The following is a 144,179-nucleotide window of genomic DNA, read 5'->3' on the forward strand; positions in this document are numbered from 1 at the left end:
GCACCTTGGTTTTGAATAAGTTATGCATAAACAAGTAAAGTTAATGATGGGAAGTATTGTTTCGTCATATAATTCGGTATTTGGTCCTTATCTTTCCCAGTCAGATGCATCAAATGGATAACATTCTGAGGATACTTAATATCGAATTCACATGTAGTAAGCTTCATAGAAACATATAAACAGGTCGGCCAATGAAGGGGCACAAGTAGTGCCAATCGTTATTCCAACAGTTTATTGTAAGTCTTGGTCTCCAGAGACCAAAAAATGTTAATATCACTAAGGATTTTTCACAATGGAATTTTTTTGATAAATCACAGAATTAAAAAAAAATGATTTTAAATTAAGTAAAAGTTCTTTGGGTTTTCGAGAATCCACATCTGATGTATAGAATATGTTGTAGCGCATTATGTCTAAAGTTTGTTCTTAAAAGCAGTTAATATTTAATTCTAGGAGAAAAAAAAGGGGCTTGGTAGAGCTGATTCTTCGAATTTAAGCATACAATTCAAAAGAAAGGTCGCATTCCGAGCTGGTTTCTATTTGACACTGTACCTTTCTGCATGCAGTTATCCAAATCAATTTTAATTTTTCAATGGATCATCGCTAAAGCTTGAATAAGAATAAAACGTCAACCCCCCTCTATCTAAGCTAAGCTATAGTTGATATAAAGACAAAACAAGACTTTTGTAAATATAAATAATTGTATTCTAATTCTAAACATAAAAATACACCAAACTGGATACAAAAGGACGTGGATGGAACAAACTTCAATATCAGCGCCCTCCCTGTAAAAAAAAAAATAGAAGTGTAAGCAAACAAAGCCGTACTACATTTTTTTTTTTACATCATATGCATACATGTACGACACATGTACTTATTTCATATACGGGACACCCCTTACTTATTTTCACGTGGTAAAAATAAGTTTGGGTGCCCCGTATACGAAACAAATGCCTGTGATGTGTTACTTAAAATGAAATTACTAAATATTCAAATTCAGTTCCATACGGAAGGAGGGTAGGAGCAAACATATATAATTATTGATAAGATTTAACTTTTAATGTAACATATTGTTTAACACCCCTTCCCCAGATCTTAAACTTCAGTGTTTTCTTTAAGTTAGGAAACTACACTGCAATAAAATAAGTAAGGAGTTCTTTGTTAATTTACCTCGTTGACGCCCGGTGGATAAACCTCGAAAAAATGCCTAGGTAAGCAACATTTGTAATCCAGTCGCTCAATTGTGTCAAATCGATGTTTTATTGTGCACCTCTTGTCGAAATTTTTATACTCCTCATGGACATAATCTGTTGGACATTCCTTGCTTTCTTCCCTGCATTCACAGTCATCAAATGTCGGTTTTTCTTTCTCCTCGGCATTTTTTTGACTTCCCTCGGCATTGTTTTGACTTCCTTCGAATACTATTTGTTCCCAATTGCCTGTTGGTTCTTCTTCCTCTTGACAATTGATTGAGCCTGGAGAAAATAATCCCAAAATGAAAATGATATCCAATTTTTGGTAAGATGAGGGGTGCCTTTTTTTTACCCAACCCATCCCCACTTCCTCCGAAAAAAAATAAGTTTTTAAAAATAATAGAGAAAAGAAAATAAAATAAGCAAAAAAACAAAAACAAGAAAACAAAAACAAAAACAAAAAAGTAAACAAAAAAAAAATAAATTAAAAAAAAAGTATAAAAAAAAAAATTGAAGCTTTGTTTGTATTTACAGAAATATAACTCAAAATTATATCACACAATTCTTCGAAATCATTTTCATATAGATTGTCATAAACATTTGGTACTCACCTAAAACTATGAAAACCAACGTAAGTACGAAAAGCCTTGCCATGATTTTGTTTTACTAGGAACAGGTGACAAGTATGAAATGTTTCTTCCAGTCCCTTTTTCTGGATTATATATATAGAGGGTTCTTAAACCACTGTGACACGGGAATGCACTTCCACAATGCAAATGTCCCCCCCGAAAGCATTATTATATGTGTATTGACACACCTGTCTTTGACCCGTGTAATGAATGCGTGTTAATCGTGACCGTAAATTAATTACGAGAAAGAGAAATCCTTAAACGCTCTCAGCCATCAAATTTACTCGAGGAGAATATTAAGAATATTAAGAATGACCTTCATAGAGATTTCCGGGATCAGCAATGATAATAACATCTCGATCAAAGTCTGAAATATGGAGATTATTTCAAACACGTTTATTCTAAATTACTGAATCAGCTGATTAACCTAATTGTGGTATAAATTTTAAAAGTTGTACTTTTGAATAGAAAATTATTTATTTATCAGGTGAAATAAAATCAGTTTTTGAAAAAGGGGTTTCTATTACCCCAATTTTTTAAGTATATAAATATTCATTTGCAATTAGAACTACCCTATATTTGAGGCACATGTTAGAATTTACAGTCAAATTAAGACAGGGGAATTCTAAACTTTCCTTGCATCCGTGCAGTCTTAAATTATGCCTCTGGAATTTGTCTGTGGTTTTTTTTCAATTTGCTTTATCGTAACAAAAAACAACCACGGTAAAACAAAAACCACGATCAGCATTATAATTAATTTTACCGATATTTACATATGTTGTCACTATTTTTTTCTTCTGTTTGTTTTTATTATTACAGAATAACAGCATTACAAAAACTGCAAATGGTACTTTTTAATTTGTACCGACTTTTGTAACTGCATCAAAAACAAAATGAAAATTGTCATATTATATTTTGACTGTCATGCCAAAAAAACAAAAATAGCTAAACCATAAAAAAAAATTAAAATAACTTCCTCTTTGTAAAACAATTTTAAATTCGTTAAGTATAGTTTTCATCTGTAAAACTATATTTAACGGTTGGTAATTAGTTTACGAATGATAATCTAACTGTATCTGGTAATGTGTTAACAAAGATTTTTTGAATGGAGAAGATTCACGTTTGAAAACTATAGTTTAACAATCGTAAACTATGGTTAAGAGTTGTTACCATAGTTTCACAAGTGAAACTATGGCATTAGTTATTAACTTAGTTTACAAATCTTATGTAACAATTGATAAAATCTGTGACTGATTCTTGATCACAACTAATCCGTGTCAAGGTGGTATAGTTTACGGTTGTGAAACATGGATTATCGCGTACAAACTTTAAACCTTTTACTAGAATCTATCAAATATGGTTTTTTGAACATTGTTGACCTCGTCTTAATGAATTAGATTCAAGGTCACGATATATCCTTTGATCATTTTCAACCCCAGGCCAAGCACTGTCATTTATTTTACAAAAATTTGGCATTTGTAGGTTTTCACTATTCAAACCGAACGATTTTCACTTTTTTCCGCCAAATAACAATGGTGCAATTTGCCACCTGGTAACAAACAAATTTACCCTTAGCTACGTATAGTTAGTTTTACTTAACCTTCCAATACTTCTCCGCTTCAAAGACCCTAAGCTACACATGTTGACTAGCTGCAGAAATGTAGCTCCCAGAAAAAATATATATTGACCGACCGGAGAGCTAAGTGCCACCCATCGAAAAAACTGTATATTTATTGCAGGAAAAAATGCACTGGAATCTGGATTAATTCTTCCAAATTTTTACTTCAATTGCAAAAAGCTTGATTTAAAAACATAAATCCTTGCTCCTCTATCAAGTACTCTCGTAGCTGACATCTATACGAAGGAATTAAAACAAGCCAAAATGAACTATTAACTTCTAAAAAGCTCTTACGTGGTTTGCAACAATTGAAACAAATATATGTTATATAATTTCTTTGATCACAATATATCTTTCAAAGACCAAAAACAATCCGTACAAAGAACATTAAATTTGGATGGCGCCGTGACAAACTCAAAATTTTAAATTTTATTAATTATCAATTTATTTCTTTTAATTTGCACAAAACAACACCTCTGTGAAACAAAATTAAAAATATTTCAATTTTGGTCTGCTTGAGGTCTTATTTCTTCCACCTCAATTTATTATAAAATAAAGATTTTGACTTTTAGATTAAGATGTTTCAAGATTGACTGCATTTTTCAAATAATGTTTTATGTTAAATGACCTAACTGATTTTTTATTCAACAAACAGAATAAAATGAAGATTAATGAAATCAATGGGAAGATCATTTAATGGGCGCGTATAAACAGCGATAACAATTTGGCAGAGCTTTTTACACATGCCACATAACAATGGTGCAAGCTTTCATTGTTCTCAAACCATCTGATGTACAATAACAAACACATTTACCCTTGAGACATTTTAGGTATAGTTAGCTAATTTACAATGTAATCTTCCAATATTTCTTGGCTAGGAGTAAAAGAACCAGCCAATATGCAGCAAATATGTTGACAATAAAGAATTAAACTTGAATAAGACATTTTTTTCTGTTTTCACTGCATTTTTCTCAGGCACTGTATTAACAGTTTTTTAAATACTGGAGGAGAGCAACTAAGAGAAAATATTTGACTACGTGCCTGATGTTTATTGGTAAATCAATGTCAAAGATATAATTTTACGGAAAATAAGCAATCAAATAATTAACCATAACATGTAAAATGACTTATTCTTTGAAACCAAAACACAAAGTCCGAAATTTTCGATGCATAGAATTTCAACAGAGATTAGGATTATCCAAAAATTATAATGTAAATAAAGGAATGTTTTGTTGTGGAAACCGTGAAAGAATTTGGTAGAAACACACAGTTAGTAGTACTTTGAGATGGCAATTTGAAAACATGGAGAAATAAATTTCAGCTCAAGGGGAGATATTAATAAAAATGATAGGGAATGTTTTGTTGTGGAAACAGTGAAAGCATTAAATACACAATTTTATTTGAGATGACAGTTGAAAACATGTGAGAAACTCTTTTTGTGTCTGATATAATATATTTTAGCTCTCCGGTCCGTCATTTTTTTCGGAGAACTACAGTTCTGTAGCTACATGTTGACATGCAATTGCCTCGGCTAGATCATTGCAAACTTGTTTTGTTTTAAGCAACATTGGTTTAAGGTTTTTCATGTTTCTTGATATGAAAATGGTGGTCAAAATAATAATTTTAAAATGACATTGTACTTTGTACTCATTGATCTATCTTGGCATCTTCCAAATGATCTTATGCAAGCTTAGCACAAAAAACAAGACACATCTCTGGTCAAAAGCTATTTTTTTGCACCAATCCTAAAATTATTTTGTTTATACGTTTGTTGGTATTACTTTCTAACACTTTATCCTTTTCTCGCATCACAAAACTTACATTCAAATTATCTAAAAACATTTTTTTCCTAATATTCGATACGAATGAGGTATTTTTTACACGGTCGTTAAACGATAGGCATCAATCTGTAATTGGTGACAAGACAGAGGATTGCTTTAGACTAGCTGCAGAATTGTAGCTCTCCGAAAAAATATATTAACATACCGGAGAGCTACAGTGCCATCCATTGAAAATAGTGTACAATGTTATATATATATTTATTGTGTACAAAAAAATGCGCTGTTTTTCAATTTATTTCTCCGTGGTTTTCAAACCGTCATCTCAGAATGTGTTCCTAACATATTCTTGTACTATTTCCACAACAAAACATTCATTATAACCGTTGCAAACAGAACCCTTGGACCAGAAATGGAAACTATCGAAAATGTTGTCTATGTGACACTGCCATTTTGACGGTAAGATAATTTGGTCCAATGCACTTCGTGCAGATAGGAAATATTAAAGTATAGTGGATAGGGGTAAAGAAATAATTTGAAATCGAGCTTTTGAACAGTTGAGATAAGAATCCAAAAAATGAGCTTTTATGCGCAATAAATATACATTTTTTTTTTCAATGGGTGGTACTGTATATAGCTCTCTGGTCATCCATCCCAATTTTTCAGACCAGCGAGCTACAGATCTGCAGCTAGCTTTAGACAAGCTTATACTTCTATTACCCTGGTTAAGGACTCTATATTGATCAGGATCCTACTAAATGTACAAATGTGTTGTTAATGTGTTGTTAATGTCATCAGCAATTAAAGATTAATCTGAATTTATTTTAGGCAAAATAAATTATAATTGGGGCAACATTGCATCGGCTTTGAAAATTTAAGACAACCTATCACAAGCATAACCCTATTGTTTCGCAAAAGTTGTTCTGCATGGCCCAATGCTTCAGATGCTGATTAAAAAATACATGTCATGCTCCTGTGATTTCAGTAAATAGTAACGTTTATGTCCCCAGTATAACACACAAGGTACTGAAATTAATTCGCAAACATGGTTCTTTTACTTTGTCCATGCATCATTATCTAGACTCTTTAAATGGCCGCCATAATTGTCTTCTGTAAATTTTTAGAAACTTAAGTTATTGCCATTTCAAAAATATTAAAAATATCCTCAACACAGACAAACAGACAGACTCACCAATTTGTAGCCAGCAAAAAGGACAAAAGGTTTCTCACACTTTAAGAGAGCTCAAGTTCATTGCACCATATAGTTACTGTTTCTAGTTCAATTCAATCAGGTTTCTTTCAGCTTGTACTGACAATGCTACCATCATGCACACGGCACAGTTACCGTGTTCTAGAACAATTTTAAACACTCCATATCAATCATTTAATGACTCTTATTAATCAATTACATATATCAAGGTTGTAATTAAATGAGTCATTCCCATCATGTAAGTTATTGTGACAATTTTTGCCAATATCCAAAAAATAAGTTATTCTCGGTGACAAACTGTTCAATCACAACAGAACATTTATAAATGATTCAAGATCGTTTAGTTACCAACGGTAAAACGAGTGCAACGGGCCAAAATATATATTAAAAGTAATGTTATAAAATCAGATTCTTATATGCAAAAATGGATTTGAAATACAAAATCCTGAAAACATATAGTCAATGAAAGTGATAAATGTGTTATCGATGTACAGTACAGTCTCAATATCACAACCCTATGCTGTCCAGTTCTTTACTCATTTGACAGACAGCACATGGCTCACAACACAGGGTGGTGCAAAAGTCTTTTATCAATGATCCCTGGAAAAAATACACATATATCTAATGAAAATATCGCGATTTTTGTTTAGACAAATTGATGTAAATATTTAACTATACAATAAATTGTTGTAGCCAAACTGACCTTAATTCCGAACAGTGTTCTAACTTTTATACGGAGAGCAAACACCGCGCATGGGATCAGAGCCATGAATGGGGTTTCTCCAAGACGTGTCGCCGTTAAGTATTTCAAGTATGGCCAACAGCATAAATAACAGCAGCCTGAAAATTTCAAGACAGAGAGAAAGGACAATGCAAACATAAAAAAGCTTATAGATTATTCATGGAAAGGTCGCGCCATTTTGAAATGTTCTTAAAACTATCTATTTCTAATAATGAGAAAACAATGTTTAAACGTCAAATAAAATTTCGGTTTGGATCAACATCTAACGTTTCTGAGCTGGAGTATTTGAAATGACTTATCGAGATCCATTAAGTGTTAATAAATAAAGATGAAACGTGATTGAACATGCTTGGAGCTAGCTGATATCAATTCATGAGAATTACTTACAATGTCGTCTATCATCACTTTTACATTGACAAAGTCCACTGGCCCAGTCTCTTTCACAATGTGCATCGTCAAAAGTTGTTCTTCCCGCTGTTATAGCTTTTGCCCGATTTCCAGTTTCCATGCGCGAAGTTCTGCGCGGTTGAGAGGTTATAACTGAGTCTGTGTCATCGCTGGCAGTGAATGACCCTCCTGTCATTATCACATTTTCTTTTTGAGCTGAAAATTCAAATCAAACAACTTGAATGGTCTTCTCAAAAAATATTATTGAAATATAATGCTATTGGAATCGTTAGTCCAGGAAAGTTTTTAACCAAGCAAAAAGCTGCACCTTCCAAGCAAGATCTGGCCGAAAATAACAGCAATGAAGTGTTGTATGCAAGAACATAAACAGTTGCAATGTCCGACCAGATGAAAGACAAACGATGGAAATAGATTGGCCAAGTCTTGAGAACGGAAACATTAGCTATACCAGGTGTAGTTTTAAGATGGACTCCACCAGGAAAGAGAGACAGAGGGTGACCAAAGGAGACATCTTCGCGATTAGTAGAAAGGGGATAAATGATGTTGGATAGCTTTTGGCAGTTTGGGGCATGGTACAGTATATGTCAGCGCTCTTTGGAGCAATGGCAGATACATGTACGGAGGTCCTTGGTGCAGTTCTTACGTGCTCAAATTACGAAGAGGTCTAAGTGATGATTAGTATTCCACATGTTCCAATCGAAAGGTGTTATACGCGCTGTCATATATATGATATTGTTCCTCCTTAGTTATCAACATTCATAGAAAACTTACCATCAACGTTAAACCCATATTTCAATGTGAACTCCAATTAATATTGCACTGTTGGGGATAGTCAGGAGTGACATAAGTTACAGCTTGTAACAGCAGAGTTTCCTTCGAGTTCTTTTATAACTTCAATCATGGTTCAAGTTTCAAGTGAACAAACTCGTAGTGACCTATTTTACCATCTTTTGAGCAATACTAGTTTCATCAAAGCTCAATGTCTATTTTTGGCTACTTTTGGACCTTTTAAATAATTCCAAAATTTAAAGAAAATGTGTGCAATCTGAAAAATAATTCTAACAAAATAATAAAATTCAAACAGAGGACATGTTACGGTGTAAAATACAACATTTTTGGTCTTATTTTAAATTACCGTGTAAATTAACTTTTCGGACTTTGTGTAAATTGTTGTCAAAACTTTTCTTTTATTTCGGCAAATGTGATAAATTATATAAAACAGCCTTAATCCCAAAGAGTCAGAGATGGACATGCAGTTAATCCCTTAATTGACATCTGTTTATATTTATTGACACTTAATCTTTCATCTTTGATTCTATTATATACATGCTGCTAAATTGTCACCATTCGCTCAATAATTGTTTGATTCTTGATTTCTATATACCTTTTGTTAATCCTTTTATTTTACTCTGTCTTTGTTCAGTATGTATGATTTGTTGTGAAAATTATAATCAGAAAATGTGTAAAAGTATATTCTTTGCTGATTCTATATAAAAGTACTCGTGTTTGTGTTTGAGGTTTAAAAGAAATGGGTTCAAAATAATAAAATTGAACCAGAACAGAGTAAAAGACACATGTACAAAAGCAAATTTCTATCACATTTGTCGGGACGGGGGTGGAGGGGGGGGGGTACCGACTGCAATTCTCCAGGAAAGAGTAATCAACATTTATGTAGTCAGGACAAGATTTTCCCTCGCAAGCTAAACATTCTATGTACAAAATAATAAAGCTATCTTTAATGCATTATGGTTAATAGTTCTTAGAATATTCTATTCAGTTTGCATCTACATAAACTAGCCTTTTAATTTCCCCTGTTTTCTTTTGTTTGGACCCGTAATTACTGTAGTTTGATATATGGATAAAATTATTTGACATATGGTCGATGCTGAATTTCTGGAAAGGGGTGCTGTGATGGCTTTGGAAGGGTCCATAAACCCCCTGCTCTGAGGCAAAAAAAATATGTATAAAAGATACAATTTTTGGTTACTGTGGTTTTTGAGACTTGTTGAAGTCAATTTTTAAAAATATATTTGATTAAAACCAAAAATTGAAACATTTCTTTAAATATATGAAAAATGAGTCATAAAAAAGAATATTGTGGGTGTTTGTCAGTTAAGAAGGAGTGCGATATCGCACCTAATGAACCCCCTTCTGACAATCTTGTAGATCAACCAAACGAGACTCAAGACAAAACCTTTGCAACATCGGAATCTTCAGGACAAAATTATATGAAACATTCTAGAACTCGGTGAGCCTGATTTCAAAACACACGATTGCAAAACATTAAGACATATGTTTGTAATTGTCCATAGTGCAGCTTACTACAACAAAACAAAATGCCGTAAAACACGAGATTTTAATTACATATAGTATATAAATAGAAACATACGATCAGGGTTTTTATCTACAACTTACGGTCTGTCTCCATTGTTTCCAGAAAGATGGAGTCAAAGATGAAATTCTTTGTTGTTCCACTCTGTTCGAAATTTTTGGCCGTGAGCAGACGACGGGTGAATCACGTAACTATGCCTCCGCTGAACCCAAGAAGATTATCTCTCGCTTTCGACGCGCGTGTATATGTCTAACAATAATGCATCAAATTCTGGAATTCGTTAGAATTTGTAAATAAAGCAGATTTTTTGGACTAATGTTGCTAAACAGAGAAGCTGAAGAAAACCAGCCATTTGGTCAATATGATCAATTTCACAAACATCTGTTGAGAATACAAAGTGTTTAGGTACGTATATGCGCCCCTTTTGCAGCAGATTTTTTTTGTCTGATTATTTGCTACAATTAACCTAAAAATAGAGCATATATATTCAGCTATGTGAATAACGCTTTACTCTCATTTTTCAAACCCCTTTCACTGTCAATTTGGAAAGGGGGGGGGGTGTCACCAGATTTTGAGTGCAAACAATATATTGTGTTGAATATTTAGTTGGATTTCTTTTACATGAAAACAAACTTGTAAAGTCAAGCATGAATCGAAATAAATCTAAATATATCTCAAAGATCGTCAGTAATCATCTAATAAATTAATAATAAGGAAACATCAAATGAGTGAGTTTTTGCTAAAAGCTAAATCAAAAACTTCATAACATTTACAATGTCAAAATATGTGTGATATATGTACTGTATATATATACATGTTTATATGATATTTGACTCAGAGCATTCTCGTACATGTGGATGATTTTGCGTGATATAACTTTGAAAAATTAATACTCAAAAGTGAGCGGAAGAACAGTAGATACCTTTTAACTTCTTAATTCAAACACATTAACATGACTTGTTTTCAAATAAGGAGAGAATAAGAACCAAAAACGGGTAATTTAAGGTGCACGTCTATAAAAATCGTACTCACATCATTTTATGTGATAATTTGAGCTGGTTATACTAATTAATTCACGAACTTGGTAAAAGTTTGCTGGTAAAAAAAAACTGATTTTTTGAAAATTTGGTAATGTGGTCAACCACATTATTAGAACTTGTTTTATGTGGTATCGTCTGAAAAAAATGCTGATTACATTATTAAAATATAATTGAAACAGAAACAAATCTTATACAATCTGAATAATTTGCTTGAGCGAAAAATTCTTTACAAAAATAGCAAAATAAGATCACATTTCACCAGAAATCTCTGAGGAGACTATAGCTTTGCAGACTTGTACTTTACATTTCTTTTTTTTTTTTTAGTTTTGCATTAAATTAAAAATTATATATCCTAATGATTTCTAACGATCACATTTTGTTGCAGTCAAATAAAAACTGTATGAGGATTAGCAGTTTAGAATTTTTTAAAAGTCTTTTTTTCGGGAACTTTTGTAGAATAACGTGTTTTGTTTTATTATCCACGTGAGTTAAGACCATGCAGAACTGTAGAAATTGTATATAATTTTAGAGAATTTCACAAAATATCCTGCATTCATTAACCATTGCAAATATTCCAAGGGACTTTTGGAAAATATGAGATCACAATTTTAACAAAATCAACAACATTAAAACGTACAATTTTTAAACTTTATATATACAACCGTTCCCCGCGATAAATTAAAGTTGAAGGTTTTTAATATCATTGACAGTTGCTTTCAATAAAAATAGATTTCGCAAATTTCCTTGCATTGTCATTGGTCATTTGCAAAATCATTTTGTTAAAAACATTCTGATTGTATGTACAAACACTTTGAATTTGATACCGGGGTATTAAAAAACATATTTGAATTTCTGATGGACAATATCTATATAGTTTCGGAGTACTGCATGCAGGCCTTCCAACAATTTATTGGATTTCCCATGGGTACAAATTGATCCCTGTATAAGCAGATCAATTTTTGTATTCGTACAAAGCAGAATTTGTTTAAAATCTTATACATGAATAGAACAAAACACTTGTTGTCGCCTTCAACTCGTCATTTAGATATATCAACGACGTATTGTCAGTTAAAATGGATATTTCCATTCTTATGGCGATAATGCATGCATTTTTTGGTATATTATATTTGGTGATATGACCCAGCTATAAAAGATTTAGGTACTGTGACATTACTTTTGGATCAACCCTCGCACATTTCATGCATGTTGCACATTCATCAAAAGAGAGAGAAATGGTGACGCAAAACGTGAACTATGACAGAAGTATAAAACGACCCCTGCAAAATTTGAAGATATTTTTGAAGACGGAAATACTGCTTTACTCCTCCCCCTATATTATGCACAGAAAACAAAAAATAAGTTAAGATGGTAGTGAAATTATGTTGAACCGAGCCGGATTTTGGTATGATCTTCAAAATGGATAATCGGAACATTTATCTCACCTTTGAATGCTCAAGTTCAGTTTGTATTAATAGAGTGACCTTGACATGGATGATAAAGATATACAACATCTGCTGTTATTTTATAATTTACACTATTTTCTTGCCTTACATTGCGGCTGACTTTTTCAACACATTTTTTAACGTTACTTTTTTCGCCAGAAGGGTGGGGGGCTTAATTTATATAAGCAAGTTCATAATTTTTGGGATCTTTAATACGTGTACATTAATCAAATACGGTAATTCAGTCTGTTAATATATTTCTGTAATGAATCACATTATTAAACTGACATCTCATTACAAATGCAACCTCGATCCTATAAATGAGATTTCACGAGAAAGTTTTATTAAGCTTCTAAACACCAAATTAAATCAGTACAACGGCATAAAATAGGATTTTTTCTTTTCTCCATTTATTGAATTTAAATATATTATTCATAATATACATAGTATGAGAGAGTGGGAATTAAGTTATTAGAGTTTGGATAAACGTCCTAACAAAGAATGCCATTATGGAGAGAACCTCGTATAATTGTCAGAACTTGTGTTCAAACCATTTGTAATACCGTATATCGGGTTTTATTGGCGGGTGTGAAATTTGGCGTTTTGCCTACTCAAAGGTATGGGAATATTTTTGGCGTAATTTATTTTAGCGGACGTAGGGTTTCAGCTCTTTGTAGATAGACACTTAAAAGAATCCTGACTATTTTAACGATTACAATTTTAGCGGATCATCAGCAAAACGCCAAAATAAGCCAAAATTAGCACCCCGCTAAAATAACCCGCTATACGGTATTATTCATACAAAACAATATACCCAAACCAATTCTGAGATTAAAATAAAAGATAAACACTTACTAGTCAACTTATTTTAAAAATTAAAGCGATTCGGGGTTTAATATTGAATACATCGTACTATAACGACCACTTTTCCCAAATCTCCCTAAAAGAGTGGAACATTTAACATACGAATTATCAAATGTTGACGTGAATGAAAGATAGAGGTAGTAGCAGTTAGTAACACTAGTACAATTACAGTGTACTAAAGCAGAAGGATTAACGGCTACAAGTGAAAACTCAACTCCCCTTTACGGAGGACCAGTAGTCGTAAATCAAAACTCTTTAACTTAGTATCATAGCAACCCACGTTTTCCCCTTGAATACCAAACCCCCACCAACGCCTGGAAACTGTTTCACAATAATATTACCGAGCAGCTCATGTAAAGAAGCAGCTATTGCATGAATGTTCCCGCAATTATGTCTCCATATTTATTCCAAAAACCTTTATCTGCTGTCTTTCTCAGATAATGAAATTGCTTTTAAGTGCAATACATATACATCTTTTTCTTTGATTTTTTTTTTTCTGAAAACCACTCACAACGTTTTAATTAAGGTTAAATACCTTGCAGATTAATAAAACAAAGCACCTACGAACAGACAGACAAATCCAAGTGCATACAAAATGCTACATTCAATTTTTTTAATCGGTAAAAGTAGGTAATGTCAAATATATACTGAACAAAAAAAGAAACGCATAATCAGAATAATTTGAAATTCTAAGTTCTCAGTTTAAACCTTGTATTATTTAAGCGATTTTAGAGTGTGTTGTGATAAAAATCAATGTTGCAAATTGAAAAGTCAAGTTGAGGTGATTTTCATTGCCCCCAAATTCAAGGGGCATAACAATATGTACTGTGCAAAGTCTCAATGTTAGTGGGTTTCCAATGTACGGATATCGTGGGGGAATATCATCTCATTTTAGTCTCATGCGAACAATTTATGCATTTTTATGCTGATTTTTTCATCCAGCAATTGTAGCAGCAGTTTTTACAGCAAGTTCTGAATCGCATGAGGTGATGAAGGGGGGGGGGGGGTGTCTGACGGTCCTGCCTGGTTGTGGTTACCTGCGGAAGGCCAGATAGTGGTTTTCAGACCTGAGTTTTAAGGTTGCAAAGCCCATTGATTTATTTCAAATACAGTTGCAACTTCCTGTTGCGTAGCTCCATTTAGTATCATCGTTAGCCTGGTTGTATTCATCTTTGTTTGGGCGTGGCATTGCAGTATTAACACTGCAATCAAATCTTAAATATGGGTTTAATAGAAGTGTTAAAAGTTTCTCTAAATCCAAAATATCAATGAAAATAGACATCTGATTCAGAAGAAATCATGAAAAACACTACTTTCATAAACATGTTTAATCAAGGGAGATAATTCAACACTTGGGTTTTAAAACCCCATGTTGTCCTTTAAATAGGTCACAGGTATCCAATGATATAAAAAATGGTTGTTTCATGCACATTTTAAAAATTTCTTTGACGAGTAAAACAATATGCGTTTCTTTTTTTGTTGAGTATACTTTTAACAAACCAATTAACATTTACTATATTTTATTAGTAAAAATCACATGCATGCGTTACAAAAAAACCCCTTTCAGTTTGAATCTGACTTTCCTTTCGTCTTTATGACTCTTCGTTTGCCGTCATTCTTGTCGATATGATACAAATGACCTTTGACCCTTCTGAGATATTTCAGCAATCCCTTGATCTCTCCATTTACCAGCTTCTTTTGCTTCTTCAGTGCTTGCTTTTCCTTTAATACGTTGTTGCTACCATTGTCTTTGTTTATGGGTAACGGTTTTGCTGTATTCCCAGATGGACTACTTTTTCCTTTCTGATTCTTACGACTCTGATTGTTTCCTTTTCCATTTTCGGCTCCTTCCTGCTTTCTTGGCGAATTCTTGGGCAAGTTATTTTGTGGACTTTTTCTTTCATTTTTCCCATTGTTACCTTTATTCTTCCACTGTTTGTCGTCTTGTATGCTGTTCTTTTTGTTTGCTTGCTGCTGCTCCCCTTTTCTATTCTGTTTTAGACCATGCCTCGTTAAGAGCAGTTTTCTCCCCTTTAGTAGATTTGAATACTTCTCCAAACGACCTCGACTGTTGTTCCCATTTCTCTGCTTACAACGAATTTGCTGTTTCTTTCTTTCATACATACATTTTCGATACATTTGGATGCACGTTGGGTACCTTTTAGCCTTGCCACATGATGCCTGAGCGAGCATTTTATTTTTATCTGTTCTATATCGATTCTTCATTTTCTTTCTCCCACGTAAGTTTTTCTTACCCTTTCCTTTACTATCCTTACTCTTTGAGTCCCCTTGTGGATGAACTTTCTTGCGATTTTTATTAACAGCGTTGCCTTTTGGGGGTTTCTTTGTTTTGGCGTTGCTTTCACGACTATCATTACTGGGTTTCTTTTCCGTGGGTTGGGGATTTGCTTTTACCGGTGCTTTAGTTGTAGTTACACTGGCAGTTGACGTTACAGTACTCTGTGTGGGGGGTTTTAAGGTGGTGGCTGTGCTATTGGTCTGAGATGGCTTTGGAGTGGTGACTGGTGTCTGCTGAGGCGGCGATTTGCCGGAAGGACCACCATTGTTTCTTTTGTTCAAATCGGACAACTCTCCGATGTCGTCTTCGAGCTCGGACAACAAATTTTTGAAAGGCTCATCGACCTCTGCTGAAAGTGATAAAAGTGCAAAGTGAATCAAGTTTGTAACAGAAATCAGTTGATATTACACGATTTATACAAAATGCTACTCTTTTTTGCAAATTGAGACCCACCATGTTTTTGTTCGTTGAAGTTTCTCTTCTCTTCTGACTTTATTTCATCTAATAGACCAGTGTCGTAGTCATTGCTGCAACAAGACATTAAAATTGAATTGAAAAACCTAGATATAGGCCCCTAGATGTGACTTTTTGCTTTTTTAACTTTTGAATGTTTTCAACTTTAATGTTCCCAAAGAACCCAAATGAATTTTAACTACCATGTATACTAGTATATTGACCTTATATATTACTGACAAACAAGTTGGTGAAACAAGAATATCAGCAGTCTCGTTTAAAGTCATCATTTCGTATGTTCTATTGTCGATACAATGACCTTGTCAGCAAAAGCAATTTATCATTGAGTCAAATGCTGACTGACCTTTTTCATACTAATTAAGTATTAGTCTATTATTCATACACTGAATTGACGACAGATTTTTCGGATATTTCCCAATCATGACAAGGAGCACAGGGCGGGTGTGACCAGTCAGCAGGGGATGTTGATGTACTCACTCCTCCATGGCACCTGATCCCACCTCTGATGTTTTGGAGGTCCGTGTTTGCTCTGCTCCTACTTTGTATTGTTTTATGGGCTTGTGATCTTGAATACTGTTTGTTATTACCATATGCTTAATGTATCTTTATTTAGTTTTACAAATCAGGTAAAAATTGTAGAAGTTTAAAAAAAAAAGAGCCAAAGAATTTTTTTATAATAACCATGACAACACCAGCGAAATCAATAAGATTTTTCTTATTGTGAGGGGGCAGGGGTATTATCATTCTATTAAAATAGATGCAGCTTTAATCTTTGTTTTACTTGCAGCTTTAATTTTTGTTTTACTTGTTTCACTCTTCTTGATTTATGTAAGCTTTGTTTAATACTTAAAAGTTGACTATGGAATGTTCCATCTACCTGAACAACCCATAGGGCTCACAGCGGATGTGAACAGTCAACAGGGGATGCTTACCCATCTAAAGCAACTGATCCCACCCTTGAGTCAGTGAACTGTATTTTATGCCCAGATCTTATTCAGTTAACAGATTTGTATTGTTTTATATTTTAGATCGAACACTGTTCGATCGATATCTTGACATTTTATTAGGATCGTATAGCTCTGGAACTTGTGCTAAACCAGAAAATCTACCAAGAACCAATGCAGATGTGACAAAAAGTGTCTTTAAAAATTTGTTTCTGACAGAGAAATGGAAAGACGGTCGCCGAACAGATTACTTTTACCGTGAGCCCTAGGATAGGCCTAGTTGTACATCTCAGAAAGGCAGTATTGAGTACTTACGACTGTTTCCATTGTTGAATGTCCAACCATATTTCAGCAAAATCATAAGCCTACTTAAAAAAAATGTACCTCGATCCTTGAGAATAGTGTGACCGTGTTTGGTTTGAGCAATAAAGCTAAAAGGTTGTAGAATTTGCTATGTTTATACTTACTAATCGTTTTCATATGCCAAAATCCAACAAACACAAAGGAAAATGGATAAAATGAACAAATATATACGCCTCATTTCTCACATCGTAAACATTACTTCTTCCTCTACGTCATAAATGGTGACGTCATTTTCAGAAATGAATTCTCGGGAGTTTTCGGCGACCAATACAGAAGCTACCGAGGAGTTAACTTATTAACGACCAAGTGGAAAATTTCGACTTTTTTTCATGAAAATGTACAGATTAGATCTCAATATAATATTCCCTGTGCTACTACTGTAGCAATCTCCCATGCAGAATTGTCGTTCGTTCCTCTCTCAGACGAGCCGATGGTAGAGAGTACTACTGTAGATCACTTAATTTTCGCGACACCTTATTTTCGCGAGGGCATTGACTCTTGATTAGCGAGACAAAATTTTCACGAATTGTGGTTATTGCTCTATATAATCAGATTAAGGAATTCTATTATACGCGAGAATTAAATTTTCGCGAGCACATTGTCTCGTGCAATTACGCGAAAATAAAGTTTTCGCGAGTAAAAGTACTTGCTAAGAATATTAATTTAAATTCAATAAACTGAACTCTGAAAGCACAGGCATTTGTTTTAGCAATAAAAATTAACCCATATAGAGTATGCATAAAAGTCGAATAATGCCCTAATTTGATTTTGAGACCCTTGACTTTTGCGAGGAATATTGATAATAATACTTGACATCCTTGCAATACCAATTTTTATATATATATAAAAAAAAAACTTCACTCGCACCTTTGTTCGAGGCTCGGATGAGCTTAAAAAGACAAAACCAAAAAGACATTTCATTACAACTTTATCATTCATGAATCATGTACAACTGTATTACTAGTCCACCCCTATGGAACAAACAGAAATCCTTAATAACATGTGACTGCCTGGAAGTAACACGCAGTGATGTGAGATCTTTTCTTCTGGACTTCCCTCAGTTCCGCTTCACTGGCCCCCAGCTCCTGTAAAGTCTCTTCTACTACGATCATCAACCTCGTCAACATGTTGTTAGCTATCTCCTGCCACTGAGAACTTACGTGTCTGGACCTCTGAAAGAAAGATAACTATAATGCCGTATTAACTAGAAACAGCTTTATTCAAGTTTTCATCTTCTCTTATACTTGAGTTTCTGACTGACAACATGTAGTCTACATGTACATTTATGTTGTTTTTGGAGATCAGGTATTCCAACAATCGGTCGGAATTCCAGTGGGTACCAATTGCGTCCCAATATTAAGCAGGCCTATTTTTATATTCATATGTAGCGAATTTTATCAAACACATCTATAGGAAGAAAACACTTGGTGTGGTCTTTAACATCGAGGACGTTTTTATCAATTCACTATATTTGCTTCCATTCATATATTTGCTTCCACTCGATATATATTCAAGTGAACTTGAAATGAAAGATACCACCGAGTCTGACAATAAAACTTTATGATAAATGTGAAAACTTTAACTTTTCTATCGTCAACTTCCCTTACTTATTTAACAATTTACTCTTATCACCTGTATATGGGGTTTTCTCCCAATTAATTCGATACTCTGGAGCATGCTCTGCATATGAACAGTTTCTGAAACGAGGCAAGCTGTGGACAAACACGCTAATGAAACAAGAATATCAACAATATCTGTCATGTTGTAAATTTTGAATTTACCGGATGGCAGTAAATACAAAATTTAGTTGTCATGTTGTAAATTTTGTTTTTACTGCCACCCGTATAAATTCAAAATTTACAACATGACATATCGATTGATGAATTAATCATATCGCAAGGTCCATGAGGTCTATCTATACAATAATCTTGTCAGCAAATAAAACCAAGTTGAATACTGACTGACGCTTTTCATACTAATTGTTTGGCCATTATTTACACATTGATTTTCCCGATCATAAGGAGCACATTCCGGGTGTAACCGCCCAACAGGGGGTTGCTTACAACTACATGGCACCTGATCCCACCTCTGATGTTTTACTGTTTTAGTGGTCCTCGTTTCTTCTGTTTATAAATGTAACCCCCCGTTCACACATAGACGCCGCTTCTACTACGATCAAAGCGTGTCCAAAAGCGTGGCCGATCGTGACAAATCGCAGGAGAAACGTCCTGGGGTCGTCCTAAGCGTAGTATGATCGTTGGGGCGTGATCGTTGTAGGGTCTTCATGGTCGGAGACCTCTACGCTCTCACCACGCTTATTTTGAACATGTTCAAAACAAGCGTAGTGGGATCGTGGCCAACAAGAATCGGGGTGAAGTCGTAAAAAGAGCGTAGTAGAAGCGCCATAATCGTACAAGCAGCGCAGAAGCATCGTAGAGAGATCTTCACGATTGTAGTAAAAGCGCCGTAAGAGCGTAGGAACTTACCAAACACGCTTATACAACGCTCCCTCTGCGTTCGTACTACGTTCTCACTACGATCTCTCTACGCTCCTGATGATCCTACGAAGACCTACTATGACCTTACGCCGATCATATCACGACCTATCAGACAGGAGTTTGTTCTTATAGCGCTGATATTTGACCAATCATCATCTGTAAACCACATATAAATGGGGACACTATACTTGATGATCATTTACAATTGAGCATTTTCACATCTTGTTACAGTTATAATAGAAATTGTCCTTAAACCATGTGGTAAAGGCCCAAAACAAACTGCGGTCGTAAGATATGTATCATCGCTAAAATAGTACTACAAAAATCTGCGGTTGCAAGATATATTTACATCATCGCCAAAATCGTACTAGAAGCGTAATGCAAACGTAATATGATCGGCACCACCGTAGCGACTTCGGAGTATAGTCATCTAGGTCTGTGTAGCGTCGTAGTATGGTCTTCAATGTCTTAGTGGCAGCGTAGCGTAAACGCAGTAAACACGGCTGCATGTCGGCAACAGTCTGCGTAACATCGTAGTAGAAGCGTGTTAGCAGCGCGTTTGACGTAGGGACATCGAAGTACGATCGTAACGAAGACCATAATTTGCCAAATTGCTCTATTTAGACGCCGATCGGCTGCGATCTGCCCCGATCCAAAAAAAAAAATCAGATCGTGGCTTGATCGGGATGATCGCTGTAGAGTCGCAGCTCTGTGTAAACGGGGGGTTAGATATTAGATATTATATATATTCATGTGGATAAGTTGGTTTTTGCTTTGGAGATGGCGTTGTTACAACGCACTTTGAAAAATTACGCACTTTGAAAAAATTTTTCAAAGTGCGTTAATTTTTGGGACCAGGTTAACGCACTTTGAAAAAAATTTTCAAAGTGCGTTGAATTTGGGACCAAATCAACGCACTTTGAAAAATTTTTTCAAAGTGCGTTAAGACTGTACATCATAATTTTACACCATGTAAACATTTAACGCACTTTGAAAAAACTTTCATGAAACAAAAGAAATTAGACTTATATTTTAGAAATAGACAACAGTATTATCCCCTCGCAACGTATGATGGGATATAGTGTTGAACTTTCAAGAATCGCCATATTTTGAAATAATCATAAATATGATAACATGTATCTAATATCTTTTCTCATGTTTTACGCAAATAATAAAGCATATATAAATTTATAAAATACAATAATTTAGTATTAAATAGCTTTAAAATTGGTGAAAAATAAGCATTTTTTTCGTGTTTTGTCTATAAACATATGCCCCCCCCCCCCCGTGAAACACAAAAAGCTTTGGCATAAATTTGTAAAATGACAGTCCATATTACCTGTAAATAAGGATTTTTTGTTTCACGGGGGGGGGGGGGGATGTTTTAAAAATATTTTCAGTTTTCCGTTGAATTCTATAGTGAAAAACACAAGTTTTGCCAAAATTATAGAGTTATCTCTCTTTGGTATCCCAAATAAGTAAAGTTTTATGAAAATTCATATGAATATCTATAAAAATTTTGAGAATCATTCCAATATGTTAACTTTTGAGAATTGACTTAGAGATAGGCGGAAGAATAATACTATCCTTCGTAATTCTTTACGCCCTTGAATCTTGACCTTTTGACCCCAAAAGGGGTCTTCCTAAGGCCACAAGGATTCTGTTATGTTAAATTTCATTGCAAAAGCTCAAAAGGCTGTCGAGATATCGTGTGGAAACGAAAGCGTTACAGAAAGACGGATGGACGGACAGCTAGACGGACGGACGGACAGATAGACCCAAATTAATATCCCCCACTTTTCAAGCGGGGGACAAAAAGTATCAAATCAGGTTCAAATGATAATTTATCATACCTAAGGTTTGTAGGAATATTGACTATGCCATGCAGAATTTTTTTTCAAAGTGCGTTAATATGGTCGATATTAACGCACTTTGAAAAAAAAAAATTTTTTTTCAAAGTGCGTTAACCTTGTCCCAAAAATTAACGCACTTTGAAAAAATTTTTCAAAGTGCGTAATTTTTTCAAAGTGCGTTGCCACATGGCGTGTAAGATTTTTTTTGGAAGGTTGTCCCTTTAAAAACTGTTGCTTCGGGCCTGACAATATTCTGTTATGGGATCTGACCAAGCAAATTTTCATTCAAAAGGGATCTTTGAAAAAAATATTTTACCCAGAGGATGGTATTGCCCCATCATATACATCGAACAAATGTTTTTGTTAAAAGAGAAATAACTCTGTGTCGTGTGTCTACAAAGAAAAATCTATTGCATTCGTTTTTTTTTCTCTCTCCAATCTTTAATTTAAGTAAGAGAACTCATGTTTGAATTCAAAATTGTAACAAATGTGAATTTTTTTTTAATTCGCATACTTTTGTATTTAAAAACAAAATTAAAACAAGAGTAGCGTCACATGTCAAAATTTTATCAAATCGCTCGCTTGAACATCTTAAATGATTGTGAAACTTTTTTTTCAGAACCACTTAGTTTTTAACATAGATATAATATTTTTTTTTTACATAGGCACCTGACAAAACTTATTTTTCTTTTCAGTAAGAATATATTTTTTATTGAAAAGAAAAATAAGAAACGTCAGTTGCCTGCGTTTTTTAAAAAATAATTTTAAACAATTAAGTAAATCTTACCTTTTGCAACCCTTGATGCTTTTCTTCTTGAGATTCACTAACTGCATGACCAGATGCAACACTGACAGACATTACAGCAAACACAAAGATCGTCATAAACGTCATCCTGTCCATTCCAAAATTACAATAACAGTCCAAACACTTTCACATTCTCTTATAAACGACACTTTCCGTTCTTATTAGCGATGGATGAAATAGCAAATAAGCGCATTTGATTAAACAAGTTTTCTGCCCTCCACTGGGATACGAAATGGTGCGCAATCAAGATTTCAAGAGAGTTTATTTTTGGGAATTCGGCCCACAGCAAATACAAACCCCTACATTTCAAGTTAATAATCCGCCGTCTTTTCCCTAATATGATGGACTTTTTCTCATGAATGGTCAATTTGCTAATGGATTGCAAAAGGCTAAAATTAATTTAAGACGGAAAAAAAACGTGTAGCATAACACCCCCAATAACGTTCTGATTTTATGAATGACTGAAGAGTTTATAAGGGAAAAAGAAATTTTAATTAAATAAACCACTAGTCCAATGTGGCGGAATTTGAAGGTAAAACCTGGGTTATCAATATTATTAAAAGACAGAAGTAACACTATTTATAAATATGATTTTATCTATGAACGAATATTGTTTTATCCCTGCCATAAATATGACCAAGGCGTGTGTTAATAATGTCTGTATTCCTTCAGTCACAATTTTGTGTTTAGTGTTAAAATAAACTATTCAAGATAATTTTATCACCTTCTCTTCCTGATATATATTCATGGGAGCTATTTCACTCATCACAACATTTTTCATCTTGATCTATACTTTGATCTTCACCTTTTCATAAATTTGTATTTAGCCCAGTTAAAAAAAAATGTACAAGACGTTATCATCAAACCTCATACACTGATATTTGATGAAAGCTTTTGAAACTGCATGAGCATTTTTGACCTTGACCTTTCCTTTGACCACATTTTAAAAATTTGTATTTTGCCCAGTTATAAATAATCTATGCACAATCAAATTGCACATGCTGATACAATGTCATATTGTTGAAATCAACCCTTTTCTTTTTACCTTGACTCTTCCTATAACCTTGACCTAATTTTTTTCTCTCCGGTTTGTGTTTAACCCATTTCCAAAAAGGGTATTTTTATCAAACTTGACCTTCTCAGTGACCTCTTACTTCTAATAAACTTCTATCTTCGCTATGGGAGACTTGGCTAGCGAAGATGATGAACTTCTGAAAGATTATTTTTGAGTTAACTTGTATTAAGGGATACTCAAATTGTTTCAAATGCTTGCTCAAATCAGGATGACTTTTTAAAAAATTAATTCAACATTTCTAGTAAACTATACAACAATTTTAATGTCAAATTAATAATGTGAGACCAGCTTCAATTATCTGTTACTAGTTCAATGTTATGACATATGGTATTGCACAATGACATTCACTTTTAATGACAGTCATGTTAATTGTAAAAGGAAGACAATTTAATTGATTATCCAGGCTAGGAAAAATAATCTTCATGTACATGTATATATGACATACTAAGTAGTAAATTAACATTAATCATTGAACATCTAGTGGGGGAAAATAATAGATGCATTAAAAGGAAATATGACATGATTATACATGTACCATAATTGATCTTTGATTTGTCACCAACACTTAACAAAATCTTTAACATTGACTTGTCCGTATCAAATACAATGTCAATTGTTAAATGCTGATAAAAAGGGTACCTAGTACTTCTTTTTGTCATGACTAGAAAACAATATCACTAAATTGATTACACATAAGTTGGGAGGAGGTTCGATCTATATAGAAGAATTCAAAGTCTATTTGTTGACAGATTTTGACCCACTGTGCCTGAAATACTAAAACTAGAAACTAAGTCTCTAATTTCTGACAATCTTACTCCAAAATAACCTTATCCCCTATTAACATCTGAAAAATCACTTAATATCACTGGAAATAATTTTTTTTTAATTAGCTATCATAAAGTTACTATAGGGGAAAAAATACTCAAAATGAGATAACACTATTGTGGCTTACCAGTACATTTGTTTAATGTAACACCAGCTCTTTTAGTACTAGTACATTGAAATGCAAATATAATTAGCACCTTTTTGATTTTAAATTTTCTATGGTTTAAAAGGACTTGCTTGGTCATCTATAATCTTGAAGAAAGCCAATCCTCTTGGCTCAAGTTAACAAATAACACAAAATCAAATCTATTGATTGTTTGGGTCATATGGAAAAAAAATGACATACAAATATGTGAAAAAGGCAAATACAATAATGTACTTCATTTTGAATTACTGCAGAAGTGCTTTTTTTTCGTGTGGTATTAATTTACACTATGTCCGCAGTCACAAATTTCCGCGGAAATTTGTCCCATCAAACTTAATGCAAATATAAGGCATATAAGGAGAGTCTTAAGATATCCGCGTAATTTTCTACCAGCGGATTGAACAGAAATAGAGATTCCGCGGAATTATGACCCCGTGGAAAAAAGTATGTCTACAGTATTGTTATACGGAACTTTATAATAGAAAACTTAAATATCTATCAATTCAAAAGTTGAAACCAACTGGTTAAGAACAATTCTCAAACACAGAAAACACCAGACAAAGTCATAATCATCACACATTAAGCTCTAATTCATGTTTAAACATAACCATATCAACATTAATTCATGCTTGCACCAAATGGTGCTAGATCAATATGTTTATCGTTCGACAGCATAAAAATTTAATAAACTAGTAAATAAAAAGAAATAAATCTTCAGAGCTAAAAGTAAACATATTTAAGCTGAAAATTATGACAAAATCATATCAGATACCTTGGTAAAAATTATGCTTAGCCAAATATAAAAGCAAACTTTATTTTAAAAATTGTTAAGAAAAAATGAAGAAAAAATAAATTCATAATTTGATAATATCAAAAATAAAATTTCTTTATAGAGCAAATGAAATTCCATAGGCCAGTAAGATCAATTTACCCCTATTACAGATTTTAAAAATCTAATAGCTAAGTTCTGAAATTATATTCCCAGTCCAAATCATGAAGCCACTATCTTCATTGCCAAAGGAACATAATACACCACTTCTGTTAGAAGAGTTATTGCCCATCACAAAAACAGTTTTTGGGAGGGAAGGGGGGGGGGTTAAGCTTAATCAATAGCTGCAAAATTAGGTCACAACTTTTTAAAAAAAATTTCTTTAAAAGGGACATTATCTTTTTTTAATAAAAAAAAAAAAAAAAAAAACTACTTTCATTAGCTTCAAAAGTTTTGGGAATAAAGCTTACCATCATGGTATAAACACTTTCATAATAAAAGAACAAATGATGGACAGTTCAATATTTATGTCACCTAAAAAATGAGAGATCTTAATTCTAATGATTTTTCAATTTGATATTTACATACAAGAAAGATTTAACTGAGCATTTTCATCATGGCATGATATTTTGATGAATGTAGAGACAAAATGGAGACCAAAAGTTCTAATAAAAGCAAAGCAATGTATTATGTATATAAAATTGCAAAATTAGCCTATTTAAAAAAAAAATAATAAGCAAAGTAAAATTAAAAACTGGCTTAAAAAATTATATGTCCCTTTAATACAATGAAAAATGGAATTAAAAACTCAGTGTTTATAAAAATTTATGAGTGTTGAAAGTGGTTGAGAGTATTCTGAAGCATGTGAATGTTTTGTTTTGGCTTTTTAATGAGCAGCGGGATTACCCATGTATCTACGATACAGTACAAAAAGAAATAAAATTTGTCTTTAATGGTATATACATCAACAACAATTATCAACTTCAACAAAGACCTAGATGATATCAACAAGAAAAAAACATAGTACAAAATATAAAACATTATGTCTACGGACAACAAGCAAGAATGTCACTTATCAGTAAAGAACAAAATTTTAAATAGGCATGAACAGCCATACAAAGAATCTTAGAAAAAAAAGACTATCATATAAATCAATAAAAATGCTCAATATTTTTCACAGATTTAGAATAAAATCATTAGAACAGCAACTTCATTTCATGAACATCTTTGAATTCACCTAAGTACATGTACAACTGTTATATGAATCTAATATTCTAGAATTAAAAAAATGGTTTGAAAAAAAAAATACTATAAGTACATTTACTTTGTGATACCATTATATAAATGGTGCCTGTTTTGGAGGGTAACAGTTGAAATTGACAGCGGAGGTTGACAATGGTTTTCCGAGGGGTGTCAATTTCAACTGTTACCCTGCAAAACAGGCACCATTTATTTTATTATACTGAATGCCTTCTTGATTTACAATGTTAGCAATACAAATCGTTGATCGCCTTTTCGTTCACGTTTAGAAAGCTTTCAAACTCCCCGCTACTTCGAAAAAGATTTACTGACCTCTTAATTGTTTATTTGATACTCTACAAGTCCTTTATAATCTAAAATTTCGTTATTTCTGGACTCGCAGGCATGTTTCGTCTGTCGGTTGTTGTTTTCAAGTAAGCTACATCGGACGCAAGCTTTTATTGACGTCAAATTCCTGTTCTTTCAAACGCGCAACTGACGTGTTGAGAATTCTACGATGAACCGTACGTGCATAATTTCCACGCATGTGGCATTACCATTATGTTACCCATTGTCACGTGTGTTTCTAAGGCTGAGGTTAATAGAACAGATTGTTAACTGCGTCTAAACCAATCAGATTTTAATATTTAACATGAAAGTATAATAATAAAAATTGGTCCCTGCTGAAAAAAGATAAGCAGATTTTTCACTCTTTAAGGTTGATCATACCTCATCTAAAGGACATAACTTACATCAGCAAAATAAGATTTTTTGGGGGGTTCCAAAAAAAAAGTTGCTGCATAACAATAATGTATAAAAGACATAATATTTAAACTGATTGCTCTGAATGTGGTGCTTAAAACTGACCACAGCAAGAAAAAATCTAACTTTAATGGTCTACTGCATGAGCCTAAGTTAAGGAAACTTCTCTGATCAATCTTTGCTAATTATCTTTTTCAAAATCTTTAAAACAATGGACTTATTTCAACCAAACATAAAAAAATATTTCTTTGTTCAAGAGGATTCAATTTTGTTCAATTGAGCTGCCTTATTCTCCACAATATAATAAAACAGAATGTTATTCTAAAACCTTAAATTCACAAATAACAGTAAGGGCATTTAAAAAAAAAAAACATCAGCTAAAACTTGAAGCTACCTGTAGTTAAATACAACAAGACAATGAGTACTATAGCATATCTTACATCATCTGATAAAACCTTATAAATGAAAGGAACACAATTTGGATATTTTCTTCTTTCTCTTATCTACATATTCATTTCCAAGGAAGTTAAATGTGACTCAGGTTAGCTTTTTGATCCACAAGCCTTAACATTCTGTAAAATTTCCTTATCACCCTTCAAACCTGCTGAAGAGATTATTAAATATTTGTTAGTGGAAATAAAATTACATTTTAGTAGAAATTTTATACTTATGTTTAACTATTCACAGGTATAAATAATGGCTTCATTGGCATTATTGAGCTAAATGTTAGCTATTGGCACAAACAATTCCTCAATTTCCGAAAAACGAATGTCATCCATTCAGAATGTCTCTGACGTTCTGTACAATATTGCGTCCGTGAGATAGTGGTAGAGTGGGTGGATCTATGAATTTCCACTTCCTTGTGATGACGTCCTCCTCGATGGCACACATAGCCACGTAGGGCACCTTGGGGAGGAACTCTCTATATGACATGGTGGTCCGGGGGGTCTGTCCTGTTATGACTCGTGTGCATAAATCCAGAGTACCAGAATGACCAATGAACAAAATACTGCCACCTAAATTTGCATACAAAAGAATTTTTTTTATTTTCAGATTCAATTTTCATCTGCAATTTAAATTGTAACTTTCTATTTTCCAGCTTGCAAATGGTTTTATTACTCATTTAATGACCGTATCACAGGAGAATTTTTACATTTTGAAAATTTTGCTAGTCAAATAAAAGGGGTGAAACAATTGATTACAATCAATGTCTACTAATTTTTCAGTTCCAGTACAAGGTTTCCTTACCTTTACTTTCGTACAGTTTAAGTATCTGCCTGGAGGTTTCAGTTGACCGAGCGTACAGATTACTGATTGACTCCCCGTCCTCTAGCTTGTCCCGGGGGACCTGGGGGAGGTAGGAGGTGTCTACAGGGTAACCCTGCTTAGACAAGTCCTCGGGGGAAATCCACCGGGGTACAACATTGGTGTGGCCTGTCCACTCAAACAAACCTGGTTCTATCTTGATTTTGTTTTGGATTTTTAGCACTGTAAAATATTATAATATCTCAGAATTTCTAGAATACCATTTGCATTACACTTGTAATGAGCAAATCAATTCTTTTTTATTAGATGTAAAAACTGAACCAAATAGAAAAGGCTTAGCATAACCAACCTTGATAGATTTCTGTTGCTGTTTGAACACATCGTAAAGAAGGGGAGGAATAAACTGCTGCTATTGTTATCCGGTTCTCTGTCAGTGTGTCAGCTGAAAATAATCAAAAAATGTCATTTATTTAGTGACTAGTTTAATACATCATTAGAGATATCATTTACACAATAGAGTTAGGTTGTAATCAAATAGACCAGCATAAAATCTTCATCACAAAAAGATTATACTTAATTCTTAAAATTATCAATATTTTAAATTTATCAATAAGTTTCTTAATAAAAAAGAATACACTGTAATAGGTTAGGCCAATATCTTTTTGAATATTTAAGTTTTACACATCTGCTTCAGTTAAAAACCCTTGACATCTAGCTGAATTTTTCAATATTTCATTGTGATTTTCGACATTCTCTACGTTTTTTAAAATTTAATCTTTTTTGCAAATTCATCGATTGTACACAGAAATTTAAAATGAGGGGAGGGGTCAATCAAGTATAAAATATTAGCCAAAATGGTCTTTTTACAATAGTGTGACAGTGGAACTTGAGTATATCTTGACCACTGATATCTAAAATACCATGGATATGTCAAGGTAATTTGTAAGACCCAGCTACTTCATATTTTTCAAATATTTTAAACTCAAAATCTCAAATCCTTGGATATCACAAGCCTTTACTTTCTCAGTTCCTTCCACTTTACTATAAAATGTAATTACACTATCTATCTGTCCAGGAAGGACTGCTCTCTTCTCCCTAAATTTCTCTAAAAATTTACATTGGCGATTACAAGTGTACTGGATTAGGAGCCAGCTGGCCTGCAATGTATGCTAGGGTTCTTTAAAAATTACTACATGTATAATATCTTTGTCATAAACATATACAGTTAAAACACACACACACACAGATATAATTATACACAATTGTTTAATGATGCAATCAATTAATTGGAGATTGTAAAACAAAAATATATTTAAATATCCTTCCAGACCTAGAAGAACAAAACAAATCTGACAGGTATGTAATATACTGTTAAGGGGTCATTGATGGACCAGCTAGAACACAGATAACACTGTGATTCTGGTAGGTAGGACAGTCACTATTGGAGTCTAGCTAGAGTCAGGTAAATACCAATTGGTATCTTTCAAAAACTTTTTGGATAATTTTTTGTAAACAAGAGATGTTTGTAAAACACTTATGCCCCCTTCCCCCCAAAATGGGAATTTTTTTGTAAGTCCAAGGGGCATAACTCTGTCAAAAATGGCACGATTGTACCCAAAACAAAACTTGACCAAGATATTCATCTGATTAATCTGTATATTAAATTTCATCTCAGTATGTGCAACAGTTGCTAAGAAAATGAATGGAAACTGCAAATAATTGAATTTTTTTCAAACTCCAAGGGGCATAACTCTATCAAAAATGGTGCGATTGTACCCATAGCATAACTTGGCCTAGATATTCATGTGATATATATGTATACCAAATTTGATTTCAGTATGTGCAACGGTTGCAAAGAAAATGAGCGGAAACTGCAAATAACTGAAATTTTTCCAAGTCCAAGGGGCATAACTCTGTCAAAAATGGTGCGATCATACTTAAAACATAATTTGACCTAGATATTCATGTGATATATCTGTATACCAAATTTGATTTCAGTATGTGCAACGGTTATGAAGAAAATGGACGGAAACTAAATGGACCACAGACCGACCGACCAACAGACAGCAGCAAACCAATATGCCCTCCCTTCTTCGAAGGGGGGCATAAATATTATACAGTTGTTGACTGGGGTAGAGGGAAACAGTCGATCTGTTGGACCGGAGTGCAAGCTGTTGCCCGAGGTCGTAGGCCACGGGCAACAGCTTGCACTCTTGCCCAACAGGTCGACTGTTTCCTGAGACCTCTGTCAACAACGGTTTAGTTATACATGTACTCCTACCAAATCAAATTAATGTATTTAAGAAAAGTCAAATTGTTTTGGAAGAGAGAGACTTGATCATGTTTATGTGAATTTATCAACAATCGTCATTTGCCGTCTTCAATCGAGGATCATTTATTATATCAATGTCACGGGACTTATAAAATGATTTCTGTAAAGCATAGTGGATAGAAATCATGGTTTTCTTTGCATACATGCTCCCATCCTTCTTCCAAGCGGCACAATAGAATTTCCTCAAGTCAATATGCTTACCAATTTTTCACACAATTTATTTCGCAGAAGTGGTAGATACACTTCATATTCACTGAGAATATTTTCAGCCGTTTTCACTAATTTTTTAGCATTCTTATTGTCCCTAGTTTCGAGTGAAACGAACATCGGCCATTTCTTCCCGATGGGTAGCCTTAGTACATAAGTCCTGGAACCGCTTCGTCAGATAGTCTATGACATCATAGCTAACTGACAAGTTTAAATCAATTGGCACTCCTCGGCTAAGTACATTTAACCCATGGTTATCCAAATCAAGCGAGGTTTGCCGAATGAGGAAAAGATAACTCAATTTAGCGCCATATGACGTCAGCGGTCAACAGTCTTTTTTAACAGTCAATTTTGACAGTTCCTTGGACGGTAGGTGGGAAAAACAGTCAAATTGTTGGACTTTTTAAAGTAAGGAATTATATAGGAACTGTTTTGTAGGAGTATAACAATTACTTATATTTAAGGGGGCTGACTGTGGTTTTCATTGTGCAATATTTTGCAAATCATAGTAAAATGAAGCTTATTTACTGTTTTTACTTTTAAAGCAACTTTTTTCGCTTGATTAATAAAATTAAACAAAATTAAGAAATTACAAGTTAAAAAATGTATTTATAATTTTATATCACTGAATTTTTAACTGCCATGATTTTGCAATTGATATGTAGGTTGACGTCGTTACAATGTGTTTTTGACATTATGATAAACTGAGAAGCTCTTTTAGAAATGGATAATAAAAATGTTATTTTTTTTAAAACAAGAGGCCCACGGGCCTTATAGGTCACCTGAGTATCATGTAACAACTTTCCAGCGATTGTATTTGGCTCGTGTTTTAATCCAAAAGCCATGAAATTCACAAATTTTGAAGGAGGCACCATTGCTTATCAAAGGGCACATTTCAAAGCATTAATTCATTTTTAGTCAAAGTACCTCCCTGGTACCCCTGACCAAGCAGCCCTGAAATTATCTATTTTGAAAGAGGCCCCTTTTTTCATTATAAGGCCAGTGTTTTTTTTTATGTTTAGGTTTAGTTATGAACATGAGAATAAAAAAGTCCCGAAGGAGAAGGAAATAAAAAAATTTTTTTGATAAATCAATTATTAACAATTGTTCAATCTTTTTTTATGCTATTCTAATAGGCCCCTTACCACTGGACACATAATGCTTACAATAGGAAAGTAGAACATTTAATTGCTTATTTCATCATCTGCCAGTCTGGGCCAGTTATATAAATTTTGTGATGTTGGTCAAAATATATTTCTAAAAATCAATTCTTTAAAAGTCTTTCAATATATCTTCATTTTTTGAATATGTGTTAGGTGAATGTGTAGACATTGTTCTAAAATTTACTTGAAGCCTAAAATTATAATTCCTATCATAAAACAGACAGGGAGTATTGACGAGTAGGGTGAACTTTTTTTCAATTAAGTGTAAAATAATTTTTCTGGCTGATACAGATGATACTACATACCTGTATATATTTGTATATTCTTGCCTTTTAATAGTTGATTTTTTTTTTAAATTTCTTCAGGTTATTGTTTATTTCTTCCTCAAATGGACTTAACTTCTCCTAGTTTTATTCATTACATCTGATGCATAAGCAACATTTTCTATTGAATGATGCTTTGACTGTAAGCTATAACAGAGACCTAAACAATGTCGCTGGCAATATGCAATAGCTACCACGGGCAGTTTAAAACCTGGGGGAGGAAAATAATTTACAGACAGATACTTTTGAAACGAATACATAATTATCTCACCAGCATGTCATTGTGCAAAAAAGTCGTTAGCATTTTATTTGTCCTTTGAACGGGTGAAACGTTTTGAATGGCACTCGTATCGATGAATTTTACACTAAACCAAGGTGTCTTCTCAGTTCTAGCTTTATTTACCCGCCGTTTCATCTCAAAACCGGAAGTGCGAGTTCGTAAATTTGAAATGTCGATCCCGACTCAAATTTGACATCGGAAAGAATTTTTTTTATTTTTTTTCTGAAAATTCAAAACCTTGAGCGGAGGGTTTGTAAAACTGAAAATAAAATAAATCCTGGCCTTAAATATGTAATTAGATCATTAGTATATTAACCAGGAGCAAAGGATAAGATGTTCAAAGAATTCATGCATTTCACTATATATAATCATTAGAGCCCCACCCTAAAACAAGAACCCCTGACCCTGGGGCCATAAAATTCACAATTTGGGTAGAGGCACTCTTGCTCATCATAACTATGTACTTAGTTAGTTTATTTGATACCCAGGAGCAGAGAAGAAGGTTTTCAAAGAATTCATGTATTTTCACCATATAATCAATAGAGCCCCGCCCTAACACAAGAACCCCTGACCCTGGGGCCATAAAATTCACAAATCTGGAAGAGGCACTCTTGCTCATCATAACTTTGTACTTAGTTGGTTTATTTAATACCCAGGAGCAGAGAAGAAGATTTTCAAAGAAATAATGCATTTTCACTACCTACATATTTAGCCCCGCCCTAGAACTAGAACCCCTGACCCCAGGGCCATGAATTTCACAATTTTGGTAGAGGACTCATTGCTGATTACAATCATGCAAACAGTTTGACTGCTTGATGTCCAGGAGTAAAGAAGAAGATTTTTAAAGATTGCATTAATTTTAGTGGTTTTGGCCCCACCCCTCAGGCCCCTGGGGGGCAGGGATCATGAAATTCACAATTTTTGTTCCCCTTCACCCATAGATGCTTTGTGCCAAATTTGGTTGAAATTGGTTCAGTGGTTGCAGAGAAGAAGCTGAAAATGTTCAAATGTTAACACACGATGGACGACGGACAACGCACGACGACGGACGAAAACAGATAGCAATAGGTCACCTGAGTTTACTCAGGTGACCTTAAAAGTAATAAATATATGATCTTGAATTTTAAAACATAGAAATTTGAGGATATTTCTCTTATTTTTAATACATTTTCATATATTAAATCTTTTGTGCCCATCATATTTTGTAGTACTCTATAAACATAGGTAATCAGAGATTACAGAGCTCACCTCAACGTGTGTTGTCTTTAAGTAAGGCAAATTAAGTCACAAAATTAACCAACAAAAAGTATACATCCAAAAATGCAAAATTTATGCAATTTTAATACTTTGAAATAGACCTATATAAAAACTAAAAACCAGTTCTTCATCATGAAAATGTAACTAAAATCCAGCATCTGAAGAAAGATTGAGAGTTTTCATCCCTTGATGCATCATTTGTGCAACTGGTTTATATAAGCCTTAGTTTCTTGGTGATAGACTTGCACCCATAACTTTTACGAGGTCTTTTATCTGGAAAATGTATGTCGAATTCAGCATCTGAAGCAAGTCCATTAGTGTGCATCCTAAGATGTATCATCCATGCAAGTTTGGTCAACATAGGGCTTAAAGTTACTTGCAAATGAAACCTGTATAAAAAAATTAACCTTTCCACTAATCCAGAAAATGTAGGTCAGATTCAGCATCCGAAACCAGCCTAGTAGAATGCATCCTTAGATGTACCATCCATGCAAGTTTGGTCATTATAGGGCTCAAAGTTACTTGGAAATGAATCCTGCACCATAAACTTTAACCTGTTTACTCGTCCAGAAAATGTAGGTCAGATTCTGCATCCGAAGCAAGTCTGGTAGTTTGCATCCTAAGATGTACCATCCATGCAATTTAGTCATTATAGGGTTCATAGTACACTGTACCTTGAAAATGAAACTTGCACCAAAAACTTTAACCTGTTCACTCAACCGGAAAATGTAGGTCAGATTCAGCATCCAAAGCAAGTCTAGTAGAATACATCCTAAGATGTACCATCCATGCAAGTTTGGTCATTATAGGGCTCAAAATATCTGCGAAATGAAACCTTCACCAAAAAACTTTAACCTGTTCACTCAACCGGAAAATGTAGGTCAGATTCAGCATCCGAAGCAAGGCTGGTAGTATGCATCCTAAGATGTATCATCCGTGTAAGTTTGGTCATTATATGTCTCATAGTAACTTGAAAATGAAACCTGCACCAAAAACTTTAACCTGTTCACTCAACCGGAAAATGTAGGTCAGATTCAGCATCCGAAGCAAGTCTAGTAGAATACATCCTTAGATGTACCATCCATGCAAGTTTGGTCATTATAGGGCTCAAAGTATCTTCGAAATGAAACCTTCACCAAAAACTTTAACCTGTTCACTCAACCGGAAAATGTAGGTCAGATTCAGCATCCGAAGCAAGGCTGGTAGTATGCATACTAAGATGTATCATCCATGTAAGTTTGGTCAACATAGGGCTTATAGTTACTCGGAAATGAGACCTACACCAAAAACTGCACCAAAAATGTTAACCTGCACCAAAAACATTAACCTGGTCATTCCTTTGCTGAAATTGCAGCATCTGAAACTTTGACTGGTACAATGAAACACACTAGCAACATCTTCCATGCATGTCTAATCAATATAGGACACAGAAGTACTTAAAAAAACTGCTCCAAAAAACTTAACCTTAACCCGGGACGCCAACGCCGACGCCGACGCCGACGCCGAGGGTATCACATAAGCTCCCCCCAACTTCGTTGAGGTGAGCTAAAAACAGGAAAATTCATTAATTTTTGGCATTTTGAGATACCCCCTACACGACGGTAGAATTTTGTGTTTCTTCCATATAATAAACAATATAGTGTTACTCATCAAATATTATAGTTTGAACAAAAAGGCTATTGTAGTATTTGTATAATTTAATTGCATTATAATGCTAAAAATTGGCATTTTCCTAATAAACCTACAGTAAATGTATCTTTATCTTGAGATGGTCCCTGAAAAATATCTTGATGGTAGATTTCCCCAAAACTTGGCATGTACACTGAAGTTAATGTGTTATATATGGTATAAGAGTTTGGCTATTGTAGTTTTCACACAATAAAACCCCAGTCAGCCCCCTTAAGGTTGTAAAAATAAGCTGATTTATCAGCTTGGATATATATACTTGGATACACAGAAAAATGTACTGATATATCACAGTACAAGAACCTGTAAATTTTTCTTTTTTAATTGTGTTCACCAAGTTCCATCGTCACAAACCACAGTGGTTGCATGAGAAGAGAAGAGAATATTTTGTACTTCATTGAAAGAAATATTAACCAATGCGAGTAGAGCATAGTCGAAAAATGAATATTAAATGTCACGACAAATTAAGTCCCAATAATTGTAATTTATGAAATATTTTTGTGCATTGATAATTTTTAAGGAAACATACAGTGGACTTTCAGAACCAAATTTTTTAATGTTACTTTGTCTCATTTAAGCAGAATTCCGCGTTTCATATCCAGACTTTTTTCACAACAAAATGAAACTTTACGTTATATGTTGATTCATTTATTGTAATGTTGTTGTAATTATTAATTGGTTTGTCAGCTCTGCTAAAATTTTGTGATCTGGGTGTTAAAATAGCTGTAAAATCACTGGCTTGCCTGTTTGTTTTTAAAGAGGATCACTTGTGATCTGTATATATGGCTTATGACAAGGCTAATCCTTATATGTGTAGGCCGGTACACATGAGACTCTCGCTAATTCTCTAATATGTATTTGAAATATGTTTATTTTAAAAGGGAAAATAAGTCAAAAACATTTGCAACATTTATCTAAAGTATTCAGAATTTATCATTGTAGACACAGGCACTTGTTTCTGTAATAAATTTTTGACCTATTATCAGGCGCGGATCCAGGATTTGGAGTTAGGGGGGCGCCAAAATTAGGCAAGGGGTCTGGGGGCCGCCTTGAGGCCCCCAGTGGGTCCAGGGCAAAGCCCTGGTGGGGGCCCAGGGGGCGAAGCCCCCGGAAGCTCCTGGATTCTAGAGATTTTGAAGGGTTAAAATGAGGTCTACCAAAGCCCTGGTGGGGGCCCAGGGGGCGAAGCCCCCGGAAGCTCCTGGATTCTAGAGATTTTGAAGGGTGAAAATGAGGTCTACCAAGTAGACATTTTTGATTTACGCTAACTTTGACAATTTTAGGGGGGGCGCGCGCCGGGTGCGCCCCCCCTTAAATCCGCCACTGATTATTATACTATGTGTTAAAAATTTATTACCTAAACAAGTGCCTGTGATTTTAGATGAGTCTTGTGAAGAATATGCTTTCTGTATAATTCAATTGACTCGTACTGGTAATCTGGTATTCAAAAATGCACATTTATTTCTTTGCAATTGCATGGTTATTAAAAAAATTAATAATATGAACTTTTTTTTTACTTTATAAAGCCCAAACTTCTGGTATGGACCAATGTAATTATTCCCAGACAGACCCATATACTCAGGCCCAGAAGTTGAGACTTTGTGACCTGTGCGAGACTGACAAGGTACAGGTTCACTGTGATACATGTGAAGTCAGACTTTGCAATACCTGTATTGGTGATCACATGGCATCCAATGAATCCAAGAAAATACATGAGATCATAAGATATATATTTCGAAAACCAACATTTTCTGAATGTTCCTCTCATGAAAAAGAAAGGTGTGAATTGTACTGTCAACAATGTGATAAGCCTGTCTGCAACATATGCATGGCATCTGATCAACATAAGGGTCATCATGTTTTTAAAATCATGGAAATGCTGGATGAAAGGAAAAAAAAGATCATCAAAGAAAAAAATGAATTGAAGGATGCAATACTTCCAACATACCAAGAAAGTGCATCTGATGTAGAAGACAAGATAATGCAGTTGGAAAAAAAATGTAGAGATCTCACAAAAGCCATAACAAAACATGGAGAGGAATGGCATAAAAAAATTGACAAAACTGTAACAAAACTAAGAGCTGCAGTTGATGAGATGAAAACTGAACAATTGAAAACTCTACAGAAACATCTGAATGGAGTTAAAAAGAAAATTTCTGAAATAAGGAAAGAAATTACAGTAATTGATGATCTGATAGACTCCCAGCAGATTTCAGAACTGTTGACTATTACATTCAATGTAGACAAATATAAAAATCATCAAAAAAGAATTGTACTGTCATTCCCTAGCTTTAATCCGGGGGAAATCCAAGGGGAAGAACTTTGTAGCCTGTTTGGAAGTTTATCACAAAGATTTATACATGTTGGATTCTTTCCTCCAATCAAGCAGCTGCTTGATGAACCAGAGGTCCTGACTACCATAAATACTGTACATAAGCACTGGTACATGGAATACCTAAATTGTGTAGCCTGTCTGAGTAATGAAGAAATCTGGACAAGTGGAAATGACAAAATCATGAGCCTCTACAGTGTCAGTCAGGGATCTCTACTCAAGTCAATCATGACCATGTCAGGGAATGTCCCAACTAACATAGCAGTAACAAAACAAGGCCATCTTGTTTATATTGATCCTTCTCACAAAACTATCAACATTGTAAAGAATATAAAGACTGAGACTTTGATTACATTAAAGAAAGGAAGACCCTGCAGTATCTGTAGTACCTCTACTGGTGACCTCCTGGTTGTCATAAACATTGATGATTTCTGGCACCAAGAATCAAAGATTGTCCGTTACTCTGGTCCCATAGAAAAAGAAACCCTTCAGCCTGAAGAAGAAGGCAAACCTTTCTATATCTCTTCTCCTTACTGTATCAGTGAGAACAGGAACCTGGATATCTGTGTGGCTGACTTAGCAGAAGTACTTGTGTTTAATCAGGCCGGGAAACTGAGATTTAGATACAATGGACAAACTCCTGCTTCAAACAGCCGACCATTTATGCCAGTAGGAATCACCACAGACAGTCAGAGTCACATCCTTATAGCTGATATGCCCAATCATCGTGTCCACATCCTAGATCAGTATGGGCAGTTCCTCTGTTACATAAACTGTGGAGTGAGTGGTCCCTGGGGATTGTGTGTAGACACAAGTGATAATTTGTTTGTTGCTCAAGGCGAAAATAAACAAGTAAAAAAAATTAAATATATGGAAGTAATTAAAGGAAACTGAACTGAGATTTGCAGAGAAATACTTCGTTCTGAAATCTACTTCTTTCATCAATTAGTATATGATGAGTTCAATTTCTTATGCATATTCTGTTCAACCAATGAAATTAGAATGTAGTACATATCAACAAAACAATGAATTTTTAAGAGTAATTTTACCTACTTATCGATAATATGACGTACTTCTGGGTAGTCATAGGTGCGGGTATTTATCTTCGTCAATATGGGAAATGACACTTGCAAATATTGCAGAATAACTTACTTTTTAAACTTGCTTACTATGCCAATTATGTATTTTTGTATTTTTTCTGCAACAGCTCGCTGCATTAAGTCCTGTATTATATGAAAACAATCAATGCATTTTGTAGTTTATATGCCAAATTCCCATGGTGCAGAAAACGATTAAAATGTTTATGATGTCATAATAATACTGCACAAAAAAATGCAATACCACGCCATGCCAAGGTTGTACTGTTTATAATAAATACAAATAAATATTAATGCAAAGATTAACCCTCATCTTTTGGATATAGGTGCGAGACTAACCCTAATCAGTCGAAAAATGCGTAATACTCAGTAACTATAACCTAAATATGTTGGGTGGGTGCTGGACTAGTCCAAATCAGTCAAGGACTAGGCTAACCCTTAAATCTCTCGGGTGGGTTCAAAGAAACAACCCTTATCAGTCGAGTGGTGTGCCATGACTAGCCCTATTAAAAACCTCTAGTGGGTGTAAACAATAAGCTGAATCAGTAAAATTGTATGTACACGAGGCGAATACTGATTCAATGGATTTTGAATGCAGGACAATGGCATGACGTCAGATTATTGTGACGTCATAAACGTTAATTCTTTTCTCTGCACCATCAGACTTTGGCGTGTCAGATCATTGCACTTTGGCATAATGTGTCTCACAGGAAACGAGCAATTGGACTGTGGCGTGACCATTGGACTTTGGCATCTGTAGAGACAGCCAAAGTCCGATGGTCTCACAAACCCGATAGTTTGGCCCGAACCCCCATGGCCATCATAGTTTGGTGAGAACATCGGACTTTGGCCTCACCATTGCACTTTGAAGTCTTACGTATTCAATAGGGAAATCAGTCAATTTTTGATAAATGATTACTCGGATGTTTTTCCGATCCATTACCCATGTACTGGGTAAAATGTAAATACAAGTGTGTTGATTTTGAGTCCCGTATATCTCTGTTAAATTCCAAAACTGTTTTTATCATGTTCAGGAATGTTTATATATAAACATTGAGTTGCAACGTAATACTTAATTTATTTATCACATAAATAGACTAGTGTTGGCAAGTTGTACGATTTTTAGTAACTGGTTCTTCCGATTGGGAGATGGTTACTTGGATGAGTATATATTATTTATCTTATTTTCTAATCGTTAGTAGTAAAACATAAATACTGTATGTGAACCTGAGTAAACTCAGGTGACCTATTAATTGTTATCGTCTGTCGTCGTGATTCGTGAAACATGAATCAAATTCAATAACTGGAAAGTTGTTGCAGAATGCTCAGGTGACCTATAAGGCCCATGGGCCTCTTGTATAAAATAGATTTTGAATCAGCTGTTATTTTAAATTACTCCCAAGCTTAGTATATCTGTGGAGGCATCTCGTTAAATTAATAAATTAGGTAATAAATTATTATAACCAAGGTCTTCTCAACTTGTATACCCCCTGGCAATCAAAGCAATCAATTACTAGTATTATAAATTGTGAAAACTAATCAAAACAATTTGATCTTATTATTGAACTATTAGATCAAGTTTATAACGGCACATAAAATTAGGGAAATGATGTACACATTATACATTAATGAACAATATTATAATGACAGTTCTTGTTTCGGATCTACTTGATCAATGCAAAAGGAGCTAGGAAATCTTTTACCCATGTTTGTTATAATTACACTTGCAAAAGAGAAGGAACAGATGTTGTTGAGATTGCTAAGTCTAATACATGTATTATTTCATACGTTGATTGGTTTTCCCCATATATACTAAACTTACTATGCACAAACTGACTTTGACCTTTCTTTTTTCCAATCTTTAGTTATCTCAAAATATTTCTTCACTTTTGAAGTTGGTAGCAGCATTTCTATGCATGTCCGATTTCGCTACCGTATACTAAATAAATATCAGTTTAAAAATTATTTGGATATAACAGACCTTACTTAAACAATGTTCACTAAAACAAATCAACAGAATTTTATTAAGCTATTGTAATTTAACTTAAGGACAAAGGCTGGGGAGAACATTTTTGCATGTACCAGGTAATTGGTCATTATAATTACTGTATACACATCCAAAGGCAATAACAGGTGTTTACAGGTGTTGATGATGATAACGTATGCATATTCAAGTTATTTTTGATAAGTTTTCGATAAAAAAAATATGTACTTTGAAATAAGAAAAAATACACATGCAAGTAACCGAGTACCAGTTTTAGTATTCGATACTCGGATGTTTGATCCCTAATCTTTAATAATCACCTTTTTTTGGAAAGATAGGCAATATATAGGCATTGAAAATTAGAGTTTACCCCCCTTTTTTGTTGGTTTCAATTCCCCTTTCAATTTGCTTTCCATGCCTGTGAAGTTAATGTTTACAAAACACTTAGATGCAAATATCCTTGATTAATTAAAAATAACCTGAATATTTAGAGTTTCTCTTGATATGATGAACCAAATTCAATAAGTTTCATATTTCCAATAAAAGCTTTCTTTCCATTGCAAAAACCTTTTTTCCAAAGTTTTGTTAGATTATTTGTCCTCTTTCAGTGAAACCAGAGGAGACTATAGGTTTTCTCTGAGTCTGTCTGTCCATCTGTGTGTCAGTCTGTCTCACTTGGTTTTCTCAAAATGGCAATCTATCAAATACTTCATTTATCATGGTAATCAACCAAATGCTCACTAAGGGTCCCCAACAATGTTTTGGAACCTAAAAAGGACTCACTGTGTTGGAGTGATGAAACATATAGCAGTTATTGTAGAAACTGTGCTTTTTTGCTACCAGGAGTATTTTAAATTTACCTGTTAGCTGTGCTTGTAACTTTCCTACTTCTGTCAGAGGAGGGTCGTTTATGTACTCCAGGTTATTAGACCGTGTTAACATCTTCTTTGGCAAATTCAAGTTAATTCTGGAATATCTACCTGCAAAATTAGAATAAATATATTATTGTTTGAAATCCCTACAACTCTTAATTGTCCCTGCATGCTTTTTGTACATGAAATTTATTGCTTGGTAAGATTACCTAAGGCTTATTTTTAATTAATTTGACTTTGCAGTAAAATATTTATGTACAAAGTTTAAAAAGGTTTCATTTTCAGTTATTACATCACAAAAAAGAGTTGATGAACAGACAGATGGCCAATATGATGCCTATAGAACTACTGCATTTCATTCAGGGCCCTAATTATGAATGATTTCTTTTACTGATCTTGGACAAAACTTTGCACTTTCAATTCCAATGTGGTATTTAAACAAGAGGCCCAAGGGCCTTGAATCGCTCTTCTGATAAATCGTACAACCTATCACTTGTATTTGAAGCCTCTAACCCTAAGTATCCTAAAACCTAAGTTGCATCAACTGATAAAAAGTTTGATGATTCTTAGCCAATTAGGACTGAAGATATTTTAATAAAGCTATAAAAAAAACCATGAGTAGGTCACGGTGACCTACTTTAAGATTGAAGTTTTCTGAGGACTCAAGATGCATTAATAGACAAACTAAGATTGAAGATTCTAAGCCAGTATGTATTTGAGATATTCAAAAGTAGGTCACCTTGACCTACTTTTTGGTCTACATTCTTGGAAAACCCAAGATGCATCAACTGACAAAGTTTGATGATTCTAAGCCAATAAATACCTGAGATAGTCAAAAGTATGTCACCGTGACCTACTTTTTGGTCGACATTCTCTGAAAACCCAAGAGGCATAAACTAACAAAGTTTGATGATTCTAAGCCAATAAGTACTGGAGATACTTAAATATAGCCATAAAATGTCAAAAGTAGGTCATCGTGACCTACTTTTTGGTAGACATTCTCCGAAAACCCAAGATGCATCAACTGACAAAGTTTGATGATTCTAAGCCGATTAGTACTGGAGATACTTAAATATAGTCATTAAATGATAAAAGTAGGTCATCGTGACCTACATTTAAATATGGTCATTAAATGATAAAAGTTGGTCATCATGACCTACATTTTGGTTTACATTTATCAGAGGCCTAAGATGCATCTGCTGACCAAGTTTGATAATTCTAAGCCAATAAATACCTAAGATATTCGAAAGTAGGTCACTGTGACCTACTTTTTGGTTGACATTCTCTGAAAACCCAAGAGGCATAAACTATAACAAAGTTTGATGATTCTAAGCCGATTAGTACTGGAGATACTTAAATATAGTCATTAAATGATAAAAGTAGGTCATCATGACCTACATTTTGGTTTACATTTATCAGAGGCCTAAGATGCATCTGCTGACCAAGTGTGATAATTCTAAGCCAATAAATACCTAAGATATTCGAAAGTAGGTCACTGTGACCTACTTTTTGGTCGACATTCTCTGAAAACCAAAGAGGCATAAACTAACAAAGTTTGATGATTCTAAACCAGTAAGTACCAGAAATACATAAATATAGCCATTAAATGTCAAAAGTAGGTCACCATGACCTACTTTTTGGTCGACATTCTCCGAAAACCTAAGATGCATCAACTGACAAAGTTTGATGATTCTAAGCGGATAAGTACTGGAGATACACAAATATAGCCATAAAATATTGAAAGTAGGTCACCGTGACCTAATTTTTGGTCGTCACTCTCGGAAAACCCAAGATGCATCAACTCACAAAGTTTGATGATTCTAAGCCAATAAATACCTAATATACTGAAATATAGCCATAAAATGTCGAAAAGAGGTCACAGTGACCTACATTTTGGTTTACATTTTTCAGAGTCCCAAGATGCATCAGCTGACCAAGTTTGATGATCATTGGTCTGAAGGTAATCAAAATATGCCTTTTAAACAATTTGAAATCAAATGCCTGCAAAATTCTAAAGTAGGTCACAGTGACCTACTTTTACTTAAATATGTTTTAAGGTCCCAAGATGCAGCAACTTACAAGATTTGATGATTCTAACCCTCTCAGTGTCTGAAATAATGGGATGAAATGTTTTAAAAAGGATAAGTCATAAAGTTCAAAATGTAGGTCACGGTGACCTACTTTTAAGTTGACGTTGTTCAAGGACCCAAGATGCATCAACTGACAAAGTTTGATGATCATAGGCCTTAAAGTGTCATAAATATGCCTTCAAATCAATTTGAAAACAAATGCCCGCAAAATTAAAAAAGTAGGTCACCGTGACCTACTTTTGAGTTAACATGATGTTAAGTCCTAAGATGCATCTACTTACAAGATTTGATGATCCTAGTCCTTATAGTAAGCAAAATATAGACATTTTCATTAATTGTAAATTTAGGTCAACTTTGAAGTGACCTTGAGACCACACCCTTTGCCCCAGGGTCATGCCTTGAACAATTTTTAATCTTCAACATATCCTGATCATTGTATGTAAGTTTGGTAAAAATCTGCCTGGTGGTTCTGGAGAAGAAGATTTTTTTTGCAACCAGTACTTTTGGTTTTGTTTTCCTGATTATCTCCCCTTGTTTTAGGGTCCCAACCCTTATTTTAGTATAAATGGTAGCCCTTGGGCCAATGATACCCTGTGACAAATTTGACACTGATTGGCCAAGGGGTTCTTGAGTTATGGCCCATATTCTAAAAAGTTAACGCACACCGCACGACGCACACCGCACAAATGGCCATAGCATTAGCTCTTTGAGCCTTTGGCTCAGAAGAGCTAAAAACTATAATTTTAACAAACTTGACATAGAGAAGAAAGACAATGCATCAAAGGAAAATAATCATAAAAAACATCTCACCATCATCATCAAAGCACATGTCGTACCACCCTTTCCCCATAGCAAAGTCTGTCCTCTCGCCATGGCGACATATAATCAATCTTCTCTGTTCCCTTTTTTCCACAGAAGGCAGGCTTTGCTTCTTCTCCTTAACGAAGTTTTTGTTGACCTAAATTCATAAATTCACTACTTGTATCTTATTGTACAAATCATGACTTGTTTTTGTCTTTTACAATGAAACATGAAATAGACAGTATTTTACCTTGGCATAATCCTTATCATCATGCCAGATTGCATCATAATCTTCCTCTACAATAATTCCATTGGTCACAGCTACTGACTTGGGTCTTACATGCAGTGGTAGAGATCTACGGAAAATATAACAATATGCTACCTGTGTTAAAGCACAGTCAAATTTCACATCACAGACTTGTGGTAAGTATGGAGATGGTTTTGACTGTAGTGTACTAGTGTACATGTCCATCAAAATTATTCAAACAATATATCAATACTAGCTGCAATAATGTAGCCCTCTCCGATTTTTTTTTATCTGATGTAAAAAAAAAAAAAAAAAAAAAAATCGGAGAGGGCTACAGTGGACCTTCAGATATCCGGACGCTAGATATCTGGATGTTTCAGTATCCAGACGATTTTTTATCGGGGCGGAATTTTTAAAAGTTCTTTTGTCTTGTTTAACTGGTGATTCAGATATCCGGATGCTTCACATATCCGGACAAATTGACTGGGAACCAAAGCGTCCGGATAAATGAGGGTCCACTGTACATTATTGCAGCTATATCAATACATGAATATAAATGTCTTCATCCTTTCTGAATTCGAATTTTTTTCCCTTTTCCCTAAACTGATCAGGCGCGGATCCAGGATTTGGAGTTAGAGTGGGCGCCAAAATTAGGCAAGGGGTCTGGGGGCCGCCTTTAGGCCCCCCGTGGGTCAGGGCAAAGCCCTGGTTGGGGCCCAGCATACGAAACCCCCTTTTAGCTCCTGGATTCAAGAGATTTTGTAGGGTAAAAATGAGGTCTACCAAGTAGACATATTTGACTTATGTCAACTTTGACAATTTTAGGGGGAAGCACGCCGGGTGCGCCCCCCCTTAAATCCGCCACAGCTGATAGAAAATAGCCTTTACCGGTAATTAATACAAGATATTTCTACATGAGCACATTTTTATCACCCCATGATGTTTCCAATACTGACCTATGAAGCATCCAGGTCCATGTCTCAGCTGTTTTCTGTGTGTAGACTCCGGGGAACATTCCCAAAATCCCGGTCAGCCAGGAGATCCCGGGATACCAGCCATCTTTGGTTTTAGTGAGTTCTTTTGGATCCAGGAAAATGAAATCTCCATCAATGAGTTCCAGCTCATCCCCAACTTGTGGTGTGTAGGCCTTTACCACTCGACGGATCTGGAAACATCATTTAAATGAATTCATTAACAGAAAATTCAAAATGGTAGAGACAGAGGTTAAAAAAACCCTGTTTATAAGGAGAACCTGTAGACTTCTTTAAATACAGATAACTAAACTACATTGTTTCCACTGTATTACAAAGAAACATGCTTGAGATAAATTTGTGCTTAAAGTGAAGTGGTTTTTCTCCCCTGTATCTTCAAAGCAATGATAAACTTTTTTGTTAAAAACAATTATGTATATACTATATAATGACCTGGGAGTCGTAACATAAAGGCTACTTAAGTCTAAGACTGTGCTTAAGTTGGACTTAAATACAGTATAAAACTTAAGACCATAACTAGAAGCGTGCTAAGATTTGGCAATGTTAGCAAAACTTAAGCGGCCTGTAGAGGTGACTTAAGTATGTCTGAACTTTCTTGTACATATATCTAGAATTATTCAATGTTGACTTTCTATGTTAAAACATTCTTCTATTCATATTATGCATTAAAGAAAATAAATATCTCCATTTGACGCTGATTTAAGAATTTTATTTTTTTCGCTTGGGGGGGGGGGGGCTGATCACTGATTCCAGTATCACTCCCAACACAGCATACATGTAAATACAATATTTAATTTTAGGAATACGTCTGAAATTAGTGGGACCTCGGTTATAGAAATAAATTGAATATAGTAATAAACCATGGATCTGTATGTTCATTTCAAAAATATGAGTTGAAATAATGCGTTAAAAACAGAAAAGAAAGAGGATGATGACAGTAAAGTAATATTTTAAAAAGTATCTGTAAAGTATAGAATAAATGTAGAGCGCGACAAGTGCAGATTTAGACAGGGCTCACTACTATACAGTTCGAGAGAGAGAGAGAGAGAGAGAGAAAGAATTGCTGATAAGTGGAGACATACGAAAAAATATCCTGATTTTTAGGTCACCTGAGTAAACTCAGGTGACCTATTGCTATCCGTTTTCGTCCGTCGTCGTCCGTCGTTCGTCGTGTGTTAACATTTGAACATTTTCAGCTTCTTCTCTGCAACCACTGAACCAATTTCAACCAAATTTGGCACAAAGCATCTATGGGTGAAGGGGAACAAAAATTGTGAATTTCATGATCCCTGCCCCCCAGGGGCCTGAGGGGTGGGGCCAAAACCACTAAAATGAATGCAATCTTTAAAAATCTTCTTCTTTACTCCTGGACATCAAGCAGTCAAATTGTTTGCATGATTGTAATCAGCATTGAGTCCTTTGCCAAAATTGTGAAATTCATGGCCCTGGGGTCAGGGGTTCTAGTGCTAGGGCGGGGCTAAATATTAAGTATATAGTGAAAATGCATTATTTCTTTGGAAATCTTCTTCTCTACTCCTGGGTATTAAATAAACCAACTAAGTACATAGTTATGATGAGCAAGAGTGCCTCTACCAAAATTGTGAATTTTATGGCCCCAGGGTCAGGGGTTCTGGTGTTAGGGCGGGGCTCTATTGATTATATATAGTGAAAATACATGATTTCTTTGAAAATCTTCTTCTCTGCCCCTGGGTATTAAATATACTAACTAAGTGCATAGTTATGATGAGCATGAGTGCCTCTACCAAAATTGTGAATTTTATGGCCCCAGGGTCAGGGGTTCTGGTGTTAGGGCGGGGCTCTATTGATTATATATAGTGAAAATACATGATTTCTTTGAAAATCTTCTTCTCTGCCCCTGGGTATTAAATATACTAACTAAGTGCATAGTAATGATGAGCATGAGTGCCTCTACCAAAATTGTGAATTTTATGGCCCCAGGGTCAAGGGTTCAGGTGTTAGGGAGGGGGGGGGCTCTATTGATTATATAGCGAAAATACATGAATTCTTTGAAAATCTTCTACTCTGCTCCTAGGTATTAAATAAACCAACTAAGTGCATAGTTATGATGAGCAAGAGTGCCTCAACCAAAATTGTGAATTTTATGGCTCAAGGGTTCTGGTGTTAGGGCGGGGCTCTATAGATTATATATAGTAAAAATACATGAATTCTTTGAAAATCTTCTTCTCTGCTCCTAGGTATTAAATAAACTAACTAAGTACATAGTTATGATGAGCAAGAGTGCTTTTACCAAAATTGTGAATTTTATGGTCCCAGGGTTAGGGTTTCTGGTGTTTGGACAGGGCTCTATTGATTATATATTGAAAATACATGAATTCTTTGAAAATCTTCTTCTCTGCTCCTAGGAATTAAATAAACTAAGTACATAGTTATGATGAGCAAGAATGCCTCTTTTAAAATTATTAATTTTATGGCCCCAGGGTCAGGGGTTCTGGTGTTAGGGGGCGGGGCTCAGTTGATTATATTAATGAAAATACATTAAATCTTTGAAAATTTTTTTCTTTGTCTCTGGGTATAAAGCAGATGAACTACCTTTATAGTTATGATGAGCAAGGGCCCTAATCTTGCAGAATTGTGAATTTCAAAGCCCCAGGGTCAGGGGTGGGGTGGGGGCTCTACTTATATACTGAAAATGAATTTATTGTTTGAAATTTGCTCTTTTGTATTTATAAAACATTTATTTATTTTTTGATATTAAGGGTGCCTTTTTGAAATTTGTGCAATGTGTGGACCTATGGTCAGGGGTTTATGTCACAGTGTTAGGGGCACTACTGGTTAGTTGGAATGCATTTTTGTTCCCCTACCCTGCATATGGGTATTCAGTAACCAAGCTAAGCAACTGCTAAGTGTATTGTTATGATGATCAATGGTGCCTCTTTCAAAATTGTGAATGTCATATAGCATCTGGCTTAAAACATGAATCAAATTCAATAACTGGAAAATTGTTGCATAATGCTCAGGTGACCTATAAGGCCCGTGGGCCTCTTGTTATTTTGTATCCTTGATTAAATTGCAAACAAGTATATCATAAACTTCTGCAGTTTTTCCTTTTGACATGCATGGCCTGATACATAGCGGGAATTCAACATGCATTGTTCTTTTTAGAGTTTCAATTTTAAGTAGATAGATGGTCGATTATCTTTTCTTGTCTGCGATAATAACAGGGTAAGTGAACATTTGTCAAAACATGTAAACTGCATGAAAACAACTCAGGTGATAAAACAATTGTCGTATATTTACAATGAACCACAAATCGCCACTTTCTGACCGTGCGGTATTTGTTTCCAAACGTTCCGAATAATTTATAACATAATTATAATTTTAATACAAAATCTAATCTAACATAACTTAAACCGATAGACAAGGACGTCAACTTTAATATGTATAATTTATTAAAACCTTAACTGAATCACTTTTAGCAATATATCTATATACAAGAGGCCCATGGGCCTTATAGGTCACCTGAGCATTATGCAACAACTTTCCAGTGATTAAATTTAATTCATCATAACAATACACTTAGCAATTGCTTAGTTTGTTTACTTAATACCCATACACAAGGTAGGGGAACAAAAAATGCATTTCAACTAATCAGTTATATTCAGCAATAATCAGTAGTGCCCCTACCACACATGAACCCCTGACCCTTAGGCCTTGATATTTGATTAATACCAAGGAGCAGATTTCAAACCATTCATTCATTTTCAGTATATAAGTACACCCCCCATGGTAACCCTGACCCTGGGGCCTTGAAATTCACAATTCTGGAAGATTAGGGCCCTTGTAGATCATAACTATATAGGTAGTTCATCTGCTTAATACCCTAGAGCAGAGAAGAAAATTTTAAAGATTAAATGAATTTTCACTATATAATCTATAGAGCCCCGCCCTAACACCAAAACCCCTGACTCTGGGGCCATAAAATTCATAATTTTGGTAGAGGCACTCTTGCTCATCGTAACTATGCACTTAGTTAGTTTATTTAATACCCAGGAGCAATGAAGAAGATTTTCAAAGAATTCCTGTATTTTTTCTATATAATCAATAGAGCCCCACCCCTAACACCAGAATCCCTGACTCTGGGGCCATAAAATTCACAATTTTGGTTGAGGCACTCTTGTTCATCATAACTATGCACTTAGTTAGTTTATTTAATACCCAGGAGCAGAGAAGAAGATTTTCAAAGAATTCATATATTTTCACTATATAATCAATAGAGCCCCGCCCTAAAACCAGAACCCCTAACCCTGGGGCCATAAAATTGATAATTTTGGTAGAGGCACTCTTGCTCACCATAGCTAGGCACTTAGTTAGTTTATTTAATACCCAGGAGCAGAGAAGAAGATTTTCAAAGAATTCATGTATTTTCACTATATAATCAATAGAGCCCCGCCCTAACACCAAAACCCCTGACCCTGGGGCCATAAAATTCACAATTTTGGTAGAGGCACTCTTGCTCATCATAACTATGTACTTAGTTACTTTATTTAATACCCAGGAGCAGAGAAGAAGATTTTCAAAGAAATAATGCATTTTCACTACCTACTTATTTAGCCCCGCCCTAGCACTAGAACCCCTGACACCAGGGCCATGAATTTCACAATTTTGGTAGAGGACTCATTGCTGATTACAATTATGCATACAGTTTGACTGCTTGGTGCCCAGGAGTAAAGAAGAAGATTTTTAAAGATTGCATTAATTTTAGTGGTTTTGGCCCCACCCCTCAGGCCCCTGGGGGGCAGGGATCATGAAATTCACAATTTTTGTTCCCCTTCACCCATAGATGCTTTGTGCCAAATTTGGTTGAAATTGGTTCAGTGGTTGCAGAGAAGAAGCTGAAAATGTTCAAATGTTAACGCACGACGCACAACGCACAACGCACGACGCACGACGACGGACGAAAACGGATAGCAATAGGTCATCTGAGTTTACTCAGGTGACCTAAAAATTAAAAACCATACGTTGACTCATATGAAATATTTTTAACATAAGTTTGACTTAGCTATGACCTAGCTTAGCTCGCTTTATGTTACGGTTTAAGACATACTTATTTAGTAGTACTTAGGCAGGTCCTAAGATTATACCTAAACCGTACTTACGACCCTACTTAATTAAGTCAAAAACTTAGCAACCTTTATGTTACGAGCCCCTGTTGCTCTCTGTAAACAAGAGGCCCATGGACCACATCGCTCACCTGAACACTGTGGCTAGGAAAAAGTAGAAATTGGTTTATTATTAAAAAGTTTAAATCAAAAAGTAGTCCCATGACCCATCATGGCTTTACTATTCTTGACAAGAAGATTTTCAAAGAATTTTCCTATATATTTCTAATAAAAACTTTGGTCGGCCATTGTGGCCCCGCCCTTCCCCCAGAGGTCATGATTTGAACAAAATTGAATCTACACTGCCTGATGATGCTTCCATATAAATATGATCAATTATGGCTTTGACATTCTTGAGAGGATTTTTAAAGAATTTTCCTATATATTTCTATGTAAAACTTTGGTCGGCCATTTTGGCCCCGCCTTCCCCCGGGAGTCATGATTTTAACAAACTTGAATCTACACTACCTGAGGATGCTTCAGTATAAATATGATCATTTATGGCTTGGCTATTCTTTAGAAGAAGATTTTTTAAGAATTTTCCTATATATTTCTATGTGAAACTTTGGTCGGCCATTCTGGCCCCGCCCTACCCCCGGGGGTCATGATTTGAACAAATTTGAATCTACACTACCTGAGGATGCTTCAGTATAAATATGATCAATTATGGCTTGGTTATTCTTGAGAAGAATATTTTTTAAGAATTTTCCTATATATTTCTATGTAAAACTTTGGTCGGCCATTTTGGCCCCGCCTTCCCCCGGGAGTCATGATTTTAACAAACTTGAATCTACACTACCTGAGGATGCTTCAGTATAAATATGATCATTTATGGCTTGGCTATTCTTTAGAAGAAGATTTTTTAAGAATTTTCCTATATATTTCTATGTGAAACTTTGGTCGGCCATTCTGGCCCCGCCCTACCCCCGGGGGTCATGATTTGAACAAATTTGAATCTACACTACCTGAGGATGCTTCAGTATAAATATGATCAATTATGGCTTGGTTATTCTTGAGAAGAATATTTTTTAAGAATTTTCCTATATATTTCTATGTAAAACTTTGGTCGGCCATTTTGGCCCCGCCCTACCCCCGGGGGTCATGATTTTAATAAATTTGAATCTACACAATCTGATGATGCTTCAATATAAATATGATTAATTATGGCTTGGCTATTCTTGAGAAGAAGATTTTTTAAGAATTTTCCTATATATTTCTATGTGAAACTTTGGTCGGCCATTCTGGCCCCGCCCTACCCCCGGGGGTCATGATTTTAACAAACTTGAATCTACACTACCTGAGGATGCTTCAGTATAAATATGATCAATTATGGCTTGGCTATTCTTGAGAAGAAAATTTTTTAAGAATTTTCCTATATATTTCTATGTAAAACTTTGGTCGGCCATTCTGGCCCCGCCCTACCCCCGGGGGTCATGATTTTAACAAACTTGAATCTACACTACCTGAGGATGCTTCAGAATAAATATGATCATTTATGGCTTGGCTATTCTTGAGAAGAAGATTTTTAAAGAATTTTCCTATATATTTCTATGTAAAACTTTGGTCGGCCATTTTGGCCCCGCCCTACCCCCGGGGGTCATGATTTGAACAAACTTGAATCTACACTACCTGAGGATGTTTCCACATAAGTTTCATCTTTCCTGGCACAGTGCTTCTTGAGAAGAAGATTTTTAAAACATACCACCAAATTTTCATTTATTCCCAATTATCTCCCCTTGAATGAGGGCGTGGCCCTTCATTTGAACAAATTTGAATCCCCTTCACCCAAGGATGCTTTGTGGCAAGTTTGGTTGAAATTGGCCCAGTGGTTCTTGAGAAGAAGTCGAAAATGTGAAAAGTTTACAGACGGACAGACAGACAGCCAGACAGACAGACGGACAGACAGACGACGGACAAAATGTGATCAGAAAAGCTCACTTGAGCTTTCAGCTCAGGTGAGCTAAAAAAACAACATGACCTTGACCTGCATTTTTGGAAAGTTTACCTTGAACCTTGAGCACAAGATCCAAAACTGACCTCCTAAGAGTTTGAAAATGGCACCATTTAGAGTATATAAATACCTCACTTCTGCCCGCCCTGGGATCCCTGGAATACAGTCTGAGGTCCCATCTAACGTCCACCCCCAGGTCTATTTCTTTGGCGTATTTCAGGAGCTTGTCGTGCTGTTCTGGTGGGTACTGGTATGCCAGGGTCAAGTGAAGCTGTTTCTTGTGGGGCTCAACTTTGACCCCTTAAAAGAAAAATGAATTTTATTTTAAATTGTTTCGATGACTTCAAAAATAAATATTAAATCTATGAATGATACAATTATAATGTTAGTCTGGTAAATAGCTTTGCTTGATTTATACAAAGATGAATTTGAAATTAAGTATTAATATACAGTTTCATGTTCATCCTATTGATATAACAAGGTCTAACTGTATATCTTGAGAATGTGTATCTTTTCAAAGTGAAAACACTTCTTCTGTCAGTTTACGTAATTTTCAGCAGTCAGTATTTAAGCATCTTATATAATTTAAGGGTACCTAATTTTAGTACATCAAAGATTACTCAGAATAATTTATTTCTCTCAACCAAGCTATGATTAGGTACTAACAAGGGAAACATCTGTCTTTACCAGTTATTGACAATTTTTATAACAAATTATCTACAGGACCAATCTATTGCATATATTCCAGGAAGATTTTTTTATCACTCTGCACTGAAGTTGAAAGGAATATAAAAGTGTGTTTGTGTGTGGGTGGGTGAGTAAGTGAATGCATAATGGAAGTTTCACAAGCAATAATGTGTTATTTGAGAGAAGATGCTCTGCCTTTAATCTTCATATACGAGGGTCGTTAGAAAAGTTCGCGGACACTTTGAATTACGGAAAATCTATTTTGTACTGTGAAGTATGACCTATGTCTGAATAAATTTCTACATTTTGTTTATTGGTATGTAAAAAATCAGGTTCATATAATAAAATCTTGAAAATTTACAACGATTTTTACTATGAGGTCATGGGATTCACGGAGCAATCACTTGAAAGGCGACGTGACAACCAGATTTCAACCCGTGACAACCAGATTTCAACCGGTAAAGTTTTGTCGCAGTGTTCTATAAATCTTTCATTTCTTCAGATTTTTCTTATCTATTTTCTACTTTAAAATTGAATATCTATATCAAGACATATTACTTTTCTTTTATATAATGTCTTTTGTACTGATTCGGATATTATTGAGATCTTTAAAAAAGTCTATGCAGTTAATCGATCAGGTATGGAAACTATGCAAAACCATATAGGCGCAACGCAACGTCCATGCGATACGGGGGTATTGAAGTATCGATGGAGGTAATCATTCAAAATGTTAATCCTTCCATTCTTATGAAGCTACAACCATTTGAAAACTTGTCCTTTGTAGGTGTAGGATATTCCCGGCAGCATCTTGAACATTTTAATCTCTTTTTAGACATTTTCCAGTCTGCATACATAATTTTTACATAGTGCAGTGCTCCATGACGCTAAATGACGTTCCGATTTTTGGCTGTGTTTTTAAACGTTGATCAGTTAAAAACGGCTATAAAACAGTCATATACCCTCCAATTTAGTTCAAAATTTCTCCCAGTGACGTTTCATGAATACTATAGCGGCAGGTAAAATATCAGAAAACTCTTTGCGGTACAATTGTGCAATTTTTAATTTTAATGAAGAGTCTTTGTGATGTAAACGTGCCAAAATGTAGCATGCTCCGTGAAGCAAGATTTATCAAAAAGAAAAAGCTGTATATTTTTCAATAATCATCGGAGAGCACCAAATTCTTGTATATTAATTGGAGAAAAGGTAAAGATTTTATCTGCAAAGTTTGACCGGTTTCGTGGAAATAGCGCGCTCACAATAAAACTTGTCCGCGAACTTTTCTAACACCCCTCGTATGTTTAGAAAGTATACAAAAATCTTATCGCAAAAGCAATTTTTTGTACCAATTTTCACATATTTACATAAAAATTCATAAAAGTGCAACTTGTCATTTTCCTACTTTCTAACTGGAAATGTTTAATTTTTTTATCACCAGGTTTTCCTCTGTATTTTGGTACCAGCTATTTACTCAGCATACAAAAATACTACAAGTATTTACTATATATAACCACTTCAACTATCTAAATGCATTTATCAATATAAAAGTGGTGTTCCTGCTTTTATGTGCCAGTAAATGATGTATTTCAGTTATAAACAGAAATACATTTACATGAAGTGTCTCAGTAATTATAAACTGTCCTGGACTCTTGAGCAAGCATACAATGTAACCTGGCAACAGTCAAACCTGTTTTAGATGACCCATCAATGCAGGTTCTAAAATGGTCACGTGACAAGCAAGGCTGAAAGTCACTTATTTTTAGGTTAGAAATTGATCGAGGGTTGAAACTGAGGGTTATATGTCATGTAGGACAGGGAGACAACTAAATCAGTTCAATATTGATAGAAAATCTTGGAGGGAAATTTAAAGGCCCCATACATTTATGACAGGAAGTCATAAAACACAGGTGGTTGCTATGACAGGTTTGACTGTATTTTTTATTAAATGTAGCAATGTTTAATACATCAGTGTATTACCTCCTTTGGCTAATTCTTTGCTGAACATTGAGACACATTCTTGTAGGAATTCATACATGGTATCCTTCACAAATAATCCAATAAAATTCATCTGACTAAAGAAATCGAGCTTCAGAGTATCTGGGGCCCGTCTGAGTTTGTTCTCTAGCTTTACAAAGCTCTCACTCAAAAATCCTACATCTTTGTCATCAACCTAAAAATTTCTTAAAAATCAACCTTGATACAAAGTTTTACTGAATCAAAAGATATTTCTTGTATAGAAAATTCTCTTATGCATTCAAAGACAGCAGAGCTGCAAAGGTGTCTTTTTCAAGATCTCAAATAATTGAATCCCAAAATGGCAAGTTATACCAAATTTGCCATAAAAAAATCCTGTCTGATTACTTATAGAATATTTTTCTATACATTCTTTAAACTATAAGCCTGTAAAATTTGATCCACTGAACTCACTGTGAAGAATGGACACATGGTAATGTGAGGGAAGTAGGAATGCGCCCCGTTCCATCCACAGTGGGTGAGGCTCTTCTCCCAGAATTTGTTGAGTTCGTCCTGCATTTTACCGTTAGGACACAGATAGAGGACATATTCCCTGGGGGTGCCATCATCCAGGGTAGGGTCATCTACATGTGACAAGAGCCTGCAAAAAAAAATCAAAATACAGTAAAGCCTCTCTTATTCCACATGCAAGGAGAGACTTTTTTTTTTGATGGGGGAATACACAGGGTATCAGATTACACAGTGTGAAAATATTTAAACAGAAAGTCAAATGGGAATCAAAATGAAGTTCAGAATTCACAGGGAAACAGATTGTCCAAGTGTCAGACTAGACAGTTTTCACTGTACATGTAGTCATTTTAAGGCACTTCCATGCTAAGAAAACAATATCCTGAAAACCTACATCTATATTGTTGTAAAATTCATGTATTTATAATTATTAAAACTTGCAGATTTTCACACCAATAATCAGGTAATGTAATCTCCTGGAACAGTTTCAATCTTAGCAAAATATTTCGAAAGATTTTGCTTCAATTTTACATTTAAGTCTATTAACAAATGTGCAAGTAATCTGATATTCAACAAATCAAATAGCATCAAGTCTAGACATTTTGAAAAGTTCAATCCAGGTTTGTAAATAGTAAAAGGCTTACTGAGAATTTCTCCTGCTGCTACTTCTCACATTATTACAACCAAGCTTCATTATATCCATACAAAATCTTCTGTATATACATGATATACATGTTGTATCTTTAAGGAAGCATCTTGTGTTCAAGATAAAAACTTGAATGTATACTTATAATTATGTGTTTGTAGGCTCTTTACAATAGAATAGAATAGAATAGAATTTATTACCAATCAGGGCCCATTAGGCATAAACATATAACATATATAATTACATATAAACATAATAAAGTAATAGACAGAATACAACATGTGGTGAAGAGCAATTCTTCTATTAAGTATATATATATATACTGATATATATGTTGGTGGCATTTTTAAGTTTCATATATAGACATACATGACGGGTTGTTGTACAAAAAAAAAAAAAAAAAAAAAAAAATGTGCATAAGTATTATTCATGATATACATATATATGTAAATATATAAATATAAATAAACATAAAAATATTTTTGAAAAATCAACAGGAGGCAGCAAGAGTCGGTGCTAAAGGATATACAGAATTCCACTTCTGCCTCATGTAGAATAAACAGACATAAAATTTATGGAAATAAACACATATTATATAAATAATTATACATTGACACATGTGTTAATTAAATCAAACTACAATGGACAGCAAGAGTCAGTGCTGAAGGATAGTATATAGTTATTATACATGTATTAAAGTTATCCACTTCTGTTCAATGTAGAGTATATAATACAACACACATATCAACAACACCTTTACATAGTGTAGCATAATTATCCAACTAAGGTACTTCAAATGATTTTGAATTTGTCAAACTATACATGATTATGAATTCACACAATTTGAACAGCACATCAACATCTTCACAGTTCATTAACCATAAAAATTGGTCATTTTTTGACAAGCTTTTAAAAGATGACACCTCATAGATATCATGGATAGTAAATTTATTCTTGATTGACTATGGCATGGACAACTTAAAAGAAAATGTACTTCATCTTCTATCTCTTCTATTTTACAATTGGGGCATATTCTCTCTTCTCTTGGAATACCGTAATGTCTACCTTTTTCAATCATCAGATTGTGAGAAGATATTCTAAATTTTGTTAGAATCTTTCTTTTTTCAAACTTTCTTAAAATTAATAAATAAGGTTCTAGTCCAAAGTTCTGTTTAATTGTGCAATAGGTGTCCAATTTCCCACAATTACTTAATTCTTCCTTCTTTTGATACCATTTTTCAAGAAAATATGAATTTAGAATGCATTTACAATGATATTTAAATGTTGATGTAGATGATTTCAGATGAGGTGTTAACTGAGGAAGAAGTTGTTTAAACATATCAATAGAACCAAACCATGATAATTTGTTTTTATTGAAATTGGATACCGAGGTAGTATACGCAGCTTTTAATAGAGGATATGTGTCATCCAAATTCTCTAACCTATGCCAGTATTTCAATATATTCTGAACAATACTGAAACTCATAGGGTGTCTACCTAGTTCTGAAAGGACTGCAAATTTTGTACTTTTGTTATTTACACTTAATAAAAATCTACAAAACTTGTAATGTAATTTCTCACAAAGTGACTTAGAAAATAATTCATCCAGTGCAATGGGTCCATTTCTAAATCGTGATGTAGTAGTGTTAAAGGCCCCCCAAATTTCACTACCGTAAAGTAATATGGGTTTTATTGTATGATCATATACATGTAAAGCTGTGTTTATTTTAGGGTTCAATGATAGGAATTTTTTTTGTAATTTAAAAAGTGCCTTTGAAGCTTTTTTTGTAAAGTTCATCCTAAGCAAGTGTAAAACTTCCAGATGCAGTGAATTATATGCCCAAGTATCTATAAGAAGTGATACATTCAAGAGGTTCTTTGTTTAGTGTGAAGTTTTCTTTCAAGTGTCTACCTGCTTTGTTAAAGATTAATACTTTGGTTTTTGAAACATTTACATCAAGGCACCAGTCAGTACAGAACTTATCAAGACAATTAAGTTTTTGTTGAAGTCCTTTTGATGACTTGGACAATAAAACTATATCATCTGCATACATTAGACAATGAAGTAATTTATCGTGTAACTGAATATTATCATCAGTTATATTATTGAAGTATTCTGGAAGATTATTGATAAAAATTTTGAATAAATTTGGACTTAAATTGTCTCCCTGTTTAACTCCTAACTTAATAGGGAAAGTCTCAGTGATTTGATTGTTTAACTTAATGCATGATCTACTACAATTGTACATACTCTTAATTACATTGTAAAATTTAGATCCAACCCCAATTTCTAGCAGTTTAATTTTGATGCCTTCATGTATTACTGTGTCAAATGCTTTTCTAAAGTCAATGAAACATGCATAAGAGTCGTCCTTCTTTCTGAGAGCAATATGTTTCAAATAAAGTTCTTAAAATAAACATGTGATCAGATGTTCTTGCCTTTTTACAGAAACCAATTTGACAATCATTAATAATTTTGTTTTTTTCTAGATATTTATCAAGTCTTTTATTCAAAATACTGTTAAATAATTTACCAATTGCACTAGTGATGGTAATGCCACGATAATTGTTTGGATTATTGATATCCCCTGACTTATGCAGAACAGTAATGTATCCCTCGGCCCATGATTTGGGATAAAGTCCATGTGATAAGCAAGCATTGAAAATATTTCTTAAAGATGGTAGTAGAGCATTGTGACCATATTTAATCATATGATTGGAAATGTTGTCTAGTCCAGGAGATTTATCATATTTAATACAAGAAATTGCCTCTGCTATTTCTGAAGAACTTATTGTATAGTCTAATTCGTTAAAACATTGTTTATTTTCCATTTGAGAAATTTTCGTTTTCAATTCATTTAGCCTGTCAAAATATGACTCTCTCACTTCATTTAATTTTGTAAAATGATCCAGCCATCTATCAGGATGAATAGTTGTATCTACTGCATTATTTTTGTCAAGAAGATGGTTCACAAGGTTCCAGTAAAGTTTGGGATTATCCTCATTTAAAGCATCAAGCCTTGCAATGAGGGACTGCTGATATTGTATTCGTTTGTGTTTACATAATTTCGCATACTGTTTTCTGAGTTTAAAAAATCTGCCTCTAATAATTGGATCTTTTGGGAATTGAGACATAACTCTAGCAATATTAATTAATTTATTTTTTATGTGTTTTAAGTCTCCATCAAACCACTTCTTATTTTTGCTTCTTTGTGCTGCTTTAGTTTTCTTTTTTTCTGCTTTAGTTTTATTTCTTTTCAAGGATCTAGTGGCAGCATTAATAATAATAGTCTGGAGTTTGTCTACAGCAGTATTTACAGAGGATAGTGAGTTCTGAACCTCCAAATTTGCCAAATCAAACAGTTCTTTCTGTATGTCTACAGAGGTTAAAGCTTCTTGAAATTTAAATGCTGAGTCTTCTGACCATATAAAACGTGGATTAATAAATTGCATCTTACACATATCTTGATTATTTTCTACTAGATTTGTAAAATTGGCAGACAATTCCCAATGTAATAAGCAGTGACAGTCAGATAGTGTAGGATCAAAATCATTAACTCTGAAATACAAAATCTGATCCAAAATACTTTCAGAGATGATAACATATGTTCACTACACTTATAATATTTGGTGCATTTTCAGCAATACATGTAAATGAGGTCAATAATGAAATATGGTACTAAATAGAATTTTTAGCGAGGATTTAATTTTGGCATTATTAGCGAGGGTGCTGACATTGCTAAAATTGAATATCGACAATCGTTAATAATTACATGTAATTGTGTATTATTTGTAATAGCTTCTTTAGTTAGCATTTTAAAATCGCTAAAATTTCTTCTCGCTAAAAATAAAATACCATACCAGATTTTGAGTAGAAATCGCTAAATTTGTGTCTCCCTAAAATTTCCACTAATACGGTAAATTGATTTCATTTTTTGACTTAAATAACATGTCATACTAATCTCAAAAGTAAATGTAGGGTATTACCATCGTCGCAAATCACACCCAAAATGTATGATCCTCTCCCATTCTGGCCATGGTTGATTGAGAGGAGAGTATTTCGTAGCTCATTAATTAAAGTATTGACCAATGTGAGTAAATCATAGTCAGATAATGAACTTTGATGGCAATTAACCTTTCAATACTCAATCGCAGTGTAGAATACTGCTGATGTAAATTGTTTATTCCAATTGCGATGGAAACAAAACTTGTCATTGACTGAATATGATGCCAAAATAGAGAGGTGTAAATATTCAAGATTGACACTTTTTGAGATCATGCAAGCAGCCATGGGAAGGAGAGAGTTATACACAGACTTCGGATCGTGGACCGTGGCTTGAGACGATGGGTTTCTACAACGAAATTTGATTATAGGGGGATATTAAGGATTTTTTTCTATTAACCAATAATCATTTACAACAAAGTCCTAGTAAGCATAATGGATCAATCTTCTAAAGTGACACTGAAAGAAATAACTGTTAATTTTATGCCATATTATTCCTTATTCCTATAAAATTCAAGGTTTTCTTTGTATGCTCAGATAATATATCAATTAATTTTTAGCAGGTTTTACATTGTGATGTCATAATCTTTTGTAAAAGTAAGTTGCATAATAATTCTTAAAGCTAGTTAACTGACCACAAAAGCAAATTTCATCATATGAACGGAAAACTTAAAACATTCTGTAAAAAGGAAAAAAAAAACACTTCCTTTTTCTCAATCCTTATAAATAAAAAAAAAAAAAAAACGATTGATTCATGAAAAAATTAAAAAAAAAATTGAAAATCTAGCTAGAATTTTTACTTCCTGAGAGAGATATATAACGTAATTTAATATTTTTATGCAGTCCATAATTATGTTCCCCAAACGAAGTTGGGGAACATATTGTTTTTACTCTGTTTCTTATTATGTTCCCCAAACGAAGTTGGGGAACATATTGTTTTTACTCTGTTTCTTATTATTATTATTATTTTTCTTCTTCCTGGGAAAATTTTGTCCACGAGTGATCTTGTAAACTACACATCCGACTAAGGTAAAATGTTTTTAGGGTCAGTAGACATGTTATGTAGATTTGCCGAACGAAGGTCATTTTGCGCGCACGTGCTTGCAAAAGCTCGCACGTGCAACACGTGAAATGACCAATATAATATATATTGCTGTAACTTTTCTATTTTTTGATTAAATGTTTTGAAACTCATAATGTAAGGATATATTATTAGTATAGACAAGATGGCATGGTCAAAATAGCAAGATCGCACGCGCATGCACGTGCGCTTCGCTCTGATTGGCTGAAACTAAAGTCTCAATATCTTTCTTGTTTCTTGTCATAATCTTTTGAAATTTTGAACATAGGGCTACATTATGAAGATCTACAGCATGATATATAAAAATTTTCATGAAAGCATGCGCATGCGCGCACGCTGCAATCTGATTGGCTGAAACTTTAAATGGCTATATCTCCCTTGTTTTTTTAAAGAAATGCTTTGAAATTTAAAATATAGTCATGCATTAGGATATCCTATAATATGTTATAGAAAAAAATTCATGAAATCACGCGCATGCATCTGTGCTGCAATCTGATTGGCTGAAACTTTAAATGGCTATAACTCCCTTGTTTTTCAACCAAACAGGTTGGGATTTAGAACATTGATAAATATAAGGGACTCCTACAAGAAGGTGTAGTCATCATGCACCTTTTCACGTGCACATGCGTGCACGTGAAATGAGTTAAATTAAAAATACACTCGAGTGAGTGCAATTTTTAATACTTTTGGATTATATGCTTTGATATTAAGTATATTAAAATATATAGATAGTGTAGACAAGATAATATGGTCGTTACACACATGAACACGCGTGCAATTCTTAAATCTAAATATATTTTGTATTCTTCTGGGAAGTCTTTGATTAAGTCTAAATTCCATATAGTATTTCTTATTTAATACAGATTACAGGGAGTATGGCACCAAAAGGGAGTTGGGGAGCGTTTGGGGAACATCTGTAACGGTCTCCGTTACAATTAGCACTAGTTATGTTCCCCAAACGAAGTTGGGGAACATATTGTTTTTACTCTGTTTCTTATTATTATTATTATTATTATTATTATTATTTTTCTTCTTCTTCTTCCTGGGTACTTTTTTGTCCGGGAATGATCTTGTAAACTGTTCGTCCGAGGTAGGTAAAACCTTTTTAGGGTAAGTAGACATGTTATGCAGATTTGCGGAATCAAGGTCATTTTGCGCGCACGTGCTTCCAAGAGCGCGCACGTGCAACACTTGAAATAACCAATATAATAGATATAGTCGGAACTTTTCTATTTTTTGATAAAATGCTTTGAAACTCATAATGTAAGGATACATTAGTAGTATAGACAAGATGGCATGGTCAAAATAGCAAGATCTCACGCGCATGCACGTGCGCTTTGCTCTGATTGGCTGAAACTAAAATCTCAATATCTTTCTTGTTTCTTGTCATAATCTTTTGAAATTTTGAACATGGTCCTACATTATGAAGATCTACAGCATGATGTATTAAAATTTTAATAAAAGCATGCGCATGCGCGCGTGCTGTAATCTGATTGGCTAAAACTTTAAATGGCTATATCTCCTTTGTTTTTTTGACGAAATGCTTTGAAATTTAAAACATAGTCATGCATTACGATATCCTAAAATATGATATAGAAAACATTCATGAAATCACGCGCATGCACGTGTGCTGCAATCTGATTGGCTGAAACTTCAAATGGCTATAATTCTCTTGTTTTTCAACCAAACAGGATGGGATTTAGAACTTGGATAAATATAAGGGACTCCTACAAGAAGGTGTAGTCATTATGCACGTGCTTGCACGTGCGTGCACGTCAAATGAGTAAAATAAAAAATACACTCGAATGAGTGCATTTTTTAATACTTTTGGATTAAATGCTTTGATATTATTAAAATTTTAGATAGTGTAGACAAGATAAGATGGTCGTTACGCAAATGAACACGCGTGCAATGCCTATTTTTTTTTTAATATATTTTGTATTTTTCTTGGAAGACCTTGATTAAGTCTAAATTCCATAAAGTATTTCTTATTTAATAGAGATAACAGGGAATATGGCACCAAAAGGGAGTTGGGGAGTGTTTGGGGAACATCTGTAACGGTCCCCGTTACAATTAGCACTAGTTATTATTATTATTATTATTTTTCTTCTCGGGAAAATTTTGTCCGCGAATGATCTTGTAAAGTACACATCCGATTAAGGGGAAACCTTTTTAGGGTAAGTAGGCATGTTATGTAGATTTGCGGAACGAAGGTCATTTTGCGCGCACGTGCTTGCAAGAGCGCGCACGTGCAACACGTGAAATGACCAATATACTTGAAATTGCCGTAACTTTTACATTTTTCGATGTAATGCTTTGATATTTAGAATATATAGACATATTATAAATGTAGATAAGATGACATTGTCAACATGCCATTTTGCGCGCACATGCTTGCAAGAGCGCGCACGTACAACACGTGAAATGACCAATATATTGGATATAGCAGTAACTTTTCTATTTTTGGATGAAATCTTTTGAAATTTATAATGTAAGGATATATTAGTAGCGTAGACAAGATGACATGGTCAAAATAGCAAGACCTCACGTGCATGCACGTGCGCTTCGCTCTGATTGGCTGAAACTAAAGTCTCTATGTCTTTCTTGTTTTTCGACGAAATCCTATGAAATTTTGAATATAGCCATGCATTAAGATATCCTACAACATGATATATAGCAATTATCATGAAAACACGTGCATGCACGTGTGCTGCAATCTGATTGGCTTAAACTTTAAAGAGCTATAACTCCCTTGGTTTTCAACCAAACAGGATGGAATTTGGAACATAGATAGATATAATGAACTTCTAAAAGAAGGTATGGTCACCATGCACATGCCTACACGTGCGTATACGTGCGCTGTAATCTGATTGGCTGAATTATAAAACAGCTATAACTCCCTTGGTTCTCAACCAAACGGGGTGGGATTTAGAACATAGATAGATGTAATGGACTTCTACAGGAAGATATAGTCACAATGCTCATGTATGCACGTGTGTGCACGTGAAATGAGTAAAATCAAAAATACACCTGAATGAGCGTATTTTTTTAATACTTTTGGATTAAATACTTTAATATTTAGTATATAAAAATATATAGATTGTGTAGACAAGATGATATGGTCATTACGCACATGCATTCACATGCGCACGCATGCAATGCTAAAATTTGAATGAACTTGGCGTTGTTTAAGTCTCAAATGCATAGATTTTGTCCTATTTAATGAAGCTTACAGGGAATATGGCACCAAAAGGGAGTTGGGGAGCGTTTGGGGAACATCTGTAACGGTCCCCGTTACAATTAGCACTAGTTATACTGCATATTTGATACCAATTAAATATTTAATTATATAACCTTTGAATGCATTGCAATACCTGTATTCTCTCAATCAACATATCTTTTTAATATAAATTACTGTATATTGGGAGGATATAGACCAACATTTGACTTATGAAGGCCAATACATCTGTATATCTCTAAATTATGAAGAGGTGACCATGGGTTATATGCAGGTCAATATAACAAATATTGACAACTCATCCTGGGTCTTGTCCAGGTCAATACATCAAAGTCATGAAATGGTTAAAGACCTATAAAATCTCCCATCCAATATTTTTGAAATGTGATCATACAAATGTAAATGCCTGGCATAAGGTTTCTCCCCTTTAAGTGAAAGTCTCTGGAACCCTTAATTTCTTTAACACAAACACTGAAGATTCTCCTTGGTGCATATCTTTTCATCATGATCTCCCTATCATCCTAGCATTATTGATATAGATCTCATAAGTCTAGAAGTGCAAAAAAATACCTAAGTGTGGGACTTAGAGGCATTCAATTGATATGGAAAACTACAATATATAGCCCTATCACCTTCAATCTTTAATACTGACAATAATGTACACTGTAATACAGTTAATTTCAATTGCCAAGTCATGGTGTACCATAGAAATATGTATGATTCTTCTGTCTAATATTTCTTCCATAAAAGATAGGTATGACAACGTATCTCTGTACAATACGTTAGATATGCATTTAATTATGTACTAGGTACAAATTTCGTGCTCAGTGGATATGCTTTTCTGTGAAGTCAAAATGAATACATATCTTTATACAGGTGACAATCCTAACAAAGGTATTCTATCTCTATTCATATACAATAGACAGAACAAGGATGTATTTTACTGACAATTAAGATATCAGAGGCTTTTGACAGCTGCTATAAACTTTTAATGATCTTCTTTTTTTTCCATAAGTCAAATATCTGGCAAGAAAAAATATGCAAGGGACCAAAGCTACGCTAGTAATCTTACTCCTACTCAAAGGGAGATCATAGTCCTCTTGTGACCTAATAAATAAGAAAATCTTAAAACATCTTCACAGCAAGATGCTTGAATTAATTATAACAATCTTTTTTTCTTCAAATATGAGGTCCATGGGCCAAAAATAATAATTAAAAATATGGTCCATTACCGCTACACCTTTTTACTTAATATCTTAAGTGAATAATCAAAGGGAAATAACTTCTCTCAAAGGAAGGTGAAAATTTCCTTTCAAGTTTACAGAGCTAGGTATAGGATTAATGGGATGCAGTTTTCCAGGTCACATATATAACATCACATATAACAGAGAAGACCAATTTACTGCTAAGACACATTTGACAGTGTATTTTAAGTCTTATTACTAGCCTTTAAGAGGAGACATCATCTTGAATCTGAAGTGTGACAAGTTAAATTAAAGTGTAACACAGATATAAAGATAGAGACAAAAGAAACAAGAAATGTTTGTAAAACACTAATGTCTCCTTCCTCCAATTAATTGGAATTTTTCTAAGTCAAAGGGGCATAACTCTGTCAAAAATGGCTTGATCCCAAAACAGAATTTAGCCTAGATATTCTTAAGATAAATCAATCTGTATTCCGAATTTCATTTCTGTATATGCAACCTCTGCGAAAAAAATGAACGGAAACTGCAAATTATCCTAATTTTATAAGTCCAAGGGGCATGACTTTGTCCAAAATTGTCTGATTGTACCCTGAACAGATCTTGACCTAGATATTTTTATGATAAATCTGTATACCAAATTTCATTTCAATATGTGCAACCTCTGCAAATAAAATGAATGTAAACTGATGGTGGACCAACAGAAAGCAGCAAAGCAATATACCCTCCATTCTTTGAAGGGGACCATATAATAAATGTTACATATGTACACAAGTAAATACGTGTATAAATGTAAAAAAAAAATATGAATCAGTTTTCCTCAACAACACTGCATTATGATTGAATTGTTTGAGAGCACAAAAATGAATAACATTGCCACATTTTCTTACAAAAGCCCTGTATTTTTATAAGGAGAGCCATTGAAATCTCCATGTCAAGCAGTAGCTTAAGAGCATTCTTCCTGCTCTATTACTCATGGTATCGTTCAAATATCTTATCATTGCTGAATCAGGGTCAAAAGTACATTAAATGTCACAGTTTATTAATGACAGTGAAATTTTCCTTACTGAAATCATGTTCACTTGAATACAAGGAAAATATGACAATGAATTTTTATGCACACACTTTGATACATGTAAGCAATCTTTGAATGGATATAAAGGTCTTAATTCTGAACTCTGTTTGACTGATATATTGAAAATTCATTTCACTTTCCAGATTCATCAATTCCTTATTTTCAGGAAGAATTGAAACCTAAACACAGCAATAGATTATATATATATGATTATTTATAGGTAAGATTGCTAAATCAAGAAGTACCAGTCTCCATTTTCCTGCCTGACACACTCTTGGGCTATTTATATGTATACATGTACTGGTATGTAATACACTACAAAGGGTCAAAATCTCTGAACAATACATGTATAGTAATGTACATTCCACTACTGTTTTGAAATATTAATTTAAAAAATTGTAACAACAAGACAGATCATAGTATTTTATGACAGTCAACTTTGGCAAAACCAATTGAATGATTAAGTTTAACAGGTGCCTCTCAAATAATTTAAAAATTTTTGAATTATAATTTGTATATACACTGTATACAACTGTCTTATAATCTGTTGAATATAGGTACACTCTGTATCGTCTGGTGATCTAGTATGATTTTTCACTAAGAATGTTGTTCCTGTGCACTATCATCTTTGCTAGCTAAGGGTGAAGATCCGCTAGCCAAGGATGAAGATCCGCTCTTCTCTTCTTTCTTGGCTAGCAAAGATGGTGCACTATACCCCTACAAGTAAGAGCCTAGCTTAATGTCCCTATGGACTCCTTATTTACTTCTGACGTGGCACCAAATCAAAAGTATCTCGCCGTGAACCTCTAGCATGCTGGAGTACTATGCACTTTAGTTTTGGAAGTCTTAAATTTGCACGCAGGGTCAAAATTTCTGACTAAAAGCAAGAAGTCTGTAATATATTTGGAATCCAATGCAGTGCAGAATCATAGAGAAAAATATGAAATGTATCTTTGGACCAGATTAAATGAGAAGTAAAACAACATAGGACATAGCACCATCTACCACATAAAAAAACAAAGCTAAGGAAATTCAGTTGAACTGAACATGATCTACAGGAATGTGAGGATGAACCCAGACCCCATCCCCAGTCTACCAATGAGATGGACGACCATCGCAGCCTAGGTAGAATGTAATACTGAAAAACACCTAAAAATAGCCTTCTGAAATAGTATAACTGTCAAATACAGGAAAGAAGGCAATGGAAGGGGATGTTATGGCAAACTTCGATCTCTTTTAAAAAAGATATATTGTTCTTTAAACAGCTTCTTGGAATTCTATGATACTTTGATCTAAGGAAATGTTCCACACTGTATGTGTTATAAATAGTTGTTTAATATGAATAAACTGATGTTCTATTATAATATTGTTCAATATGTTAATACATATTTGCCAGTGCATTGAACAGAGTACTTATTCTTTTTAGATAAAAAGAATAATTTAATCAGTTTAATCAGCTTGAACAGACTTTAAATTTATACATAGATATAAATAGTTTTGAACTCAAAAAAGCTGCATTTGTACGAGTATCCATACAATATAAACATAACTCACCAATCAGAGGCCAGCTGAATTCCTCGATCTCCTGTGGCCGCAATGGCTTTCTCTCTACAATAGAGTTTTTCTTAAAATATTTTTTTCATTATAATATATGATGGTCAAACCTATGTAATAAGAAATACATGCATTTTATCGATAAGTGAGCTGACTTTTCTATTTGATCATCAATGTGAATGCATGTAATATTACTACATTGTATTTCCTTTAAAATATATTTAAAACTCTTTTTGTTTTTATAATAAATGCTACAAAAAGTGCAAGTTAATTTCAAAACTTGTTAATCATGTTGATACTCATTAAAAAAAGCTAGAACTTAAGTGTATTTTTCTAATTATAGCAAAAATATGACTTGTTCACAGCAATATTTACTATAATTAGAAAGAACAATCTGTGTCCTGGGACATGCCCTCAATCAACAGGTTAGAAAGTCATTTTAACAATGGATCATACACCCTATCTATGGAATTTCATTTCTATAGTGAAGTTTACTGAATCCTAAACTTTACATGTATGTTCATTGTACATATTAAATGATCTGATATCATTACAATTCAATTCACTAAAAGTGCTTCTATAGCACCCCCTCCCGTACCTTGTGTAGTGTTTTAATAATCAGTATCGAAGTACATGTACATGTATAAATGTACTAGGAATGTAGAGTATTCATCTTCCCTGGAATTTTATTTATGATTCTTCTGTAGCTTTATGTTACATAACTCTTGCCCTTCACAATATAATGTAATTTTATATACTTTAGTAAATATATAAAAGTCTCAAGAAAAACAATAAGCCCCCCCTCTCTACTGAATTTGTAGAATTATTAAATGTATACATGTATGTGAAGGAAATTTACATGTATTATATTCATACAAAGATTTGATTGCTTATTCTTTATTATGTGTATAGAAGATTTTTTTATATGGAATATTTATCACACTGTAATGATGATTTATAACCTCATAAATTTTTCATTTCACATGCTCAATACTATCATCTAGTAAAAAAAAAAAGTATTTAAAAAAAAAAATTAAAAAAAATGTTACGTTGACCTCTCACATTTGAAGCGAGAGGCATAACCACCAGACCACGGAGTCGCTTCACATAGACAAAAGTATATGCCTGAAGTCACATACATGTATATATTCATGTTTTCATATGTTTTCTCAAAATTTTACACAATCCATGGTGTTTGATTTTTTATATACAGTTCTAATAGATGTAATAAGAATATAAAGTAGAACCTGTTTTATGCAATAACTCTCCTCATGCCCCTGTGCTAAAAATAGCGCCATGTAATACTATAAATACTAATAAAACAAACGGGGCGGGGCACTTTGAGAGGGGCGAGAGACGTCCTAGGGAGTTTTGGTATAAAATTACATTGCATAAGCTCAAAATCTTCTTGAAATATCGCCTGGAAATGAAAATTACATAGACAGAATGTATAAATTTACGACCTTGAACTTTGACCTTTTGACCTCAAAATCAATAGGGGTCTTCATTAGGCCACAGGGAGTTGTTATATAAAATTTCATTGCAATAGCTCAAATGGTTCTCGAGATATCGTGTGGAAACGAAAGTGTTTTTACAGACAGAATTTGCTTATTTATGACCTTGACCTTTGACATTTTGACCTCAAAATCAATAGGGGTCTTCTTTAGTCCATAGGGAGTTGCTATGCTAAATTTCATTGCAAAAGCTCAAAGGGTTCTCGAGATATCGTGTGGAAACGAAATTTCAGACAAACCCAAATTAATATTTTCAAAATAGCTTAATCCAGCTATAGGATTTCAGTTTTGTTTTTGTTTTTTTTTCTTTTAGGGTTATGCCTTAAATATACAGAAAACATCTATAGACAAAATTTGATCTGGGCCTACATGGCCTAGTGCAGCTAACAGGCTAAGGAGACAACATAGACTCATATCTAGAGAGAGCTCTCCACAGTGCATGTAATGATGTTTTCATAACTGTGTCTTTTTGTACATTGAGAAAATGCATTTAAGAAAAGTTTAAGCTAAAATAAATATATAAATCTACCTCTTCTGAATAACCATTTAAAGCTATAAACTAATTTATGCATGATCAGATAATACTTGAATAGCTAAAAAAGTGACAGTGCAGATAAGCACGATATTCGCGCACCTGTTGGTCGTGTTTCATAGCAAGAGGCATGCCATCTTTCAATTTTAATACTTACGCTCGGTTCCTGGGAAACCCCATTGACACCAGAGTGTCCAGGGCAGTCTGTCGCTTTGTTCTTTTGATGGAATCATCCCTATTACTTCGAGCAGGTAAACTTGCAGACGCCATATTTACAAACAGTAAAGCACTTCCGGGTGGTTTGGTATCAAAGAAAGACAACTCTCTGTCTAAATTTTTTATCAGGAATTTTATCTTCACTTCCTCATTCCATTAAAAAAAAGTTGAAATCTCGCTTCTCGTTCTCACAGAAAAAGAATACACTGAACAAGATATTTCTATGCTGATTATTCATGTTTCTATACTCTTGACCTTATTATATATTTACCAGGAACATGATATTCAAATGATTTCAGAAGAAAATCAAAATTTTCCCTAAATAATAAAAAGGAAATATACCAAATTAGTATACATTTTTTTTTCATTTTTAAATCAAAGTCGTCAAAAGGAAAAAAACTTTAGATATACAGTACAAAAAATGTATAAATAAAAGAAATTATTATATGTTTGAATATTTTTTATGCTCTCGTGATCAAAGAATGATCAATCGTAGGTATATACATGTATATACACTGTAGTTTTTGCCCTGTTCTTCATGGAGGTTGATCTGTCTGTTTGTCTGTCCGCATAAACTTTGACAACTTTGTCCATAATTTATGAGTGGGTTGAGCCATGGTTTTCATATTTCACAGGTGTATTTCTTGTGACAAGAACTTTCTATTGGTACCACAAAATTTGACCTCGTAACCTTGACCTTATTATTGCTAGGGCTTTCTTATATCACAGGTATATTATTTGTGACAAGACCTTTTATTTAACCCTGACCATAACTTTTGAACCGTGAGTACTAGCTTTCATATTTCACAGGTGTATTTCTTGTGAGAAGACCTTCCATTATAGGTAACAGCAATTTTGACCTTGACCTTGGAGTTTAACTTGCATTTGAGAAATGTCAACCCTCGTCATAAGCTGCCATACATGGCATCAGTGTTTCACAAACAAATCTTGCTTTTTATTAGCTGAAAAGTTATTGAAAATATTTCACATGCAACCAACTCCCAGTATACAGTATGGTGAACGTATCATTAAGCCATATAGGATCGAAGAACTCCCCCCTCATGTACACGTTTTTTATCAAAGTGAGAAAATGCCGCAGCAGCGGCTCTTCACTTGATAGGAAGAAGAAGAAGAAAAAAGGGATCTATTTCTATTCCCTTTTTCACCGTGCCATAGCGTTACTATGATGCAATTATTCCGTAACGTATGATGAAACGATTCCTTATGGAGTTTTTACATGGAAATTCGACCAAGGTAAGTTAATGTCTTATTTGTATGCCTTAAACGCAAAATAGCCCTAATTGTGTTAGCCGTTGCATTATAGGAATGACACAGGCATCTGTTGACATAACGCACAATGTGTTGATGCGCCGTTTTCTTAAACACTTTGCTCTTTCATAATAAAGAGGCTTAAAAGTTCGATTTATTCATAGAACTTTTTTTTCCAATCAAGTTACAAGATCAGCTACAAGTTTACCATGATGAAAATTCGTTGTTTTTCCGTTTCACTCAAGAATTATGATGAAAATATTTATTTAATCGCTTTAAACATGGGTTTTTAGAAGTAACGTATGATGCAACGATTCCCATCATCAGTAACGTGCGATGCAACTATTCTTTAACAATCGTATTATTAGACCAATATGTTGGATTTCTTTATGACCATAGGCTTCACTCAATGTCCAATCATTATCTAATAATGCACACTGGGGACTTTTTGCAGTGTTTCTGTTTGGGGTATCAACAAGTCGATTTTTGGATTTAAATGGGATAGAAAATTTTCTTCTTTTCAGGTTTGGGTAAGGGGATGAAATGGCTTTATTCTTGCTGTAATTTGTAGCCGGGCTTTGCTGAAAGCAGTCCTGGCTATAGGCATCATGATCGACTGTCTTACTATAAATAGCACAGTAAACAAAAAACCAAACAGCGCCAAAGCAGACGCTTCCGATAAACAAAATAGTTCCAATGCAAGATGATATTCAAACAAACAACTATTTTTAACATCCCAATCATTGGAAAAGTTAATGATCAATATTTTTGCTTGATAATTAAACTGAAAGAGAAATTAGATATTTGCTTTATTGGGATAATCGTGATATAATAATTTGTGCATATACGCTGCTGAATGCATATTGTAAGCGAATTATTTTCAATAGCGCGGGATTCTCGAAACGTTGAGAGTTTCGTTTCTTGTCGTTTTCGTCGATGTTATGTTAGTGGCTATATTCTGTTTTGATTTTTAGCAAATTAATAGTATAGTGAATTGGAATTTTTAGAATTAACATGCGTGGAGTCGCATGACAATGTACATATATCAGTGTTTCTACATGTAGTTGGCGATAAAATTAGTTTGTTTGAAACTAAAAGAATGTCTAGAAAATACACATGTGCAATATTTTAACTTATCCAAGACTGAATTTTTAAATTATGAGAAAAAATGCGCATTGAATAGAAAATATGCGAGAATACCTTGGAAATAAAATTTTAAAATCAAACATTGAGGTCTCGACTTTTAATTTTAATTACTGGTATATGAGATATTGATTTAAATCATAATCATACAAACTCTACCTGTTAAAAATCAATGGTCAAAAGGGAAAAAAATTAAATTTGTACTAATTTCGGATCAGACAATATACTCGAGCAATTAAAGCCCAGCTTTCAGTATTTTCAATACTTTGATTTCTTTTAGCCGTTCTATAGTCAAGTTTTGTTTGTTTCTTAACCATTTGGTATTCTGTAATAAAAAGAAAGCAATGAGTAATTTTATTACCCTACTTTGAAACGTGTCCTAGTAAAGAAATCCAACATATTGGTCTAATAATACGATTGTTAAAGAATAGTTGCATCACACGTTACTGATGATGGGAATCGTTGCATCATACGTTACTTCTAAAAACTCATGTTTAAAGCGATTAAATAAATATTTTCATCATAATTTTAGAGTGAAATGGAAAAACAACGAATTTTCATTATGGTAAACTTGTAGCTGATCTTGTAACTTGATTGGAAAAAAAGTTTATGAATAAATCGAACTTTTAAGTCTCTTTATTATGAAAGTGCAAAGTGTTTAAGAAAACGGCGCATCATTGGACATTGTCCGTTATGTCAACAGATGCCTGTGTCATTCCTATAATGCAACGGCTAACATGATGACCATACAATTAGGGCTATTTTGCGTTTAAGGCATAAATACGACATTAACTTACCTTGGTCAAATCTCCATGTAAAAATTCCATAAGGAATCGTTTCATCATACGTTACGGAATAATTGCATCATAGTAACGCTATGGCACGGTGTTTTTGTGAAAGTACATTTGGACTACTGTTAGAATTATTAAATGAATTAACAAAGAAAGAAAATGTTCATTGAAAGGCTGGTTGTCCTGAATGAAATGATTGCCATTGGTTTCAGCCGGTTATATGTCACATGAATGTGAATGCTGTGTTGATGACTGAAAACTTTTAACTTTTAGCCTTTTTGGGAAAAAAAAAAATCCGGCACTGTCGGCTTTCATATCACTGTCGACATTTTTCCCCCGTGGTCTCGTGTTAATCAAATTTGATACATGAAAACCACGAAGGTAATTATTTTACAAAAATGTGGAGGTGTCGGCCTAATTCACCGATGCTTCAAACATGTAAAAGAGTTGACTGATTTATTTAATAAACGCCGTGAGATCTCGATCTCACAAAAGAGAGGAACGCCAACTTTTGAGTGTCGGCCCTGTGTCAGGGGTCACAACTTTTGATCGGATAGTATGAAAACAAGGGAAGCTCATATTAACCCCCACAATACCTAAAATTTGATAGAGGTTTGATAAACTTAATCCATACATGCAGCATAAATTTCATATATCATAGTGAGAGTTATCTTTCTTATCAGAGAACCGATAAACCTTAAATTATTCTATCAAGAAATTGTTCTTTTATGGCAAGTGTTCATGAATTTAAACGAAATTTTTTTTTTTAAAGACAAGAAAACACCGATATTATATCCATTAAAATAAATTCTTAAACTTAAATTTCAGGAAGCTATAAATACCAGTATCTACTCTATTTCTCACCATCAGCATGATTTATCAAGACTGAATAAAAACATGCGCATATGCTCACTCAATCTGGCCATTGGTTTTGTTTAGAAATGTTGCATATAGCAACGTGTAATGACCATAAGCTTCAGAGAGAGTCCATTCTTAACAACTTTCTGTATGAATTAAAACCAATGGAAGATATTCCGATATCTGAATATTGAAAATATCCTAGCGACTACTCGCAAATTTCAGCATTTGGTACCACTGGTCAAATTCTGAAACCATAGATTATATTTACAAGAAAATTTGTTTCACATATGGTTTATAATATGGTTCAGTCTTTTAAAAAAAAATTCTACAATAATGTACTTTTTTCATACTTTCGTCACATGAAATGTTGGTTTCTGATATATCTAGCAGAGATACGAAAATTTACATCTTCTTGAGCACAAACATTGTGTCTTTCTGTACATAAGGTAATTTCCGTATTAACTTTCGTCGTTGAGGAGCAATTTTAGTCAAACGATAATATGGGGAAACAATCCTTGACATTTGAATGAAATAAGTACTAGTAGACAGATGGAATGTACATGTTATGTCCTTCATAAATTGTTCACACTCCTTTGTGAAAAGTGTCTCATTAAATGGGCTTCCAAAACTGGAATAAAACTTTATTTAAATTTTTAAATAGGAAAAGTGGCATAGCAGATATGGCCGGGACCCAAACATACCTAATACAAAGCTTTACCGGTACCTTGACTTCGGTTCATGTAAAACAGATTTTGGTAGAGTTCTATCATCTTTCAGTTGTCAGAAGTTTTGTTTTCTTTGTTGTAAAACTGTATGCTTATATATTTATTTTTTATTTGATACGATGATCAAAATTTGCCGACATTACTGTCCTAGTTTATGACAAGCCCAAGGACTCGAGAAACATCAATTGATAAAGTTTGACGATCCTAAACCAATTAATATATAAAATTTGCAAATTTAGCATCAAATTCCAAAAGTAGGTCACTGTGACCTACACATGTGGTTTCCAATTGAGACCCCAAGAAATATCAAATGATAAAGTTTGATGATTCTAAACCAATTAAACTGTAGTTTCTTAAAATTTTAATTACACCGTACATGTATAGCCATAAAATAGGTCAAGATGGCTTATTATTTGGTTGAAATACTTTGAGGCCTAAGGTTAAGGTGGCATATGTCCGTGCTTTGCTGTCCAAGAAATCTTGACGGTAGACACGTGACATCTTTTATCCAATGACAGCATCAATATACTTCGAGGTAAAATTAACGTACATGTTTGAGTGATCAGTGCAAGCATTAGAAAAACCAATTTTTTGCTCTCAAAATATTTAATTTCAGTCTCAAGCTAGACGTTCCATGCTCATTTATATAGGTATGTACGAGTATATATATCCGGATCCATTTTCTTACCACTCACATGTAAATATTATTATATGTAACATAGTAAAAATATAATGCAAAAACACAATGCTACGGTACACACAACGTACATTAACAATAGTTATAAGGTACTCAGTGCGTCAAGTACAAAATCAATCATTCTTCTTCATCCAACTTATTTAGCCCGAATTGTACATTGTCATAAATGCTCATCTTAGATGATGAAACCTGATCAAACGTCATGGGTCGTTTAGCAGACGGATGCACCAAAGGAGTAGGTTCGGGGATGTCGTCTGCTACAGAAGAGTTAGTTGTCCATCGAGGAGACTGCTGGTTTAACATTGGCGTAGAATCTCCCGGATTATCGTAATCTTCATCATAACGCGAGCTAAATCCGGGATAGACCTGTACAGCATAATTATCAGATCTTTGTTGCTGTCTTGAACTTAAAGTGCTATACGGAGTCGGCTGCGAGGAATTAACCGGAAATAGCTGTCGTGCGATTTGTTGTTTCTGCTGCTGCTGCTGCGTGTAGTAATGTTGCTGTGGTTGTTGCTGAAACTCATACGAGGGTTGCCCCGCATTGTATGTTGAGTATTTAAGATTACCTCCTTCAATTGCGGGAGGATATGTCAGCGAAGTTTGATATGGCACCGAGTTCCCCCTGTCTTGATAGGTCACTACTGTAGCACTGGGAGGGGGGTTCCCACCGAGAGTCACAAACTTTTTCGATGCTCCTGCTCCCCCTCCGATTCGACCATTACGGACACTGGATGGGGAAGGTGGCGGTTTTTTGTCAATGACGGCATACGTTGGTATAAAGTCTGAAGTTCTCTTGTTGTCTGAAATTGTGGTGTCATTCTGAAAAGTAAAAATTTGAGATGCTTAAAATTCATTTTTTCAGTAACGCAAACTGTTTTACTCGTTGGGTACAAAGATATTCTAGCTTTATAACTTGTTGAAGAACTTGCATTGTTGTTGTTGCGTACAATAATCAACGTCATTCATTTTTAAATGTTATATAAAATTGTTAAAATTCGAGTTAAGGCACGGAAATAAAGAGAAAAAGCCCATTTTTATTCCTATAGTGGGAAGGTTTAAGTGTAGCTGTAGTTATCTGATTCTCTTTAGGACTCAAAAGATACTTGTGTGTCTGTCTGTTCGTGCATGTCCAGCTTTCTCTTTCAAAAACTGTACCTGTGCTATATCTTCATAAGTCCTTCACTTTTTAAAATTAAGAATACTGTTAAAATTTCACGCTGAATAAGGTTACACCTCAAAGATCTGGTCCCAGAAAAAGCTATCTGGTCCCTATGTTTTAATTGTCAAAACGAAATGCTTTATGTTACGTGTATTACAATATCATGAACTATATAGATTAATTATGATATTGAAATAATGTCATGTATAATAGGTCAAGGACATTGTTCAATAAAAATGAAATCGCACGAGCAGTTGCTTTTCAAAACTTGGATGTACTAGTACTTAAACACTAGCAATAGATTTTAGTTAGACTTTTAAAGATTTGATGTGTATCATTTACAACCAAAACAAATTCAAAAACATATGCCTTTTTTTAAAGCTCGTGTCCTTAATGCTAATACTTTTATTAACAGTCGAGATAAAAATAGCCCGATAAAAGCAAGTGTTTGTGTTTTTTACATGGATGGGTTATCTACAAACTAACACAGCACAGCAGTTGGCGCTACCTTTTAAACTTTCCTAAGCATGCTTAAAAAGCAATTTGGTTTGCTTTGAAGAGACTTACAAAACTTACAGCTTGGGTTTGCGTGGCTTCGTCTTTGACGTACAGTACAAAACAGGCGTGCATACACAACAGCAGGCAGATCAAAATCAGGATCAGGCCAATACCGAAAAATATCGCCCCTCCTACCGTTAATCCCGGACTGAAAAAAAGACAGAGCCACCTTAAACATGTATTACATGTGAAATGGTCATTGTCATATCATGCAATTGTCATCATCATATAATACATTGAACCGAATTTTTTCCTTTGTACTTTACTCTCGGTTTCAATATTGCTCATAACAAATATTGGTAGTTGATCTAATTGTATTTTTAAAAAGTAGTATATACAGGTCGAACTTGATTAGAATCAATTACAAAATGTATTGGAAATCAGATTGTTAATCCGCACCTCTGTTAGCCATGACTGATTAAGGATCAAAGATTTTATTCTAATTATGCGGTCCTGATATAAATATTCTGAAATCTATGAAATTCCAACAGAAAAAAGTCTCTAAAAATAATCAATTTTCTCATTTCCTAGTGAGCGCAAAACATTTTTTGCAAAAATCCTCATACCACATCTAATCTTCGAATTATCGATAAAAAAAGAAATAATCTGCGCGCTATTTCATATTCCCTAATAAAATAAATGGGCAACTATAATATATCATATCTTAACATGATCAATAATTATGTTTTTCTTCGTAGGGAACGGAAATTACATTAATTGCATCTCAGTGATTAAATTTGATTTTTTTTAATGTCTTGTCTGAAGGTTCAAACATTTTATTGGAGAATCTGACAAATATCTCGTTTGATGAAATTTGAAAGTATCATCATCATATCGAATTTGGTGGGCGTATGTTGAATTAAAATTCAAGTGGTTTCGGTTTTGGTCAATCAATGTGTGTAAACACACAAAACACAAATACAAAACCCACCATATTTCGTGAGAAATTCAATAAAAACCGAGGTTTCTCGAGATTTATAAGTGTATCATTTGACCAAATAGACCAAATGTATAACAAAGATTCAAAGAATAAAACAGATGAGATTTCAAGCAGCATTAAGCTTATTTTGAAGTCAACATCCTGTATATGATACGATAAACAATTTTCCAGCAGATGCCAAATTCTTCATGGAATGAAGAGAATAGAACAAAAACTTAAATGATTCCTCCACGAACTCCATGCATAAATTGCTCACACGTGTGTTATAGTCTTTGAATTATCTGTGCTTAGTTCAGCAAACATTCTTTTTTCTGCTATTAGGATTTTATGTCGCCCTTCATGATCCTACTAATGCAAATGTCTCAAGATAAACTACCTATGTAGCTATGATATCATGAGCAACAATTTTTCTTCCAGAATTGTGAAATTCAATGCCCCTGGGTCCGGGGTATCGTAGGGGTGGGTGGATGGGTTAATTATTTTATACTGAAAATAAATTTATGCTTTGAAGTCTGCTCCTTGGTATTATTCAAATATTTATAATAAGCAAGGGTGCCTTTTTTCAAAACTGTGAAATGTGTGGAACCAGGGTCGGGGGTTCCTGTGAGGTTGGGCACGTAGAAACAAAGAATACACTTGCAATCGGATAAAGATGTCTAATATATTCTGTTTTCTTTTATTAACATTCTAAACAGCACCTTGATTTCATAAGTATCAGCAGTTATAGGAAAGAGTTGATAAATAAGATTATTATCCTTTGAGCTAAATAGATGTCTAGACCTATACATAGACTAGTGGTATATCTCATATCGGATCTATATTTTATTCACCGATAAAGATTTTACGAAATGTATAGGGAAAATATGCCGAATTAACAGGTGCGAGATATATAAGATTAATATAGTTCATTTTATGTTTCAAAAAATCATCAATAGATTAGAAACTTCAAGTTAAATCACGGAAATTCGTTTCATCTTCAACAAAACAACTACAGACCAAGACAGCTACAAAACTCGGTATTCATTGGTTGCGCAAACTCGGTGTAATCCGGGCATGCTTGGCTTCTCATTCTGTATAACGACACGACAAATAATAATGCATTACAACATCTGTATGTTGCATTGCTATATTTATTTGTGGAGAAATGTACCACAGGATCACTAGTGACTTGGTAACAAACAACACATGTTAATTGGCATGATAACAAATATTTTGGTGGCGAGACAAACTGCAGTGAGAAAGACGACGTGCAATCAGCTTGTTTAGTGAAGGACGACTTCTAGTGCGTCCGCTATTTTCGTAACGCTGTCTTCTAATAAGTCCGCGCATAGCTAAATTTTAAAATAGTGTTTACTTAAATCAACAAAATTGGATTCCTAAGCAAAGATTAACACAATTCTATATCCCGCATAGCGTAACAATCGAAGGATTCGTCTTATTTCTTATCTTTATGAAAGCATTTTGCCCCATAGAGCAAAGAAAGTCAATGAAACAATTATTTTACTTAAAACTTATTATACACAACAAGCGAGAAAATTACAAAACGCAATTAGTTATCCCAAGAAAAACTTCTAACCCCACAGAAAGCTTACACGAATTGCTAGTGATACAGAACATCTGGAAATAGATCGAGTAAATTGGCATGCAGTGCTCATCGAATGTTATCCGACGATAACTGTTAATGGAAAAGAGAATGTTGAAACGATAAAATTAATAAGAAGTATTATCGTATCGAATATCCGAAGATTCTCGTATAAGACCCATGGATTATCCTCTGATGCAGAAATCCTAGTTATAAAAAAATATCCTATATCTTGTGAAAGAAAAAATCTGCCTAATGGTATAACTGGTTTGGTATTTGTCTTAAAGGATGCACTGGCAAAACTTCACAGAATGCTAAGAATGGCCAGTTTATTGCGGAAATAAATTTTGCACGTTGTTTCGATAAGCTGGAAGACAAATCCCTAATTACTGAACTTTTGTGTTAGGGACCTTCTCGTAACTTCAGTCGTATCTGGAAAACATCATGAGAGAGAGAGAGAGAGAGAGAGAGAGAGAGAGAGAGAGAGAGAGAGAGAGAGAGAGTTTAAGACTGATTTTTCTTAATTTCCTCTTATTCAAGGTCAGAGATCATCTGACCTTTATTCCCATTAAAGTCTTGGCAGATGTGCAGATAGATTGACTACGAGTAATTGACATATTTATAATTTGGTTTCACCGTTCCGCCCAGATTTGCGCCTTGAATGTGGTTTACACTAGTAATTAAAGTAATTGCCGACTAATTTTGTACATCTGAGCGGACGAATAACCATAAACATGCATGTACTTCGTCCTTCTCCGCTGTGTACTTTGAAACTGTCTTCTGCAATTCAAATAGAGTCGTGGTGGACATTTTTTTTTCATTTTCATTATTAAATTAAGACACAGGTATGTGTATTTTGGAAAGCTGATGGGTGAAAATCATGATGATAGGGTACCGTATATAACTTTCATAAGGTAATAAATCATGACGATCCGAATTCCAATGATGCCGCTGCAGCGAAGTCGGAATCAATACATCTTAAACCTTTACAGAAAATGTTCAGTTATTGAAATAGCTTGTTTGTGATATCAATCAACTAATGGATTTCACAAGTATTAAAAAAAAAGATGAGTGTCCATTATATTACCTTCCAATAGCCAGCAGCACAATACCCACAAACACAAAGACAGAGGCTAGCCCCAGTACCCCCACGACAGCCCGAGGGGGCAGCAACCACTGATGAAAGTTCTTATAAATGCGAGTCCCCTCCATTTCTCAACGTCACATAGATCTTCATAGCTTTATTTAATGGTCTCCATATCACATTACACTTGGTCAGTACAAGGTGTATCACACAAAATGGTCTTTTGATGATTAGGTCATTACCGTGAATTAAGAAGCAATCCGTTGAAGTATTAATTGAAAAAAATTAAAATCTCCTATGATAAGGACGTCAGCCTCAATGTTTATATTGGTCAATACTAGTCAATGGGTCGATATCTTGTGTTTATCGCTTGTATTTACACTGGGCATCCACTTCTCATTGAAAGCATTCCACGGTGACCGAAACACAAAGGGCCTCCCTCTCTCTCTCTCTCTTGAATTCGTTAACGATATTCACTGATCCCCACAAGTCGCGAGCTCACAGCATCGCTCTATTCCGCTGAGAAATGCGTTTATTTTCCCGAGAAACTTGTTGGGGAAGACGATTCATACAGGGATTTTTTTTTCAAGACGATAAATATCTCCGGTTGTGTAATGATTCCATCATATGCTCATTATTTTCTCTCTCCACTATATCTTATCCTGCCAGCAACATATATATGTATAATCACATGTCTTATGTGCACTGCTGTCATTCGCCACCTTGGATCCACCCCCAGATGATTAGGGACAAACGGACGAGGAGTGAATAAAAGCTGCCGGATCCCTCCGTCTCTTTTATAGTTTTAACTAACATCATGAAAAACATACGATATTAATTTTATAAGAAACAGAGCGGCTGCGGTATTTTAGATTTTGATTGATTACGTCTGTGTTGTTTGCGTCCATTCAAAGAAATTTGATCAATTTGATAAGAAAACTATGTTTAAACTTCTCATGTCTAATTATGTCTTGAAGAAACTTATTTTGATAAGGTACTGTAAAATCACAAATCATTCGCTCCTCACAGTCTCAGAAACACATGCACTGTATAGATCGGTTATTGCATAAGTATTGAAAATGCTGAAAATGGAAATTTTTGATTAGTAGTTTTATTGTGTGTAGTATACAGTTACTGACTGAGTGAAATATAATTTTTATTCCGATGTTAATTGTTTCAAAATTATAAAAACAGCGCAAATGCCGCTGCAATGCAGTAATTTTGACACCACCGTCATGCGCGACGTCTAATATATATATATACATGTATACGAGTACAGTTTTTGTAGTATAAAATTGTAATACGATTGGAGAATGCTCCAAAAAGAAAAAAAGAAGGAATGTACGCTAATCCTCCATCTTTTAAAGATGAATTTTATGCAATAAATTTCCATTCGTAACAAAGTTCAGGTCTGTAACAATCCACCAGGCGCCTGGCAGCTGAACTCCATCCTATTATCATTTAATATAAGACAGAATAAAACATATGTACATGAACAATTTTACTGAGAATTTTTAATCATCAATTTTCATCTTACTCAATGATACTAATTGCAGATGATATGATACAAGTTAACTCTAAATTTCGACACATGTATGGGGCACTTCTTGAGACAGACCTCCTGTGCCAAACCATTATGTTTAGTAAGAGTCTTCGAGAACTCACGATGTGACAAACTTGCATCCACGTTCTTGATTTTTTTATTATTTTTTTTGCAGATTTATGTTCATTGTAAAGGAACCGAAGACTTCTTTTTGTTGATATAACCAAGTATGATAACCCATATGAGGATACAGGAAGTGTACATCCAAACCTTGGCATTTCATGTCAAATAGGTCGTTGGTGCATTGCATGACGCGAGTGTAACACTGCAAAAATCAGTTACCAAACATTTGTATTTTGGCACTAAAAATGGTCTGCGATATCTTTTTAAAAAGGGTGATGAAGGTTAGGAAGCATATGGCGACTGGCGCATTTTTCTATTCAGCAGATTTTTTAGCTTTTCCAAAACTGCTCTTGGCGTGCACGTGTACCATAGTGAAATCAGCTTTAAAAGTTTATTTTTAATATATGAAAAAGACTAGATATGTCGGTTTGACACGAATGCTCCCGCTAACATACAAAGTTTAAGATACTTGTTCATTGTTAAAATCCATGGGTGTGAAGATAAAAATGGGCGGAAATTGCACAGAACTGCTGTTTTTGCTTTTCTGGAATAAGTTGTCTATATTGAGTAATATTATAATAAACTTTAAGCTAAAACTTAAAATAGTGATCACATAGAAGAAAAGTAGTAAAAAATGTCTAAAACAATGTGATTACTTTTAAATTATGAAAGTTTAAGGGCCATTACCTTCGGAAAGGTGGGTCAATCAATACGAAACCCACTGTAAGTCATCAATTAAAAAAAAATCAAAGAGCATCATCTATAAGCACAACAACAAAAGGACTGAAGCACAACATCAACAACATCAAAAGAACTGAAGCACAACATCAACAACAAAAAGAGGACTGACGCACAACAAGAAGAAGACTGAAGCACTACAACATCAAAAGGATTAAAGCACAACAAAAACAACAGCAAGAATGAAGAAGAACTACAACAACAAGACTGAAGCACAACAACAAAAAGAGGACTGAAGCACAACAACAACAACAACATGACGGAAGAAGAAATCCAGAAAGCAGTAAATTTCAAAGTACAAAGGCCTTAACTTTTGTAGAAATTAGTCATCAACCTGAAACTCATAAAACAGTGAAACTTTTTATGTATTTAAAACTAACAATATTTGTAAATATATATGTCAATCGTTCGAAATTCGAACTTGATCTGTAAGTCTTCAAAATCAAATAAATAACCAACACCAAGCCTATCATACTCTATCATAACAAAGAAGTTGAGACAACAAACTATGACGGAATGACAGAGTAACACTACATGCCCCTTCATTTCATGGCGGGAGCATTAATGGAATATATAATTGACTGGGACAAAGTATTGCTTATTGTGCGTAAATATATAAAGTTATTCTAAGGCATCTTCCAAAATGATCAGGAAAAAGAGATCGAGAAAACGAGCTAACCGCAATGTAACGAAACTTCACACCAAGATCAAACAGAAGCTCAAGATTGGCATACACGCTTGGTAAATTTAAGGAATTCTCACCAATAAGCATTTGTTTTTTGAAATCAGTTGTATAAAGGAATTCTTTAAAGTTCTAAACCAAAAATTGCAACTATACGGAACATTAAGAAATACAATTTTTGTAGATTAAAATTGATGGGAAAAAAATTGGTTGAAATTCAGACTATACAGAAAGAAATAAGGTCAAGGTCAATAGAAGCGCAAATGACATTAAAGTCATCAAGATTGATTTGTTATTAACTTTAACGAAACGTTTTTTTGTTTTTTTTTGAACTGAGCAATTATGATAATACATTTTTGTAACCACCCTCCCAATGAGGAGGGATATGGGAAAGAATCGCCCAGTCGTTATAACTTTGCAAGGGGTCAATCCTCATCATACTGTGGCCATAATGAAGTTTCTACTTGTAGCTTGACTTTTTTTCCGAGATTCAATTAAAGAACCCCCCTGATAGTCTTTTGTTTTGGGGTATGTGTTCAGAATTAAATGTACATGTAATTTGAAACAATTCAAACCAAGAACAAACCTTTTGAAAAGGAAACTACATGTACCCAGCTTGAACTTTGTAGGATTTCAGATTTTAATTTTTAAAACGATCCTTGTCAATAAATTTGGTTTTAGTTGTTGAAGATCGGCTGTTTCAAAGATTCAATAAGAAACCAAACTGCGTATGTGCAACCTTTTTCCAAACATATTTATTGTCAAGCTTATCTGACATAGCCATGTAGATTTGCAGATTCCTTGCTGCGTTATACTTGCAACCCACACAAACTATGCATTGAAAAACCCAACAAAAACCAATAGTGTATGCATTATAAAATTGTTATTTCATGACTCTGAGTGCATATCTTATCAAAACATCTAGAAGTACAACACGTAAAACCATAATATAGGGATTTATTCTTTATGACTTTTGAATAACTTTTATAATTAGGAATAAAGAATTTCGATTTTTTTTCTGATAAAAAATGCTATTTTTATCAATAAATTTATCGCAGCAGGAACGATTTACATAAGATTAGAACAGACTCAGCTCTGATTGAACTAGAAATGAACCGCCCTTTCGGCATCCTCGCAATGCCGACGGTTCTGAGTCAACACGTTGCCGTAGGACCACGGAGTGTTGACTCAGTACCCCTGACATTGCATGAATCCTTGGGGGGGGGGGGAAGGTCCCCTATAAGATTTCCAGAAACAAATCTTGGGTAGAAGTTGACTAGAAATATGCCCGAACACAAATGCGCTAGCAGCTTAGGGCTTCTAAGTATCGCAAAATAAAATTCTGTACTAGTAGATATGACATTTGAGGAAAATATCTTGATGTTTTCTTAAAACAAAACATAGTGACCTAAAAGCTCGTTGGGAAGGTCAGGTGCAAAAAAAAAACCCACACTTAATCATCATCAAATTATTTTAGAAAATAGATTCATTAAAATATCTTGCATAGATTCTTTGAAATTGGGTCAAATACAGATTTTTTTTAAAGTGAGGTCAAGGTCAAAGGGAATGTTTAGGTCAAAAACTGTAGATGCATTTCAAAAGACTGAACCAAAATATGTAAGCTTATGAAAATTTATAAAAATGTCTTTTATTGTTTATCTCTTAGCTAAACTCAATTTCAAAAAAAGACCATGGTCAAAAGAAAGTAAAGGTCAAAATATTGATTCAATTGAATATCTCTCATCAATATTCATATCATTTCAAAAAAAAGTTTCTTGGAAACTGATAAGAAAAGTGAGGTCAATGACAAATTAATTTAATTTGAATAGCTTTCACAAATAAGTATCAGCATACTAGTATATGGTTTGATTAAAACATCTTCATATTCTTTAAATCTTGGTTAAACACAAAGTTAAAAATGGTTAAGTCAAGGTTAAAGGAAAGGTCACCAGCTCTGCACATTGTGTCATACACTGTAAACTACCATTTTATCTTCACTGCCACAGCTATTTAAGCTCCCAATGGGAAACCAATATTGGATTGAATGTGCCATAAACTGGTCACAAATCCAGACAGCATCTTCACTGAGGGAACCAGCTAGAAATGAACTACACATCAACATACACAAAAACTGAAGCTATTGCTACATCACAAAATCAAAGCTTAGAGGTCACACTTTGATAAACATTAACTAGGAGATCCCATCATAATAAAATTTATAAACACAATTAGAAAGAAATGACACCCCTCTCAGATATAATAAATACAATGTGAATCCATTATGAGGCACTGTCCTTACTAGGTATATGAACACATAAAACCAATGATACAATCTTTATATCAAGAAACAACTAAGTACATATCATGGCAAGATATATTTATTACTAAAACAATTAAAAACATACAATATCTTTGTATCAAGACAATATTTTTCACAATAATAAAATGTGTATATTTCAATATTAAATGACATTCAATATCAGTTGTAACTTTGTTCATTTTGGTTTCTTTACTCTCATGCTATTCAAAACATGCCTTTTTTTACCTTCCCTTTCCCCCAAAAATTCAAATTTAACATTTCTACCAGATCTAAGCCTTTTTATAACATTCTATTATTAAGATACATATAAAGTGAAGGACATTTCCTTATGAACAAACATCAATAAAAATGATATAAAAATCTAATGCAGAGTATTACATAGTCAGATTGTTTTAATAAGGAAATAAATCTTTTAGCCTTTTGTTCATTTTCATTTTTGTTCATTTTCTGTGTATTTAAATCAAGTCAGCAAACAACACTGCTGGAATGTCAATACATATACAAACTTCAAGTTTAGCAGTTTCTGAGGGGTATGACCTGAAACTCTTCACATATGTACTTGTGGTAAGAGTCTCCGATTACATGTCCCCTTTCCAAATATTATACATTTTTCAAATAACACTTATTAGAATTTAGAATGATTACAATAATACACATTTCATATTAGCTCAGAGAGCTATCAGTGGATATGTACAGTATAAGAAAACCTGAATGGATTCAAACAGGAAACTAATGACATAGAACTTCTGTCTAAACATTCTAATCACTACATATCTTATCAATTACATATAAACAGGATTAAAGATGTGTATGCAGGAAGCAAGTTAAACAAAGCTTTCTAGCTGATTTTAACTACTGTACTCAATGGCCTTTTTGAAATAGAGGAATATTTTTTTTACAACAGTTTTGTGAATCATCTTGTGAAATATTTCAAAACTGAGTAAATCATAATTTCTTTTTTTAATTCAAAATTTTTGTTTATCAAATGTAAAGATATGTGCTGATGGATTTCTATCAATCTATTTAACAATTAAGCCAATTACTCTTAAAAGATGTAAATTTTTTTAATTAAATGGGTAAAAAACGTACAACTGTACACTTTATTTCTTAAAAAGTTAACTGGGTCACAACTTTTCTTTTCATCAACCAATGAATGACTTCAAGAGTATCATGTTGCATCATGGGTAAATTTCAGCAAAGACAAATCAAATTTTAAGAATATAAAGTAAGATAAATAACCTAGAATTCAATAAAAGAAAAGATCACAATCAAAAAACAAAATCACAGATCTTACAGAACATTTATAAGCTGAGCAAAATAAATTTCAAGAAAAACAACCCTTTTCTTCTTGGAATGATAAATGATATGAAAGAAAATCACAGTCTGACTGAAAATTAGCTCTAGAAATGGCATTTGTATATCAATAAAAAAAGGTTAACATTGACCTGAAAAACTTCCACAAATTTTGAGTCTTTAAAGCATTAAAATTCAATGAATATTATAATTAAATCAAATCATTACATGTATGTTCTGAAATAATAACATCTTATGATCTATTAACCCTTTCTTCTTTGAACCGAAAGCATTCATGAAATTAAGATTGTACGGTAAGTATAAGTATGTAAAACATTATAATGCCACTTTCATTGAAACAAAACATAATAGTCATACACTGTAACAAAATATAATCAAATAAAATCTCTGAATCTAAAACAACACAAAATAATAAACAGTCCTGCATCATTTTGCCCTGGAATGCATTGAACACTTTAACAAAACAACATATTCAAACCAAACCCCTTCTGACTGTTTACATGTGACATCATCAAATTTTGTAGTTTAAACACTGTTGATCTCACTTCAACTGTGTCCAAAATGTTTTACTGATATTCTACTCTAGTGAGAAATTTAATGAACTCTAATTTGGTATAATTGCCACTTGGGTATACATTTATGAGATTACATGTAGATTTTGTTTCTAACCTTGTCAGAGAAACCTCTGGCAAGCAGTAAATGATTTTATTAATTGTCAGGATGTGAAAATTATGTAATACTTTATACAGAGGGATATTTTCACCCCGTTTTATTTTTTACCCGTTTTCTCTACTCATAGGTGGTCCAATTTTAAAACAGGTAAAATTCACGTACAGAACATGATATAATCTCGAATAAAACAAAATTGTGTCTGGGTGAATTTACAACAACTAGGGTAAAAGTGTTTGCAAGTGTGAAAGTAACCCTCTATAGAGTATTGTACACAAACATTGAAGAAACTCAGTTATGAAGAGAAAAAAAGTTTTCATAATATGTGCAAGGAAGTTCCCTTTACAATCAATTTTAATTGTCCCGACATTAAGAGTTGTATCATTTGAATAAGATAAAATTAGTGACTAACTTGTACAAGAAAATAGAACCTACCAGTACAGTAAAACTCGTTTAGTACGAACACGGATATAGCGAATTCACGGATATGGCGAAGTTTTTCTGGGTCCCCGGCAAAATTCTTAACAAATCTTTGTAAAATTTTACGGTTATAACGAACTCTGATATAACGAATTTAAGGATATAGCGAACTGATTTTGAGTCCCGTTGAAGTTAAATATAATAAAATTTACCTCTTTTATAATGAACTATCAAAGATTATAAAAAATTGATAAATTGAACTGACTTTATTTCCTTTTAGCATCTGTATATAAAATTCAATTCATAATAAAACCTTTAGTTATCGAAGATATGTTTTGTAATATTTGCTTCCTTAACGTATTTGGTAGTAATACTTGAAGGAAAACATGTATATTGCAAATTCGCTATAATGATTAAACGAATTCATTATACGGATATAACGAATTACGGATATAATGAATTAAATTCACAGGTCCCAAGGACTTCGCTATAACCGAGTTTTACTGTAGATATAAACTCTGCATGGGCCTATACATTGTTCTTTTGTTTTCATTTGGCACAACACTAATTTGTAAAGTATAGACATGGATAAGTATCAAGCTTGGAAGACAACCACTTAGCTAAATATTATGTCATCTATATGGCACACATTACTTTATTTATAATACATGTATATCTATTTTATGAACTCTACATTGCCTACAAAATAATATCAATTTTGCTACTGATTAAGGTTTTTCATGTGGCAAAAATGCCCAAATTTTTCAAAACCTTTCTTGTTTACATAATATTTGTAAAAGTACATTTTAGTCAGGGTAAAGATTCTAAGAGATCTATGAAATTGAATAAAAAAATCATTTAAATTGAACCTGCATGAATAATGCCTCTAAAAGAATATCAGTGAGACTGGCATCACATACTAGTATCTACACAACCATATACGTACTGATTATCTCTACAACAGTTAATACTATACAGTATAAACTCTATCACTAAAGCCTTTATAAATATAAACCCTTGTTAAATGACTAAAACTACAACTGTGCCAGGCACCTACAAACATTACTGACAACAGATTAACTGAGGTATATTATAGCTACCCTGATGATTCACAATTTACCTGACATGATTACATATAGGATATACATGTACATATACTAATAATAGAGAGGTTAAGTATTTGACCGTGTACGTCTACTTGTACGTGTAAACCTAGAAGTGATTGCACACATACGCGTAACTATCATTGTTTTCTGTTTAACAATTTGAACGTGTACCGGTACGTGTAAAACGTCAAGGCACTTTACAATCCACTTGTATCAAATAAATCTATGACTTGGAATAAAAAAGATACATTGGATGTTCGTAATAAACTCTAAACTTCATACCAAATACTGACTGAAAAATATTTATTCTGTAGTTTGAGTTCAAGAAGTACAAGTTGTACACAATGTGTACTTGTGAATCTACACGTTGTGTACAACTTTTAGAATTACGCGGTATGCAAAACTGATGATGTAAATCGCATTAAATTAGGGGATTTCCCTTGCTACACGTAGACGTACATGGTCATCTGCTTAACCTCTCTAATAACTTTTCATTAGTCTAAACCTTCAAATTATGTTCTTGCTATTCAGTTTTCATTGTTTTTTTTTTCTCTCCTTAACATTCTATTCACTTATTAATAATAAAAAATTAGTATTTTGATTGTTTTGGATGATATTTTTAAGAATTAAGAAAAAATTATTAAGATCTATTTTTATTCCTGATTTTTTTTTCTCTCTCTCTTTCATTAAGGCATAAAAAAAAATCACAAGGATTTGGTCATAATAAAAAAAAACTATTTCCATAGTACTGCAAGGTAATTAAATCTGAACACAGAAAAAATTCCAATTAACAATGGTTACATTTTTATCAAATATTTGTACCCTTAAATCCACCTTCCAAAATCTTCTGATCTAAATATTTGTTTACAATAACCAGAATCAAAAAGGCACATGAATGAGATCAAAGTTTGAGAATCAAATATAAAGAATTATTCTTTCAGAAAATTTTCCTGTTTTTCTGTTGAATTAACAAATGTTAAAGAATACAGAAAAGATGGAGGAAAAAAATAAAATCTACGAGTTTTCTCCCTTCCTGAATGAAAAACATGGAAACCTACCGGTATATAGATTAGTGATTCCAAAAATATATACAAATATTGAACTGTACAAATTTATATATGAAAATACCCAGAGACACCTATATAAAACAACTATGCTAATTTAAAAAGAATAAATTGTAGAACTAGTAACACATTGCCATATTTCTATACCCAAAAATTTAACAACTACACAACAATAACTGCCTATGATTCTGATACTTCTGATTTTGCTTACTAGAAACTACTTGGAGAAATCTTCTACACTAACTTTCCCTTTAGCTATATTGCCATATGTGTCCTCAACAAAAACTGTGACAAATGAGGCCCCCAATGGGAGATTTCTGATTTGTGTGGTCCTCAGCTGAAATACAGTTGGGGGTGTGTCCTGAATAAACTCCCAGAAATGGAACACCTCCCCCTGAGGAAAAGATCTCAGCTCCACCAGTCGAAGACCATTGTTGGATTTCACCATGTTCCTAAAATTACAAGTTTATAAATGTACAGAATTTTTTGCCTGTTAGTAACATTTTCCCTAAAATCAATTTTATTGCTGGTGAAAATACACTTTTTTCAAATGAATCTAAAGAAAAGTCAATTCTCAGAACTTTTTAACCACATTAATGACAAAATGACAATGTTTGATTTATGTGAGAAATATTATAGAATCAGCATCATCTGTGAAGAGAGATAACTGTTACATGATAAACATTGTTGCATTAAGCCACGGGTTTTGTGTCCATTCTATTTCCACAAACCTGTGTTTGTGGAAAAAGAATGGACACAAAACCCATGGCTTGCGACAATGCATGATAAAATACTAATTTTTTCAACAACAATATGTCTTTAGTTCTGCTCCATATTATTTGAATTTCATTTCAATGTCTCCAAAATTGGGATAAAGATAATTTGACACAAAATTGTTATCTCTACAAAAAAGATCATTTTATTTGGCAAAGGTTCATTCTACCTTATTTATTGAAATCCTTACCCTGATATCTCTGGTTGTTTCCCCTGATTTGTTGGATTGCTTTTGTTGAACCATCTACATAAGAATATAAGACATAGACAATCTTAGTTAAATCACATCAATACATAATTCTGGCACTGATATAATCAGCAATATAAAATTAAGGGTAAAACAAACTTAAGGAATTTTTGTCTTTTTACCCAGGTATCCCTATTTTAAAAAAAAAAAAAAAAAATTTACACATATCATCACTCAGGCATTGATTTACAATCTCATTTCTGTCATTACCTTAATATGTATGTCTGACTGTTATATATTTAAAGATCATAAGATAAAAAAAAAAAAAGAAATACTGTTTTCTGCATTTTTAAAACTGATTTACTATAAATCATTCTGAATTATGAAAAATAAGCTTTTATTTTACAGATGCAGAGCAGCAGTGTCCATTAGCAGTTGATATAAATCATATATGGCAAAAGACATGAATTTGCTTACAAAACATTTAACAAATGGCACCTGAATATTTAAGAATTACAGTAATTTATAATGACCAGTTGAAGCCAGTACCTGTGAAAGTAGAGCAGCACGGCTGAGGAGCGGTACCAGTGGGCACCACCATCTGTAAATGACAGCTGTTGAGTGGGTGGCTCTTCGGGAGAGTTGGGGAGGGTCAGAGGTGTAGTAGAGAGGGGTGAAGGTGGGGAGGAGGCAGAGCTTACTGAGGAACAGGAACTGCTCTTCTCTGGTAAATAAAATGGTATCAAAATAGTTAACAAAAAATGTAAATAAAAAACTAAATAAAATGTGGACTGGTATATATAACTAAGCTTATTAATCACTGAACATTTAGATCTCTGCAAACAGCAAACATGCCATGCTGAAGTTTAACTCAATAAATAAACTTTGAGGTAAATATCTGAATTTACATAAAGTATTTTAGTCATTAAATGTAGTTTAGCAGCAATCATTTAGATTAATGTAAAAAAAAATCCAAGCTTAACAATCTATGATTCTAAGATAATAAGAAAATATGATTTTTTCGAAAAAATTATTTGAATCACTGCACTAGTATTTAAATTTATGTAGCATGTAATTACCCCTTCTACACTGAGTTTTAGCCAGCACTCTACCATCCACTCCTAATAACAAGTCAGTGATGATCTCACATCCTATCTGGTCCGATATCATCTGGTGCCTTTCTGTTCCGTCATAATTCCGAGAACTGAACGTCAAACTTGTAGGAACTAAGGGCTTGAAATTTGACTCTACATTAACAACTAATGGTGGTGGGGCAATGTAGCATTTAGTCTCCATTTTATTGTACTGAAACAGTTGAAAAAATCAATCATGCATGTCATTTTGATCATGTAAATATACTTAATTAAAACATTCTCATAATGATAGTTAGTCATTATTATTACAGATATACTGTAAACCAACTTTTATTACTTATTTCGCGATACCGGGGATAAAACGATTAATTTTCGATCAAGCATAATAGGAAAATAGTTCGCGGCGATAAATATTATTATTACAGATCGCACGCGAATAAAAGTTGGTTTACAGTAACTGAAATGCAGATGTATTACATACATGTTATGAACATCTTTGTCTTCAATCAACATGTTTTTATATAATGATTCTAGGGCTGGGTATCAATTGAGCCAACCAAATTTGAGCTACTGATAGCCATACTGATTGACCAACAGCTGCAAAACAATATGAAGTCCCGTATAATCCCATAACCGCCCCTGTCCCTATAAGCGCCCCCTAGGTCTTTTTCATCTGTCAGGAAATAAGGGCCCCCTGTACAGTGATTAAAATCATCTAGAATCATATCAAAAGGCTGCCAAAATTTGAAGAAAATGATAATGAAACTTGTCTATTATCCAATTTCTCAGCGGAAAATGAATCATTTAGCATAATTTGGGTTGATTATCCTCACTTAAGGTAAAGTTAGACATTGGAGGGTTTTTTTTTTTTTTTTACAAATTTCTTGTTCAGAGAGGTGTTTACTTTTTTGACTGGATTTTGATAACTTGTAGAATTTGTTGTATATGCTGCTTTTGATTCTGTGCATTTGCCGGACTCTATGCTGCAGACACTACTTCTGTCCTCACTAATGCTTCGTTCCTGAGTTGACCGTTGTTTAGACTTGTACCGCTGTACAATGAAGACCCTATTGATGTCATCAAAGCCTCGAGCCATGACCCCAGAGGGAGTATGAGCCAGGTCAAAAGTGTGTCCCAACTCGTGTAAAGCTGCCCCCAGGCCTGTGGCATAGTTGGCCCAGTGGTACTCCCTGTAGAATAAGTTTATTGAAACAATGTTAGCATAATAAAGGCTTAAACTGCTTAAGGTTCATCCCTCTGGCCTCTCTTCACATATAAAGTGTACAAATCTTTCTGAAGAAATCATATGAATCAATTCCAACAAGAGTTATCTCTCTTATGAGAGGGTCAATGAACCTTACAGAGGAAGTTACAATTTTGCTTTTAAAATTGAGAATTTTAATAATGTGAGTGAAGAGAAGTGAGATGTTACCTGTATGCACTATCATCCATATATTTCTTCCTGTCAATTTTACGAACATCTGTAAATCTTTGATGTATTTCTGAAATACTCCTGGCCCAGGTGTGTAAGTTACCAGTACCAAACAAGGCCAGGCCTCCCCCACCTGTTAATGTAAATATCATCAAAAATAATTTCCCTGATCATCACTTTAAACTAAAAACTATATATGTTAAGTCTCACAAAAGTACCTTAAAAACAGAATCATTAGCGAGGATTCAATTTTGGCATTACATTTGTATTGGTGATTGCTAACAATCAATCTGTTTCATACTGGCTGTAATAGCTCTTTTCCTTGACATTATAAAATTGCTAAAATTACTTCCTGCTAAAGACGCATATATCATTTGTTTTGGGATAAATCATTGAATTTGCATTTTGCTTCCATTAATATGGTATTATAAAGAGAATATATTACCAAGAGCAGCATGGCCTTTTGTGTGTTTCAGGATATCCCCATGAGATCTTGGAGGTTCAGAGTTTTCTGGTAGAGAATATCGAGTAAAAGACATAAAACAAAACCATTTACAACAATCTTTCTGAGTAAAATTAGACATCATTAATTCTTTAGCAAAATGTGTCCAAAGTTCATTTCCTGTCATGGATTGAGCTTTCTCTAAAGTCAACTGACTTCTGAAAATATGGCAGAATGGCTCATACTCTTGATCCATTTCAAGCTGAAAAGTTTTATAACCAAACCCATGTTCGTTTAATTTTTCTGCTGTAAAAGTTTGGACTAGCATAGCAGCCAGTGTCACCCTGTCTACTGCACTAAGTACAGAACAGTCTTCATCCTCGGGACCTTGAAAATTCCCATCGTCATCACTACAAATTATATACACAGGTCTAACGAAGAGAGGAATCTCTGGAATGTAGCGATTGAGGGTCAGAACTAAAACCTGGGATTCATGAATGAGGCGGATGACATTTTCTCCGACTTTTAACTCGACCAGTACTTTGAAGGCTCCCTCCACAACTGGCCATTTGATTGGCTGACAAGGCTGGACTGAGGTGTTGATAACTATGATGGACCCATCTGATGTGGTGGAGTCGATATCACCAATCAATAAAGGAAGGTGAAGGCTGAGTGACTGGTTGTCGTGGAGATTGTACACTCTTATAACCATCCTGGTAGTACCATCTCTCTACCAAAGCATATCTTGCCCTGTAATAGTATTGCACATGTGTACATTAACATTATAGAAATGGCTCACTTTACATTTAAACTAACAGTTTGTTTATTTATTCATATTCCTTCCTTTATTTTTTCTGAGTATATCCATACTGTATACTTGTCTGGTGTATTTTGTAAGTGCATGAACATTGGAACATGTCTACTGATGGATTTAGAAGGGGGGCTTTTATGTCCAAAAATATGCATAAAATATAATAAATAATTTCGGGCCCCCCTTTTCAAGATTCCTGGATCCGCCACTGACCAGGATTCAAACCTGAGTCCACTGAATCACAAGTCAGGTGCTCTCCTATCTGAGTTATCTAGCCACGTTTGAACCTTTCTGAAACATCTACTTTATTCAATTGCTACATCTATACGTATAAATATACTGAATTTATAATTCTGAAACATCTACTTTATTCAATTGCTACATCTATACGTATAAATATACTGAATTTATAATATATGTCTGGAGTAATTTAAATGGTGTACTTTGCTACCTTTGAAGGAAGGAGAATGGGAAGAAAGTATTCTCCTCATCAATATCATTATAAAAAAGGTTTTAAAATTACACATGCAATACTGAGAATCAGAGATTTATACTGTTTTAAAAAATCAAAAAAAAAAAAACTTTATGAGGACAGAATCAGCAGGTTTCATTTTTTTCAAAAAAAGCTTTTATAGCTAACCCTGCCTACCTCTGACAACCTGTAGACGATGGTAGTGTTCAACATTTGTTATATGGAACAGCTGACACCAGCTGTGCATGAAACTTGTTACATGTGATGTATAACTTGCAGCTTACCTTTTTATTCCGGACTCGTGTTGCCCTCTTCGGGGCGCAAGGATGTTATTTAAAAATTTGGGGGAAAACAACATAAATGATATATATTTAGAACAGTTAGTTATGAAATAAATTGCGGTAAATAAAAAGAAGGTGGAAACCTTTAGTTTAGACCTTTGAGAAGTTGGTTAATTTGTTTACATGTAAATATTATCCGCATTTCGAACTCGATGATAATTGGGGGTATGGAACCACAAGGGAGCCGAATACCAGTGATAGTTAACCACACTAGCTTAAGTTAAGTGGTTTTGTGATAAAAAATTTAAAATTAATTTTGCGTCCATAGCTCATTTATTCCATGTTTACCATGGTTGAAAAAATTAGTGATCGGGCTCGGTATATAAAAAATCCGAAGCAAAGAGAGATAAGAAAGTTTTATCACGATCTTTTACGTTTTTATATTTTAATATTTATTTCATTTTATTATTTACAAAGCTGCAGAATTTTTCAAAAAGATTTGAGGTAATTTGAATTATAGTCGATTTATTTTAATTAAAATACATATGTAATGTTTAAGTTTTGATTATAGATAGAGTGGATGATAAGAATCTCAATCGGCATGAGTGTTTACATTTGTCATAATATGCCATTATATGGGTCATTCCAACATTTTAAGCTATATTTGAATGAAACGTAGGATAAATACAGTGATATAAGAACAGGAAACTAAATTGGGAATCGAGTTGGTTCTGAAAATAATGGCTTTTTATCATCAGTATCTTGAACTATCTTCATCTTGTGATGTGAATATTGCACATGGTTATGGAATGACTCATATAAGATAAAAGCACGTTTGCATTTTTGTAACGGAGTAAAGGTGCCATGCCCTACGGCATTATCATCACATAGGAAGCTATTAATCAAACAGTAAGCATGATTTGCTTTCCCCTTTATTATCCCCTGAATTAATTCATATATTCAGTTCAAGAGCGAGACATTGAAATGGATCTGATATTTTAACTGAAAAAAACATCTGTACAATTGTCATTTTACAACGGAAGTTTTAAGATGGGGAAAAGGTAAAGTACTTGGTAAAATTTTTATTACTTAATATAACATTTCATTTTCCTTAGTGTTGTCATGTGCAATGTTATATGTTAAATTAATTTAGTCAAGTTGAACATGTCAGGTTTGACAGTATTGAATAAATCATTCCTTTAAGAATTAACTCTCTCAGGTTGTAAGAACATGCAGGTCAGCAATGTAATTATGGTGGTCATGTTAAGCCGCAAACTGGTATCTTCGGGCTTTATATAGTTATCTTCCTCCATGGTGAGTTACTATATGGACCATAAAGACATTTTTGATTGACAATTATTGAAGATTGATTAACTATTACTCAAAATATGATAATTATATTTTAAGAGAGATTAAGGCATTTATCTGACCCTTACCCTCTCAGAATGCTTGAAATGATTTTTTTCTCCATTTACGTTGCCCTTTATGCTCTTTATTTAATAATGCTTCATCATTTAGTTTAATTTATTTTTAATGTGTAATTTGAATGCATAAGAAAGTAATGAAAGAGTAAGGTTTATTGCATCAGGCATGTCTGAAGAGGAGGGCAAAAAGTACATGTACATGTTGTAAAACCAAAACATTCATCATTATAAACATAATAAAATCTATTATTAGACTGCATAATCTAAATTAAGATTTTCAGAGCTTATATGGAAAATAAAATGTAATTAAGTGGTAAGGTAAAGATCATGCAATCTTCATGTTCGTCATCCAGGGAAATTATGTATTTTTGGAAAAGTTGGGTGCCATCATGTGATACTTATGTCTGGTAGACAACTGAAGTGTCAGAAGCTTATTGTCAACCAGTATATAGGTTTTTTTTCCTCTATGATCTTTGGCAAATATTCAGTGAGAGTAATTTATATAGATATGAACTATAACTGCTCTGTCTATAAAATAAATTACATGTTACAAAATTTTGCAGGTGTTTTGTTAAGAAATGTTACAGAGAATAAGCCCCATATTTCTTGTGTACAAGAGAATACAGAAAGAATTTTATACTAAATAGCTAGGTGATGATCAAACTGTTTTTGTAGGTTTAAGCATTTTAAAAGAAAACAAAAATTGTTAATTGTCCACAAAAAATGAAGAATATATGTCATATGCATTTAGTGTAACATAATTAAGTACTTTCATTAATAAGATATTACATTTACATGTTCTGCTAATCAAGTCTTTCAAAAAGAACAAAATTAATGAAATAACATGAGTCAGATTCTGTTATGATGAATTTCTTGAAGCTTGTCTTCAATTTTTCTCACTTGACTTCCCTCATGAATTGATGGGGGAAAATTCAAGGTATTCAATAAATTGACATAGGTAAATCTGCTTCAAGTGAATGAAATATGTCTCCAGTGAAGAAAAACGTCAGGTGGCCATATGTGTTTTTTGTGCGTCAGCATTGCGTTAAAGCTGTATGGCTGTAAACCTATTTCCTCATACCTGTTGGCCTAGGCATGACAGTGAAAGACCTTCCTCAGATGGTACACATTGTTAACAAAAGATCAGATTGCAATTAAGGTGTACGGGGGAAACACCATTAGAAAATCTTGGGAACAGTGAAAAAGCATTTCATTTCATACTGTTCATTCATAAAATCACAAGGTGTATTAGTGTTTCATGTGGGGGAGTGAGGGGTATATATAAGATTAGAGATATCCCACTTTTTTGTCAATAGGAGAATTATAGTACATTAGGGATGCAAATTAAGACACCTACGGGGTAAGTTATAATTATAGTTTTAGTTCAGTACTTTTACTAATTCATTCACAGCATTACCAAGTAATTATTAGAATTTTTCTATTTTTAGAATTTTATACCTGCACTCTCGAAAAACATGGTTCTTAAAGACTATTAGATTTAAAACCCATTAAATTATTTTGAATTCATTTTACCATCTTGTTATTAAATCTTTTGAGACATGCTAGTTCTGCCTAGATTACAATGGATTTGAATACAACTGTAGACATGGTAGATGACTTTCAGATGCAGCTTTTTCTCTGACTTGAATTTGACAGTTCTTGATTTACGCCTGTTTTTATGCATGGAACTGGAGAGAAAAAAAAATCAGTGACGCGATTATTGAATATATTATCGAAAACATAACACTTTATTTACTGGATTTAGATACATTTGATTGGAAGGATGATCTACAGTTATAAATTGCGTATTGTTTGAGATCAATCACTTTATTCATTGACACTGAAAATTAAATTCACCTGTATTTTACCTTTCGAATATAATATATATACATGTATATATATCGTACTTTTGTCAACTAACCATGATTAATCACTGCTCATTGTGGTAAGAGTAGCAAACAGGTCAGCAGCGCATATGGTGTAATGAAGTTTACAAAACTGTTAGAAAGGATTAAATCCTGCCATCTTTTGTAAGTACTTCATCAATCACCAAGTACTTTGTGTATTAATTGGTGAATCAGATTATCTGCATACTCGGAGACTTGACTGATTCATGCTAACTAAGTTGAGAAGATTTTTTCAGGGGATTGCTTAGATTACTAAGTTATGTAATCATATGTACGCGAGAAAGTTAAAAAATTAACCATGGCTCCCATTTGAGAATGATTCAATGTGTCCAGCAGGTGCAGGATACATGCTTTACATGAATGTCATTGGGTACATGGCACTTAATGCAGAGAGAATAATGTTGTATTGGTTTATCTGGTAGAGAAATGAGTAATAACTGATTAACAGTTATATATTGACTTTGTTTTAAAATTTATTTTCAAGGCTATGTATACAACTCCATTTCAAAAGAAAGACATGAAATTAATCTGTTGAGGCAATCAGAATGGATTGTATGTCTTGTTTTAAGAGTTGGTTGTGCTATTTTAGCCTTAGGCTTTGAGTTGATGTGAAGATTGCTTGTAAATCAAAGGTGTATACATATGCAACCCTATCTGCACCTTTAAACTTCCAGGAAGGAAGTACTTGTCAGCTTGATTTTACAGATTCTATTTGTTGGAGAAGTCTGAAATATAGGTGCCAAATTTAAAATTAATTATTTGTTTTCAAGGATTTTATTTATTAACAACGATAGTGTGTGTTTTTTAATTTATTAATAGTTAGATAAACAATTCAAATGTAATCCAGCAAACCCAAAATTTGATTATTATTTGGATGTGAACATTTTTTTTGAGGATGGGAATTTGCCAGGGGTAAAGAATCAAACTTTAAACAAGATTTCCTATGTTGAATTTAAAGATTTGTACTATGGTGAATGAATCATTGTAGACTGGTAGGGGAGTGACTTAATTTTTTTGATGATATTTTTATTTACCTTTAAAAAATATTCAGTGCAAGTCTACAATTTATTTTTCAGGGCACAGCTACAAGAAATGTCTGACGATTCAGATGATGGACCAAAAACGAAATCCAAAATTGTCAAAGAATTTGTTACCAAGAACTTTGACCCTGATAAGTTGATTGACAGATCTCAGTCAGATGCCAGCTTCGTCAAGTTCCACTCCACAAGTTCTGTGTCAGGGAGCAGAAAGTTCACAAGCTCCAGAACAGAGAGGAAGGAACAGTCATCCAAAGTCTCCGAAAGCTCCAAAGTCTTCTTCGATCTCTCCAGCATTGAGTCGGAAGAAAATGAATCGGGAAGCTACTCCAAGAAAGAAAAAAGAAACTCGGTTGATATGTTAGAAACCATCGCTCAGGATGAAAATTCAACAATCTGTAACCACAATTCTAAAGAGTCTTTATTGTCAGCCTCAGAAAGCAGGTTTTCGTCTGATGATCTGGAGAGCCTTGTGTCTACTGAGGATAGGATTGAACCCGAACTTTGCTGTGTGCAGTACTGTGATAAGTACCCACTGATCCTCTCAACAGTGACAGACTCTGACACAAGTCGGCTCAACCAGACCAATGTGAAAGTCAGTTACCAAAAATTGTCACAAGAACTAGAAAATCACATCAAACCACTGAGGGCTGCTAAACTTAGGCATGAAGTTAGGCATTTAGACAGGATAAAGAATGTTTTAGTGGAGGCATGGCAGGTTCCCATGTTTGGAAGGGACATTGCGTATCGTCTTTGTGATGCTTTAAGGAGTGAAGGCATATTGGACATGCTGATAGTAAACTGCAACTCAAATAACAAGGACCTTTTGAAGGCATCAGCCTCTGTGTTAGAACAGTGTCTTTCCTGGGAGAATCGAAATCATGTTGCGAAAACGGGACTCGAAATAGTTGTAACAATGACCAAAAGAGAAATCGCCAATCATGAGATGTCTTACATTATCACAGGAATTTTAGAAGGATTGTTCAAAATTTCTGAGGAGGCTTCCACAAAAATCATTAACTTTGGAGGTTTGGATGTCATTTTACATTGGTCAAGGTCGAGTGACATTAGAAATCTCAGGCACTGTGCTAAAGCCTTAGCCAATCTGTCATTGTTTGGAGGAGCTGAAAACCAGGAAGAGATGGCCAAGAGAAATGTCCCAGAATGGTTATTTCCTTTGGCTTTCATGGAAGACGATACCATTAAGTACTATGCATGTCTGGCCATTGTTGTCTTACTGGCAAATAAAGAACTAGAGGCTGCAGTGATAAAGTCAGGCACCTTAGAATTAGTGATGCCCTTCATTAACTCCACAAAGCCCTCTTCATTTGCCAAAAGTGATGCCTCTCAGCAACAGGGGAAGGACCACATGTGGTTAGAGAGACTGGTTCCTCTTCTTCTAAGCAGGAAAGAAGAGGCTCAGAGCCTTGCTGCTTTCCATTTTGCAATGGAAGCAGGGATCAAAGAAGAACAAGGAAAACTTGATGTAAGTTCACTGAAGTTCCTTTTTTTTTAATGACATTAAATAATTTTATAGTGTCTGACAAAAGGAAATGTCAGCTCTGCTGTATATGAATATGCTTGTAACTATGTTTTTAATTTTTTAGCTCTTTTATGAAATTGGTGCAATAGAACCTCTGAAGAAAGTTGCCAGTAGTCCCAATGCCACAGCTTCCAAACTTGCCGCCCAGGCTCTAAAAGTCATAGGGGAGAGCATCCCCCACAAGTTAACCACACAAGTCCCTGTCTGGAACGTGGTGGATGTCATGCACTGGGTGGCACAGGTCAGTATTGGAAAACATGCTCTTAATGAACACTCTTATAATGCAGTTATGGCAATTTGATGCTTATTGTGAAGTGATTTTTGTTCTCAATGCATTTATATCATTTAAAATATATTGTAATTGAAAACTTGATGGATATAATAAAATATTGGTACACTTTTATCAAAGTTAGATTGTGTATGCAGTGAAAGTTATAATTTTGTTTTATTGAACATCTTTTCTCAAGGACACACATGAAACCATGGGATTCAGACAGTGTGAAGAAATGAGATTGAGTTTGACATGTTATTTACATTTTGTAGGTGGGGTTTAAGGAATATGTACAGAACTTTAAGGACTGCCAGGTTGATGGGGATTTACTGCTTTTATTGACCGAGCAGGAGTTAGAGAGCAGTATTAAAATTGAATGCAAAATTGCCAGAAAAAGGTAAATTTTCATTACTGGTAACAGAGCATGTTTTCTTGCATTGTGAATGATAATTTTTGAATTTGGTACAAAGTGTTTTTGGGTTATAAATGGTAATTTTATTTGGAAATGTTTCCCTCTTTTGTCTTGCAGATTTTTACGAGAATTAAAGTCTTTAAAGATCACAGCTGACTATTCTTCATGTGATCCATCTCAGATGGATGCTTGGCTTATGAAAGTTCTCCCTGATCTGTCTCAGTATACCTACGAAATGCTCAAAGCCGGCATGAACAAAGAGGTCTTGGCCTCCACGAACAACGAAGAATTAGAAGGAGTGTGCGGAATCAAAAATGGCATTCATCGTCGTCTCATCTTAGAACATGTAGAAGGTAGAGCTAAAAAGATTTTGTTTAATTTGTGATAAAAATGCTATTTTTAGATTAAGTCATTAAACATTACATGAAGAATGTGAAGTGAATTAAAAAGGAATAGGACAGTATAGGCAATTACTTATAAAAAGTGCAAAATTAAAAAAAAAAAGGAGTAAATTAAAAGAGCAGAAGATGCATTTTTAACTTGCATAAAAATAAGAAAATGAAAATACATGTAAAATTGTTAGAAAAAATTTTGAAACATTAAATTAATTTTCATTCATGTTTTGTGATTCCTTTTCAGATTTATACACAGCTATACCTTTACCTAAGTATGGCAGTATAGGCAGCCTGACCAGGCAGAAGAGTATAGATCCTACAGGATTTGCATCCTACCCAAAGGCAGTGGATGTGTTCATCAGTTACAGGAGGTCAAACGGATCTCAACTAGCCAGGTAAAAGACAATTTAATTTTTTTTAAAAATGGAAAATTTTAATGAGAGTTTTTAAATTATATTTTGAAGAGTTCATCTTTTTAAAAAAGTTAAAATGAATACTAGCTAGTGAGGAATTTACCTTTTTGCTTATTTCTGATGCACGCATCCTTGTACCAGTAAGATTTTTTCAAAAGTGTGCAAGCGTAGATTTTCAAAAGTAGATTATTTATTAATTGTTGTTTATAATTATATCCTAAAATATATCTACAATCACATTTCATTAATCTTGATGCACTTCATTTTTTTTTTGTAGCTTACTAAAGGTTCATTTACAACTTCGAGGATTTTCCGTGTTTCTAGATATTGACAGACTTCGTGCTGGAAAGTTTGATGAAAATCTGTTGATGAATATTCGATTAGCTAAACATTTTCTCTTAGTTCTGACCCCAAGTGCCTTGGATAGATGTATCGGTGACGACGAACAACAAGACTGGATTCATAAGGTGAGCAATGATTCACACATGACCTATAAATCGTTCAGGTGTAAGTTGTCAAAGGTGAGATATCGTTAGAAATGTTTATTCATAAATCAAGATTAAGACATATTGCTTGCTCAGCAATCCATCATCTGGGTTTATTCATAAAATAATCATTGTCCATCATATTGTTCTTAAATATTAAAATAAAAAATCACCTAGAACTCCCTTAAGTTTCATATTTCTTTCAATTCTTTGTTTCCTTTTTGCACCCTGTGCCTCTATATGACTCATATATACACATATATACAAAGAGCAAACTGAGAGAATCTGTTGTATTAATTCATAAAGGGTGATGGATTATTGCATTATAAAATTATTTATCATTTTAAGACCCTTTTCTTATAATTGATGATAAATTTTAGGAGATCGTGACAGCCTTGGATAGTGACTGTAATATTATCCCTGTGCTGGACAATTTTGATTGGCCGCTGCCCGAGGTACTGCCCAGTGACATGCAGCAGGTCGTGTATTTCAACGGAGTCAGGTTAGTGTCCAGTATTAGTGTCCACACCTCGCTATAGCATTAATGATTGAAGGTGGCTAGAATACCCAGAACTGCACTAATTTCATATCAAGCAGTACATGCATGCAGTTATTGAAAGAAGTGTAAGATATATATAAATAGCACCCGCTTATGACCTATAGCACTAACGAGGGTAAAATGTATATTTTTAAAAGCTTTTATTGATGTTTTAGAATTAAAAGTACAGATTAACATTTTAAATTGATGAATATTTATATGGAAAGGTTTGCCAAGGGTAACAAACACTTGAATGAAAGCTCTCCCTTTTAAATGGATGTAGATAGCTTAGATAATGCATGCTTATTTCTACTGACTACCAAGAGCAACTATATTTACATGTATGTACCAATATAACCTCCTCCTAAAGCATGATAGAAAGGCTGTATGTGATCATCTGTAAGAGAAACCAAAAAAAAAACAACACCCAAAATCTATGTTGTCACCCACAGCTGTGTCATTTTCTTATCTCTATCTAAATAAATGGGCTGACCCAGTTACTTTAAGGAGTTGATGAACTTTCTTAACTTTTGGCATTATAAATTTGCATGAATGGCTCTTCAAAATAAACATGTTATTTCTACCTTTCTTTATTTAGACTTAATGCTATAAGTGATTGATGAATGTTTATTTATAATTTTACCGCTAAGATTAAAGATTAATTTGGCTGTTTATTATATGTTGCTAAAAAAAATTTCAAAATCGTACGTTCCAAATTATCCTGAAACGTACTTTTCACTCTATTTGCAATCTGCTTAATTACTCACCTTTTTTAATTAGACTAGTAGCTTTTATATGATTATACAAAGTTATTCATGCACAACAAATGTATTTTACATATCTGGTGAACTGTTAATATATAATGACACATACTTAACATTTATAAAAGACAAGATTATTAAGTCTGCGAGATAAATGTTCCCGATTTTATGGGACACGCCCCTCTTACAGATGGTCCTGTCATGCTTTTGTCATTTACTGCTGTAGATGGGTGCACGACTACCAAGAGGCTTGCATGGCTAAGCTTGAAACATTCCTCAAAAAAGTCCCCATTGCTCGCTTGAAGTCTGTGGAGCTTCCCACCATCGTGGAGAGACCGGCGTCAGAATGCGACAGCCTGACGTCTGCCCTGACGGTGGACGAAGTCCTGGCACAGGAAGAGATCGTGATGAGGAGGAAAAGCGGCGAGAGGAAGGACTCGCGTAAACGATCCTCGGCTCTCATGGAAACCATATCTTCTATCGTAGAAAATTTATAATTATAGAACTACATGTGTATTTTTTTCAGTAATGATCTTGAATTGTTAAGTTTGTGTGTATTTTCTGATTTGTGTCAGCACAGATTTAATGTTTGAACACTTGATTGAAGTTTGTATGCAAATTTTTAGCATAAAATGTATGCAAGGTCAAAGTTCAGAACAAAGATAATCATCAAATTCCTCCCCCCTTTTTGACCTATGATCTCTGACCTTAAGGTCTTATGTTTTCTTCACACTTTTGTGATTGAACTTTATTTTCAGGGTAATTAGACCAATAATACCTCAATCTTCATATCATCAGATTCATAACATTCTGGATTGATTTAATGAGACTCAAAAATTAAAAAGAATGGCTTTCCTGTTATGTGTTTACAAATTAAAAAAAAATGTCCAACCATTTAAACCAATTATGTTACCAAATTCTTTTTTTTTTCTTTATTAGCACTTTAACTTTAAGGCATTTTGATTTGTTTCTACAATTTATCTCAATCATTTTTTTTCTCTGTATAGTAATTTAATGGACCAAAACATCTTTTTTTATTTTTAGTTTTTTAAAGGCTATTGAAATCAGTTTTTCAGTGAAAGACTTTACAATATTCTTAGTTTGAATTTTGTGTGTTTGTGTTTGATTTATTAATCATTGTTACCAAACCATTTTATTTTGGTAGGGGATGTTCTCTCTCTCTCTCTCTCTCTCTCTCTCTCTCTCTCTCGATTATGAGCTGGTTTTTGTTTTCTTTGTAGTGCTAGTCTTTTTTTAGCATAGATAATTATTTATGATCTTAATCAGAAAAGTTCTTGCCCAGAACCTTCCCTTTCTTATAGTCTTTTGACAGACATTTTTGATAGCAATGCTACCTGTGCTTGACTTGACTTATCAGTTAGCTTATACTATTTATATGTACTTGTAAATATTGTGTCACATACATGTATATTGTTTTTGTCTTTATATAAAAATGGATTATGATATGCAACTTAATGATGCAATATCATATATAAAATGCATATTGACAAATATACAAAAATATCTTGCATCCAATGCAACTGCTTTGTACATTTGAGCCTTATTTGCTTTCTTTTTGATACCTGAGGTATTTTATCTTTAAATATTTGTACATGTATTGATCTGATTTTTTATGACAATCAAGAGATCTGTTTTCTCTTGTGAAAAAGTTTTTTAGAACTTTTGCAAAAATTGTTATTGAATTGTAAAAAGAGTTTTGAAATGGTCCCTTATTAACAGTCCCTGTACTTATGATATTACAAATGAGACAGAGGCATTTTTTGTACTTCCTCTCAGATTTAAGTCAAATTTAAGTCAGATTTAAGTCAGAAGGAACAGTCTTATCACCCAAAAGAGATGTATACGGTTTAATACCTAAGTTCTATTCTGAAAAAAAAAAAATCATCTAAGTGCTGTGAACAATGTATGTCCTAGGTAAAAATGAAGGAAATACACTAATTTGTATATATATATTTTGATATCACATTTAATATGCATGTTTCAATCAAATGAATTCTAGTCAACTGTTAAATAAATTGACACCAGATGTAAAAACATTCTGGAAACAAGATTTGTAAAATGTAATTTGAATCTGTATAGCTCCATTCAATATTATTTTAAAATGCAACTGACTTTTGCACATTTACTGTATACAAAACTCCTACTTGTATTTCTTTGTGATGAGCAAAAGGTCAATATGTTTTTACTTAACAAGTAGAGGGAATAATTTAGCAGTTATTTAATAGTAGAAGTGAAATATTATTATGATAATAAAAGAATTCAAAATTTGAAGAAAAGTAAATTTTTTGTTGACAAGTCATAACATTTTGGAAATGAAATGAGATCCTTTTGCTTTTATGGATAGTAAAAAAAAGATTTATTGCTTTTTTTGACCATTTAGTGATGCAGTCTTAAAAAATGACAAACATAATTAATTACTTTCTGTGTATCTCATGACATTCTGTTGAGTTTTGACAGATAGTGCTGTTTAATGTTTTACACAGGTAACATTTTAAAATTTACCTATGAAAAGGTTTCAACAATTAATTTTTATGTGGTTTTTGTTTTATATGTCACTGTTGACCGGTGCAAAACTATGAATGTAGAGTGAGAAAGGGTTAATTAGCAGTATAAATGTCATTGTCATTATTTCAAACTAATTAAGTTATTGTTACAAATGGAGTGGATTTTACCTTCTGTATGTTTTTTTCTTAGTAAATCATGTTTTTTTCTTAGTAAATCATGTTTTTTTAAGAAAAATAAAATATTGTTAAGATTTAATGAAATGTCATTGTTTTTTATCTGAAGTAAATGCCAATTTCAAACAGAGATACTGTATTACAATAATGAAAGAGCAAATTTTTATAACAATAGTGAAACAATAATGAAAGAGCAAATTTTTATAACTAGAATGAAACAATAATGAAGGAGCATTTTTTTTAACAATAATAAAACAATTATGAAAGAGAAAATTTTTATAACATTAATGTCATAAAGAAAGATGTATATTGATTCAAAAATTGACATTTTAATTTGTATCTTTTAATTTTATTCATAACCAGATATTTAGCATACGTGTACATGAATTAAAATCAAATCTTCCTATTTTTTCAGATGGGTGCACGATTACCAGGATGCTTGTGTAGATAAGGTGGAGAAGTTTTTGACGGGGGAGAAATCTCCAATACAGAAAACCCTCCCTCCTCTGCCCCCATCTAGCAGTCACAACTCCGAGAGAAATTCTCCCCGTAATTCAATGGACCGCCTAGAAAGTCACCGGAACTCTTTTGACAGACTATTGGGTGCTAATGGAACCACATTTCCTTAAATTAGTATTTGAAATGTATAGCATTGTTATTAGTGGCTATTTTAATTTGATTCAGTTATTTTGTGTCTCCAAGTGCTCCTTATTATTTGACCACTATTTTTAAGCTTCTTATTACAAGAAGTTTTGTAGAAACCTCCTTTATGGTTTTTTTTTTACGATTGGTGGATATATACTTTTTAGCAAGTCTGTTGGCAGGCTAGAATTCAAACTGAAAAATGTTCTTTTTTAGTTACTTCATTGTTATTTACAACTGTAACTATGCAATCTTGTATATCTATACATGTACATATATTTTATTGAATCACCACCTTTTATTAGCTGTACAGATGATTTTAAAAAAATTGGTCAAAATCATTCTTATATACAGAGTGGATTGCTATTTTTATGATGTTATTTGATGTTTTCATTTGCTGGACAACTATGTACACCGTTTATGTTGTCTTTGAAAATGAACTCATCAAATTTAAATAAGCTACTGTCGAATTGTGCAATAAATATTGAGAAATAATATATTTTTACAATCATGTTCATTGAGCTTTACTGGTATCATATTGAAGTGTTCATAGGCAGTTAAATACTGTAGAAGCAAAATTTTTTATGGGGATAAAATTCCTTTGTTTTATTGTATACAAAAAATTTTGGGGGCATTAAATTTGGTTGTTTTGAAAGTAAAAATTATATTCAATAATTATATAGGTGTATAAAAATTTTGTATGATAATTAATCTCAATGACAGTTGATAATGAAAGAAACAAACTTTAATACACATGAAATATTTTGGCTTTTATAGTATAAACATTCAATAAAAATTTTACTGAATTTATACTTACCGGTAGATTTGGTGGCATTATTTGGAATTAAAAAAAAATATATAAATTATGTTTTATTTGATATAGTTATTAGGATTTTTTTCAGGACATCCTATGGTTGTACTTGGAGGTGATGAGGTGGTAAAAAAAATGCATAGTTAAATTTTTACCACAATTATTCTTCCTGTTGCTACATTTATACTTTCTGTTAGCAAATTTATTTTTCATTTTACCTCATGTATACCTCCCATTACCTTACCACATTTATTCATATACTTTCGTTTACTTGATTTTATTTTCAGAATCTGTTACCACTCACACTTCCTGTTACCACACTCATACTTCCTGTTACCACACCTATACTTCCTGTTACCACATTCACACTTCCTGTTACCACTTTTATACTTCTTAGTTGTATTTAAATCTGTTAAATCCTTAAGTCAGTCTGATTATACACTGTGTTTTGCAGTACCCATGAACATTTGCATTATAATGCATCTTTTGCACATAGAAAAAATCTGCTTCCTACATTTAGAAAAATATGATAGACTACTACCTCTTTGTTTATATATGTACTGTCTTGTTTATCTTTTGGTTTTTTGATTTTTCAAAAGAGGCAAACAATGACAAATGAAAAGATATTGATGGTAGCATTACTGTGGTAAAAAAAAGAAATGTGAATTCATGCATGATATTGGATTTATCAATGATCAAGGATGGCATTGTCACACTGCCAGTTGTCCTGAGTTAAAAATATAAATCAAGTCTAGAGTTTCAAAGAGTTTTGAGATGCAGTTTTATTTTCATTTCATTTCATCGAAATAAGTCTTCCTCAGAAAATGCACATTGGACTGTTAACACATTGTACATATTTCTTTTTAGCTTTTAAAGCATATATTATGTTTTTTCTGGTGATATTTTGACTTTGTATTTCTGCTTGAATTTTTCAGTTTAAAGTGAAGTTTTATTTTTATTTTTGTTTTTGTTTGGGAGTTTAAATTTATTAATTTAAATGAAAAATGTGTTTAGATGTTTATAATTTCTGTGATTTACTTTAGTGATGTAACATTAAGCATATTAGAAAAGAATTGTTGATTTGATTTTCTAACACCAGAGTGCAGATTAAGATGGATTACTTATGTAATTAATTTTATTGATTTCAGTTTTAGTAAAATCCCAAATAAGTTGAGAATTTTAAATCTTTTTAGTGTGCATTTATCTTTCTTTTCTACGGTATATAATTATACAACAATGTTATTAAATTAAAGCTTGTTTGATTTTAAAGCAAATAGTTTGCTCTCTGATGAAGAAATTTTTAAGAGTTTAAACTAAGAAATATAATGTATTTTACAGAGTATTTACATCAGTATATTTAAAATTCCTAGAATCAAACATCATTTCACTAATAAAATTTAGCAATGAAAACTTGTTTTATTTGTATTCAGGGCCAAAAAATGAATATATATTTGGTCATATAGTGTAAAGTTACAAATTCCTAGTAAATATGATTTGTCAGGGTTTAATGGGCCAAAATTTTCATGTCTCACTCTCACGCAGTTTGTTTATTTACAAACAGAAAAAAGAGAGAGAAGACAAAGTTATTTATTTTGGTATAGTGTACAGGGTGTACCTATTGGAATCAGCCTATAAAGTCGGATTAGCTTTGAAACAATTTCATATATTTTATTATTAGTAACCATGACATGACCTTTCAAAACATCACCCAAAAATTAAAACTAATTTATGATACCATGTCCAGTAAACAAAGGAGAAAGAAACACACAGAAAAGAATTGGCTCCAAAAAAAAAAAAAAATCGTGAAGTCTACTTTTTTCCCAAGTTTTATTGAACTATTGAAATCAGCACTTTGATCTCCCTGGAGTAGTGCACTGAACCAATGTCACAGATATTTTTTGTATAACCCTGGCAACACTTTTCAACAACAACAAAGGTAAACTCAGTAATTAGTATGACAAGCTATTGATATAATATACAAAGGTAAACAGGATTCATAAAGGGAGTAAAAAGGTGCTAAAATTGGAAACAAAATGCAAAACATCTTTTAAAAAGGGGGGGGGGCAACAAGAAAAAAAAATTACAACTTTATACCTTGACAAGCAAAACAAAACTCAAAAATCAGTCTTCTTCAGGGTATTAAGCACTTTTCCAAGGACAACCTGAATTTCAGTAATACATTGGCATGACACAAGAAAAAAAGGGGAAGAAGCATTTAACCGACTACTTTCAAATTTATACTTTGAAAAAACTGAGTTTGAATTTTTAGCTCACCTGAGCCAAAGGCTCAAGTGAGCTTTTCTGATCAAAATTTGTCCGTTGTCTGTCGTTGTCGTAGTCGTTGTCGTCGTCGTTGTCGTCGTCGTTAACTTTTAACATTTTCATCTTCTTCTCAAGAACCACTGGGCCAATTTTAATCAAACTTGGCACAAAGTATCCTTGGGTAAAGGGGAATCAAGTTTGTTCAAATGAAGGGCCACGCCCTTTTTCAAGGGGAGATAATTATGAATTAGAGAAAAATTAATGGCATTTTAAAAAAAATCTTCTTCTCAAGTACCACTTGGCCAGGAAAGGTGAAATTCATGTGAAATCATCCCCAGGTAGTGTAGATTCAAGTTTGTTCAAATCATGACCCCCGGGGCAAGGGTGGGGCCAGAATGGCCGACCCAAGTTTTACATAGGAATATACAGGAAAAAATCTTTAAAAATCTTCTTCTCAAGAACCACTGGGCCAAGAAAGATGAAACTCATGTGGATTCATCCTCAGGTAGTGTAGATTCAAGTTTGTTCAAAACATGACCCCCGGTGCAAGGGTGGGGCCAAAATGGCCGACCCAAGTTTTACATAGGAATATATAGGAAAATCTTCAAAAATCTTCTTCTCAAGAACCACTGGGCCAGGAAAGGTGAAACTCATGTGGAATTATCCTCAGGTAGTGTAGATTCAAATTTGTTCAAATCATGACCTCCGGGGCAAGGGTGGGGCCAAAATGGCCGACCCAAGTTTTACATAGAATTATATAGGAAAAATCTTTAAAAATCTTCTTCTCAAGAACCACTGGGCCAGGAAAGATGAAACTCATGTGGAATCATCCTCAGGTAGTGTAGATTCAAGTTTGTTCAAATCACGAAAGGGTTGGGCCAAAATGGCCGACCCAAGTTTTACATAGGAATATATAGAAAAAATCTTTAAAAATCTTCTCAAGAACCACTGGGCCAGAAAAGATGAAACTCATGTGAATCATCCTCAGGTAGTGTAGATTCAAGTTTGTTCAAATCATGACCCCTGGGGCTAGGGTGTGGCCAAAAGGGTCCACCCTAGTTTTACATAGAGATATATAGGGAAACCTTTTAAAATCTTCTTTTCAAGTACTTCAAAGCTACGATTAGTGTTATTTATATGGAATCATCCTCAGGTAGTTAAGATTCTAGTTTGTTCAAATGATGAACACCTGGAGGGGGGGGGGGGGGTTGGGTGGGAGTAAATTCAAGCCTGTTGTGCTCAGGTGAGCGCTGTGGCCCCTGGGCCCCTTGTTTTTATTTCTGTGGCGTTTTGGTTTCAGGAAAGGATTTCATGTTGCCCCATCAAAATAATTTACATCAGTAGGCATCTATAGATTGTTGTTCAAAAGAGGTGGTGTGTGTGTGTGTGTGAGGGTGTGTGTGTGTGTGTCAGTGGGGAGGGAGGGTGGTGGTTAGAATGTTCTAGGTCTACGGATCCTGTTTGTGTATGGCCCCCCTCAAAAAAAAAAAAAAAAGCACACACATACACATGCATCCTCACTCACATAGATACAAATTATGAAATACTGAAAAAAAGATATTTTTTGCTTGTATAGGCCTATAATAAAATCAGTACTTAATCAAAAATAGATCTAAAAATGATTTAAAAAAAAAATACTTAAAAAATTAAATTATCACTATGCTCATCATTGTAACTGATGTTTATGTGCGTCAAAGTGAGATGATCACCATTTAACGATCATAAAAAAAGGTACCATATTTCGACCCGGGTGCTAAACGATCTAGCACTCATTTTACATGACACCTGCCGCTTCCCAGAGTTCCCGTTGCCATCGTCGCCATCTTGTACAATAAACGACGCCAAAGGTTCAGCTATTGTGTTTACGAATTTCCTACTGCTGTAAATTGCTTAAAACAATTTTTCCTACCATGTGTGTGTTTTGAAGTATGACATTTGCATAACCAAAATGAGTACAACCACCGGTAAGAAGAAAAGTGGTGGTTTTTTAACACGCCAGGTAAAATCAAGGGATAAAACCATTGACTCTGTCACGGAGGAAGAATTACTAAAGAAAGACGCTGTAACCCCAGAGGAAGTCCTTCGACTAAATAAAATAACAGAAAGTTAGTATTTAAAGTAGCTTGTGTTAGACATTTATCCATTTTATGGATTACAGTAGTACCAAATCTACCCTATTCAGTCTTTTCAGGGATCGTCTTTTGTCATATGTGAGTCATAACATGTCACTGATGAGTTGTCAATAAATCGATAATTTAAAGATATAGTATGGATAATCATTATTTTTAAGCATCTTGGTTTCAAAGTTAATGCCAGTACATGTGTTTGATATCTACTGTAGAAAAGGCTGTATGGAGTGAAGATGCATTCATTTCAATTTTTGAAAGTTAATGTTTTGATTTTGACAGTATTGAGTGGCATAATAAATAACAATGGCAGTAATTCTGAAATGGGTCAAATTGAAATTTTTGTTGCATTACTTGTAATCATCTTAAGAGTTGGACACGAGAAATGGAATCGATGGAAGATATCATATGTGTTTTATTAGAGTGAAGACTTTAGAATATGTTTTTGTCATGATCAGATACAAAAAAAAGGTCCTACATGTAAGGCCAATATTAAAAATATTTCCAGGTTTTCATCCCCGCCCACCCCAATTTTCTACCCCCACCTCAATTTTTTTTAATTTGTTTTTTCTCCGTCTGAATTCTGATCAGGATTGGTATTCAATTAACTACCATTCAACTTTCCTTTTAAATCCTGCGAATGTGGGCATGATTTTGACTTTCATTTCTGAATTTTGTGAAAGATGAAATGAATTAGAAGAAATAAAATCAAAAATTTTATATTTCCCTTTATTTCCCAATTTGGATAAAATTTGTAGTATTTACTGGGACGGGAATTAACGGTATTTTTCACAGGTAATTCCCACCTCTGGTATTTCCTGGTCAACCCTGATAATGATGTGTCACAGTGAATGTTAATTGGTGCTTGTCACTGCTTGAAGATTAATTTACTCATTTCTGTTGTCCATGCAGTTAGTCTTAGATATGCCCAGCACTGCATTATATGCATGCCCAGTGTATTGATTTAAACCAGAAGGAAGAATTTTTTTTTTTTCCTTGGTGTGCCATTTTAAATTTAATCATTCTGGAAATTCTTTACAGAGTATCTATGTTCACCTGACGCAAACATCTATGGTATCGACTTCACACGGTTCAAGCTGAGGGACATGGAATCTGGGGCCGTCTTGTTTGAAGTGGCAAAACCACCACCACCAGGTTTGCCATGTTAATTTCTGTCTCATAATTGATCAAAATAAGCAAGCAAGCTTACTTCAGTCTTTTGGAAGAAAAAGAATTAAGTTTGTACAGTATTAAAAACATGTGATTGTAATAAAAATCCTGCTCTATATAGCTATAGGTCTAGTACATTGTGGTCTATATAGCCAGTATCTTGTGTTTATTTCCAGAGGATGGGGAGTCGGATACAGAACCTGAAGATATTGACCCTCATGCTGGTAGATTTGTAAGATACCAGTTTACACCACAGTTTTTAAAGCTCAAGACAGTTGGAGCAACGTAAGTTAAAGTTGAGATTTAATATACATTAGATCATCATTTGATTCTGAGGGGTGGGGGGATGCTGGCAGATTTTGGAACTAAATAATTTGTTCTCAAAAAAATGGAAATGAATAATTTGTCCTTGACTAGTGCTTATACACCCTACTCCCATGAGTTAGAGTTTAGTTTTAAGATTGTACTGTTTGTAAACATTTAATTGAGTGGTTTTGACATATGGACAGACCTGTACTGGTTCCAATGATGATCAACTCGGATTGTTTATAGATATCAACTACTTATCTTATTCTTTCTTAAAATTTGCATTCAATCATGAAGCGCACATTGGTGTTTTGACAGGTTATTTGTTATTTATTTTTCAGAGTTGAATTTGTTGTTGGAGACAAACCAGTGAATAAATTCCGAATGATTGAGCGACATTTTTTCCGAGATAAACTACTGAAAAGTTTTGACTTTGAATTCGGATTTTGCATTCCACATAGCAGAAACACAGTCGAGCATATCTATGAATTTCCTGTTCTTACTCCAGATGAAGGTAAAATAATAAATAAGTTCTTGTTGGTTAAATACACTGTAGTAACACTTTTTAGTTCACCTGTGCCAAAAATTTTTTGATGGAATAATTTCTAGTGTCCCATCTTTCTGTTCAGCCCGTGTCTCTGTAAACTTTTCATGTATTCAAATCTTCTCCAGAACCATTTGGTTAATTGAAATGAAACTATTTGGATGGAAAGCCATGCCCTCTTTCAGGAGGAGGTAATTAAGAAAAAGTGAACATTTTTATGGCATTTATTTTGTACTTTGTCTATTTTTGGCTCCTGGGTATAAGATGGAGCAACATTAGAGCTTAAAGTACTTTTTTTAACAGAATTTTTTGGGAAATATCTCAAATTTTGTTTAAGAATAGCATTTCAAATTCTTATAAAATCGCCTCACGCGTAGAAACAGATTTACTGGTATACAAATCATGGTTAATGCACTGCTGTTGAGTTGTTTTAAAAAGATGATTAAAAAAAAGAGATAAGGGTAAATACATTTTTTAACATGTTTGTTAACCTAGTTGAATTTTAAAGTAGACATAAAATAAAGATTGATTGATTGATTATATGCTGTTTAACGTCCCTCTCCAGAATATTTCACTGATATGGAGATGTCACCATTGCCGGTGAAGGGCTGCAAATTTGGGCCTATGCTCGGCACTCAGGGCCATTGAGCAGGGAGGGATCTTTATCGTGCCACACCTGCTGTGACATGGGGCCTCGGTTTATACGGTCTCATCCGAAGGACCGCCCCATTTAGTCGCCTTTTATGACAAGCAAGGGGGTACTGGGGACCTATTCTAACCCGGATCCCCACGGGATCATAAAATTAAAAAAATAAATAAATAAAGAATGTGCTGGGATTTTTTTTTATTCCATTGTTTATTCACAAAAGGTGACCCTATTGAGCCTAAATGGGTAACATAAGCAGTTCGGAAAAATATGCAAGAGCATTTTAAAGATGAACTTCATCTGTTCTTTTAAATATATTACATATGTAGCTACACTAAGGAAAACGAACCAAAATTTGCTGTACATTTAAACTGTGGAAAACGGAGCAAAATCAGCTGTACATTTAAACTACCCATTATAAAGAGACCAGTGAAGTGTGTAAAGACTAGTGTTATTTGGTTTTTGAGTCTTTTGATAAAGGCAGGCAGTTTTATAATCAGTTCTTTTTTAACTAATTGTTTTTTTTCTTATGGCTGATTTTAACATGTGATGTAAGTAAAGTGTAGATATATACATGTATTTAAATAATAAAACAGTAAAAAAATGGGAATAAGCATTCAGAAAGGATGTTAGCTGTAAGCTGTTTTGTACTTTAGTATTCCTTCCCTTGAAATACTACAATGGAAAGTTATTCCTCTGTAAACTTTTATGACGATAATGTAATGCGCTGACTTGTTCCCTGAAGATAACGCCTATTTTTATTTTAATATTGATTGTTTTTTGTTTTCAGTGGAGGACATGATTGCTCATCCATTTGAGACCCGATCTGACAGCTTTTATTTTGTGGAGGACAGGCTTATAATGCATAACAAAGCCGACTATGCCTACAACGGGGGGACATAACTCTAGCTGGACTGGAGAACTCTTCTTCATTCATTAGGAACATCATGTCCAATAGCATATATTTTAAAAAAGACATATCGATATATTTTGTGGCATTCCACTTTGCATAATTATTTCATTGATTGTAAACTGAAGTTAAACTTAAAAGTTCAAAAGATTTTTGTGTGTTTGTTTGAGATTAATAAAATATTGTGAATTACAAAGGATTTATGTAAAATTGAATGTTAGGTACACTGTATCTACATTTGTAAATCCTGCAGTTTTGGTTGATATGGTATTGTTTTAAGCGTGTTTCCTTTGAATTACTGTAAGGTTAAGGCTTGCTAAAATATCATAACTTTTCTGTGAATGAACCCCAGGTTACTGAAATCATAACATCCATCGTTTGATTGGGTAGCCGTACAACTGTATTTTTATTCTATGATTTATATAAATGAACTTGTAAGAAGCAAATTTTTTTTAGGATTAAAAAAATATACATTATGTATATAGCCTTGCACCCAAGCCTTTATTGGTAGAATTGTTTAGCCTTGAAAATCATTCCATAGGGACTTTGCCCTCTAAATATCCATGAAGTGCAATTGGAGCAAATTTTTCAATGTCTCGTTTAGTCAAATCATCTGATTATTTTATATTTATGTGTAATATAACATATTGCAAGAAACCTTTTCTTATCACGAAATCTAGTCTGAAATTTTCAAAATTTTTATCCTTGATATTGCATGTCCAAATATCCTATTTCAGGTTTGTTATACACAATTTACCTTTAAAGATAAAATAAGCTCACCAATTTAGCACTTTACAGCCAATTGTAGGGCATTTGTATACATTTATTTTTTCAGGAAATCTATTAATTTTTAGGTTTTTCAGAAATGCTCAAACAACCATATGAAGGAAACAGTTTGAAACTTTGACTAAAAACTATGTATAAAATTTAGTGGTGAAGAGTCCTTCTTCATATTAAGACTCGCTCATTGAAAGGGGTTACTATAGAATCTCTTTCTTGTTAAAAATATGACCCAGTTCTGACCTCATTGCCAGACTTAATCAAAGGTAGTCAATTTTCTTTCTTTTTTTTCAATTCATAACATTTGCTCTCCTAAAATAGCAAGACGTTTTGTCTCTCAAAACAAGTCTCTTTGATAAGAAATTGTGATAAACATTCACCACCAAAAGTGAAATCCTGTACCAATTAAAGTACACTGTGTTTAAATCTGTTTTGCAAAATATTTTTATAATAATGAACACTGTGTAGAAGATAAAATAAATATGTAAATATTTTCTCTTATTTATATGATGTATCTTATTCCAGAAACATTCCATTGTGTCATATTAGATATTTTATTATAACTGACAACTTTGCATGTATGTAGCCAAGGATTGGGTATATATTGCAAAGTATAATTTAATATGTCACGTATTCTGTCCTAAAGATATCCACATTTAATAAAGATATACTCAAAGATGATATCAATTGTATTAATTTCTGTATCTCCTGAATGTATTTATAGGCATAATTTATTAAAGAATATTTTTAGCCTTCGTATGTTGTAAACATTGTAGTATGTTTTCTGAAGATGAGATTCTGGTAAGAATTTTAATGTATGCATGAATACTGGGTAATTCATGTCTCAAAAATAGTGTCTGTGTTTCTGTAATTCTTCAACAGATTAGACTAGATGCCGTCACAAGAGGGTAAAACCCACACTTAAGTGTTTGTCTCCATTGTTGTCACCTTCCAATTTGGTTAACAAGACAAGAAGCAATAATTCTTGATCTAAAATTAAGTTATTTCTAACCTCCAAAAGCCCCCAAGGTAAAAATCAAAATTCCAAAAGCAACACAACTAAAGGACATACCTAGACGTCCTCTAGTATTTATTTTGCTACTTGCAAAAGGTATTAAGAGAAGTTAAGGGAACTTGGTTTTTACTTTAAAGGGAAAAATATTATTGGTAGCATCTTGTTTATATGCAATATTGTTTCGGTGTTTGGTTTTTCACCATGGGCACCAAATGGGGGTCAAAACTTGATTTTACTTGATTTGAATTGGTTACTGCCAAACAAGGGAGATGTGTGTTCAGGGAACAAGGTTTTTGTATTTTTTGTCCTTGGTCATTTTTTTTAATCAGAGTGAAAATTGTAATTCAAAACACTTGCTGTACATATAAGAAACTTCTAATCCTATTCCAAAAGAAAAGCTGGATACTGAAAAAGTCAGGAAACCAGGTCTTTGTAGGAAAATAATGGGTATGTTGTTGTTACCCTGGTTTGTCCACCAAATTGTCCATCCGTCTTACACAGCATCTTCCCCAGACTCCCCTTTTATTTTAAGCAATTGCAACCAATTAACCTTTTGGAATATTATAGATGGTGATCTCTAGATGTTCAACAGGGTTTTGAAATTTTAAATTTTACCATTGGGACCAAGTGAGGGTAAAAAAGTTCTTGACTTTGTTCTGGTTCCCAGAACACCTCTTATATTTTATGCAGGCATCAAATTATTTTGCTGGGGTCCTGTAAACAGGCAATAAGGTTTTGGATTTGCATTATCATTCCAGGGATCAAATTGGAGTCGAAAATGCCGTTTTTACTACCAAAAACTTGGTTCCAAGAATTCCTGTTACGTTTACGCAATAGCCAAATTATCTTTTAGAAGATGAATGGCGGGGCACTGAAGATGTGCAGTAAGATTTTGAATGGGAATGAAGACATTGGTTCTTCTTGCATGAAATATATAGAGATAACAGTATTCAAGCTCAAAAGAAGTCCATTTAATCAAATTGAATACAAAGCAGAAGTAGAGCAAACACTGACCTCTTAAACATCAGCGAAGGGATCGGTGTAATGGAGGAGTGAGCATCCCCTGCTGACATCGTGTGTTCCTTGTTATGAGCAAGATATAACTGGAAAATGGTAAGCAATTCATTGTGTAAATAATGGCCGACCAATAACATTTAGTATGAAAAACGTCAGTCAGAATTTGACATTGATAAATTGTATTTGCTGACAAGGTCAATGTATCGACTATTAGACCTAACGAAAAGACCTACTTTAAACTAAGTTGTTGATATTCTTTTTTTTTTTTTATCAACTTGTTTGTCAGTAACCTTTTTCGTTTTAGAAATTGTTCATAGTTACGTAGGACATGCTCTTGCGTGTCGAATCAACAGATATAAACCCCTAATGCAAATGGCAAGGGTATTTTGCTGCATAATTAAGTGAAGTTAACGACTGAAAAGTTAAAGTCTTCATGTTTACCATAAAACTTCGTTGTTTTTTAGCAGTAGCCAAATCATAATTTGGAATATGAATGGTGTTTTCCTGAAGCTGTTTCATTTAAAGCAATATGAGCTGCAACTTTGATGTCGGAAATTTTTGTTGTAAAATTGTATATAACTATTTCAATGACAGAAAAAAAATAACATTAAAAAACTTCTGTTGTTCATATTTGCGATGGAAGAACTATTTATAAGCTTCGATTGAATCAAAATTGCATTATTGTCGTCCTGTGTAATAATGATTTCTTATATTAAACCGTATATTGGATTGTACATAGAATGTCTCTTCTGCTTTATTTTATTCTAATTGATCATAAAGGTTTAAGTTACATACATATTTGTCATAATAACATTTTAACAGCAAATAAAATTTTCAAAAATGCAGCTCATATTGCTTTAAACTCTGGGGGTCGAATTGGGATAGAAAATGAAGTTTTTTTTTTCAACAAAACACTCTGGTCAATCCAGAATTAACAGAGTGTATTTAGAGGCAAACACTTTAGTGTGTGTATCAGTATTATCACATCATCTAATTATGTTCCCCAAACGGAGTTTGGGAACATATTGTTTTTACTCGGTTTCTTATTATTATTATTATTAGGGTCTTCCGTCTCCAGCGGAAGACCCTTCTATTATTCTTATGTTTCTTTTTCAATTTTCTTATTATTATTATTCTTTTTCTCTGCACAAATTTTGTGCAGAAGATTTCTCAGAGATGGCTCCATGGATTTGCTTCAAATTTTCAGGGTTGATGCAGGATCATCTGAAATTTATACCATTTTTTGGATTTTTTAAAAATCACTTCCGGTCTAGAGTTATCGCCCTTTTATTAAAATTCAGCGGACCTTCTTGTCCGTCATTGATCTCAGAAACGACTTGAGCTAGAGCGCTGAAATTTTCAGTGATGATAGAGGACATGTCCCCATGTTACTGGGAGTTTTGGATAGTTTCCGGAAGTACCTAGTATGGAAGCTCGGTAGGGGTCAAAATTTAGGACACGAATCACGAGTGATTTTTGGAGACATTTTGCATCATATCTTTTAAAGTATAAATATTTTGTAAGAACATACTGAACAATATTTGTGCAGAATGACAAGATCTTTCATATGATTTCGTAAAAAAAGTGCTGACTCATCAAATTAAGGGCCAAAAGGGGCTAAAAGTATTTTTTCGATTACTATTTTATAGTCAATATTTTGTTATACATTAATGAAGCAAAAATGTTTATCTCAACAATCTACAACGGTATATTATGATTTTAATATAGTATGGTACATAATTAGGGGTCACAAGGGGCCAAAATGATAAATCTTTGACGCTTTATATCTCGAAAGTGAGAAATATTTTGACAAGTAATATTGAACAAAAGATGTTCAAAATCATGTTCTGAACAATATGCAACCTTTCATTTTTTGCTAAACGTCCCCATTAGGGAGTTGAAGGGTTGGCCCCTTAATATTTCTTTTGCAAATAACTCGAAAACAAAAAAGAATCTCTGAATATTTGTTGAACAAAAAGTATTCAAAATCTTAAGAGCTTTAAAATGAAATCCAGGAAAAGGGGCTGGGTACTCAAATTAGGGGCCTAAAGGGGCTAAAAGTCTTTTTTCGATAACTCTTTAACAGTCAAGAATTTGTTATACATTAATGAAGCAAAAATGTTTATTTTAACTATCTACAACTGTCTATTATAATTTTAAAGTCGTACATTACATAATAAGGGGCCACAAGGGGCCAGAAGGCTAAATCTTTGACGCTTTATATCTCGAAAGTGAGAAATATTTTGACAAGTAATGTTGAACAAAAGATGTTCAAAATCATGTTCTGAACAATATGCTACCTTTCATTTTTTGCTAAACGTCCCCATTAGGGAGTTGAAGGGTTGGCCCCTTAATATTTCTTTTGCGAATTACTCGAAAACAAAAAAGAATCTCTGAATAGTTGTTGAACAAAAAGTGTTCAAAATCCTGAGAGCTTTAAGATGAAACCCAGAAAAAGGGGCTGGGTACTCAAATTAGGGGCCAAGAGGGGCTTAAAGTCTTTTTTCGATAACTCTTTAACAGTCAATATTTTGTTATACATTACTGAAGCAAAAATGTTTATTTAAACAATCTACAACTGCATATTTGGATTTTAATATCGTATATTACATAATAAAGGGCCACAAGGGGCCAGAAGGCTAGATCTTTGACGCTTTATATCTCGAAAGTGAGAAATATTTTGACAAGTAATATTGAACAAAAGATGTTCAAAATCATGTTCTGAACAATATGCAACCTTTCATTTTTTGCTAAACGTCCCCATTAGGGAGTTGAAGGGTTGGCCCCTTAATATTTCTTTTGCAAATAACTCGAAAACAAAAAAGAATCTCTGAATAGTTGTTGAACAAAAAGTATTCAAAATCTTAAGAGCTTTTAAATGAAATCCAAGAAAAGGGGCTGGGTACTCAAATTAGGGGCCAAAAGGGGCTAAAGTCTTTTTTCGATAACTCTTTAACAGTCAAGAATTTGTTATACATCAATGAAGCAAAAATGTTAATTTTAACTATCTACAACTGTATATTATGATTTTAAAGTCGTACATTACATAATAAGGGGCCACAAGGGGCCAGAAGGCTAAATCTTTGATGCTTTGTATCTCGAAAGTGAGAAATATTTTGACAAGTAATGTTGAACAAAAGATGTTCAAAATCATGTTCTGAACAATATGCAACCTTTCATTTTTTGCTAAACGTCCCCATTAGGGAGTTGAAGGGCTGGTCCCTTAATATTTCTTTTGCGAATAACTCAAAAACGAAAAAGAATATCTGAATAGTTGTTGAACAAAAAGTGTTCATAATCCTAAGAGTTTTAAAATGTTTTGAAGAAAAAGGGCTGATCCCTAATATTAGGGGCCGTGAGGGGCCAAAAGTCGATTTTAGAAGTCTTTATTGTTCAATGTCTTTTTACCGATTATGGAAAATCATTACTTTAGAGTGAAAATCTCATTCAAAATCTTATCTCATCTCATCAAGAATCGAACGGGAGACCCACTCGTTGTTCACAACGAGATCGTATCTAGTTATTATTATTTTTTTCTTTACACATTTTTGTGCAGACGATTTCTCAGAGATGCTTGGGTCGATTGACTTGAAATTTTCAGGAATGATGTATCATGAAGTAAACCTTATTCATTTTTTTTATTTTTTAAAAATTCACTTCCGGTCGGAAGTTATCGCCCTTTAATCGAATTTTAGTGACCATTTTGTCCGGACAAAAACTCAAGAACGACAAAAGCTAGAATGCTGTCATTTTCAGGACTAATAGACAATACATTGTAGTTTTGCACCTATACTTTCAAATCTTCCCGAAGTGCTTAGTATGGAAGCTCGGTAGGGGTCGAAATCTAGGACACGAAACATGATGGATTTTTTGAGACATTTTGCATCATATCTTTTAAAGTATAATTATTTTGTTAAAATATACTGAACAAAATTCGTGCAAAATGACAAGATCTTTAATATGACATCAAGAAAAAATTGCTGAATCATCACATTAGGGGCCAAGAGGGGCCAAAAGTCTTTTTTCGTTAATTCTTAAACAGTCAATAATTTGTTAGACATTACAGAAGCAAAAATGTTAATCTGAACAATTTACAACTACATATTATAATTTTAATGTCGTATGTTACATAATTAGGGGCCATAAGGGGCCAGAATGCTTAATCTTTGATGCTTTATATCTCAAAAATAGGAAATATTTTGATAAGTGATATTGAACAAAAGATGTTCAAAATAATGTTTTGAACAATATGCAACCTTTAATTTATCGCTATACGTCCCCTTTAAGGAGTTGATGGGTTGGCCCCTAATTATTTCCTTTGCAAATAACTCGAAAACGAAAAAGAATATTTGAATAGTAGTTGAACAAAAAGTGTTCAAAATCCTGGGAGCTTTAAGATGAGATCAAGAAAAAGGGGCTGGGCACTCAAATTAAGGGCCGAGAGGGGCCAAAAGTCTTTAATCAATAACTCTTTAGCAGTCAATATTTTGTTATACATTACTGAAGCAAAAATGTTTATCTCAACAATCTACAACTATATATTATGATTTTAATGTCGTATGATGCAAAATAAGGGGCCATAAGGGGCCAGTATGCTAAATCTTTGACGCTTTATATCTCAAAAGTCGGAAATATTTTGATAAGTAATATTGAACCAAAGATGTTCAAAATAGTGTTTTAAACAATATGCAATTTTTTATTTTTCGCAAAACGTCCCCTTTAAGGAGTTGAAGGGTTGGCCCCTAAATATTCCTTTTTCAAATAACTCGAAAACGAAAGAGAATCTCTGAATAGTTGCTGAACAAAAAGTGTTCAAAATCCTGAGGGCTTTATGATGAGATCAAGAAAAAGGGGCTAGGCACTCAAATTAAGGGCCGACAGGGGCCAAAATCTTTAATAGATAACTCTTTAGCAGTCAATATTTTGTTAAACATTACTGAAGCAATGATGTTTATCTCAACAATCTAAAACTTTATATTATGTTTTGAATGTCGTATGGTGCATATAAGGGGCCACAAGGGGCCAGAATGCTAAATCTTTGACGCTTTATATCTCAAAAGTGGGAAATATTTTGATAAAAAGTATTGAACAAAAGATGTTCAAAATAATGTTCTGAACGATATGCGACCTTTCATTTTTCGCTAAATGTCCCCATTAAGGAGTTGAAGGGTTGGCCCCTAAATATTTCTTTTTCAAATAACTCGAAAACGAAAGAGAATCTCTGAATAGTTGTTGAACAAAAAGTGTTCAAAATCCTGAGAGTTTTAAGAGGATATGAAGAAAAAAGGGCTGATCCCAAATATTAAGGGCCGTGAGGGGCCAAAAGTCGAATTTTTAAGTCTTTATGTTCAATGTCTGTTTACAGATTATGGAGGCAAAATCGTTCTTCTTCACAATCTTTATCATTATTTTAGAATGAAATTCTCAATCAAAATCTTGTCTCATCTTATCAAGAATCGGACGGAAGACCCACTCGTTGCTCGCAACGAGATCGTATCTAGTTATTATTATTATTCTTTTTTTTCTTCTTTGTTCTCCGGTACTTTTTTGTCCGCGAGTGTTCTCAGAAACTGTTCACCCAACTGAGCTAAAACCTTTTTAGGGTTAATAGGTGTGTAGTGTAGGTGTGCAACACGAAGGTTATTTTGCGCGCATACGCATGCACGTGCGGGCGCGTGAAATGAGTGAAATGACGGATATACTTTATATAGCCATAACTTTAACATTTTTTGATGAAATATTTTAAAACTCATTTAATAAGGATATATTCATAGTGTAGATAATGTGACACTGTCAAATTAGCACGAACTCACGCGCATGCACGTGCGCTTCGCTCTGATTGGCTGAAACAGAAATCTCAATATCTTTTCTGTTTTTTGACAAAATGCTATGAAATTTAAAATATAGGCATACTTTAGGATGTACTACAATATGATATATAACAATTGTCATGTAAACACGCGCATGCACGTGCGCTGCAATCTGATTGGCTTAAACTTTAAATGGCTATAACTCCCTTGATTTTCAACGAAACAGTATGGGATTTAGAACATAGACAAACATAATGGTCTCCCACAAGGAGGTATGGTCGTCATGCACAGGCATGCACGTGCATGCACGTGTGCTTTGCTGTGATTCGCTGAAACAAAAATCGCAATATCTTTTTTTAATTTTTGACGAAATGCTTTAAAATTTTAAACATAATCATGCATTAGGATGTCCTACAATATGATATATAACAGTTGTCATGAAAACATGCGCATACACGTGCGCTGCAATCTGATTGGCTTAAACTTAAAATGGCTATAACTTCCTCGTTTTTCAACCAAACAGGATGGGATTTAGAACATAGACAAACATAACAGACTCCTACAAGAAGATATGGTCGACATGCACATGCACGCATGTGCGTGCACGTGAAATGAGTAAAATTACAAATACACTAGATTAAAACGTATTTTTTAATACTTTTGGATAAAACGCTGTAATTTCTAGTATATAAATAGTGTAGACAAGATGATAAGGTCATTACGCACATGCATTCAAATGCGCATGCGTGCAATGCATAAATTTGAATATACTTTTGGGAAAACATTGTTATAGTCTAAAAGGCATAGAGTTCGTCTTATTTAATGAAGCTTACAGGGAGTAAGGCACCAAAAGGGAGATGGGGAGCGTTTGGGGAACATCTGTAACGGTTCCCGTTACAATTAGCCCTAGTTGAATTTGTAATCTGGCCAGCTCTCGCCTTGTTCCATGGCTTTTTTCTTTACTAGATTTCCTTACTTCCAATCGGTTGGTATATCCTCCCTTCTGTTAAGACTTTCTGCTACTGAAGAAATTCCATCAGGCCTAACTGTCTTTCTAATCCTCAGTTTCTTGGGAACTTTTCAAAAATAGTCTCAGTTCTTATGGGAAGTCCGGTGATCATTGTCTTATCGGAGTCTCATATATTTGGTTTCTTGCAGTTGGTGGTCGGTTGAGGAATTGTCTGAAATGGTTGAGGTAATTTTTTTTGGTCTTCTTTGTGATGGATGCTTTGTCATTTAATGGTTTGATCTGTTGTAATTTAAACGATATTTTATTATGAATAAACATGATAGGATTGGACATCAGGCACTGCCTATATAAGTTCTCTCCATAAATGTTGATCTTTGGTTGTCTCTTCCCAGCCAAGGCTCTAGTGATGCTGTCACACGAAGCCCGGGCCCCAACACCACTACCTTAGACTTAAACCAAACCAAATTTTACCATTTGCCCACGTTTAATTAAGTGTAAAATAAATTTTTAAAACAAATTCGTTAAAAAAAGATTATACTAAAACTTAAAATATTGACTTAGTCTGTTCCTAGTATATGGTCAAGATCTCTCCCTGCACTTGTTTAATATATTTTTTAATTTAAGCAAATATGTATATCTTGTTTCTTTTGCCTATCCTTGCAGCCAATAAATTGGCCTCTAAAGAAGTTACTTTCTATGCACCACCAAAAAACCATTTCCTGTCTTATTTTTCTCTTTCCTTAGAATTTCATCACATGTGTCCCTGCAATTGTTTTTCATTTCCAGGATGTGTTTCTTGATAGACGTTGTTTTAGGCTTGAAGTTTATTTTTCAGTGTGATGACTGTTATCTTCCTTCACTCTAAGGACGTTGAACCTTATGTGTGGCAAATCACAGGATTTCTTGAAATCTTTCAACTTAACTTTGACGTTCACAGTACTAGGTGGTACTTTAAATGTACATCAGCTCTTTTTCTTGATATGTTGTCGTCATGGAGGCTGTGTCTTCACTTCCTAGACTAGAGATAATGACGAACTGTTTTATTTTTCCATCAGGGGAAACCCAAGTCTCTGGATGTTTTTATGCCGTAAACACGTCCTCCTTTCACAAGGTCAATGAATTCACAAAGTATGTGAACAACTCCTCGTTTTCAAAGCCCTACGTGCCTGGATGTCAATAATGAATTCTTTCCCCGAGTTAGTTGCACCTATCTTGACATTCATGACATCAATGGAGATTCTGACGTCACTTTTTGGTGCGTGATCCCTGCTGCTTGAAGCCTACGTTAAACTGAATACCCCTGGTAATACTCCTATGCTGCTTCTTGTACAATGTTTGTTAATTAGTGGCACCGGGTCACAGTTATACTTAGTATTCCTTTCTTTGTAGTCGGATCTTTTTGTCTTTATTCTAAGGGAGATTTAGCTAAAGCAGTCCCAGAAAGCAGTCTCGAGAGTGCTCTGGGACTGCTTTGTGTCAGGTTGGATCTGATTGGTACTGTAGTAAAAACTTTAAACTTGGTCATAACTTTTAACATTTGAACAGTGAGAACTCACTCACTCACTCACTCAATCCTCTCTGCGCCATCAGGTGCTTGAGGCGGCTACAAGGTATTTCCACCTGGCTCGATCTTCAGCTGCTCGTGGTGCTGTCTCCATGGAGAGGCCTCTGGTCTTCAAGTCTTTCAGGACAGTTCTTCTCCATGTCTCCTTTGGCCGGCCCCTGCTTCTTTTTCCCTGGGGTGTCCATCTAAGGGCAACCCTAGGTAGTGAGTTGGGAGGCATGCGCAGGACATGACCAAGCCATCGCCAGCGTCTTATTTGAATGGTCTTTGATATTGAAGACATCCCAGTCCTTTCCAGTAGATCTTCATTGGTGATGGTGTCAGGCCAGAAGATCTTAAGGATGCGTCTGAGGGACTTGGTTTGGAAGACTTTTAGTTTTCTTTCAATCGCCAGGAATGTTTTCCAGCACTCTTATCCATACAAGAGGACACTGAGGACATTGCTGTTGAAGATCCTGATCTTGGTGTTGATGTTGAGTGATGAGGATCTCCATATGGGTTTCAACATTGCAAAAGCTTGATTTGCCTTGCTAATCCTGGTGTCGACTTCCTTGTCGCAGTCGCCCGTTGTGGTGACCTTGCTGCCCAGGTATGTGAACTCCTCAACATCCTCTAGTGGCTTACCGTTGATCAGTACTGGGTTATTGTTAGTGGCGTTTACTCGTAAAATCTGTGTCTTTTTGGTATTCACCTTCAATCCTATTTTGTTAGATGTTTCACTGAGGAGCTCTGTCTTCTGTTGAATATCTCGGTGTCTGTTCGAAAGGAGGCCGAGGTCATCAGCATAATCAAGGTCCTCTAGGATTGAAGTCAGCGTCCATTGCAATCCCTGTCTTTTGCCTTGTGTGGTGTTCTTCATGACCCAGTCAATTGCAAGTGAGAATAGCACAGGTGACAGAATGCATCCTTGTTTCACTCCGGTGTTCACTGCGAAGGGCTCCGTGAGTTGGCTGTTATGTATCACTCGGCACTCAAAGTTGTTGTAGAGGGACTGGATAATGTTTACCAGTTTCTGTGGGATGCCGTAGTGGCGCAGGATCTTCCAGAGACTTTCTTTCACTTGAAAGAAAGCCAAGCTAATATAACTTATATAAAATTATAGATTAATCTAAATTAATACCGGACGACACCCCTTTCTGTTTTTTTCTAATACACAGAAATAAATTCTGTGTGAAGGTCTATTTTGTCACTTTTGTGTATAAACAGTGTTTAGATCGGTCAATAGAAAATATACAAAGGGACATAACTCATCTATGAAGGAGGCAGTTAGCCTTAGTACCGAAGGAGAATCGGTTACCAAGGAAGTAGATCCCATATGTCAACAGAGAGATACGGAGCGCGAAAGCGTGCGGACGGTGAGGCTACGCTCCCAACATGTGAGCCAACTATAGTAAACCAATCATGTAGGTGGGGCATACAAAAGTATGACGCACAAAAAGGAAGTTAATTAAGTCAACATCATATACAGATCAGGTTTGACAAGATTCTCTATCCAGAGTTGTCTTCCGTACTCTCACATGTTGGGAGTACAAACTTCCGCCAGAGTTCGTTTGCTCACAGTCTCTCTGTAGATGAGGTTTCGACGTTTGGGAGCATAGCGGGAACGACAACTCTGGATAGAGAATGGGAAATAAGTTGAAGAACATGTTGAACTAGACTAGTCAAACTCGCAGCTACTCTATCAACCTAATTACGTTTTTTAAGGCAAATATTTTTAATATTTAATCAGTTGCTTAAATCTATATTTTATTGGTTATCATTATTTTTTGATGATTTTTTTCTAAAAATATCTCTTTTAAAATTCCGGATTATCATTATACCGTATCCGCTCCGACCGTTACTTATAGAAATAACCCGGATACTGTTACCATGACTTCACAGGAGTTGTAGGCCGCGAAGGCTACGGATGCACGGAAAGAAGGAGATGTTTGAAAATAGAAACATGAAAGAGAACAACAGGTTTGAGATATAATAATGCGTTTTATATCAGTGTTCATTTTTTATTTTTATAATTTTTATTCAACATAACACAGGAAATCATCAAAATTTCATGTATTGTTTACATACAGAAAACTGGTTTTCAGAGGAGTCTGAATGTATTGCCATGAAATGACTCACAGTACCCAAACTCCTAGCTGCAGAACTGTAGCGTATGGTTTTATATATTAGACCAGTTATGGTCAAATACTAATACATAAAACCATAACGCTACATTTCTGCAGCTACAAAACTCCGAAACCTTAAGAGAAAATCATATCACAATACACTTTAGAATAACTGTTGGATTTGTTTTTTGTTTTTGTTTTTGTTTTTTCTGTTTTTGTTTATTACACACATAGTTGAATTAGAAATTATTATTTTTTGCATTACACATGTATAAACAGACGATACTATTTCTGGACTAAAATATCACTGCTGGAATGATGTTTAAAATGTCCAGATTGTAAAATGTATATACAGTTGTGTGCCAAAAGTGAAGATAATTTTATTTTTTCTTTATACTGGTGTCTCATTATATCGCGGTACTTAAAAACTTTTGCATAAAAAGTGTAATTCCAATTTTTTACTTAAAATTTCATCAAATGATATTCATAAACCAAACTATGGCCTATCTTTTTAGTGTCAAATTATTTCCCAAGCTTGCATCGTTTAATTTGTAGTCTATTTTTAAAACAGGAAGTCTTATTTACCTCCTAAATTGGAGAGTCTCATAGTATCGCGGTATGGGGAAACATGCCACCTTGTTGTTGACATGGACTTCAATTCTTACTTTTAATTTTACGATGTAATTCTACATAAAAAATAAACAATTAAACAAACTAAAGACTTTCAAAACATGAACTTTATTATGCATTTTACTAGATTATAAATTCAGTTGTCTAAATATAATAAAAACGGGAATGGAAATCTGGAAAATTACGTTTTCTTTGAATAAAAACTTTTCTGACGCATGTTCCATTCTTTGTAATCATCACAAAAATTTACATTCAGACGACAGACAGATAGATTTATCCACAAAAATGATATGAGCTGTGTATATGATTTTTTTGGAATATACCGTGATACAATGGAACCCGCGATATAATGAGAATCGAGTATATATATTTCATTGAAAACAATATTTTGTAAAATCACTGGTATGACAACATTTCTTGACAGATTTTATCAAAAATTTCTTGATAATCCAAGACATTGTTGTAGTTAAAAAAACAATAGTTTTTATCTGATAAGCGTTGATAATATAAATATATTTTAATTTTAGTGTGACATGAATTTTTAAGTCATATACTCACAATGAATTATATAGTCAACATTGATCTTGAATTTTAGAACTGATGTTTAGTGATGAACTATATTTTACTACATATTAAACGTGTAATGATCTTTTAAAGAAAGATAACTACACATTTTCTGAATTAAGTACTGAAATAAATAATTAAATTTGGACAAAAATTGACCATTTACCTATGATTTTATAAAATGTTGTTTTCAATGAAATATATAGAGAAAAAATAAAATTATCTTCACTTTTGGCACGCCACTGTACTTAAAAAAAACATGTTTCCATTTGCGAGATTAACCAAAAATGGGAAAAGGAAATGGCACCGGCTACTAATATCCGTGCTTTTGTCTATGGTGTACTAAAACTTAGTGGATAAAATGTTTTAAACCACCAACTCATAAAACTTCAGAATGTGACTTATACTAAATCTTGGTTCTAACTAATTGATTATTGTTAAATGCCGAGTCAGCAATATTTTAGCCAGGAATGGGCGGTCTTGGTTGTGATAGAAACAACATTAATTAAAGGCTACTTGCAAGCATTAAACAGATTGAAGACAATACTTTTATTTTATTGTCTGTGTAATCTTGAATTTTCAGTTAAAATGGTGCACATTGCCAAAGAGAGAAGTGGACAAGTTGAAACACTTAAGTCACATTTTGAATAGGTAGTGTGAGTGGTACCAGTTGTTAATGTCCCTGGTTTTGTTTATGCTGTAAATATATCCACTGGCTTAAAATGCTGTTTTGAGCCACTCACTCATAAAACTTCAGAATATGACTTGTACTAAATCTTGGCTGTGATAAAAGCCAAGAAACAAAACCAGTTAAAGTCTTCTTATATTGTTTTTTTTCTTATTTTGTATTTTTCAGTTGAATATAATGAACATGGGCCAAGAGAGAAGTGGACATTGTTGATGCAGTCAAGTCACATTCTGAATAGGTAGTGTAAGTGGTACCAGTTGTTAATATCCCTGGTTTTGTTTATGCTGTAAACAAACCCAGTGGATTAAAAAACTGTTTTGAGCCACTCACTCATAAAACTTCAGAATATGACTTGTACTAAATCTTGGCTTTGATGGAAACCAAGAAACATCAGCGATTGAAGTGTACTTGCCAGCAGTATCCCGTTTCAAGAGTAAAGATAGTAAGTTAATTTTATTGTCTCTTTGTATTTTCTGAATTGAATATTGTGGGCTGTGCTAGGTTATTATATTGTTTTTTCCCCTCTAATTTTGTATTTTTCAGTTGAATATAATGAACATGGGCCAAGAGAGAAGTGGACATTGTTGATGCAGTCAAGTCACATTCTGAATAGGTAGTGTAAGTGGTACCAGTTGTGGATGTCCCTGGTTTTGTTTATGCTGTAAACAAACCCAGTGGATTAAAAAAACTGTTTTAAGCCACTCACTCAAAAAAACTTCAGAATATGACTTGTACTAAATCTTGGCTTTGATGGAAACCAAGAAACATCAGCGATTGAAGTGTACTTGCCAGCAGTATTTTGTATTTTTTAGTACAATATCATGAACATGGCCCAAGAGAGAAATGGACATTGTTGGTGTGCTCAAGTCACATTCTGAATAGGTAGTGTTAGTGGTACCAGTTGCTAATGTCCCTGGTTCAGTAATTGAAGTGTACTTGCCAGCATTATACCGTTTCAAGAGTAAAGATAGTAAGTTGATTTTATTGTCTCTTTGTAATTTTCTGTTTCTGAATTGAAGATATTGGGCGGTACTAGCTTATTATATTGTTTTTTTTCCTAATTTTGTATTTTTCAGTTGAACACAATGAACATGGCCCAAGAGAGAAATGGACATTGTTGGTGTACTCAAGTCACATTCTGAATAGGTAGTGTTAGTGGTACCAGTTGCTAATGTCCCTGGTTTTGTTTATGCTGTAAACAAACCCAGTGGATTAAAAAACTGTTTTGAGCCACTCACTTCAAAAAACTTCAGAATGTGACTTGTACTAAATATCGGCTTTGATGGAAACCAAGAGACAACAGCGATTGCAGTGTACTTGCCAGCAGTACCCTGTATTAAAACAGTACGTTAAATTTATTGTCTCTTTGTAATTTTGTTTGAATTGAATATGATGACACGGCCAAAGAGGTAGTGTAAGTGGTACCAGTTGCAAATTTCCCTGGTTTGGAAAAGCTGTAAACAAACCCAATGGATTAAAAACTGTTTTGAGCCACTCACTCATAAAACTTCAGAATGTGACTTGTACTAAATCTTAACTTTGATGGAAGCCAAGAAACAAAAGCAGTTAAAGTCTTCTTGCCAACTGTACAAGGAATCAAGGTTGCTAATTTATCATATTGTCTATTTCTAATTTTGTATTTTCAGTTGAATATAATGAGCATTGCCCAAGAGAGAAGTGGAGATTGTTGATGCAGTCAAGTCACATTCTGAATAGGTAGTGTTAGTGGTACCAGTTGCTAATGTCCCTGGTTTTGTTTATGCTGTAAACAACCCCAGTGGATTAAAAACTGTTTTGAGCCACTCACCCATAAAACTTCAGAATATGACTTGTACTTAATCTTGATTTTGATGGAAACCAAGAAACATCAGTGATTGAAGTGTATTTGCCAGCAGTATCCTGTTTCAAGATTAAAGATAGAAAGTTAATTTTATTGTGTCTTTGTATTTTCCGTTTTTGAATTGAATATGATGGGCAGTGCTAGGTTATTATATTGTTTTTTCCCTAATTTTGAATTTTTCAGTTGGATATAATGAGCATGGCCCAAGAGAGAAGTGGACATTGTTGATGCAGTCAAGTCACATTCTGAATAGGTAGTGTAAGTGGTACCAGTTGTTAATATCCCTGGTTTTGTTTATGTTGTAAACAAACCCAGTGGATTAAAAATCTGTTTTGAGCCACTCACTCATAAAACTTCAATATGACTTGAACTAAATCTTGGCTTTGATGGAAACCAAGACACATCAGCGATTGAAGTGTATTTGCCAGCAGTATCCCGTTCCAAGATTAAAGATAGTAAGTTAATTTCATTGTCTCTTTGTAATTTTCGGTTTCTGAATAGAATATGATGGGCGGTGCTAGGTTATTATATTGTTTTTCCCTAATTTTGAATTTTTCAGTTGGATATAATGAGCATGGCCCAAGAGAGAAGTGGACATTGTTGATGCAGTCAAGTCACATTCTGCATAGGTAGTGTAAGTGGTACCAGTTGTTAATGTCCCTGGTTTTGTTTATGTTGTAAACAAACCCAGTGGATTAAAAAACTGTTTTGAGCCACTCACTCATAAAACTTCAGAATATGACTTGTACTAAATCTTGGCTTTGATGGAAACCAAGAAACATCAGCGATTGAAGTGTACTAGCCAGCAGTATCCCTTTTCAAGATTAAAGTTAGGAAGTTAATTTTATTGTCTCTTTGTATTTTCTTTTTCTGAATTGAATATGGTTGGCAGTGCTAGGTTATTATATTGTTTTTTCCCTAATTTTGAATTTTTCAGTTGGATATAATGAGCATGGCCCAAGAGAGAAGTGGACATTGTTGATGCAGTCAAGTCACATTCTGAATAGGTAGTGTAAGTGATACCAGTTGTGAATGTCCCTGGTTTTGTTTATGTTGTAAACAAACACAGTGGATTAAAAAACTGTTTTGAGCCACTCACTCATAAAACTTCAGAATATGACTTGTACTAAATCTTGGCTTTGATGGAAACCAAGAAACATCAGCGATTGAAGTGTACTTGCCAGCAGTATCCCGTTTCAAGAGTAAAGATAGTAAGTTAATTTTATTGTGTCTTTGTATTTTCCGTTTCTGAATTGAATATGATGGGCAGTGCTAGGTTATTATATTTTTTCCCCCTAATTTTGAATTTTTCAGTTGGATATAATGAGCATGGCCCAAGAGAGAAGTGGACATTGTTGATGCAGTCAAGTCACATTCTGAATAGGTAGTGTAAGTGGTACCAGTTGTGAATGTCCCTGGTTTTGTTTATGTTGTAAACAAACCCAGTGGATTAAAAAACTGTTTTGAGCCACTCACTCATAAAACTTCAGAATATGACTTGTACTAAATCTTGGCTTTAATGAAAACCAAGAAACATCAGCGATTGAAGTGTACTTGCCAGCAGTATCCCGTTCCAAGATTAAAGATAGTAAGTTAATTTCATTTTCTCTTTGTAATTTTCGGTTTCTGAATTGAATATGAGGGGCGGTGCTAGGTTATTATTATTTTTTTCTTATATTGTATTTTTCAGTTGGATATAATGAGAATGGCCCAAGAGAGAAGTGGACATTGTTGATGCAGTCAAGTCACATTCTGAATAGGTAGTGTAATTGGTACCAGTTGTTAATGTCCCTGGATTTGTTTATGCTGTAAACAAACCCAGTGGATTAAACAACTGTTTTGAGCCACTCACTCATAAAACTTCAGAATATGACTTGTACTAAATCTTGGCTTTGATGGAAACCAAGAAACGTCAGAGATTGAAGTGTACTTGCCAGCAGTATCCTGTTTCAAGATTAAAGATAGTAAAGTAATTTTACTGTCTATTTGTATTTTCTATTTCTGAATTGAATATGATGGGCAGTGCTAGGTTATTATATTGTTTTTCCCTAATTTTGTACTTTTTAGTTGAATATAATAAGCATGGGCCAAGCAGAGAAGTGGACATTGTTGATGCAGTCAAGTCACATTCTGAATAGGTAGTGTAAGTGGTACCAGTTGTTAATGTCCCTGGTTTTGTTTATGCTGTAAACAAACCCAGTGGATTAAAAAACTGATTTGAGCCACTCACTCATAAAACTTCAGAATATGACTTGTACTAAATCTTGGCTTTGATGGAAACCAAGAAACATCAGCGATTGAAGTGTACTTGCCAGCAGTATCCCGTTTCAAGAGTAAAGATAGTAAGTTAATTTTATTGTGTCTTTGTATTTTCCGTTTCTGAATTTAATATGATGGGCAGTGCTAGGTTATTTTATTGTTTTTTCCCTAATTTTGAATTTCTCAGTTGGATATAATGAGCATGGCCCAAGAGAGAAGTGGACATTGTTGATGCAGTCAAGTCACATTCTGAATAGGTAGTGTAAGTGGTACCAGTTGTGAATGTCCCTGGTTTTGTTTATGTTGTAAACAAACCCAGTGGATTAAAAAACTGTTTTGAGCCACTCACTCATAAAACTTCAGAATAAGACTTGTACTAAATCTTGGCTTTAATGAAAACCAAGAAACATCAGTGATTGAAGTGTACTTGCCAGCAGTATCCCTTTTCAAGATTAAAGTTAGTAAGTTAATTTTATTGTCTCTTTGTGTTTTCTGTATCTGAATTGAATATGAGGGGCGGTGCTAGGTTATTATTATTTTTTTCTTATATTGTATTTTTCAGTTGGATATAATGAGCATGGCCCAAGAGAGAAGTGGACATTGTTGATGCAGTCAAGTCACATTCTGAATAGGTAGTGTAAGTGGTACCAGTTGTTAATGTCCCTGGTTTTGTTTATGCTGTAAACAAACCCAGTGGATTAAACAACTGTTTTGAGCCACTCACTCATAAAACTTCAGAATATGACTTGTACTAAATCTTGGCTTTGATGGAAACCAAGAAACGTCAGCGATTGAAGTGTACTTGCCAGCAGTATCCCTTTTCAAGATTAAAGATAGTAAAGTAATTTTACTGTCTATTTGTATTTTCTATTTCTGAATTGAATATGATGGGCAGAAACAGTGCTAGGTTATTATATTGTTTTTTCCCTAATTTTGTACTTTTTAGTTGAATATAATGAGCATGGGCCAAGCAGAGAAGTGGACATTGTTGATGCAGTCAAGTCACCTTCTGAATAGGTAGTGTAAGTGGTACCAGTTGTTAATGTCCCTGGTTTTGTTTATGCTGTAAACAAACCCAGTGGATTAAAAAAACTGTTTTGAGCCACTCACTCATAAAACTTCAGAATATGACTTGTACTAAATCTTGGCTTTGATGGAAACCAAGAAACGTCAGCGATTGAAGTGTACTTGCCAGCAGTTTCCCGTTTCAAGAGTAAAGATAGTTAGTTTATTTTATTGTGTCTTTGTATTTTCCGTTTCTGAATTTAATATGATGGGCGGTGCTAGGTTATTTTATTGTTTTTTCCCTAATTTTGAATTTCTAAGTTGGATATAATGAGCATGGCCCAAGAGAGAAGTGGACATTGTTGATGCAGTCAAGTCACATTCTGAATAGGTAGTGTAAGTGGTACCAGTTGTTAATGTCCCTGGTTTTGTTTATGTTGTAAACAAACACAGTGGATTAAAAAACTGTTTTGAGCCACTCACTCATAAAACTTCAGAATATGACTTGTACTAAATCTTGGCTTTGATGGAAACCAAGAAACATCAGCGATTGAAGTGTACTTGCCAGCAGTATCCCGTTCCAGGAGTAAAGGTAGTAAGTTAATTTTATTGTGTCTTTGTATTTCCCGTTTCTGAATTGAATATGATGGGCAGTGCTAGGTTATTATATTGTTTTTTCCCTGATTTTGAATTTTTCAGTTGGATATAATGAGCATGGCCCAAGAGAGAAATGGACATTGTTGATGCAGTCAAGTCACATTCTGAATAGGTAGTGTAAGTGGTACCAGTTGTTAATGTCCCTGGTTTTGTTTATGTTGTAAACAAACCCAGTGGATTAAAAAACTGTTTTGAGCCACTCACCCATAAAACTTCAGAATATGACTTGTACTTAATCTTGATTTTGATGGAAACCAAAGAAACATCAGCGATTGAAGTGTACTAGCCAGCAGTATTCCTTTTCAAGGTTAAAGTTAGGAAGTTAATTTTATTGTCTCTTTGTATTTTCTTTTTCTGAATTGAATGTGGTTGGCAGTGCTAGGTTATTATATATTTTTTCCCCCTAATTTTGAATTTTTCAGTTGGATATAATGAGCATGGCCCAAGAGAGAAGTGGACATTGTTGATGCAGTCAAGTCACATTCTGAATAGGTAGTGTAAGTGGTACCAGTTGTGAATGTCCCTGGTTTTGTTTATGTTGTAAACAAACCCAGTGGATTAAAAAACTGTTTTGAGCCACTCACTCATAAAACTTCAGAATAATGACTTGTACTAAATCTTGGCTTTGATGAAAACCAAGAAACATCAGTGATTGAAGTGTACTTGCCAGCAGTATCCCGTTCCAAGATTAAAGATAGTAAGTTAATTTCATTTTCTCTTTGTAATTTTCGGTTTCTGAATTGAATATGAGGGGCGGTGCTAGGTTATTATTATATTTTTCTTATATTGTATTTTTCAGTTGGATATAATGAGAATGGCCCAAGAGAGAAGTGGACATTGTTGATGCAGTCAAGTCACATTCTGAATAGGTAGTGTAAGTGGTACCAGTTGTTAATGTCCCTGGTTTTGTTTATGCTGTAAACAAACCCAGTGGATTAAACAACTGTTTTGAGCCACTCACTCATAAAACTTCAGAATATGACTTGTACTAAATCTTGGCTTTGATGGAAACCAAGAAACGTCAGCGATTGAAGTGTACTTGCCAGCAGTATCCCTTTTCAAGATTAAAGATAGTAAAGTAATTTTACTGTCTATTTGTATTTTCTATTTCTGAATTGAATATGATGGGCAGTGCTAGGTTATTATATTGTTTTTTCCCTAATTTTGTACTTTTTAGTTGAATATAATGAGCATGGGCCAAGCAGAGAAGTGGACATTGTTGATGCAGTCAAGTCACATTCTGAATAGGTAGTGTAAGTGGTACCAGTTGTTAATGTCCCTGGTTTTGTTTATGCTGTAAACAAACCCAGTGGATTAAAAAACTGTTTTGAGCCACTCACTCATAAAACTTCAGAATATGACTTGTACTAAATCTTGGCTTTGATGGAAACCAAGAAACATCAGCGATTGAAGTGTACTTGCCAGCAGTATCCCGTTTCAAGAGTAAAGATAGTAAGTTAATTTTATTGTGTCTTTGTATTTTCCGTTTCTGAATTTAATATGATGGGCAGTGCTAGGTTATTTTATTGTTTTTTCCCTAATTTTGAATTTTTCAGTCGGACATAATGAGCATGGCCCAAGAGAGAAGTGGACATTGTTGATGCAGTCAAGTGACATTCTGAATAGGTAGTGTAAGTGGTACCAGTTGTGAATGTCCCTGGTTTTGTTTATGTTGTAAACAAACCCAGTGGATTAAACAACTGTTTTGAGCCACTCACTCATAAAACCTCAGAATATGACTTGTACTAAATCTTGGCTTTGATGGAAACCAAGAAACATCAGCGATTGAAGTGTACTTGCCAGCAGTATCCCGTTCCAGGAGTAAAGGTAGTAAGTTAATTTTATTGTGTCTTTGTATTTTCCGTTTCTGAATTGAATATGATGGGCAGTGCTAGGTTATTATATTTTTTTTTCTCTAATTTTGAATTTTTCAGTTGGATATAATGAGCATGGCCCAAGAGAGAAGTGGACATTGTTGATGCAGTCAAGTCACATTCTGAATAGGTAGTGTTAGTGGTTCCAGTTGCTAGTGTCCCTCGTTTTGTTTATGCTATAAACAAACCCAACGGATTAAAAAACTGTTTTGAGCCACTCACTCATAAAACTTCAGAATATGACTTGTACTTAATCTTGGCGTTGATGGAAACCAAGAAACAACAGCGATTGAAGTGTTCTTGACAGCAGTTCCCAGTTTCAAGATAGTAAGTTTATTTTATTGTCTCTTTGTAATCTTAAAATTTGAAAGTGAATATGATAGACGTTGCCAAAGAGAGAAGTGGATATAGTTGATGCACTCGAGTTACATTCTGAATGGGTAGTGTAAGTGGTACCAGTTGCTAAATGTTCCTGGTTTTTTTTATGCTGTAAACAAACCCAGTGGATTAAAAAACTGTTTTGAGCCACTCACTCATAAAACTTCAGAATGTGCGTTTCTGTTGTTTAGAAGCGCCGATTGCAAATATATTCCCTTCATTTACGTTGCAGATCTATTGTCATTATTCTAGGAGAGATTTAATTAAAATCCCCTCTTACTTTGTCACTTTTAAAATGTCATGGATTTTTTTTTTCTTTTTAGATAAATAACATGACTCATACAATTTCTACAAATATTTTCATAATATATATAAAGATTTCACAAAGTCTGTGCTTTAATGATTTGAGATTTTTTTTTTTTTTTGTCGTCTATATAGTCTTATATGAACACAGAGACGTATATCCCTCTATTATATGTCTCTGATAAACAAAAAAGGGGAAGAAAGATAATCTTTAATATGTGCTGACATATACAATAAGATGTGCGCTTTCCCTTTCTTTTATCATTGATGAATTTGGAAACAGAGTATACTTGAAGTACAACATGAATAGCAGTACAACTGGAATCAAAATAAAATTGAATAGAGAAAACGTCAATAAATAAGATTGATATTTTGAAGGTGAAAAAATGAAAGAAGGGACCAATCTTAATTATCTACTTTAAGATCTACTCCTGATATCTTTGTAGGGATTTGTACGAAGTATTTTTTCCCGCTATAAACCTTCTAATTAACTGTCATTAGAAAGTACAAAGATACAATGTATATTATTGATCAGTCAGCAGTAGCTTTTTCCCCCTTTGCTGGCGCAGGATTTCATCTAGTTTTAATTAAAAAGTCGTTATATGACTTCTTAAAAGCATTATTGTAGAAGGTTATGTTATACAATAAAATTCATAGGAAGGAGAGTAGTCACCATACAAATGGAGAAAAAAATTTTAGGGACAACAACGAAATAACAGACTGATATAATATCCATAAGGAAAAAAATCAAAATTATTTTTGCTTAATTATAGAATGTCCCACATTTTCAAAAATATTGGTATATATTTTTAATATATCCATCGTCAACTTTCCTTATGATCTGCATAAAGTGTTTACATCTCCCAAATTTGTAAAGAGCATGCTCCGAGTACGATTAATTTTTAAACAAGGACAGGCTTCTGACAGATAAGTTGATGTTACAGGGATTTCAAGACCCCCTTAAATTAATCATTTTGTAATTTTTTGATTGTTATGAAGACTTTGTATGCAAATATAAACTATCGCTGGTTCTTATTTTGGCTGTTTGTTTCATACCAATTGTTAGACGTTTGTTTTTTTTACTGAATTTAACAACGGAAAAATCCATCCGTCTACCTTAACAATACACAGGACTCTCAGCGGATTTGACCGATAAACAGAGGATGATTGCTCCTTTCATTTTAAAAGTTTTATTTGAAACTATTTACTTTTTTTCTATGTTTTCACAATCTAATTAAAATTAGATGTTAGATCCGCTCGCATACTCGCTACACTAACATCTAACAACGTCCCATAGAGGGTCACGTCAGAGGTCAAATTCTTTCAACCAATCAAATCGCTGCCTCCAAAATTATCGTATAATGTTGAAGCTTATAAGTCTAGAGTTGTTCCGAATTTGACCTCTGACATGACCCTCTATGGGATGTTGTTAGATGTAAGTGTACCGAGTATGCGAGCGAATCTAACATCTAATTTTAATTAGACTACATTTCTTATATTCTTCAACGTTCCGTTTTAATGAAATACCGGGTATATGGAGATAATGAACAGTATTCAACCTCAAAAAAGTAAACAAACAATAC

General features: G+C 33.9%; 8 protein-coding genes across 13 annotated transcripts; 2 read left to right on the top strand and 6 right to left on the bottom strand.

Moving 5' to 3' along the window:
* Window positions 1-679: 679 nt before the first annotated feature.
* LOC134251846 (uncharacterized) lies at window positions 680-2,222 on the bottom strand. The gene is made up of 3 exons (XM_062734269.1): window positions 1,802-2,222; window positions 1,168-1,472; window positions 680-782 (listed from the first exon to the last, which is right to left on the bottom strand). The coding sequence occupies exons 1-3, from the start codon at window positions 1,842-1,844 to the stop codon at window positions 771-773; spliced, it is 360 nt and encodes a 119-aa protein (XP_062590253.1). The 5' UTR covers window positions 1,845-2,222; the 3' UTR covers window positions 680-770.
* Window positions 2,223-6,584: 4,362 nt separating this feature from the next.
* Window positions 6,585-10,233, bottom strand: LOC134251853 (placenta-specific gene 8 protein-like). Its single transcript, XM_062734284.1, has 4 exons — window positions 9,991-10,233; window positions 7,555-7,770; window positions 7,129-7,265; window positions 6,585-7,025 (listed from the first exon to the last, which is right to left on the bottom strand). Exons 1-4 carry the CDS (start codon window positions 10,001-10,003, stop codon window positions 6,933-6,935), a joined length of 459 nt encoding a protein of 152 aa, XP_062590268.1. The 5' UTR covers window positions 10,004-10,233; the 3' UTR covers window positions 6,585-6,932.
* A 4,543-nt stretch (window positions 10,234-14,776) lies between these two features.
* LOC134251672 (uncharacterized protein DDB_G0290685-like) lies at window positions 14,777-22,576 on the bottom strand. Its single transcript, XM_062734081.1, has 5 exons — window positions 22,472-22,576; window positions 18,334-18,505; window positions 18,201-18,222; window positions 16,006-16,079; window positions 14,777-15,901 (listed from the first exon to the last, which is right to left on the bottom strand). The coding sequence occupies exons 1-5, from the start codon at window positions 22,574-22,576 to the stop codon at window positions 14,817-14,819; spliced, it is 1,458 nt and encodes a 485-aa protein (XP_062590065.1). The 3' UTR covers window positions 14,777-14,816.
* Window positions 22,577-27,666: 5,090 nt separating this feature from the next.
* Window positions 27,667-71,663, bottom strand: LOC134252485 (ecdysteroid-phosphate phosphatase-like). The gene is made up of 12 exons (XM_062734977.1): window positions 71,493-71,663; window positions 69,290-69,343; window positions 56,437-56,623; window positions 55,987-56,179; window positions 53,456-53,625; window positions 46,198-46,406; window positions 45,245-45,350; window positions 45,004-45,151; window positions 42,092-42,211; window positions 28,920-29,012; window positions 28,553-28,792; window positions 27,667-28,320 (listed from the first exon to the last, which is right to left on the bottom strand). Exons 1-12 carry the CDS (start codon window positions 71,603-71,605, stop codon window positions 28,076-28,078), a joined length of 1,878 nt encoding a protein of 625 aa, XP_062590961.1. The 5' UTR covers window positions 71,606-71,663; the 3' UTR covers window positions 27,667-28,075.
* Window positions 71,664-76,927: 5,264 nt separating this feature from the next.
* Window positions 76,928-83,125, bottom strand: LOC134252386 (uncharacterized). 2 transcript variants are annotated; one of them, XM_062734861.1, is made up of 3 exons: window positions 82,367-83,125; window positions 78,767-78,905; window positions 76,928-77,859 (listed from the first exon to the last, which is right to left on the bottom strand). In XM_062734861.1, the coding sequence occupies exons 1-3, from the start codon at window positions 82,489-82,491 to the stop codon at window positions 77,155-77,157; spliced, it is 969 nt and encodes a 322-aa protein (XP_062590845.1). In that variant the 5' UTR covers window positions 82,492-83,125; the 3' UTR covers window positions 76,928-77,154. The 2 variants fall into 2 exon arrangements, with proteins under 2 accessions (XP_062590845.1, XP_062590850.1); XM_062734866.1 differs by having other exon boundaries at window positions 78,776-78,905; window positions 82,367-83,124.
* A 9,198-nt stretch (window positions 83,126-92,323) lies between these two features.
* LOC134251862 (uncharacterized) lies at window positions 92,324-98,022 on the bottom strand. Its single transcript, XM_062734289.1, has 8 exons — window positions 97,839-98,022; window positions 96,275-97,021; window positions 95,830-95,962; window positions 95,302-95,587; window positions 94,383-94,608; window positions 93,853-94,027; window positions 93,307-93,360; window positions 92,324-92,794 (listed from the first exon to the last, which is right to left on the bottom strand). Exons 2-8 carry the CDS (start codon window positions 96,981-96,983, stop codon window positions 92,560-92,562), a joined length of 1,818 nt encoding a protein of 605 aa, XP_062590273.1. The 5' UTR covers window positions 96,984-97,021; window positions 97,839-98,022; the 3' UTR covers window positions 92,324-92,559.
* Window positions 98,023-98,225: 203 nt separating this feature from the next.
* Window positions 98,226-112,480, top strand: LOC134252402 (NAD(+) hydrolase sarm1-like). 5 transcript variants are annotated; one of them, XM_062734884.1, is made up of 9 exons: window positions 98,226-98,339; window positions 102,243-103,689; window positions 103,811-103,987; window positions 104,290-104,414; window positions 104,547-104,782; window positions 105,069-105,219; window positions 105,515-105,704; window positions 106,103-106,224; window positions 107,248-107,928. In XM_062734884.1, exons 2-9 carry the CDS (start codon window positions 102,259-102,261, stop codon window positions 107,516-107,518), a joined length of 2,703 nt encoding a protein of 900 aa, XP_062590868.1. In that variant the 5' UTR covers window positions 98,226-98,339; window positions 102,243-102,258; the 3' UTR covers window positions 107,519-107,928. The 5 variants fall into 5 exon arrangements, with proteins under 5 accessions (XP_062590868.1, XP_062590876.1, XP_062590861.1 ...); XM_062734892.1 differs by lacking the exon at window positions 98,226-98,339 and adding an exon at window positions 98,527-98,744; XM_062734877.1 differs by lacking the exon at window positions 98,226-98,339 and adding an exon at window positions 98,802-98,896.
* Window positions 112,481-115,229: 2,749 nt separating this feature from the next.
* On the top strand, window positions 115,230-120,598 carry LOC134252433 (protein unc-119 homolog B-like). The gene is made up of 5 exons (XM_062734920.1): window positions 115,230-115,540; window positions 116,603-116,716; window positions 116,908-117,016; window positions 117,379-117,551; window positions 119,018-120,598. Exons 1-5 carry the CDS (start codon window positions 115,384-115,386, stop codon window positions 119,128-119,130), a joined length of 666 nt encoding a protein of 221 aa, XP_062590904.1. The 5' UTR covers window positions 115,230-115,383; the 3' UTR covers window positions 119,131-120,598.
* Window positions 120,599-144,179: the final 23,581 nt, after the last annotated feature.

This window comes from Saccostrea cucullata, unplaced genomic scaffold (genome assembly GCF_032062105.1).
Source record: "Saccostrea cucullata isolate Sc308-1 unplaced genomic scaffold, CSIRO_AGI_Scuc_v1 ctg1, whole genome shotgun sequence".
In the NCBI taxonomy this organism is placed as follows: Eukaryota; Metazoa; Mollusca; class Bivalvia; order Ostreida; family Ostreidae; genus Saccostrea; species Saccostrea cuccullata.

What these genes read in the sequence shown, in the direction of transcription:
- LOC134251672 (XM_062734081.1), bottom strand. Translation starts at nt 22,576, where the DNA reads ATGACGTTTATGACGATCTTTGTGTTTGCTGTAATGTCTGTCAGTGTT. An exon ending in TTACTTCCAGGCAGTCACAT is followed by an intron (nt 18,223 to 18,333) that starts GTTATTAAGGAT and finishes TGTCTTTTTAAG; the next exon opens with CTCATCCGAGCCTCGAACAA. An exon ending in CTTCAACGAACAAAAACATG is followed by an intron (nt 15,902 to 16,005) that starts GTGGGTCTCAAT and finishes TATCACTTTCAG; the next exon opens with CAGAGGTCGATGAGCCTTTC.
- LOC134251853 (XM_062734284.1), bottom strand. An exon ending in AAGTGATGATAGACGACATT is followed by an intron (nt 7,266 to 7,554) that starts GTAAGTAATTCT and finishes TGAAATTTTCAG; the next exon opens with GCTGCTGTTATTTATGCTGT. An exon ending in GAACACTGTTCGGAATTAAG is followed by an intron (nt 7,026 to 7,128) that starts GTCAGTTTGGCT and finishes TATTTTTTCCAG; the next exon opens with GGATCATTGATAAAAGACTT.
- LOC134252433 (XM_062734920.1), top strand. Translation starts at nt 115,384, where the DNA reads ATGAGTACAACCACCGGTAAGAAGAAAAGTGGTGGTTTTTTAACACGC. An exon ending in ACTAAATAAAATAACAGAAA is followed by an intron (nt 115,541 to 116,602) that starts GTTAGTATTTAA and finishes AATTCTTTACAG; the next exon opens with AGTATCTATGTTCACCTGAC. An exon ending in GGCAAAACCACCACCACCAG is followed by an intron (nt 116,717 to 116,907) that starts GTTTGCCATGTT and finishes GTTTATTTCCAG; the next exon opens with AGGATGGGGAGTCGGATACA.
- LOC134252386 (XM_062734861.1), bottom strand. Translation starts at nt 82,491, where the DNA reads ATGGAGGGGACTCGCATTTATAAGAACTTTCATCAGTGGTTGCTGCCC. An exon ending in GTGCTGCTGGCTATTGGAAG is followed by an intron (nt 78,906 to 82,366) that starts GTAATATAATGG and finishes TCTTTTTTTCAG; the next exon opens with TCCGGGATTAACGGTAGGAG. An exon ending in AAACCCAAGCTGTAAGTTTT is followed by an intron (nt 77,860 to 78,766) that starts GTAAGTCTCTTC and finishes TTTACTTTTCAG; the next exon opens with AATGACACCACAATTTCAGA.
- LOC134252485 (XM_062734977.1), bottom strand. Translation starts at nt 71,605, where the DNA reads ATGGCGTCTGCAAGTTTACCTGCTCGAAGTAATAGGGATGATTCCATC. An exon ending in TGGACCTGGATGCTTCATAG is followed by an intron (nt 45,351 to 46,197) that starts GTCAGTATTGGA and finishes TATTTTCCGTAG; the next exon opens with ATCTCTACCACTGCATGTAA. An exon ending in AGCAACAGAAATCTATCAAG is followed by an intron (nt 28,793 to 28,919) that starts GTTGGTTATGCT and finishes AATATTTTACAG; the next exon opens with TGCTAAAAATCCAAAACAAA.
- LOC134251862 (XM_062734289.1), bottom strand. Translation starts at nt 96,983, where the DNA reads ATGGTTATAAGAGTGTACAATCTCCACGACAACCAGTCACTCAGCCTT. An exon ending in ATGGATGATAGTGCATACAG is followed by an intron (nt 95,588 to 95,829) that starts GTAACATCTCAC and finishes CTTATTCTACAG; the next exon opens with GGAGTACCACTGGGCCAACT. An exon ending in ATCAAAATCCAGTCAAAAAA is followed by an intron (nt 94,609 to 95,301) that starts GTAAACACCTCT and finishes CAACTGTTTCAG; the next exon opens with TACAATAAAATGGAGACTAA.
- LOC134252402 (XM_062734877.1), top strand. An exon ending in AAGAACAAGGAAAACTTGAT is followed by an intron (nt 103,690 to 103,810) that starts GTAAGTTCACTG and finishes TTAATTTTTTAG; the next exon opens with CTCTTTTATGAAATTGGTGC. An exon ending in TGCAAAATTGCCAGAAAAAG is followed by an intron (nt 104,415 to 104,546) that starts GTAAATTTTCAT and finishes TTTGTCTTGCAG; the next exon opens with ATTTTTACGAGAATTAAAGT.
- LOC134251846 (XM_062734269.1), bottom strand. Translation starts at nt 1,844, where the DNA reads ATGGCAAGGCTTTTCGTACTTACGTTGGTTTTCATAGTTTTAG. An exon ending in GTTGGTTTTCATAGTTTTAG is followed by an intron (nt 1,473 to 1,801) that starts GTGAGTACCAAA and finishes TATTTTCTCCAG; the next exon opens with GCTCAATCAATTGTCAAGAG.